The sequence below is a fragment of the Panthera pardus genome, unplaced genomic scaffold (assembly GCF_024362965.1).
Source record: "Panthera pardus isolate Hobbes unplaced genomic scaffold, ASM2436296v1 HiC_scaffold_15, whole genome shotgun sequence".
Classification (NCBI taxonomy): domain Eukaryota; kingdom Metazoa; phylum Chordata; class Mammalia; order Carnivora; family Felidae; genus Panthera; species Panthera pardus.
Window position 1 is genome coordinate 23,787,866 of NW_026526710.1, and position 121,896 is coordinate 23,909,761.

General features: G+C 49.2%; 7 protein-coding genes, 1 long non-coding RNA gene and 1 pseudogene across 16 annotated transcripts in view; 6 read left to right on the forward strand and 3 right to left on the reverse strand.

Moving 5' to 3' along the window:
- Positions 1-16,869, forward strand: part of UBE2L3 (ubiquitin conjugating enzyme E2 L3) — a 55,372-nt gene extending 38,503 nt beyond the window's left edge. For both annotated transcript variants that reach the window (XM_019437429.2, XM_053902328.1), the window contains 2 exons: positions 8,432-8,618; positions 15,381-16,869. In XM_019437429.2, the coding sequence (XP_019292974.1) occupies positions 8,432-8,618; positions 15,381-15,535 (342 nt within the window). In that variant the 3' untranslated portion in view covers positions 15,536-16,869. The remainder of the gene's footprint in view (positions 1-8,431; positions 8,619-15,380) is intronic.
- A 4,243-nt stretch (positions 16,870-21,112) lies between these two features.
- On the reverse strand, positions 21,113-22,976 carry YDJC (YdjC chitooligosaccharide deacetylase homolog). Its single transcript, XM_019437443.2, is given in 6 exon segments — positions 21,113-21,787; positions 21,992-22,086; positions 22,088-22,170; positions 22,263-22,362; positions 22,564-22,723; positions 22,813-22,976. Coding segments are annotated over 6 exon segments (957 nt in total). The 3' UTR covers positions 21,113-21,432.
- A 115-nt stretch (positions 22,977-23,091) lies between these two features.
- CCDC116 (coiled-coil domain containing 116) lies at positions 23,092-29,701 on the forward strand. Of its 2 annotated transcripts, none has more exons than XM_019437439.2 (5): positions 23,092-23,186; positions 25,357-25,493; positions 26,325-26,882; positions 26,993-27,604; positions 28,740-29,701. In XM_019437439.2, the coding sequence occupies exons 2-5, from the start codon at positions 25,422-25,424 to the stop codon at positions 29,511-29,513; spliced, it is 2,016 nt and encodes a 671-aa protein (XP_019292984.1). In that variant the 5' UTR covers positions 23,092-23,186; positions 25,357-25,421; the 3' UTR covers positions 29,514-29,701. The 2 variants fall into 2 exon arrangements, with proteins under 2 accessions (XP_019292984.1, XP_019292985.1); XM_019437440.2 differs by lacking the exon at positions 23,092-23,186 and adding an exon at positions 24,988-25,020.
- Positions 29,702-34,248: 4,547 nt separating this feature from the next.
- Positions 34,249-36,297, forward strand: SDF2L1 (stromal cell derived factor 2 like 1). The gene is made up of 3 exons (XM_019437445.2): positions 34,249-34,508; positions 34,907-35,103; positions 35,894-36,297. Exons 1-3 carry the CDS (start codon positions 34,289-34,291, stop codon positions 36,173-36,175), a joined length of 699 nt encoding a protein of 232 aa, XP_019292990.1. The 5' UTR covers positions 34,249-34,288; the 3' UTR covers positions 36,176-36,297.
- A 2,399-nt stretch (positions 36,298-38,696) lies between these two features.
- LOC109259723 (uncharacterized) lies at positions 38,697-40,544 on the forward strand. Its single transcript, XR_008422077.1, has 2 exons — positions 38,697-38,821; positions 40,392-40,544. It is a non-coding gene; the product is annotated as an uncharacterized LOC109259723 (long non-coding RNA).
- A 1,702-nt stretch (positions 40,545-42,246) lies between these two features.
- Positions 42,247-52,057, forward strand: LOC109259722 (uncharacterized). The gene is made up of 7 exons (XM_019437446.2): positions 42,247-42,340; positions 42,482-42,734; positions 42,939-43,062; positions 45,335-45,549; positions 46,195-46,265; positions 46,513-46,617; positions 51,825-52,057. Exons 2-7 carry the CDS (start codon positions 42,513-42,515, stop codon positions 51,997-51,999), a joined length of 912 nt encoding a protein of 303 aa, XP_019292991.2. The 5' UTR covers positions 42,247-42,340; positions 42,482-42,512; the 3' UTR covers positions 52,000-52,057.
- Positions 52,058-53,636: 1,579 nt separating this feature from the next.
- Positions 53,637-84,818, forward strand: PPIL2 (peptidylprolyl isomerase like 2). Of its 3 annotated transcripts, none has more exons than XM_019437397.2 (21): positions 53,637-53,795; positions 56,762-56,811; positions 57,599-57,644; positions 59,789-59,851; positions 61,433-61,484; positions 65,448-65,499; positions 69,655-69,746; positions 70,609-70,698; positions 71,556-71,631; positions 72,376-72,536; positions 73,367-73,442; positions 74,013-74,119; positions 74,571-74,660; positions 75,010-75,043; positions 75,594-75,711; positions 80,754-80,810; positions 81,404-81,476; positions 81,591-81,653; positions 81,748-81,887; positions 82,139-82,241; positions 83,343-84,818. In XM_019437397.2, exons 1-20 carry the CDS (start codon positions 53,764-53,766, stop codon positions 82,233-82,235), a joined length of 1,569 nt encoding a protein of 522 aa, XP_019292942.1. In that variant the 5' UTR covers positions 53,637-53,763; the 3' UTR covers positions 82,236-82,241; positions 83,343-84,818. The 3 variants fall into 3 exon arrangements, with proteins under 3 accessions (XP_019292942.1, XP_053758305.1, XP_053758304.1); XM_053902330.1 differs by having other exon boundaries at positions 83,688-84,818; XM_053902329.1 differs by lacking the exon at positions 83,343-84,818 and adding an exon at positions 83,048-83,305.
- YPEL1 (yippee like 1) lies at positions 84,465-109,030 on the reverse strand. 5 transcript variants are annotated; one of them, XM_019437401.2, is made up of 6 exons: positions 108,816-109,030; positions 104,983-105,050; positions 92,793-93,075; positions 89,967-90,010; positions 88,946-89,054; positions 84,465-84,689 (listed from the first exon to the last, which is right to left on the reverse strand). In XM_019437401.2, exons 3-6 carry the CDS (start codon positions 92,907-92,909, stop codon positions 84,492-84,494), a joined length of 468 nt encoding a protein of 155 aa, XP_019292946.1. In that variant the 5' UTR covers positions 92,910-93,075; positions 104,983-105,050; positions 108,816-109,030; the 3' UTR covers positions 84,465-84,491. The 5 variants fall into 5 exon arrangements, with proteins under 5 accessions (XP_019292946.1, XP_019292945.1, XP_053758307.1 ...); XM_019437400.2 differs by lacking the exon at positions 104,983-105,050; XM_053902332.1 differs by lacking the exon at positions 104,983-105,050 and having other exon boundaries at positions 84,465-87,635; positions 108,816-109,025.
- A 9,581-nt stretch (positions 109,031-118,611) lies between these two features.
- On the reverse strand, positions 118,612-118,724 carry LOC128777190 (U6 spliceosomal RNA; annotated as a pseudogene).
- Between the last annotated feature and the right edge of the window lie 3,172 nt (positions 118,725-121,896).

A 121,896-nucleotide genomic window follows, 5' to 3' on the forward strand; every position in this document is an offset into this window, starting at 1 on the left:
TAATCTCTCACCTTCCTTTCTGGATCCTTATTCACTTTATAGCCCACTTCACCGGAAATCCTCACCCTCCAGATACCTTCCTTTTTTCTACATTGCCCTTCGGGACTGAGGAGGAGCCAAGTCCTGCCTGTCTCAGGGCCCAGCCTTGGTTTGTGTTTTCTGCTCTTCTCCGCTTTCCTGTTGATTGTCCTGGAGCTTCTTCCTTCTGCTTTTCTGTAGCTGTAATGGTTGAAACCAAATGAGGGGAGCCCTGGTTTCTGACCCAGAGCCATACATAAAAAATAATTTTGCCACCAACCTCAGATTGCACTGGGGATATTCTTAGGGAGAAGAGCATCCTTCCATGTTGGTGGGAACTGTTGAGCTCTTGTCCAAACCAGGCACAGGCTTTGTGGACAGAAGCCACCTGGGGCACTGCCCTCCACGGTCTCTGTAACATTGAGTGTGGCTCCACCTGCAAGGTGTTCTGGCGTGACAGAAATGGGAAACATCTGGATTGCAGAGTGGAAGACAATGTATAGATAGCAACATGAACAGAAGTTATGAAAGATTATATAGACAGTATGACTCCAGTTTTATAACTACTTATAAGAAATATGTATAGATGGGATGCCTGGGTGGCACAGTCAGTTAAGTGTCTGGCTCTTGCTTTCAGCCCAGGTCATGATGTCACGGTTTGTGAGATCAATCCCCACATCGGGCTCCATGCTGACAATGCAGAGCCTGCTTGGGAATCTTTCTCTCCCTCCGTCTCTGCCCCTCCCCTGCTCGCTAGCCCTCTCTCTCAAAAATAAACATTAAAAAAATTAAAAAATATATACGTATAGATGTCCAGAATAAAATGTCTTTGTTTATGCTACATATGCATAGAGAACATAGCAGGGCCATGCAGCAGCGACTAACAGCTATTACCTGGGGGATGGAATGTTTAATACTTTGTTGTTGTTGTTGCTTTTGTTATATTTCTATGAAGAATAACAATAAGGCTACTTCATTCCTGGGGGTAGTGGATTGTGTTGTGAGAAGTACATACGAGTTCAGAGGAGAGAATATTCCTTATTGAATTCAGTTCATGGATATTGTGATTTTTAAAACATTAAAAAAATTAAAAAAAATTTTTTTTTAACTTTTATTTATTTTTGAGACAGAGAGAGAGACAGAGCATGAACGGGGGAGGAGCAGAGAGAGAGGGAGACACAGAATCGGAAGCAGGCTCCAGGCTCTGGGCCATCAGCCCAGAGCCCAACGTGGGGCCCAAACCCATGGACCGTGAGATTGTGACCCGAGCTGAAGTCGGATGCTCAACCGACTGAGCCACCCAGGCGCCCCCCAAAAATTTTTTTTTTAATGTTTATTTATTTTTGAGAGAGGGAGAGAGACAGAGTGAGAGTTGGGGGGGGGGGGCAGAGAGAGAAGGAGACACAGAATCTGAAGCAGGCTCCAGGCTCCGAGCTGTCAGCACAGAGCCCGACGCAGGGCTCGAACTCACAGACGGCGATACCATGACCTGAGCCAAAGTTGGATGCTTAACTGACTGAGCCACCCAGGTGCCCCACTGAGCATGATTTTTAAATTTAGATATAATTCATAGGGTAGTTTGGTCATGAGAGATTGGAAAACCAGTTCTAAGATTACTTCCACTAATACTTTCAGTATGATGGAATTCTGTAGTGTGGGGTCTTCATTGACAACTATAGTGTGAAAAACCCTGTGAACCAAATTGTTGGAAATGGTACAAATAACTCATTCAGAAAGCAACGTTAGTGCAAAATCAGCCTACTAATTGAGCAGATTTTGTGATTCAGGCAATCAGGAAGCTTATTTTCAGAATAGCTACAAAAGAATAAATACTTGACAGTTTACAAAGGGTAAAAAGACATTGTCTGTGTTCAGAAGACCCATGAGCTTATCTCAGCTTTTGAGAAGACTCTAAAAAATTTTTTTAATGATTATTTATTCTTGAGAGAGAGAAAGAGAGAGGATGAGCAGGGGAGGGACAGAGATTGTGGGTGGGTTGGGGGACACACAGAATCCGAACCAAGCTCCAGGCTCTGAGCTGTCAGCATAGAGCCCAATGCAGGGCTCCAACCCATGAACCATGAGATCATGACTTGAGCCAAAGATGGACGCTTAACTGAGCCACCCAGGAGCCCCAATTGACAAGATTCTAGAGTAGACCCTGAAGACATGAGAGCATAGAAAGCTCCCCTTCAACAGCACGGCTCAACTCTGGGGGGCGGGTAGCCAGCAGGTCAGGTGTGGGCTTGGCATCATTGTGAATTTCAGGCTTTGTTAACTTGCTGGGTGAGGCATGGGGAAAGGATGGGATGCGACTGAGGGGTCGTCACCAAAATGGACAGAAGTGGATGCGATACACAGAGCCTTTAGTTCATCCTGGAGTGAAGAAGGGACAGCATGTTCGTTAGCTCTAAACCAGGATCCACCTGTTCGCATCCAGTCAGCCATGAGTCCTGCATGTGGTGTCAGACAGCTAGCTGTGTACATGCTGTGGGGACACACCATGTGGCAGCAGTCCACATACGTCAGGGAGCGGGAGGATTGGACTGACTTCCTCTGTGGCTGCCAGAGAGCTGTGTGGTGTCCTTACTGCATCACAGAGAACGCAGTCACAGCAGTGACATAAACTGTGACTTCTGTGGGGAAACTGAAGGAATCAGGGTCAACATTCAAGAAAGGGAAGACGTGCAATGGGGTCTTGAGATTCTTGAAGGGTTGCCCTGGAAAGGAAAGATTAGGTTTGGCCACAGGGTTAGGAGTAGGACACATGGGTAAACAGCCCCAGATGGTCTGATGCCATGTGTGGAGGAGCTTCCTCTTGGTCTTAGTTGCCACAGAATGACTTTGTGCCTTGCAAAGTTAGTGTCGAGAACTGTGAAGGATCTGAAGTTTTTGCCCTACTTGCAAGCTAACAAGGTAGCCTGCCACGGCTTATTGGACGCTGGCAGGAGACAAAAGACTTCTTGTACAGGGACAGAGAACAATTCGTGACTCATGATACAGCAAGCCACATGAGCATCAGCACATTCTCATCAGTGCCTCTTGCCCGCAGGCCCCACAGAGGTGACGAGGATGGGGTATGCCATCACATGAGGTATGCCTGCACATGCAGCAAGTTGTGTTACAGGAGAGGAAGGGTGAGTTTAGGGTCTTAGGCTGATTACTCAACTTCCACCTCACTTGTTAAGTTTCCAGATGTGGGTGATGACAGCATCTGCCTGAGGGTGCTGTTGGGGGAAGTGAATTGGAGATAAGACAGAAAAACAGCTAGCATGTAGTAAGTCTTTGGTAAAGAGTGGTCAAATCTTATTTACATGCATGTGTGTAATGACTAGAAGCAAATGCAGAAAAGGGGATTTTTTTTTTTAAAGTTTGTTTATTTCGAGACAGAGAGGGAGCATGAGTGGGGGAGGGGCAGAGAAGAGAGAGAGAGAGAGAGAAAATGAATGAATGAATGAATTCCTAAGCAGGCTCCGCACTGTCAGCGCAGAGCCCCCAAGATCATGACCTCAGCTAAAGTTGAACGCTCAACTGACTGAGCCATCCAGATGACCCAGAAAAGGGGATTCTTAGCATGAAAGCGATACCAAAGTTATTTTTCTTTTTCCTTTTTTCTCAACCATACTGTTGATAAAATATACTTATGTAAAGGGAGAGTGGATACATGTTTGGCTTGTCACTTATAGCGTCTTCAGGAGAGAGAGTAAAATTTAAAATCTGTGCAGTAATTTATGACATGTTAAAATTATCAGAAGAAAAAAATTATCAGAAGAAATTAATTTTACATCTAAAAACTTTCCTTGGGGCGCCTGGGTGGCTGAGTCGGTTAAGTGTCCGACTTCGGCTCAGGTCATGATCTCACGGTTCGTGAGTTCGAGCCCCGCGTCGGGCTCTGTGCTGACAGCTCAGAGCCTGGAGCCTGCTTCACATTCTGTGTCTCCCTCTCTCTCTCTGCCCCTTCCTTGCTCATGCTGTGTCTCTCTCTGTCTCAAAAATAAATAAACATTAAAAACAAAAAACAAAACAAAACAAAAAAAACACTTTCCTTGACACAGCAATGTGAGCTGAAGGGAATGCAAGGCATACATAAAGGTGGGAATGACAGAAAAACATTGGTCAGGGTCACGCATAATAAGTTTAGGTCTGAAATGTCAAAAGTTGTGGGGCTTTAGGCCTTTATCCGGAAGGTATATGCTTCTTCTGTGTTTTAATTTTTGCACACCTTCAGCAAAAGTCCCTGGGACCGGTGGACAGTCTGTGTGTCAGCACACATTCGAGCCACTCCTTTGGTCCTCCGCAGAGCTCCAGACAAGGACAGAGTCTCAGAGAAGTTAAGGTGAGCTTAGCCACACTCCCTGGATTGTGGTGAGAGGCTCAGCCTGTCCTGCTTCTGGTAGCAAGAGAGCTGCTTTTCTTGAGCTTTTTGCCAGGTGCCAGGCTCATTGGACTGTATGTGCTCATACTTCATCATCAGTGCAGGCTGCTGTTATACTCCCATTTTACAGATGTTCAAGAATGTCCCAGGCTTATCCAGCAAGGAGGAGGTAGAACCGAGGTTAATACTGCTAACTGGGACCAGCTATCTCTTGCCTCTCAGCTCCCAGCACAAGGCAAGGCACAAGGCTGGTGACTAGTCTGGGGCAGTGAATGAATAAATCTGGCAGAAATCACAAGCCAAACAAAAGTTATAAAGGAAAGCTCTTTTCACTTTGCTCAAGCAGTATAAGCGAACATGATTTTTACTTAGAAAATTTAAATCTCTCCTAAAAAACAAAAGCAGTATTCTCTGAGTTCCTTCCATTTGTAATTTGTACAAATTTGTATATTTGTAACAGTGAGTTGAGCTGTCTGTCCTAGGTAGTGAGTCGGGGTGGGCAGACAGGGCAAGGTCTGGGAGGGGTCTGCTACCACTTTAACTTCTGGACAGTGTTCTATAAAAATCTGTGTTCATGAAGAAGGGATTAGGGAAGGATTTGTTGGGATAAAAATGATTTCCCAATCGTGTCTTCTCCTAACATCCTTTCCCAGGTGTGTGCAGGTCAGTCTCCTCACACAGGCATACGACCCAGACTGTTAGTTAGCATCTCCACTCCTGACCCTGAGTCTCCAACTTCCTTACAAGCTTCCCCACAGGTTAATCTGAGAGTATATCCCGCTGTTCAGGGGGAGTTCGGAGCCCTAAACGTGGCCCCAGGCTTTCCTTAGGAAGACCCTGTGTAACCCCTCGGCCACACTGTCTGCTCCCAGCCTCTTGTCTTCCCCAGACTGCCCCTTCCAGACCCCACCATCATAGTCTTTAGTCCTATCTGTCGGGAAGTCTTCTCTCACCCCTCAGCCTTCCCCAACTTTACCTGTCCTCCAAAGCCCCTGCCCCATGCCTCCCTTCCTTGGGCAGGATTAGAACACAGGGCAGTGTAGAGACCTGGTGCAAGCCAGCCTTGCTTCCCAACAGAGGAGCCATGTTTTGCTGGAGGATGCCCAGATGGTTTGGGGCTTGAAGAGGAAGGGCGGGGGGGGGCTGCCAATAGCATTCCTGGGCGCTCTGTGAAGCTTAGCTTTCTTTGGGTTGGGTGTGACATGGCACACCTGGATGGCACACAGGAGAGCCAGAGTATTGGGGAAAGGCAGTAGATGAAGGGTTTGCTCAACCCTGGAGGTAGAGGGAGGGTGGGAAGAATCTGGGGCTCTTTTTCTTGGGGCATCTCTCAGAGGCTCCTGGGCCCATCAGGGCATCCAGGCCCTGAAGTCTAGATCTTTGAGCTGTCCTAGGGACAAGGATGTGGGGCATGGTTCTGGCCATGTGTGGATAGCAACTAGGGGCAAGCTCTGTTCCCCAGAGTTCAGCTGGAGTTCCGCCACCTCTTTGAACCGTTAGCACTCAGTGTGGTCTTGGTTGGGTTGTTATATGTTCATATTGTGTGTGACTGTTCATATTTTCAAAAAATATATTTGCAAAAGACATATCTGATAAAGTGCTGTATCCGAAAATATACAAAAAATTGTTAAAACTCTATAATAAGAGTCTGATTTTCAAATGGGCAAAAAATCTGAATAGATACCTCACCAAAGAAGATATATAGATGACAATCAGCATATGAAAAGATAGTCAACATCATATATTGTCATTAGGGAATTGCAAACTAAAGTAACATGATACCATACACACCTATTAGAATGGCAAAAGTCTAAAACACTAACACTAACAAATGCTGGGGAGGATGTCTTGGTGAGGAACTTTCATTTGTTGCTGGTGGGAATATAAAATAGTGCAGCCGCTTTGGAAGACAGTTGGTGATTGTTTTTTTAATGTTTATTTATTTATTTATTTATTTTGAAAAAGAAAGTGTGAGTAGGAGAGAGGCTGAGAGAGAGGGAGACACAGAATCTGAAGCAGGCTCCAGGCTCTGAGCTATCAGCACAGAGCCTGATACGTGGCTCAAACCCACAAACCTCAGGATCATGACCTAAGCCAAAGTTGGATGCTTAACCGACTGAGCCACTCAGGCAACCCAGTTGGTGATTTTTTTTAAATGTTTAGTTTGGAGGCACCTGGGTGGTTAAGTCAGTTAAGTGTCCAACTTTGGTTCAGGTCATGATCTCACTCAAGGTTCGTGGGTTCAAGCCCGGTGTCAGGCTCTGTGCAGAAAGCTCAGAGCCTGGAACCTGCTTCAGATTCTGTGTCTCCCTCTCTCTCTGCCCCTCCCCCACTCATGCTTTGTCTCTCTCTCTCTCTCTCTCTCAAAAGTAAATAACCATTAAAAAAATGTAAATGTTTAGTTTGTGAGAGACAGAGAATGAGAGCACAAGTGGGCAGAGGGGGAGGGAGGGAGGGAGGGAGGGAGGGAGGGAGGGAGGGAGGGAGAGAGAATGAGAGAATGAGAATATATCTCAAGCAGGCTCCATGCCCAGCACGGAGCCTGCTGGAAGACTCCATCCCATGACCTGAGCCAAAATCAAGAGTTGGTTGCTGAACCTACTGAGCCACCCAGGCACCCTGACAGTTGGTGCTTTTTAACAAAACTAAAAATAGTCTTAACCTACAATCTAGGAATCATGCTGCTCAGTGTTTACCCAAAGGAGTTAGGAATGCATATCCACACAAAAACTGACACACAGGTGTGTATAGCACCTTTATTCATAATTGCTAAACTTGGAAGCAACCAAGATGTCCCTCAGTGGATGAATGGAATAAGTGGTGATAAATCCAGAAAACAAAATATTTAGTGCTAAGAAGAATGAGCTATCATGCCATGAAAAAACATGGCAAAACCTTAAATGAATATAACTAAATGAAATATGCTAATCTGAATGATTCCACCTATAATGTATGATACCATACCAAACCAACAAAATGCATACCAAGAATGAACCTTAGTATAACTGGACTATGGGTAACAATTAACTGTCAGTGTAGGTTCATCGATTGTAACCACTCTATGGGGGATGTTGATAGTGGAGGAGGGGACATATAGGAATTTGGTACAGCTTTCCCCTGCTATCAGGGGAGCATTCTGGGGCACCCAGCTGGCTCATTTGGTGGAGCATGCAACCCTTGACCTCAAGGTTGTGAGTTCAAGCCCCATGTTGGGTGTAGAGATTACTTAAAAATAAGTCTTAAAACACACACACTCACAAACACACACAACTGGAGCATTCCTAGGAAACCTTTTATAAGCCAAAATGGTGTAAAGCAAAGAAGCATTTAGTTACTATTAATTTATATGGAAAAAATTGTTAGTGTTTCCAGACCCCAAAATTAACCTCTCAGGCTTGTCTGATACCTTAGGGACACGTCTTGCTAACAGATAGACAAAAGTCAAGGTAAAGCACAGATGTTTATTACAGATACAGTTCAAAGCTCTGACAGCTTGCCTCAGATGCTGAGTGCAGTTCCTGAAGAAGGCACTTGTCGGCGCCACCACTCTGGCTGTTCCAGGTGCAGTGCTGTCTCTATAAATGATTGCTGCAAAACAGATGCTGAATGCTATTTTCATTTTTTGCCTTTTTTGGTAAAAGTGAAAATCCTCTTCAGATTTCTGTCTTTTGGCTAGCAAAACAGGTACTAACATAGGTCTTTCAAGAAAGCAAAGTGGCGTCACTCAAACTTCTGGAAAGTGGGGGATACCTGTACTTCCCTCTCAGTTTTGCTGTAAACCTAAACCTACTCAAACAAACAAAGTCTATGAAGGATACAAAGAGAAAGAGACCACACGGCCAGTTGCAGACCTTTATGCAGCTTTGCGGACATCCTGCTCCGGAAACACCAATTGATGGTTGCCCTGAAGGTGACAAGGCTTCAATTGGCATACTATTTGAAATAAGTTAATTTTTCAAGTAAACAGGACAGTCCTGTCTCAGCTACAGGTGTTTGAACTGTAGCGTGTTCATTTTGATCTTTTCTCATTCCCTGCAGGACAACCCTCCATATGATAAGGGGGCCTTCAGAATCGAAATCAACTTTCCAGCAGAGTACCCATTCAAACCACCGAAGATCACATTTAAAACAAAGATCTATCACCCGAACATCGATGAAAAGGGGCAGGTCTGTCTGCCGGTAATTAGTGCTGAAAACTGGAAGCCAGCAACCAAAACCGACCAAGGTAAGGCATGCTTCTTGTGTCTTTCTCAGGTGGTGCTCTTCTGGGGATGCTGTTGTGGGGCAGGGGCCCCTCAGTCCTTTCTAATGCCATGTTTCACAGATTCCAGAGAAATCTTACCTGACCCAACTCCAGTGCATGCACAAGTGCTGCTGAGGTTCCCGTCATTCCTCATGGGCAGGGCACATCTCAGTCAAACCATTGACCTGCACAGGTATTTGAGGAGGCCCTCCTGTGCTCGCAGACCAGTGGGGACACATGTAAATAGACCAGCCCAGCATTTGCTGCCTGTGCAGTTAGGGGGTGTAGGTACTGTCCCTGGAAGTTTTCATGAAGGATTGTGGGGCTGCTTTGAGTGGGAAAGGGCAAATGGTGTTTAAGGTGACCTCGTATAGCAGTTAGCACATGAACTCAGACTTGAAGGAGGGAGGGAGGTTGGAGAGGCCCTGCCAGGCTAAAAGAAGGGTGCAAATCAAAGCTACCTGGCAGGCAGCACAATGCCAGTGGCTCAGAGTGGGTGGTGCTGGGGGGAAGGGGCATGGTCAAGGGCTGTGTGTCCAGATAAAAGCACAAAGTTGGTTTTAGTGGGCCTGAAATTCCTTGCAATTGAATGTGGCCATGTGTCCAGGTACTTCTGTATGAACATACATGTGCTAATTTTTCTGGGAAAGGTACTTGATTCATTATTATGGTTGGCCTTCCTCTTGTCCCTTGGAAGTATCTAGATTTTGTTATGGACTGTGTCTAGTTTTTATTTCTTAACTTCAGAACTTTCTTTTGAACTTTTAATCTCATATTGTTGGTGCGTAGCCACCTGAACCACTATACGGTCTTTTCAGATTAAAGGGAGTGGATGAGGGTGGAAGGCCTCAGATGGTTTTTCAGACTGATATAGTAATTTTTCATTGGAACCCCTGGAAGATGGAGTTGAAATCCTTTTGCATGGGAAGTTGAGCCTCTCTTGTTTGAAATAATCATCATGAAAGGTGTCCATCAGGCTTTCACAGCTCAGTAGTAGAAAGGAATGGGTCTAAATGTTGAGTCTGGGTAGAGAGATCTCCAGTGGACGTGACTTTCGATCATGGACAACGTGATGTTTATAAAAGCTGATGAAGTTCTTAAGTGCACATACTTGGTTTTTGTTTTTGTTTTTCTATACAAATTCCTAGCTCTGTGTTGGAAGGCTGTAGCTGCATTTGTTCCGGAATGCCTTGTCAGCCTCTCACACAACTTCAGGAGCCCTTGCCAAGTTGTGTGTATCTAACACCATGCCCTGGGAGGGGAAGCCCTTCCAGGCCTGGCTGCACCACAGCTCAGACTGCCAGGCCTCAAAGTTATAAGATCTTCTCCCTTACCTGAGAAATGGAGTGGGACCAGGGGCATTGAGGCTTGTAGGAGATACAGACACAAGTAAAAGTGCTCCACACCTCTTCAGAGACTAGCTGCTCAGGATGGGCAGATGTAGGCGCATAGCCAAAATGCTGAGCTCCCCTCCACCCCTAAATTAGATACCTGTCAGATACCTGAGATAGGCTTTTCGTTCTTTTGGTACTTGCCGGTGGGCTTTTTTTTTAATTTTTTTTTTTTTTAACATTTATTTATTTTAGAGAGACACAGCATGAGTGGGGGAGGGGCAGAGAGAGAGAGAGAAGGAGACACAGAATCTGAAGCAGGCTGCAGGCTCTGAGCAGGCTGTCAGCACAGAGCCTGATGCGGGGCTCGAACCCACAAACTGTGAGATCACGACCTGAGCCGAAGTCGGATGCTCAGCTGACTGAGCCACCCAGGCGCCCTTGCCGGCAGGCTTTTTAAGATAAAAATTTTGGTACAGGGTACTGTTGTGTGTGAAGTGGTGGGCAGACTTGCTATTTTGTTATTTGGGACAGTTAGGGTTTCTTTCTGGAAAATCGTTCTGTAGCTTGTCCTCACATACAATCAGGCATGTTGTCCCTGGCACTTGCTGATATGCTTCCATGTTTATGCTATTATTATGTTACAAACCACCTTAAAACTTCATGACTTAAAATAACAGCAATTTGGTATTTCTCATTCTGTAGATTGGCTGGGTTCAGCTGGATGGTTCTGTAGCTGGTCATCCCTGGGGTCACTCATGGCTGAGTATCTCTGTAATTCAGCATTCACAGCAACTTTACAGTACATAACTGCTGCAAAAAAAAAAAAAAAAAAAAAAAAAACCAAAAAAAAAACCCCAAAAAAACACAAAAACCCCAAAACACCCAAGAAAACAAAAAAACTAGAATCAGCTGTACCTGGAATGTCCAGAATAGGCAAATCTAGAGATAGAACATAGATTAGTGTTTGTCAGGGGTGGGATGAGGGGATTAGGAAGTGACTCTTTATAAGAGTGGGTGTTTTTGGAATGATGAATATGTTCTGGAATGAAATAGTAGTGGTATTACACAGTTTTGTGTTATCTGCTGAAAACAACTTAATTTGTATACTTTTAAGATTTTTTTTTAATGTTTGTATATTTTTGAGAGAGAGAGCATGAGCAGGGGAGGGGCAGAGAGAGAGAGAGGGAGAGAGAATCGTGGGCCTTGAACTCACGAACCTTGAGATCATAACCTGAGCCGAAATTGGATGCTCAAACAGCTGAGCCACCCAGGTGCCCCTTGATTTTTAATTAGAAAGTAGAGAAGCATTAAAAATTGAGCAAAAGTATGGGGTGCCTGAGTGGTTCAGTTGGTTAAGTGTCTGACTTCAGCTCAGGTCATGAACTCGCAGTTTCATGAGTTCCAGCTCCGTGTCGGGCTCTGTGCTGACAGCTCGGAGCCTGGAGCCTGCTTTGGATTGTGTTTCTCTCTCTCTGCCCCTTCCCCACTTCCACCCTGTCTCTTCTAAAAATAAATAAACATTTTAAAAAATTGAGCAAAAGTAGCAGGAGAAAAGTCAAGAAACAAAGCAAAACTGTATCAAACAGAGAGGTAGTAGAACTTGACAATAATAATACCAGAAAAAAGGAATGTGAAAACAAAGTTTTGCATAGCAGTGTATCTGGTTCTAGTAGATATCTTAGCAGTAGAGCAAGGGCTTAATGTGGTAGTTGAATAAGATTTGCCATATAAATTGGAGTCTGTAACAAAGCCAGCATAATATGGATTCTGTGTGTACCAAACAATAGTGACAGAAATATATAAAGAGAAAAATAATTCCTTAATTGAATGTTTCAGTTCCCCCTCCATTATTATCTTAAATCAAGTGGATAAAATTTAGAAAGAGGACTCCATAAATATAATAAACAGTGTAAGATTAGATTTTGTAGTACTTTTAAATTTTTTTTTTTCAATGTTTATTTATTTTTGGGACAGAGAGAGACAGAGCATGAACGGGGGAGGGACAGAGAGAGAGGGAGACACAGAATCGGAAACAGGCTCCAGGCTCTGAGCCATCAGCCCAGAGCCTGACACGGGGCTCGAACTCACGGACCGTGAGATCGTGACCTGGCTGAAGTCGGACGCTTAACCGACTGCGCCACCCAGGCGCCCCTTGTAGTACATTTTGTGGAAGGCTACTGCATCAGACAGCCTTTAGGGATGGGGGAATGTACCATTCACATTTTACTCTGAGAATGGAGCCCCCGGATCTCCATGAAAAGGCGGGGGGGGGGGGGGGATGTCATGGATATTGTTTACATTCCCCATTACAAAGAAACTAAGAACAAAAACAAGGAAATTTTATAGCCTTTATTCTCTGACTGTATACATTGAGAGTGGGAGGTAAAATTTGATTTTGTTCTTTAGCCCCTACATTTTGGAGGAGAAAAATATACTCCTGAGGAGCATTTGGGTCAAGGAAGAGATTTAAAAAAAAAAAAAATAGGGCTAGACCACTTGTAAAATACAATGAATGCGCTGTTTTATGTATGAAAAATGCTGGGATGGGGCCACAGTTGTAGTTTGAAAATCTGTTGTAGCTGTCAGTTTCCTTACTATCAAAGCAAGCTAAGCTCAGCTAGACTTTATTACAGTTTAGCCAAGGAGCCAGAAATGCACCCAAAGGAACAGAGAAAGAATGAAATACTCATCAGAACAAGTAAAAAAATTGGAAAATATTTTGACTTGATCAAATAAGCAAAAGCAAGTTCCCAGACAAGAATTAAATAGATACAGAAATCTTACAAATTAGTCATCTTTTGAAAAAACAGTCTTGGGGTGCCTGGGTGGCACAGTTGGTTAAGCATCCGACTCTTGATCTTGGCTTAGGTTATGATCCCACAGACTGTGGGTTTAAGCCCTGCATCAAGTCCTGCGCTGATGGTGTGGAGTCTGCTTGGGATTCTGCCCCTCCCCTGCTTCTGCTCGCTTGCTCTCTCAAAATAAATAAATAAACTTAAAAAAGAAAAAGAAAAACTAGTCTTAATAGTTAACAAAATGGTTTTTATACCAATAGATTAGGTATTAAGATGGGCTAGTTGGGGTGCCTGGGTGGCTCAGTCAGTTAAGCATCCGACTTCGGCTCAGGTCATGATCTCACAATTCGTGAGTTCAAGCCCTGCATCGGGCTCTGTGCTGACAGCTCAGAGCCTGGAGCCTGCTTCACATTCTGTGTCTCCCTTTCTCTCTGCCCCTTCCCTGCTCATGCTGTGTCTCTCTCTGTCTCAAAAATAAACATACATTAAAAAAAAAAAAAGATGAGCTAGTGAACAGCAGAGAGCCTGAGTATCCGTCACAGAGGGTGAACAGGAAAACTTGAAAACTCATCAGTACCTCCCACAAAGTACTTATCCAGGCAAGAACCCTCTGAGGTTCCTGAAATGCTAATGAAGCATCAGTTCTGCTACAGAACTGTTTCTGATCATGGAAGAAGACGGGAAGCCACCTGTTTACACAGTGAGTCAGATGTGGTTCAAGTTTCTAGCCTGAAGTCAAGAGCAGGAAAAGAGTATGGGGAAGTCTATGGAGCAGTCTCGCAGCTGAGCATGGGGGTGGAGAAATCTGGGAGCTTGCTAAATTAGGGCCTGGCCTGCAAGCTGGGGTAGCATCTGGGAGAAGCTGTGAAAGATGTCCTCAGGAAGAGGGTTTGTCCGTGTGCTTGCTTCCCCTGGCTGGACAGGAGGGAGCCTTAGGTACTTATTTTAATGTTTGTTGATGCATGCCTTCTGTTTATGGTGAGTGAAAGTGGTTTTCCATTGGAGGTACTAACATTTACTTTTCCTTTATAAAATATAAATATTTTTATTTTTTAAAGTGATTTAGAGAAATATATTAGATAAGTAGTCACTTAGGTTATATGTGGAAACACAGCAAATAGTGGAGTACCAATGGTTGAAGTTGGGGAAATAGGGACAAAATACCTTTATCATTGTTTCTGCTGTTACACAAGAATAAAATATAGAAAGGGTAAATCTTAAATACACAGATAGAAATGTACTTCCAGGGCCTGCTTTCTCTTAAGAGATATTTACAGGTGGGAGGTGATAATGCCTGCCCCTGAGGGTGGTGTGGAGATAGGGAGAAACTGCCCTAACCTACAGAGCTGTTTCCAGGCCTTTCATTCCTGCTGGCTCTCCCCAGTCCACCCTTTCTGCCCACCTCCTCCATACTCAGCCTGGACCCTATTGGCCTCGCCTGTGCCCACCATGGTCACAGGAACCCTCAATTGCCCTGTCTCACTTGGTAACACTAATAGACAGAGGTGAGGGCAGGTGGTATTTGGGTGCCTGACCAGGAGTACTTTGTGCTGTTCCCCCCACTCAGAGTGGACCTATTGGCTGGTTATGTCTTTGTACCTGACCCAGCCAGTGGTAGCAGGTAATTCATAACTTGTAATGCTAGGGTGAAGAACATGGCTCCCAGGAAAGGAATACATGGCTTCGGTAATCCAGAGAAGAGATGCCTTTTTTGCTAGGAACATGACAGTGGGAAGAAACATGGAACTCTGGGGGTGCCAGTCCTAATCAGGGCGAGGTGAGGGGAAGCATGTGGGAGAAGGCAAAGTGGCTGCATGCACCCCACTTCTGAGGTGAGGAGGCTTGGGGTTCCTGAGCCTTCCGTGCTTCCCCCTTGATCTCTCTTTCCCATCTTCTGTTCCCTGGTGGCCCTTCCATCCCAGGGCTAGCCTTCCAGTACATCTAGGATTTACTGTACTTTGGGAAAGCATTGTGGAACCCACCCTGAGCTGTGTGATTTCTGCCTGTGGGATTGAGAGCATAACAGTGCTGAAGGTTGCCTGCCTTCCAGCAGTTCGGGTGTCAAGTGAACCTTTCTCAGCTGCTTCAGAAGCTCCTAGTGGTCTTCCAGGGTGGGCTCATTATGTATTTACACTGTGCAGACCTGTCATGCACCCTTCATTGTCATGCTTTCTCAGTACACTTTTATGGAAACTCCCCTGAACTGATTGTAGTGAGGGACACGTCACCCAATCCCTACCCTGGAGAAGCTCCACTCGTGCGTGCGAGTATGTGTATGTGCATGTGAGGAGGTGTCCTTGCTAGGCCTGAGAGCTCCGCAGTTTGGGAGAAGCAGGGAGAGAGTGACTGGCTCCTCAGGGTGTCAGTTCAGGAAGGTTCCTGGAGAGGTGGAGGTGTCATCTGACCAGTTAACTGCTGATGTATTAGCTGCTTGTGGCTCAGCACCTTCTCCCAGCTACAGAGAAAAGATGGGTTGCGCCCTGGTGGTTAGAATTTTGGATAAACGGGAGGCTGCTTTCTCATAAAAGCACATCGATGTAAATCAGTGTTGCAGTCAAAGTTTTGCCCTTTCTGAGACTGTTCTAACCAGCGGTGCCTGGTCCTTTTCTTGGCAGTAATCCAGTCCCTCATAGCACTGGTGAACGACCCCCAGCCCGAGCACCCACTTCGGGCTGACCTAGCTGAAGAATACTCTAAGGACCGTAAAAAATTCTGTAAGAACGCTGAAGAGTTTACAAAGAAATACGGGGAGAAGCGACCTGTGGACTAAACTCTGCCGCGACTGATTCCAGCGAGTGTGAGCGGAGATCCCGAGCAGCGCATTCAGACACCCGGCAAAGCAGGACTCTGTGGAAAATTGACACGTTCCGCCGCCTGGCGTTTGCTTGTGGCAGTTACTAACTTTCTACAGTTTTCTTAATCAAAAGTGGTCTAGGTAACCTGTAAAGAAAGGATTAAAAATTTAAGATGTTCTAGTTCTGCTTTCTTTGTTTTAAAAATCACTGCTTCAATCTACTTTAAAAGAATGGTATTTCTTTTCTTGTCCAAATTGATCCAAAATTTTCAATTTACATTTAGCCCTTAAGGTTAAGAAAAAAAAAAGGAAAAAAGAAAAAAAGGTTGCAGTTCCCTTTCTTCCCCTGCCCGTGCAACTCCCACCTTCTTGCATTCGGTCTATTTTTCACTCATTCATTTCCCCAGACCCAGGCCCGTCTCCTCCGCAAAGAGAAGAGACCACTCCTGGTGATTCTGGTGGCTTCTCTACTCCCACGTTGCACTGCCCTGTGTGGGAGTTGGTTCAAATTCTCCTGGCTCCAATTTATAACATCCTTTAAAAAAAATTTAAAAACAAGCAAACGACCAGTCACCACCCCACCACCTCCCCCTCATCACCCCCCAAAAAAAATTCCGTGAAAAGGGAGGCCCAGTTCTTATGTAAAAATCCAGCTGGTGTTACCACAATAACGTTGATTAAATGGGCAAACCCTGATGTCTGTGTGCGTGATTGAACTTTGGCCTGGCCTGATTGGGGTAACCCATGTCTGTGGTGACCCCAGGGGAGGGCCCACCCACCAGAAGATGCTGGCACTTGTGTGAGCTGGCACTTGTGTGAGGAATTTCTCGCCAGAGAGGCTCCTGAAGCCAAAGGTTGACACTCCTCCCTGCAACCATTGTAGAAGATGTGTCAGTGCAGGCAACAACGCCAAAGCCAGAATGTCCATGTGAAATTCCACGCTCACCTGTCACCGAGCTCCATCTGAATGTGCCATGGAGCTCCCTCTCCCAGCTCCTCAGTGCAGCGCAGCCCCACTGCGACCCTCCCTTGGCAGTTTGACCCTTTGCGGGGTTGGAATTGGCTGGAGTTGGCAGGACTCGGCTGTAGCCAGCACCAGTCTGGGGTTGCTGGCGCCCTGCTGGCCCCTTTCTTCGGAGCAGCCGGCCAGCCCAGGAACAAGACGGCCTTCCCCCTCCCTCTGGACTCACAGCCTTTGCAGAGTCAAGCTCCACTTGAAGCTCACTCAATAATATCCTTTACATGTGTTTTATATTGTTTTGACTGCCTTTTTTTGTAGAAATAAAAATTGACCTTAGAATTTATCATCAGATGAACTTGTAAGGATTTGAATGTTAATGTCTTTTCAAAGCAAGTGGGACTGCCCCTGAAATAGAGAATACGTGTCACTGACACCCAGAGGAAGCCGATGGTCCAAACACCGTGTGTCACCAACTCCTCTTTTGCCACTGGCGGCTGCCCTTCTTGGCTCTTGGGTGGAGGTGGCGGGGGGGGGGGGGGGGGGGGCGACTAGATCCTGTGGGGAAGATAAAGAAACCTGGCTTTCTGTTTTTAGCTCTCTTACTTGAGATCTTTCTGGGCCTTACAGACCTGTAAGATGGTTTTACCTGTGCAGAGGTGGGTGTGATGGGTAGGTTAGGCAGCAGAACGTTGTTTAGTTGTCCAGGTGCGTGGCCCCTGCAGTGTGGCAATGAACTTGGCTTCTTCAGTCCTAGGTGCGCCAGGGCAGGTTCTGGAGACTCCCGTGGGCCCAGGAAGGCAGGAGCACCGGGCCAGTGTTTCCACATCTGTCTCTTCATTAGCAGAAAGGTGATAATGGACTTCATTTCACTCACACACAGATTTGTTAATAAAATGCCAAATTCTGTCAGAAGCTATCCAAATAAGCCACCATTTGTTCTCATTGCTTCTCTGAATCCAGAAATATTGCCATTCTTGGAAACTGTCCCATTGTTTCATATCTCTACCAGCGTAGCTTTGCCTGCCTGTTGCCCTCTCACTTCTGTGCTCAGGAGGATACCTTTGCTAAAGCTAGCAGCCCCTCAGGGACTCTCAGCCCTGGCATGGCACCCCATGGTTTGCCCCGTCAGAGGCCTGGCCTTCGGAGAGCAAGGCAGGGGATGGTCCCTCCTTCAGGCCTGGGCAGCTTGCCCCCCTCCAGACTGGCAGTCCCCAGGGCAGGCTTTGAGCATGCTGGCGGACAGCCCTGGCTGCTCCACAACCGAACAGCTGGGTCCTCTGGAGAAGGGGAGAGCTGTCGAGCAGCCACCACTGACCTGAGCCTACTCAGGAATTCACAAGCACTGGGTTCCTCGAAGTGCGCCGGGTTCCCTCCCACTCCCTGCCAACGGCAGAGAATAGGCTTTCTAAGATGCTGCGATCCCGTTCTGCTGCCCTTAATAAAAATGCTCTCCGACACTGGTTTGGTTTTGTGGGTTTCTTCCTTACTGGGGGTGGGCAGAGCCAGGGGCCTATGTTCTTGGAGATGGGGAAGGGGTGGCCAGGGCCTAGGCTCTTCTGCCTGCTCCTCTCTCCCCATGCCCAGCTTTTCCAGAAGAGGCACTCACAGGTGTGTCTTTCCACGAGGGAAGCAGAAAAAGCTGAAATCCAGGCCATTGGGGCCTGTGGAAGGACCCATTGGGTGTCAGGGGAAGGGACAGTGGCCTCTGTATATGCATCACTTCAGTTCATCTGTCAGTCCCGAGAGAGTGGTATTATGTACATTTAGCAGAGGAGCAGACTGAGGCCCCTAGAGAGTGGCTGTCTTGTTCAACCTCACTGAACTAAATGAGGGTGCACCTGAGGGTGAGGCTAGGCCATTTCCTTGAACCATCCCAGCCAGAAACCTGCCTCCAAGGCCTCCTAAGTCCCCTTGGGAATTTGACACAAGCTGATACCAGACCTGCCCTGTCAGCTACATCTGCAGGTGTCCAGGAGGAACCTTCCTGGAGTGTCATTTTACCTGCAAGCAAGGAGCTAGTCCTTTCCCTTGATCATCAACAGGGTGATCAACTCTGCTGCCTCTTAAGACTTTATCCTTTGTGACTCTTAAGACAACCCCATGGACACCATTATCCCTATTTTTACAGAGGAAGAAACCAAAGTTCAGTGACAGGCAAGGACATGTGGCCTGTGTTTTTACAGTCTGGCTCCAGAGCCTGTTACATTCCATCACTCAGGTTCTTGGACCCCAGACACAGCCACAGTCCCCACCCCTTTCCCAAAACCAGAGTGCTACAGGACCTTCGCTCAACTTCCTCAACTCTGGAGCCACCATTTTCTTGCCTTCCTCACTCTTGTATTAATTGTTCAGCTCAAAATATGCATCTACTTCATCACTCCTGTGCCCACTGCAGCCTGGCTTCTGTCAGCCCCTGGCCAGCCTCCTGAGGCTTCCCTGGCAAGGGCCCCAGGACTTCCTCATCGCACAATCCACAGGCTGTCAGCCTCTCAGCCTACTCTCTTCATTTGGTAGCACCTCTGTGCCCCACTCTGCAGGGCAGCCACCTGACCCCATCAAAGGCAAAGCCAGACTGGTCTTAGTTCTTCCTGCCCCATTTGCACTGGCTCTTCCTCTTCTCCCTGCCTCCCTCACGCAGTGTGGGGCAGTGGCACCAACCGGAGGAGCAGAGCTGAAGGTGGCCTGGCTCAGGTGGTACTTGCTAAATGGCTGTTTCCTGGGTGATTGGGACATGTTTTTGCAGGAGGGCTCCTGGGGACACCATACACGCCTCAGAGGATCAGAGTGGAAAGGACTGCCCAATGGTGGATGGAGGCCCATAACCAAGGCCCAAAGAAGGAAGTCACTTCCTCCAGAGAGCGTTTTCTGAGCAGGCCTGGCTGGGTTAGGAGCCCCACTTTGGCCCCACACTCTACTTTGTGTTCCTCCCCCCTCTCTCCCACCGCAGTCCAGCCAGCTAAGCCCATGTATGTGCCAGACTGTGAGCTCCACACAGGCTAGGCAATCTGAGCACCCAGTCCTGCCTGGCCCAGAGCAGACCTTCCATACATGACTGATGGGTAGAGAACAGTAAACCCCTTGTCCAAGCCACCCAGTGCACAGCAGGTTTGACATAAGGAATACCCCATCTCCCCAGTGGGGTGCTAGTGACCAGCCCCACAGTGGGCCTGGTCTGCCTGCAGCCTTCTGCCTTATCACTTTCCCACCCCTTCTGAAGTAGACCTCTGTCTCCTGGCCACAGCCTCTCTCCTCTCCACTGTTAAACCCTCATGGTCCCTAGGGCTGATCTGGGCCCTCATCTCTGATCACCCCTCTCTCCCTCTCTGGGTGACTCCACAGCTTTAGCTGTGCAGATCCCAAATCTCTCTCCTGTCCACCCATACCTCTGTCCTCAGCCTCAGAGCCACACAGCCAACTGCCTCCTCTTCTCAAAATAGCAGAACCTCCCTCAAGGGAGCTTCTGTGCCAATAGGTTGCCTTCAGGCCACCCCTACCAGCTCTGGCCAGCAGCCTGCAGGAATGTGGCCAGACCCCAGTACACTGAGGCAAGGCAATTGGAGGGGCTAAGGGATTCCACTTCACAGCTATGGAGGAAAGGGCCTGTTGCTGGAAGAATCATGGTCAAGGGAAGTTTAGAGTAGAAGATGAAGCCAGGAAAGAAAAGCGTGAAGCCACAGTCAAGGGTTAGAGATGTAGGATCCGGACAGCAGAAAGGAGGAGCAAGATCCCACCCTCACCTCTCAAAGAAAGCTGTACATCCCTCAAGGCAGCCCAGGCCAAGAGAGAGCTCTTTAGGCACCTGATTGCTTGCCTGACACTGCATGGTGAAAAAACGTACAGGCAGCTTCAAAGTCCTGCCACTCCTAGGTCTGTAAAACGAGGACGTTGTTCCTTGCACATAGGCACTATTACCTGAGATTAAATGAAACAGGATCATCGTTCCATCTGCCTTTCAACACTCTAGAGCCGGGCAGGACTGTGCTCCCAAGAACTCCCTACCACCTTCCCCATCTGCTCCCTGCATCTCCTTGATCCGAGACACATGAACCCCAGTGACAGGGCATGCACACATCACCAGGCAGTGAAGAGTCCAGGATCCCATTTCCATAGACGGTTCCTCTTGGAGAATATTAAACAGGCTTGCAGGACCTCCTTTTATTTGCCCCTAGGATGGCAAAGGACTGCTTGTTTAGAACAAGTGACTTTTTAAGAGAGAGCACGCGTGCACACACTTGAGAGCAGGAGAGGGGCAGAGAGAAAGAGAATCTTAAGCAGGCTCCCACGCTAGGTGTTAACTTGGGGCTCAATCTTACAACCCTGAGATCATGACCTGAGCTGAAATGAAGAGTCAGATGCTTAACTGAGCCATCCAGGTGCCTGGAACAGGTGACTTTTTAAATAAAATTTGAGATTATAGTATCTCCCCAAAAGTAGGCAAGAAGTGAGACATTCTTCTCCCAAACCCCTTCCTCCCAAATGTGGAGTATGTTTTGCATATCTACTCTGGAATAATGACCTGGTTTGGGCCCTGAGTTGCTTTTGCCTTAAGTGTCTGCAAACGTTTTATGGGCACAGTTTATAAACCATCCAAGTTTACAAGACAGATATTTTATTAATACAGTGATCTCTACTACATCTGGACAAGGAAGATGCTAACTTACATGACAACTTGAAGGGCACCAAATGCTTGGCAGGCCCCAGGCCCAGATGTCATCTGTAGCCAAGATGGGTTGCCAAAGCTCTGGCCACCATTCTGAGCCATGAGGACCTGGACACAGATGTGACAGGGTCCTGCCCAGGGAAGTATGTTACTGGACCCTGGCTCTCAGCCTGGTTCTAGGATGTCCCAGGGCTTGACACTGGTCCCCTTTTTGTGTACTAACGGGTGTTTATGTTTGGCTGGCTATCAGGGTCATGGCAGGGAGCGCTCCAGGAAGGTTTTCAGAGTGGCTTCCCCAGGCCTCTTGGAATCTAGGTCGTGGAGAGCGCAGAGCTGTACTCCGTCCTGTGCAAGCTGGGCCCGCAGTGTGGGTGCGGTGAGGACACGCAGCTCATGCAGCCGCTCCCATGAGCAGGAAAAGGCATCGGGACCCTTACCACAGCCGCCGGCAGGAGGCACACTGGGGTAGCCAGGGTGTGCCATCAGCTCAGCTGTCAGGGTATGGCCCGTGGGTATGCCTTCCAGGGCCCGTGCTAGTGCTCCTGATACACGATGAACAGACATGTGCCGGCCGCAGGTGCTCAGGCCCACGAAGGCATCCGTCCACCTGTGGATGTCGGGGCATCAGGGGCATGCAGGGTGCAGCAGGACTATGTGATGGGCAGGGCTAGGCCTGTGACTGGACAGATCTGGGACGGGGGCAACCTAAGTCGACGCCTGACCGCCTTCAACGATGAGGAACGGACACAGCTGTCAGGTGAACTGCCGGCCGGGCTCACTAGGATACGGGATAGGGGGCGGGGGGCCTTACCGTAGGCCGTAGCGGGAGAAGGGGGCCACGGCGGCCAGGGCGTCGCGCTCCACCGAGCAGGCGAAGGCACGCGCGGGGGCCTCGAGCCACGCGCGGATCGCCCACCCCACGTTCCACCGGCAGCCTTGTGAAGCGCACCCCATTGGCATGCAGCACCTCTGCGAACACCTGGCACACGCCTGCGGGCGGGATGGAGTCAGGAAGTAGCACCTCCTACTACCTGGGACCACCTCTCACCCGCAGCCCCCTTCCAGGGAACAATGCCCTCCACCTGGGAGCACGTGCACGTGCTGGTGCCCGTCCACGTGAGTGGGGTCCCCGCCCAGTAATTCTCGGAAGCGTATCAGCTGGGCCTCCAGCTCTTCCCGCACCTGGAGAGAGAGGATGACAGGCACCTTGAACGTCCCGGAGCAGCTACCAAGGAGGGTTCCCTCCAGGTGCCTCCGTGTGATTGCTCGTTTGAACTAGGGAAACATCCATCGCCAGCTCCTGCCACTAAAGGCTTCACGGTACCCTCAGGGCGGAGCCTTGGGGATCCTTTCGAGCATCTTCCTGCAGCCGCACCTCCGCACCTGGGGCAAAGCTACGCCTCCGGTCGTCACCGCCTCCCGGAATCCCATCTTGCCGAGGAAGAAGCCTTCGGGGCTGAGCAGCGACGAGTCGCCTAGGCGGGCCGGGCCCACGGGGCGGCCCTCGGACAGGTTGGCGTGAAGGCCCGTGGGGATTTTGTGCCTGCAGGCGGAGCGCGAGCGGGAGAACTGGCTGCCGCGGGGCGGCGGCTCCCGAAGCCAGCCCCGACCCTGGAGGGGTCCGCCACTCACCTGCGGGCCAGATCCGCTGCGCTCTCCGCAGCTGCGCCGTTGACCAGCAGGGACACGCTGGTCACAGCTCCTGCCAGGAAGGCCTCTACGATGCCCTCATCGCGCCGCGGGCAGTAACCAAAGTCATCTGCGGTGACCACGAGGCGCACGCGCGGTCCAGCCATAGACACTTCCGCGGACTGCCCCGGACCCTAGAGGACTGGACCCAGGCCCCACCCCTAGACGCAGTCGGAGGCTCCGCCCTGAAGCGCAAGCCCTCACGCAGCTGCACTTCGCCTTTGTTCTCGCCACCTACCGGTCTCAATGTGGCCCTGCAACGATCCTCTGGACCACACAGCGCGCTCCGCCGGATTTATTGCAACGCCGAACTTTCGGTAACTGCAAAAATTATATTTAATATGAAAAATACAGAAAAAAAACCCTATTAAAAAAAAAAAACCTCTTACTCTTCCCTAAAGTCGCTACTGTTAACTTTCTAGATAGTGTCTCTCCAGCATTTTTCTAAGCAAATAAACAAACCCAATTCCTTTTCTCCCCCACCCTAAAGTTTTTGTTTGTTTTGAGAAGATAATGATCACATCAGTGTTATCCCATTCTTGTAGTGTTTCATTTTTTTGATAGTGACTATGAACTTTTTCAACTGCCTATTTGTCTTTGGTGATTTTTTTTTCTAAGAGGAGGTTTAAAAAAAAACATTCTAGAAAGAACGTTCTAAGTAAGAAAATGAAACAAAACGTGTATAACAATGGCTTCATTTGAGGAAGCATTAGTCCTTGATTGCCCCAATTGAGCTCTGTGCCAGGATACAACTTTTACATTCATAATCTCATTTTTTTCCTTGGTGGTGCAGAAAAGCTTTCTTTACTGATGACTATATAGTCACCATGGTTGACAGTGAGAGTTTTCATTGTGATGTGGCTGTGTTTCTTTTCCCAATGGAAAGTGCAGCATTTGTCTCCAGCCCATGAGATTGGTAATGTTATTCCTGTTTTGCCGATGAGGAAGCTGAGGCTCAGAGGGGAAAAGTGGCTTGCCCAAAGTGACCCTGCCAGTAGTGGAGCTGCGACTTGACCTCCAAAGCTCTGGGTCTACCCTGGTCCTCTAGACCCTAGCAGCCCCCTGGGTCAGGGGCAGAGAAGGCAGAGCTGAATTTGAGATAACAAATAATATGTTCCTTGTGGGACATTGTATGGATCAGAGGCCTCATAGAGCCCTTATCAACCTCTTGGCATAAGGGTTATTGTGTTGAGTTGTGATTATTGAATTGTTGGACTTAAACTATCTTTCTCCACTGGGAAGCTGATCCTGAAAAGACCACAGCCCTTGAGGGTAAGCAGATTGGAAAGAGGAAACTGACATTTATTGAGCACTTACTGGTATTAGAAATATTAGAGATTAGGGGTGTGTGCCTCTGTTCCTACCCCCAAGGAGCACCATATGGTAAATGAGTAACAATACCTTGTAGCAGAGCCTAGAATGGGTTTTTTTGGTAATTCTGTTGAGGGTGGCAGGCCTTCTTGGAAGGTGACACCTGGGGGGGACATTAGGAGGAGTTTACTGGGCAGAGGGGGAAAGGAGGTAAAGATACACAGGGCTCTTATTGGGGTGTCAGGTGTGTTGTATGCAGAGTTGATTTAATCTCTATATTCTCATATGGAAGAACATTCAACTGTTTACAGAGGAGGAGCAGATGACAAGAGGTTGAGTCACACTGGGAGGAAACAGTAGAGCTAGGAATTGAAGCTAGGTCTGTGACTTAGAGCCGGGACTCTTACCATTGTGCTCAGGGACACTGCAGAGGGAGAGGGCTGAAGACTCTCCTGGGTTCCCCCACACTGGGCAAGGAGAGGACCCTAGAAAGGATCAGGAGGCCCAGGAGGAAAGTGCTTGTGTCACCAGAGGAGACTGTGGCTTTGACCCTTAGGGCTTCCCTCAGGTGCCCAGTCTCCTACGTGGAACAGTCGGAAGCAACCCCTGAATCTCCCACAGTGAATATGGGCAAGGCAAATTCAGAGGAAGTGGGGGAGGGGCCAGCCTGGGTCCCGCCCTCAACCATTGTGGCGGAATTAGACAGCATTGCGAACCAATCAGGACGTAGCATGTAAATGAGCAAGCCCTGCTGACATGGGCCAACTCCAGAGCTCTGTGTCGCCTCCCTGGAGTGGGCCCAGGCTATATTGACTGGCACTGAGCGAGGCACGGACTCTGGTGAGCGGGTCAGCTCTGAACCAGGGGCAGACAACAGGGCTTCCGGGGTCTAGGAGGAGGGAGGGTCGGAAACATCCAGGCCCAGAGATGGTCAGAGACAGTATGCGGACATCCTTGGGGACCTCAGCCCCGACGACTCTGGACACGGACGGACCGTGCGCAGACACCCAGGGAATTCCGAGCAGAGGAAGGGCCCGACATGTGAAGGACGTGGGGTAAGGGGAGCGAGGAACCTGCGGATCCGGGGATTGCTGACACAGTGGCTGACAGACGAAGGGAGAGTCGGACTCACTGAGGCCTAGGGAGACCCTCACACCATCTCCCCGCCAGGCGCAGAGAGGAATCCGTGGCTGTGCTTCGGAACCAGAGAGAGAGGAGGCAGACAGCAATTCACCCTCACCATGACCAGTTGCCGCCATCACTCAGGATACTTGGCAGACGATGAGGCCGGCCACACCACTTACGTGGCCCGGGTAAGTGTGTCTGGCAGGACCCTGACTTTAAGACCCCCAAAATGTTCCCCGCCAGCTCCAGCACCCCAGACCACAGCCCCCCTTTCTCAGTGCCTGTTGACCTCCTCTCTGGGCCTGGTAGTGACATCCTTATCACCTTGACCACTCCTCTCACCCCCTGCTGGGCCCTAGTCACCCTCAAACTTCATTCACTGTGTCCCCTGACCTCCAGCAGCTGGGGAGGAGCTTGGTAGACTGGTACTCCAGAGTGGAAGCATGGAGTCTACTCAGGGCCCAAGGCTCAAAGTTTCAGAAACAGCCATGGGGAGCCGAGGGTTCAGGACTACAGGTGGTCTGTGCAGTGGAGACAGGACTGGTCTGCTCTAAGGACAGGTGAGGAACCCAAGTAGGGCTCAAAGGGGTTTGTGATTGCCCATTTCTGTCCTGCCCTGTGTGAGGGCAGAAGTGGGCTTTCTGACTCTCTAGCCACATGTTATATATGTGAAATGTATGTGTCAGGGAAGCGTTAGGATGACCTGAAATCAAGCCTCACTTTGCAGAAGAGGAAATTGGACCTCAAGAGGGGCCATCGTGCCTATGGTGTCACAACCTGCAGTGGCAGAGCCAGGGTCCAGACCTAGAAACTTCCTGACTCTAAAACATAGTTCCTGACAATAAATTTTATAAAAAACAAAACACACACACACACACACACACACACACACACACAGTGCCTTCCACTGCCCACTCCCACCCAGCTCCTGGTGCCCTAGGAGGACCTCCAGGAAACCCCCTACTCCTTGTGGAGCATCCATGCCCTATATGACATGATGCCTGTCTGCTCTGGTGCAGCTGCCTAAGAAGCCACTGTTCCTGGAAATGGGACAAGTCTCCAAGCTGGGCCACATGCCACACCCACCATCGAGGTACACTCTCACAGACAGTTCAGGGATCCGTGGCCACCAACAAAACCCAAGGGACCCTCGGCCCTTCGGTAACTTCCTGGATTTCCTTGTCAAAGGCCAGGTGCTGGACAGCCTACAGACGGTGGTGGAGGAGGCCACTGAGCGCATGACCACCATGAAGACAGAGGCTGGGGTGCCACTGGTGGAGGTGCAGGACCCAATAGAGATACCAAGGGGTAGGCGGCGGGTACGTGCCCAGCCTAGCCTCAGTACCATGCACCGGCACCGTGTCCGGCCCAGCCTCTGCACTGGATGTCCCAACAACTACCCATCCTGCTCTAGCTCCATGTCTGACTCCCATAACAGCCTCACAGCTGGCTGGCTGGGATCCCACAGCCAGGACAGTGACATGGGCACCCATGGCATGGGCTCACTGCCACCCATGAGGGACAAACTTTTGCTGGAGAAGAACCTCAAACGGCTGCTGAAGCTGGAGAACAGAGGGGTGAGATCCAGGGCCATGGCACAGGGTAGGCGGGATGGACCCCAGTCCAGAACCCAGGGCTAGGGTTAGGCCTGGCTTGGCTGCCCCTGAAAGTCCCCCTCTCTCTGCAGAAAGGCCTGGATCAGTCCTGCTTCCAGAGGGATTCCCTGCTGTGGGATTCACTGGACAGCCATGCCAGCAGCCAGTGGACCCAGGAGCCGCCTCTGTCCTGGTTCTCAGGCCAGCTGGGCTCAAGCTCAGGCACACCTCAAACATCAGAGCTGGGCCCTGGAGAACAGGAACTGATCTGCCTCAAGCAAGAGTTTAATAAGGAGATCAAGTCATTGTTGAGCCAGCCAGCATCCTTTGACCTGCCTGGCTACTGTTCATTCCGTGAGCCCCATCGGACTCTGGACTTTCTGGCTGAGCACCAGCTCTTCCCTGCCCTGCAGAGTGTGGTCAGCCAGGCTGTGGACAAGCTCCGTGGTGCCCGCCGCCATGATGGCTGCCCTCTCTTCCCATCAGAATGGGAGCCCGCAACAGAGCCCAACTCTGACTCCATGCCAGGCTCCAAGCTAGCCACACCCACTGATGAGGAGGAGCCCTATGATATGCTACCCACCAGAACCCCCAGCCCCAAGATGGCTCGCAGAAAGAGCACCAAGAGCAGAGGACAGGCCAAGCCCAAGGAAGGTGGTTCCCCCATGTCCAGTGCCCAAGTGGCCACCAGACTCAGGCTCAAGGTAACACCCACAGAAGAACCCAAGGTCCCCTCACCCCACCGCAGACAGGAGGTGCCTGGCCAGGACCCTGAAATACAGACACCATCCATACCTACTTCAGGGTCCCTGAGCTTCAGCCAGAAGGCCCAGCCCTGGTGGAGCCTGCACCTCACCCTGCCTGCCCCTGGGATCGTGGTTGAAGGGCCCTCCAGCCAGACCCAGCCCACCACCCAGGGCACAGTTCCTCTCATCTCCCTCTCCCCTCACGTCTCCCACCACCTCCCCGTGTTCTCACCACTTGCCTCCTCAGTAAGAAGCTTCTCCCCATCTGCTTCACTGTATCCAGAGGTGACCTCAAGGGTGGGACAAGGGGGTTTAGGGAAGGGTTCCTTCAGCAACCACCCTTAGCCACCATCACAGGTATCTTGCCCTGCACTGTGGAAACCACCTGAGCCGGGGACGAACTGATTGGGAGCAGAAATCCTGGCCTGGTTACTGTCAGGTGTTGTTGAAGATGAATAAAGCCAAGATTTTATTCTGGGTCTTTTTGTAATGTTTGCCTGTGAATCTGAGGGGCCCTTCTATGTGGGGAGGGTCCTGTCCCTTGTAGACAGCAGCTTAAGCCCAGAGTGGGGCCCCACATCCTAGGCCCAGCTACCTGTGCTCCCACTAACCTAGGATCCTCCAGTGTGTTTGCTGAGAGGGAGTTGCTCAGAAAGAGTACAGAGAAGACATAGGTGGCTTCACCCTGGTAGACCCCCAGCACAGCCCCTGACCTTCATCTCACCCATCAAGGCCGAGGCAGGCTTCCTTCCTCTGAACCTTGGTCTGGGGGACAATCTACCAGAGCCCAGGTTATCCACGCTCCAGTTTGGGTGGCACTGTGACTGACATCACCAGCCTGGCCCCAGGCCTGACCGGTTTGGTCAAGTGTGGGAACAGTGTGTTAAGTGTGAGGGTGTGGCCCACATGCAGGACCAGGGCTCAGCTGCTGATTGAGACAGGATAGCAGATGTGGCAAGGCCATAACACTAGTGCAACAAGCGTGGCATCTGTGTGGGTGATGTGGATGGAGGGTGCTCGGGTGTGAGGGGCATCCTGAGGCATCAGGAATGGCATGACGTGTCTCCTTTTCCCTCCCCGGCTATTGCACTAGAGCCCCAGTTACAAGTTCATGAAGAAGAAGCCACTGCCCTCCATCTCATCCAAGTCCACCATATCCCACCTCTCCAACCCCTTGTACCAGGAGCTCATCAACTACTTGGTGGAGCAGGTCGTGTCCTTGCTCATCTGCAAGTACAAATTCGAGAAGAACCTTTCCAAGCAGCTAGGCTTCATCTCCTTCCCTGTCACCGAGACGCTCGTGGACCTCCTCCTGGGCTTCAAGAAAGTGAAGGGCTCCCAAATCTGCCTGTCCTCAAAGATCAACTGGAACTGCCTGTTGCGCAAGCTGGAGGAGGCAGAGTGGGCCCGACAGCTGTCTAGACAAGCGTCCCAGCACGACTCCCACCGCGGCACCGCCCACCGCAGCACTGCCCACCAGGGGGCGCCCCGGAGCAACACGGAGTCCCCCTCCACGCTGCCTGAGCTGTCCACCCAAAAGAATCAGGAGGACACAGAGCCCACTCTCCACAGTGAGTTGCTGGACCCTCAGCTCCTCCCAACTCAGGAGGATACTACACTCAAGGAGAAGGAGCCCAAGAGCCAGGAGGAGCCCAGGCCCTTCATGTTCACTGGCACAGACAGGGGCTCCGATCTGTGTCAGGAAGTTGTAGACATGGACAGTCAAGGTGATGAGGAGGAAGAGGATGAGGACAAGAATAATGACTTCTTTGGGGACAAGGGCAAACCCCAGAGCTCTCCCGAGTCTCAAGTGGAGCCCGATGTCAGCAGTGACTCCAGAGATGTGGGCCACAGTCATGCTCCGTGAGGCCTATGAGTTGCACCCAGTGCTTGATTCCCTGCTCATCCTCTTGCTCCAATGGAGTGCTGCACCCCCCCCCCCCCGTCCCTTGCCCTGAGCAGAGGTCAGGGTGGTCTGAATGCCCACGAGGAGCTCTGCTGGCTTATCAGGAAAGCCAGAGGGAGAAATAAAGTCTGTGTTGATGGAGCACAGTTTTGTTGTCTGGAGATTTCAGCCCCACTTCCGTATGACTGAGCACCTGCGCCTGAAGTAACACCTCCCGCAGGCCTGGCCACAGCCAGCCTTCATGACAGCTGGCCATACCCTGACCCCCCGCCCCCCTCACCTCACATGCATGCTTGAACACAAGTGTCTGCTTATGGTTCTTCTCTGCCCCAGTGTGCACCTTCCTGACTCTTCAAGCCTCTTAGGATTCATGGTGCATTTTCCTAATGGCTCCTGAGCATTGTGGTTCCTGCTTCCAGAGAGCTCCTCCTCTGCCAGGGCAGCAACCTGCTACCTTTGCTGTGCCACACCCTCATGTTCCTATTGGGGAACCATGCATCCTCCCTTTCCTGATATTCCCATGCCTACCTGTCTTCCTAATTTGTATTTCCCAGCTCCCAGCTCCTGAATCTGGAGGATCCAAACTATGGATCGATCACATGGGGGCTCATGGGGGCTCACGGTCTGTCACATGGGGTCACATGGGGGCTCACGGTCTGTCAAGCTGTGGATTGGCTGCTCCAGGCTGGCCATGTGACTACCCTTTCAGTAGTGCCCCTGGCCAGACAGCTTTCTCTGGAAGGGTCTGTGGGCATGGCTGGTGCTGTGATTGGCAGGTCTCATCTCCAAGGTTCTTCTGGGGCTTCTGGCCATCCTGTGCTACCAGCTCAGAACCTGCCTTCTCTCTGCCTTCCCAGGGCAGCCATTTTGTTCCGCTGTTCAGGCATCTTCACCTAGGGAACCGCTCAACCTCTTTCCCCTCCACCCTGTCAAAAGAACATGTGAAGATGCTCCACTCTGACTCGCTGTGTGGGCTGCTGTTTCAGGGATATGGGGGAGGTGTGAGCCACCTGCTCACACAGATCACACAGGTCCCACCTGGGCGTATAGAGCCCAAGTCTGCTCAACCAAGCCTGACCACGCTCAGCACTCCATGTGTGAAGACACAGCCACTGCAGAGCTTCTCTGGAGCCAGTCAGGGAGGAGCTTCCATACCACACCCATGCCCTGTGGTTCAAGGAGAAAGACCTGCTCTGCTGCCAGTCAGAGCAACCGGGGTCCTAAGTTGGTGGATCAGGGACCCATTTTTCCAGAGATCTCTTGTGGCAAGGATCTTTTAGGGCATATGCTCAACTCATAAGGCCCATTCCCTGAGGCCACCACAGTGTCAGGCCACAACATTTTTGTACCTTTTTGCCATATCACTTGGCCACAGTTGACTAGCCCTCTTGACACATCCCTATTCTAAGCTAGGCCAGTCAGGTGTTTGCCCTAGGAGCTTGCAATTGGGGTGGACTGAGAGATTTTTATTTTTTAAGTTTATTTATTTTTAGTAATCTCTACACCTAACCTGGGGCTCGAACTCACAACCCCGAGATCAAGAGTCACATGCTCTTCCAATTGAGCCAGCCAGGCATGCTGGCATAGACTGGGAAATTCTGGTGCAGTTTGCACTGAGTGCTAAAAACAAGGGTGGACAGTGTGGAGCATCTCCCCCCGACCCACCCCCCTCTGGAGAGGCAAGAAATCCTGTCTGTAGGACAGAACCGGGAGGGGAGCCCTAGGGCTCTCAGAGATAGCAGCTGGCATGAAACCTGCCAGCTTTCCAGGTCTCTCTGCCAAGTCCTCAAGGGAAAAAGAACATACACCCACCCTGGCCTCAGAGGCACATGTCTAGGGAATGTCCCTGGAGTGGGAGCAGCCCCTTTGGGAACCACTGGTACACTGTGCTAAAGACATCTGACTTTAGCTCCTGTATCTGTATCAGGTATCTGTTGCTATGTAACCACTCCAAGGCTTAAGTGGCTTCAAACAAAGTCATCATTTTTCCTGATGCTGGTGGTTGGCAGGCTCAGCTGGCAGTGGTGGAGATAGTTTCTTGTGTGGCTGCTTTTAGCTGGGGACATGGCTGAGACCAGAACATCCCACATGGCCTCTCCCCCTCTAGGATCTCCCCAAGGCCCCTAACCATTCATTCAGTCCTCTGGCCTGCACTTCCTTACAGCACGGTGCAGCAGCTGGCTTCCTAGAGAGACAAATCGAGAACCACTGGTCCTCTTGCAGCTTTGCTCAGAAGCCCCAAAACAGCATTTCTGTGCCATTCTCTTGGTCAAAGCGAATGGCAATGCCTGCCCAGATTCAAGGGGAGGGAAAATGGAGTCCATGTGTTAATGAGAGAAGCAGCTTACGCTTACAGGGATGGAAGGAACTGTTAGTAGCCATATTTGGAGACCAGCTACTACCCCTCCTCCCCATCCATAGCTGATTTCACCTTGAGCAGTCCCTGGAACCAAGTGGAGCAGATCAGATTTTTTTCTGAACCTGAAGACAAACTGTGGCTGGAAAGCAGAAGTCTGTGGAGACACCATAGTCAGCCCTGAGCATCTGCCAGCTGCGGAAGGCGGTATGCAGTGGGGAGCAGGGAAAGAGAACAGCTCCAGCCATGAAGCTCTGAGAAAGTTGATGGAGAGCCATGTTGGTTTCTCCTATTCCAGTTCTTGGGTCTCTGCTGTACTTGGAATTCTGTCTTTGCCTGTCGGGGAGATTGCTTGCTGTGTCCTAACCACCCTCTGGTCTTACCTGCAGTGGGAAGCTGTTGGCAGCTTTCAGCAGGTGCCTGGCATGATCTGATATATGCTTTTTTTTTTTTTTTTTTTCCAGATTTTATTTTTAAGTAATCTCTACACCCAACCTGGGGCTCAAACTCACAACCCTGAGATCAAGTGTCACACACTCCACCTACTGAGCCAGCCAGGCGCCCCTGATTTTTTATTTTTATTATTTTTAAGTAGGCTCCATGTCCAACTGGGGCTTGAACTCATGACCCTGAGATCAAGAGTCACATGCTCTACTGCTGAGCCAGCCAGGTGCCCTCTGATATATGCTTTTTAAGGTATAAAAAGGTATATATTCTCCCTGTTGGAGAATGACTTGGAGGGGCTGGAGCGATGGAAAGACAGAAATCTGTTAAGAGGCAGTGGTCAATATCTGGAGGGGGGATGGGGTGGCTTGGATTAGGGTGGTGATAAGGAATGCAGGAGAGATGCTTCACAATCTGTTTTAGAGTTAGAGCCACCAATATGTGTTGGATGAGATGCTAGGTATGCGGTAAAGAGAGCAACTGAAGATAAGTCCCAAACGGTGGTGGGGGGGGGGGGGGGGTGGTGGCGGGAGGGGATGGAGGTACCATTACTGAGACTCCCTCTAGGGAGAGGGAGCAGTTTGAGAGAAGAGACCAAGAATTCTGCTTTAGAGATAATAAGTCTGAGATGCTTGTTGGTATCCAAGAGGATATTTTCATTGCTTCCCAGATTACACTCTAGCCCCTCCACCCTGGAGTGGAGGCCCCTCAAGGGCAGGGTCTGCCAATGCCAGGGCATACCTTTAGCAACTTAGACACCCTAAACCCTGAAAGAATCAAGTGTCTTATACCATATGTAATTCAAAATAGAAACAATATTAAACATGAAAACCCCCAAATAACATGTTTCTATAATTAAAATGGCTCTATTCTGGACTTTCTGAACGCAAAATTCTGAATGATTTAATTAAATATAAACTTTTATCCCTGCTTTGTTGCACCCCAAGTGCATGGGTAGTCAGCCCATTGAGCAATGCAGCCCAGAGCCAGTTCCCCAGTGGCCCCTAGCTCAGGGAGTTAAGTCAAGATAAGAATGTTCCACAAATGAATAAATAGTCATATAAGTTTTCCCCCTTGAAGACAGCTGACAGCCCTCTGAGAAGGCAGTGAGACTGGGACCCACTCGTGTCAGAAACCTGGGACACATGGTTACCTACACTTATTTCCCAAAGTCACTTGGTTGGCCAGGGCTCTTATTTCCTAAGAAACCTTGGGGTCTCCTGGTGAGAGAACCTATCATCTTCAATACCACAGATCTCTGCTGCCCTCTGCTGCCCGATAGTCGAATGACCATGTGATTCTGCCCTGGAAAAAGTGAGTGGTCAGAGGAATTAAAAACACACAAAGTCCAGAGACTGAGGTGACCCATTGTCAGGAAGGCAATGACCGAGTAACTGGGGGATTAACTAATCCCGGGTTCCAGGGAATGAAGAGCCAAGTGATCCAATATCTGAGATACATCGACCTTGTAACCACAAAATCTAGTGGTCCGGCAACCTCAAGACCCTGAAGCTGAGGACAAAGAGTCCGAGAGGAAAGATCGTGATTGAAGCCCGAAGATCCAAGATCAAAGGGCTTTGTGAACACGTACCCGCAGGGTCTTGGATTCCCAGCCTGGTGTCCAGGGTCTCAGCGGCCGCTGGGGGGGGGGGGGGGGGCGCCCTCACCTACAGCACGACTCCCCAGCTTCTCTCCTACCACTTGGCGCCGCACCAGCCTTCCCTAGGCATCATTCATTGGTGGGTCCTCGGAAGCGTGGACCAATCAAAACCCTCCTCGTGTCTCCAGCCCCCTCCCCAGTTGCCTCTCTGGAAAGCTAGGGGCGAGTCCCTTCCATGCCGACCCAATGGCAGTGCAGGCGGAGAGCCGTGCTGGCTGGCGATTGGCTGCCTCCAGTGCCTCTGTCATTGGCCGATGGCGGAGACGGAAGCGTCCCATGGGCCCGAGCTGCCGGAGCTCGGCCGGGGCGATGTGGAGCGCGGGCCGCGGCCGAGCTGCCGGACCGGCGCTTGTAGGGCTGCTGCTGACTCTCTTGGTGCCAGGCAGCGGTGCCGCCAAGACCGGCGCGGGGCTCGTGACCTGCGGGTCGGTGCTGAAGCTGTTCAACACGCAGCACAGGGTGCGGCTGCACTCGCACGATATCAAATACGGATCCGGTGCGCAGAGGCCCGTGAATGGGGCATCGTCAGGGGGTGGAGCCCGGGGCTGGGAGTCTGAAGGCTGGGTGGTCGTGGGGAGTCTGCAGAGCCATTGGTCTGGGTGTCACCAGGGAGCCTCACTGGCCGCCTGAAGTTGCTGGGGGGCCCAGGGGGACAAGGACCGGCGGTTTTAAGGGGGTCGTTGGGATATTGGGAGCGAGGAGGGTCGTCCAGGAGCTGCAGGCTAAGGGACTTGAGAGTTCAGCCAGAGACCAAGGGCCAGGGGTTGGGGCTGGGAGTGAGCCCTTGGGGTCCCAGGGTTGAGGTTGTTGGGAAAGTTTATGGTGTCCGAGTCAAGTATAGGGAGTTCAGAGGTTGACCGCAACCTCGCGGTGGGGTGGGGTGTCGCCCCACAGGCAGCGGCCAACAGTCGGTGACTGGCGTGGAGGCGTCTGACGACGCCAATAGCTACTGGCGGATCCGTGGCGGCTCGGAGGGCGGGTGCCCGCGTGGGTCCCCGGTGCGCTGCGGGCAGGCGGTTCGGCTCACGCACGTGCTCACCGGTAAGAACCTACACACGCACCACTTTCCGTCGCCGCTGTCCAATAACCAGGTGAGTGGCCGGCCGGGAGAGGTTACTTGTGTTGCGGGGGGAGGGTGGGGTGCAGGGACAGAATCTAGACTCCTCTCAGTGACTCTGAGCCTGAGCACTACCTCTGCCGGCGACTGACAGGAAGAGAGATCAGGCTGGATAACTTATTCTCCTGGGGGTGAGTTGGACCCAGGAAGAGGATCCATAAGGTCTTTGGGGTGGGGAACATGAAAGCCAGCAGGGGATGAGGAACTCAGGCTGGGTCAGGAAGGATGAGTAGGAGTCCTCTAGGCCACAGAGGAGAGACTAGCGGCTTTGCAGGCCTGGGGAAGAGCTTGTGCTCCAATGGAGTTCACTGGAACTTGGGAAGGGAGAGGTAGAGGGGTGGAGTTGGGGTGGGAGGGGTTTGTGGGGTTAGGGACTGAGTGCTTAGGGGACTTGTCAGAAGAAAAAGTATGAAATTGAGTGAGGGGTTGTTGGACATCATGTTGAGTGAGTCTCAGAGAGGTTAGGAAGGGGAACATGGAGAGAGGAGGAGGCTTTAGCTATGCGGGGGCCTGTGATCACTGCGCAGACAGATGGGGTAGGGTGGACGTGTATTTGAAAAGCCCTTGCTGGGGAGAGCCTACTGGGTGCTGGGAGTGGCGGTTGTAGTGTCCCATTTTGCAGCTATGGAAGCTAAGCTCAGAAAGGTACAGGGAAGGACCCAAGGCCCAGTGTTCTGGGTGTGAGGTTGTTGCCAGACAAGTGACCACAGGGGACTCTGTGCCTTCTGTGGTGAACACTGTCCATCTGCCCCCTGCACCCATAGGAGGTGAGCGCCTTTGGGGAAGACGGTGAGGGTGACGACCTGGACCTGTGGACGGTGCGCTGCTCAGGGCAGCACTGGGAGCGAGAGGCTGCCGTGCGCTTCCAGCACGTGGGCACCTCCGTGTTCCTGTCGGTTACCGGGGAGCAGTACGGGAGCCCCATCCGTGGGCAGCACGAAGTGCATGGTATGTCCAGTGCCAATACACACAATACGTGGAAGGCCATGGAAGGCATCTTCATCAAACCCAGTGTGGATTCCTCTGCAGGTCACGATGAACTCTGAGTGCCATGGATGGGTGGATGGAGGGCAGAAGGGTGGGACATCTACAGGACCACTCTTGGTGGAGACTTTGGGTTTGTAGGGGTTTTCAAGTGCCTTTGTGATTAAAGAATGTTAGTCTGTGATTGTGTTTTGCTGTGAGCCTTGGGGTGGCCAGGAGGTACCCAGCTTCCCTGACTGGTTCACTATCTCTTCCTTAGTGCAAAACCCCTTGTCTCCAGCACGGAATGACAGCTAAACCTGTCCAAACCTTGATGCTCTTTCATGTACTCCAGCACTGCCCTGGGCCATCACAACACCCTTCTCTATCCTTAGATGCTCTAATAGCAAGTGACCCCAGTTTCCTAGCCCCTGAGCTTCATCAATCTTCTGTTAAGGGCTATGACCAGGGCCAGGGCCTCAGCAGGATGAACAGTAGGCCCACTGCCTGCCAGCTAGAATGAAGCACAAGTTCTCCAGCGCCCTCATCCCTTGAGGTGGGTCCCTGTTCTCCTGGCACGTCTCCTCTAGCATTTGTGGCAGTCTTGACATTTGTCTTCGATTCAGCACCAAGCCAAGACTGCCCATCTGTTGGAAATTAACATCACAAGTTCCCTCACTCTTGGTGCAAATGGCACCCCTCACACCCTAGCCTGCCTGGGTATGTGGGCATCTCTAGCCCCCATTACAACCTTCCAGGGTCCCAAGGAGATTACAGAACTTCAAAAGATATTGCAAGGGAAAGTAACCACAAAGAACTGCTACCTGCAGATATCTGAGAAGGCTTCCTGGAAGGACAGTCACAATTTGGGCAAGCAAAACATTGCAACTTAAAGGCAGGAACAATAAATAGGAGGGCCCTAATGAAGGGAACAGTTAGTTTTGCTGGTGTGTAGGTGACCTCTAGAGGTTATGGTGGAGACTACAGGCTTCCTGGATTTGCTAAACTTGGCCCAGGTGTGGCTGTTTATATAGGAGGGGAGGGGTTTAAGGGAGCTGCTGGGGGTAGAGAGTGACACTTTTCCTGAATGAGAATACAAGAGCCCAAGGAGATGCTGGGAGTGGCAACTGGTTGGAAGAGGCTTGGAGGAATGTGGGCAGAGCACACTGCAGGTGAGAAATCTGTTGGCGTTATGGGGGTGGGAGAATAGCTCTAGCCAATTGTGAGACTTGAGGGGAGGTGGGTCACATGTAGGTGCTGAACCATTACTTCTCCACCCTCCCAACCCATGAGCTCCTGCTCTGGTCAAACACAGAGCTCCTGACCCCTCCACTGCCAAACCTCTCAAACACTGTCTACAAGTTTAACCTCCTCTCCCATCACCCACCTGACCTGTGACAGGATTGGAGTACAACTAGATTAATAGCAGAATCAAACAGTGCACAGCACATAGGAATCCTTGGGGAACCAAGGCTGAAGCTGTGGGAGCATATAAGATAGCTTCAGACAGAATGCTGGACAAGACCAAAAATTAAATTGCGGTAGCAGTAGAGCACTCATTTATTGAACACTGTCAGGTGCTGGGCCAAGGATTTACACAGCATCTCATTTGCTCCTGGCAACAACCCTGAAGCAGGCTCAATTATCATCTTAATTTTGCAGAGGAGGCAGCAAGTTGGTAAAGATTCAAACCCAGCTCTGCCTGCCTCAAAAACATTTACTCTCAGCCATTGGACTGAGAATAAAATGGGGGGCGGGGGCGGTATGGGAAGGGACAGAAGCAATGTAGCCTAAGCATCGCCCCGCCTACACACACACGCGCGCGCGCGCACACACACACACACACACACACACACACACACACTGCAGCTGTGTGAGGGCCAATGTATATCCTTTTGGGTCATCAGCCTCGGTTAGGCACTTAATGAATGCTTATCTACAAAATGTACCCAGGTCGACACCCACTTCCCCATACCTCCCACAGATCCACAAGGCTCCCTGGGCTCCAGGACCGGATCTCTGAAGCTCAGACCTAACCGGCTTGCTTCAGGCAAACCCCGTTCTGGTCAAGCAGGACGATTAGGTGGGGTTTGGTGGGGAGGGGAGCTACCCAGCCGGGAAACCCAATGCAGCTGAATATCAAATCCGGGAGACACAGGGAGGGATGTGAGCACGCAAAACGAAGCAGCTCGGCTCCACAGCAGGCTAGACACAGGTTTCAGGGTTTCAGGATTCTTAGGATCGCAGCCCTCTTCCCAGCGAGCTCAGCTGCGCGGACGCCCCCCCCGCCCCAGACTTCCAAGAGCTCTCGCGGGCGCTGCTCCTAAACTCGCGGAGACTGGAGCCGAGAAAAGGCGGGTAAAATTCCTTTTGATAAGTTATGAATGAGGAGAAAGTGTTTGTAGTACTCATTGTTAAAACCACCGAGCCTGGGACTTGGCCTGCGCCCGGCCAATGCAGGCCCGGAGGCTATTTTGAAATCGCTCCGGTTTTAGCCAATAGGCGTGCGGGAAGAGAAGCCCCGCGTTGGCTCCGGCCAATGAGCGCGGCGTTATGCTAAGAAGCCGGGGGCCGGGCCCCGCCGACTGTCAGCGGGTTAAAGATGGAGCCGGTGAGCAAGAGGGCGCCACGAGGTGCGGGGTCGCCCTGATGGGTACGAGGGGAGCGAACAACCGCTAAGACCTTTCTCCTGCTAACCTTCCGCGTCCTGTCCTGGCCTGGTTCGAAAGGTGTGTCCCGCCGCGTGAGTAGCAGGGTCCGAGGTGGAGAGCACAGGCAGGGCGGCCCTACCCGGTGGGACTGTGCGGAGGGGCGCAGCCCGGATCCCTGGCGCCTTCTCCGCAGGGGACTCCAGCAGGGCGGGAAGCCCCCCCTCGTTCTTTTGCTTCGCTCTGGGCCTCCAGGCAGATAATCTTTAGGACTGAACACGGAGCGGAGTTGGGGACTAGGGGCCAGGGAAGGGGGCGTAAGCCGACAGGGGCGCGTGGATCGGAATGGGGCCACCCTCCTTCTCTTGCAGCCCTGGGTCGAGTGAGGGAGTAGGGTCGTCGGGGTGTACCCACCCTCGCTCCGTGCACGAGTGGGCTTCGGACTGCGGTGGAGCGCGGGCCCCTCTCCTTTGTGTGTTTACCCCCTCTCCCGTCCTCTCCCGCTCCTGGGTTGGAGCTACCCCTCAGTCTGGGGTTTCTCCCGCACCGCAGTGTGGAGAGTGCCTGGGGAAAGTCCCAGACCTTCTGACTATCTCCAGGACAGCAGCCCTGTTGAAATCCTCTTCCCCTCCCTGTGGTCTTGAACAGGGATTCTAGCCCCACCCACCCACGGTTGAGCTTCCCGCTCTGCACTTACTGGGGACCATGCGGGTCTCCCCTGCTGGCCCCAGCTGCTCTGACGAGGTTGCACTACTGTGCTCTGAGAAGCAGTGCAATGATATTGTCAAAGCATCTGGGACCAGCCTTGGGGACCCCCCCCTTCCCCACACCACAACCCTCCTCAGGCCGGGCCCCTTGGGCCTGCAGGCCCTCCCCTCCCCCCACCTCCCTCCCCAGCTCACTCCCTTCTCCATGGAAACTTGAGATCCTGGCCAGCCCGGGCCTCTAGGGTCAGAGGGCACCCTTCCCCCAGGCCTCGGGGCCCCACCCCAGTGGGCCTGCATTCCAGATCTCAGATCCTCACCGACCACCACCAGGAGAGGCGCTGGCAGGCCTGCCTGACACTCTTTCCCTGTTGCACTACTGTGGGCTACTGGGAAGCAGTGCAATGATGAAAGGGCATCGGTCAGGCCCAACCCACCACCCACAGTGTCTGAGGGGAGGGAGTTTTGCTGCCTCGCTCCACTTCCTAGCAGGAGCAGGTGTGGAACTGGGCTGGACCCTCCATCAGAGGATTAGGTGAGTGCAGAACTGGGGGATCATCCCACAAATTCTCCTTCTGGGATATTGCTGGACAGGAGCAGGGGCAGAGGCCCTGGGATCAGAAAAACTCTGGTTTGAAGAGGATCTTTCCACACCAACTCCCTGGGTAAGACTGGGGACTCCAGGTTTGGTCAGGGCTTTGTGGAGAAATGAAGATTCACTGTATTGCATGAAGGGTATGCCAGGGTCTGGCTCAGACCCAGCTCAACCTTGACCATGTGCAGATGAACTGCACCCAGGCCTCCCTGAGGGCTTGGGGAGGGTCAGGCTCTGGAGAGAACATTGTCCTGGGATCTTAGGAGCAGCACTATCTGGGCTGGGTGGGTGGACTTGGGATATGCAGACCACAGGTGATGCCCATCAACCATGTCAGCTTGTTTTCTTACAGGGAGGTGTGCTGCCCTGAGACTGCAGAGGGGACCAAGAGATGCCTGGCATGCCCATCCTAACAGCTACAATTAAAGGGACTGTCAAAGAGCCAGGCCCCAGGCATCCTTGTAGGGCCGGCTCCACCATCAGGACCTAACACAATGCAAAAGGCTTTTCTGTGCCCAGTGACAGTTATTCAAGCCTGTCTCCTTTAAGAGGAGGACCAGGTTTCCAGATGGGCCTTTGGGAATACCCCTCACTCCTGGCTGAGCACATCAAGATGCCAGCTTCACCCCACCCTGAGGGTAGAAGCCCGGGCATGCATGCTTGGAGGTGGCCATCCTTCTGTGTAGATTCTGTGCCCACTGCCTGGAGACTCTCATACATCTGTCTCTCGCCCTTGCTGGGGGATGTTTGTGAACTCAGGGTTCTGCTCAAATGTTCCGTCCTAGGGGAAGCCTTTCCTGGGCTCCACAACATCCAATATTCCTCCAGCAGAGCATGTTAGATTGAAATTTCTCCTTGTGGCTGAAGTCCTCATTAGACCCTGAGGGCAGGGACAATATCCCTTTTTATATCTCTCTTGGCAGTGCCTGGCACAGAGGAGGGGACTGATACAACTTAAAAAAATACAAATAAGTACATAAAGTGTAAAGTATTATTAGCAGAACATGGGGGAAGATTAATTAGGGGTCTACTCTACCCCTCAGAGGATGCTTCTGCTGTTTATAAAAAGGCACATACTACATATTTCAAAGTAAAGTCTCATTTTAAGTTACACAGGGTCAGGAAGCAGGATGAAGATTTGAACCCAGGTGTATCTAAGTCTATTTGTCCTCCTAGGCTAGAACATTTTTCCTCCTTGGTTGTTTTTCCATCTTGCTCTCTGACCTCAAAGCAGGAGGAAGTGAGGGCCCGATGTTGGGGACAGCAGAGCCTAGAGGGTTGGTGGCTTGGTGGTGGGAGGTGAAAATTGTCTAGACTTATCAGGTACACTCCATGGATTGTTGGGGGTGAAGGGCGGTGGAGGTAATAGGAAGGAAGCAATCCAGGGTGCACCCCCCTGTTAGTGGTTGGGGTGGATGGTGGTGTCATCGCTGACCGAGTAGGAGAGGAGAAAAGAAGCAGGTTTGGGGTTGGGAGAGAAGAACCTATATGCCAATCTTATGTGTGCATCATGAGATGCCCCCAAAACTTCCCCATCGGACACTTGGATGTGGTTCTAGAACTCAAGGAAGGTCTGAGCCTGAGATATAAGTTAGGGTGAGTTAAGTCAGCCCTGAGTTGGAACCTCAGAGTGAGCTAAATTGTCCAAGATGGTACCATGAAGATAGGACCTTCTTAAAGCCATAAGGAGCAGCTAGATGCTGAAGAGGCAACATAAAGTATTGAGCAAAGTAACACAAAGTATTGAGTTATACAGGGGAAGAGAGAAGATAGAAGCTGGGGAGGGTGGGTGGATTTGATACTGGAGAGCAGGGAGCTCCAGTGGCGCAATCGGTTAGCGCGCGGTACTTATACGACAGTGCGAGCGGAGTGATACTGGAGAGTAAATCAGGTGTGGAAGAGTGAAGTCTGGGGCAGATGAGTCAGGGGCTGAGTGAAGTCCTTGGGGTGTTGTCTACAGACCGCAAGGAGAGATGGTGAGCTGCCGGAACAAGGAGGAGTGAGGGCCTAAAAAAGAGTTTGGGTGCGGACCATGTTCTCTGCGTGCCATGGCCCGCTCCCTCATCAAGTCTTGCGGGACCCCATCAGGGCCAGTGTTCCGCCGCGCGCGCGTGAGTGTTCGCCCCGTCGAAGGCGCCAGAGCGCATGCCCAGAGCAGCGGGCATTGTCACGTGCGTCCCCCTCGCGCGGATTGGCCCCCTGCTAGAGAGCTCCAGGGGGATTGGCTAGAACGGTCGGGGCGGTGGCTGCGGCTCGCGGAGAGAGGCTGCGTTGGCTCGGCGGCTGTGGGAAAGAGAGCAGGTGGGTCCCGGCGGCCCCCGCCCCTACTGGCCCCGGCCCGCCCTCGGCGACCGATCCCGGGCCCTCGGGAGCTGCCCCTCTCTCCTGGCCCGAGGCGGGTGGGAGTCGGCGCGCCTGGAGCCTCGGTGGCCCCGCCCCCAGGCCACCCGAGCCAGCCCGCAGCCCCTCTCGGATGGAGGTCCTTGACGAGTTCGACAGCGAGTTCTCCCAGAGCGTGACCTTCTGCCAGCTCATCTCCGAGGAGGACTTCGAGAGGCAGGCGGCCACCTACACGGAGCGCGCGCTGCGCCGCCTCTTTCGCAGCATCGACCGCAACCCCGCGCTGGCCGAGAGGGTGGTGCGCAAGGGCAAGCTGGCCGAGTACGAGGGGCGCGGGCTCCTCTCCTTCCTCTGGGTGCGAGTCCGCCGGCGGGGCTTCGGGGGATGGGGCGGAGCTCTGAGGACTGGAGGTTTGGAGCGGGTGTGGGGAGGGCCGTCGGGCGTAGGTGAAGCTGCAGGGTAGGGTCTTCCAGGAGGCCCAGGAGGCCCAGCGTGGGGAGTGCTGTAGGCAGCTGTGTCACCTCTCCCGCTTCTTACTGCCCTGCCTCTCCCCTTGTAGGCGAAGTTTTTCTGTGCAGTCCAGGGGGAGCTGAATTGTTGCAACAGCATGGGTGCCCTGGAAATGCACCAGCGCCTGGAACAGCTGAAGAGGAGCATCCACCGCGTGCACCTCTACTCCCAGGGTGAGGGTCAATCTCTGCCAGCACACCTGACTTAGGATCCCTGATCCCTGATCCTGTGCTTGGTACGTTTTCGATTGTTTGGTGTTTATTTTTTGAGTCTTTATTATGCAAACGAACATAAACAAAACTGGAGACTGCAGTGAACACTCAGATACTGGTCTCCCTTCAGCTTCTGCAATTATCCCCATATTGCCATGCTTGCTTCATCCCCCCTTTTCTTTTTCTGGAGCATTTTAGGGGAAATCTCAGACATCATTGTATTCTTCAATACTTTAGAATGCTTTTTTAGATATTAAAAAAAGACATTTTGTGGGGCGCCTGGGTGGCTCAGTTGAGTGTGTCTTCGGCCCAGGTCATGATGTCATAGCTCGTGGGATTGAGCCCCAAGTCAGGGTCTGTGCTGACAGCTCAGAGCCTGGAGCCTGCTCTGGATTGTGTGTCTCCCTCTCTCTCTGCCCCTCCCCTGCTCATGCTCTGTCTCTCAAAAATGAGTAAACATTTAAAAAATTTTTTAAAAAGATATTTTGTAATCACAGTGTTACCCCGGACATAATTGACAACAGTTCCATAATATTAGCTGATACTTAGTTTGGTGTTCAGCCTCTGACTTTCCATTACTAGGATGGCTATATACTTTGTGTCCACATTAGGACATTTGTGAGAGTGAAATGGAAGGGGCCACTTTAATGACCACACAGGGATGGCAAATGAGTATAGTGGCCACATCTGTTGAAACCTCTTGAGATGGGATGCCCTCACTTTTGTCCCCCCTGCCATCAACTTGAAGAACTGTGTTGTCCTTTGGGGTAATCCACTTAATGGGTTTATATCTGTTGTTATGGCTCATTGGTGTTGTTTGTTTTATTCCCCTCTGCCTCTGTGTGTGTGTGTGTGTGTGTGTGTGTGTGTGTCTGTGTGTCTGTGTGTGTCTGTGTGTCTGTGTGTTTAAGTTTATTTATTTTGAGACAGAAACAGTGCACACAAGCAGGGAAGGGGCAGAGAGAAGGAGAGACAGACTCCTAAGCGGGCTCCCTGCTGTCAGCACAGAGCCCAATGCGGGGCTTGAACTCACAAACTGTGAGATATGACCTGAGCTGAGATCAAGAGTCCGACTCTTAACCGACTGTGCCACCCAGGCAGCCCATTCTGCCTGTATGTCTTGGACAGTCGTTCTAAAGCCTTGATTAGATTTGGGTTCAGTTCTTTCAGTGCATTTGTCTTCAGTGATAGACTACCTAGCGGTGGAGCTGCTTGCTTCATTATGTTAGGAAGCCTGGCTCACCTGGGGGTCCTACTTTCCATGATGGTAAGTGTGAGTGCTCCACGTCACCATTTCATCCCAACCCATGGCATATGTAGCTCCTACCATAGTCTCCCAAGGTAGTGTTGATCCTATTTATTCTCATTTTATGAAAGAGAACATAGAAGGCCAGGGAGGGTAGCCAACTATGTGACAACAATGTCACATAGTAAGTAGTAGAATCTGGAATTGAACTCAGGCTTGGGTTGCTCTGAGGCTCAGGCTCTTAGCTCTGGGTCAGTGCTCTTTGGTGGTGGTGATCATCATTCTAGATGAGCCGTTCTAATGGGTTGTATGAGGCACTTGTTCACATCCACTTTGCTGGTTTCCTATAACTCTGAACAGTAGAAATAGCCAGACTTGTTGAATATAGGAGGAAAACCTAATACAGAAAGAGGAGAGGGGGTAGGCCTGAGGGCCCTGCTTCTCAAAGATTCCCTCCCTGAGCCCACCTCTGTAAGACCTTGTACATATGGGTTTCCTTACAGAAAAAGGAGCCTTTGCACACCATTAGGATGGCCCTGGGGCTGGGTGTAGTTGGTGAGCTTACTGTCCAGAGCCTGGATACCCCATGAAGGTGCTGGCAGACTCAGGAGCTTTCCACAGTGTTTGGGCATAGGTGGCAGACTGACTTGCCTAGGGCAAGCCAAGCCCTCGTTGGTGGAGATACTCTGTCACTTCCCCTGAAATTCTGGCCTTGGAGTCAGACAGTTGGGGTATGGATCCTGCCTGTGCCTTGTACACTTGGAGCTTACAGTTGTACCTGTAGAGAGACAAAAATACCTTTTCCCCATGGGATAGTTATGGACTGATGAGATGGTACATGTTGGTGCCTGTCAACAGTGGCTCTAGGCATTATCATGTGGTCCCTTTTGGGGGAGGAACCTTGTGAAGACCCTATACTACTGTTGGGCTCCCACTCTATCCTGTTCTGGCCGTGGGGTAGGCACTCACTGGTCCCTTTTGTCACAGATGCCAAGAAGAAGAGAAGAAAGCCAAAACTGAAGAAACCAGAACCCATCCTTTTGCAAGACCGGTCCACCTCCCCATGCCTGCTACCAACCGTGCTGCCACCTCCACCACTTCCATCCACTGCTACTACCGTGGCCTCCATGGTGGCCTCATCACCCCCTGTCTACACTATGCCTAGGGTCTTTGGCCCCTTCCCTCCTCTGCCCAGCAAGTCGGTCAGTGAGCACATCCCCCACTCATGTGGTCCCAGGAAGGGCAGCCTCTGCCCCTCGCTCAGAACCACCCCAGTGGTTCTCCTGGCCCACAGCAGTGGCTCTCAGCACTTTGTTTTTAAGTGGCAGAACTCTATCTGCAGGCACTATCTTGGGTGGAACGGATAAAGCAGATGAAAAGGGGTCTGCTCTTGTTGAAGGGTTGGAGGCACAGAGTTTTACCTGCTGTGCTTCAGCTGAGTGAGGCAGTCCCCAAAACACTGGGCAGAATTCTGGGGTGCCCAAAGGACAGGTGGAGAACCATGGCTGCCCCCCAATGTCTCCAGCCCCACACCTGCCTCGCCTCATGGGTGGTGTTCTTGCCAGTCTCTAGGTGCCTCTGCAGTGTGCCTTCCTATCTGCCTGTCCCTGCTAATCTCCGCGTATCCTGCACTCTCACTCCAGGCAGACCCCCATCCTCTGTCAGTTCCCAGCCCCCATCACATTCTCTGTTACCCTAACACCAAGCTCGAGGTGGGCACTGAGGATGACCCTGACGTATTTGTCAAATGAAGGACAGTCACGTACTTCCCCTAGTTCCTGTATAAGGTGTTTTTTTTCTCAGCGAGGCCCCCAAACTTGTCCTAAGATTTCGTTTCTATACCGCAGATGGAGAAGTTGGAAGTTACAAGGTCCGAAGTGAAATTAAACTGGGCTGGCCTGTCATCGAACCCAAAGAGGTAGAATTTAAACTTGGGGCAAATGAAAAAGGAGTGTTTTGGGTAGCTTGTGTGCCAACACTCGGTTGCCATTTCTTCCCTACCTTGTTAATCCTCACAATAATCCTGAGGGGTTGTTATTCCCATTTAATAGGGAAGGAATCGAGGCTCGGGTCTGCTCTGTGTATAGACATGTGCAATGAGGCTGGGAAGGGCCTGCCTGGGAGGAGCCCAGAGCTGATGTTACCCTCTCTGCTCTGTCTTGCAGCCACATGGTTGATCTGACCCCCTTGGTCCTCAACCCCGGAGGCTTCCATTTCTCGTACTTGGCTGGAAACAGTGCACATCAGCTTCATTGCCCTGGCTACCCCTGGTAAGCATGCCTCTGACACCATCCTGGCTTGCCTGGCTTGATGGCATCATGGCAGTGTGCATGAGGGCCAGAAAAACGTTCTGTATGATAGTCCTTTGCATTTCATGAAAAGACCCTAATGTAATAGGGTGCTGGAAAAGTCACTCCCCCTTCCTAGTGTTTGTAATGGCAAGAATCAGAAACAAGCAGCTCAGAGACCCACTAGAAACAATTCTGTCAACTGTGGCCAGCCCTAAGGTTTATAGACATGTGTCTTGCAAAGCAGGGATTTACTGAATATGGTTGTTGGTTTGTTTTTTAGTCACCTGTTTTTTCCACTTAGGGTGTTGTTAAGTATTTCCCATGTCATTCCATGGAGTGTTAATTCAAAGTATATATTTAAACTGACCGCTTCATTGCTTCAGATGACATAAAAAAAAAAAAAAATACTGTTTTTTAGAGGAGTTTTAGATTCACAGCAAACTGACAAAGTACTGAGAGTTCCCCTCTACCCCCTGTCCCTACACAGGCACCCCCACTATCAACATTCCCCACCTTAAATTGATGAACCTACCTTGCCACATCATTATTACCCAGAAGTCATATGTTTGGGCTCACTCTTGGTGGTGTACATTCTGTGGGTTTGGACGAATGTATAATGACATGTGTCCACCATTATAGTATCATGCAGAGTAGTTTCATTGTCCTCAAAATCCTCTGTGCCCCAGCTATTCATCCCTCCCTCTCCCGTAACCCCTGACAACCACTGATCTTTTTATTGTCTCCACAGTTTTGCCTTTTCCGGAATGTCATATACTTGGAATCCTACAGTATGTGGCCTTTCCAGATTGGCTTCTTTCACTTAGTAATACTCACTTTTAAATTTCCTCCATGTCTTTTCATGGCTTGATAGCTCCTTTCTTTTTAGCACTGAATAACATTCTATTGTCTGGATGTACTGTGGTTTATTTATCCATTCATCTACCGAAAGACTGATTCCAAATTCTGGTAATTATGAGTAAAGCTGCTATACACATAGATGTGCAGGTTTTTTACAGACATAAGTTTTCAACTCTTTCACCAAGGAGTATGATTGCTGATCACATGGTGATAATATGTTCAGTTTTGAAGAAACTACCAGTGTAGCTATAGCATTGTGTATTCCCACTAGCAATGAGTGAGAATTCAGATGGCTTCTTTTGTAAGAAACCTACACAGTTCTATAAAGCTGATTCTAAATTTAGTTGATGGAAAGTTTATCCAAGATGACACCCAAAGAGTAAGCAAACCTTTAAAAATATTTTTGGCATACTTAGTAATGAAAGATGTACACATTAAGGTTGCTAGCATGTATGTTATATACCTGTCAAAAAGCCCAAAGTAGAGAATCCTGTGCTATTGAGGCTGTAGGCAGAGACTCATTTTTGCTGTGAAAATAATATAAAATGGCTTTATTCTTTTTTTTTTTTTTTTTGATTTTTTAAAATCTTTATTTATTTTTGAGAGAGAGACAGAGCAAGAGCAGGGGAGGGGCAGAGAGAGAGGGAGACACCGAACCCGAAGCAGGCTCCAGGCTCCGAGCTGTCGGCACGGAGCCCGACGCGGCGCTCGAACTCACGGACCATGAGATCATGACCTGAGATGAAGTCGGACGTTTAACCGACTCAGCCACCCAGGCGCCCCTATTCTTTTTTTTTTTTTTTTTAAAGATTTTATTTTTAAATAATCTCTACACCCAATGTGGGGCTTGAGCTCACAACCCGGAGATCAAGAGTTGCATTCTCCACCAACAGAGCCAGCCAGGCACCCCTGTTTTAATTCTTTTAAAAATTCTTTTTTTTGGGGGGGGCGGGGTTCCTGGGTGGCTCGGTTGAGCATCCGACTCTGGCTCAGGTCATGACCTCATGGTTCATGGACTCAAGCACCACATTGGGCTCTCCACTGTCAACATGGAGCCCGCTTTGGATCCTCTGACCCCCTCTCTGCCTCCCTTGCTTACGTTCTCTCTCACAAATAAATACTTAAATAAATTAAAAAAAAATTTTTTTAAGTTTTTTTATTTTGAGGGAGAGAGTGTGGATGAGGGGCAGAGAGAGAGAGAGAGAGGGAGTGAGAAAGAGAATCCCAAGCAGGTTCCGCACTATCAACCTAGAGCCCAATGTGGGGCTTGAACCCACAAACTCTGAGATCACGACCTTAGCCTAAATCAACGTTCGGATGCTTAACTGACAACCACCCAGGTGCTCCTAAAAATTCTTTTATTGAGATAATTTACATAGCATCATATAAATTCACCCAGTTACAGTGTCAACTTAAGTGGCTTTTTGTATGTTCACATTTGTGAAACCATCACCATAATCCAATTTTAGAACATTTCCATCATGCCAAATAGGAGAGAGTGAAAAAACAACCCATAGGAGAAAATATTTGTAAATCATCAAAATCCCATTCTAAAAATTGGGCAGAGGACTTGAATAGACATTTCTTCTAAGAAGACCTACAACATGGCCAATAAACACAGGAAAAGATGCTCCACATCATTAGACATCAGGGAAATGCAAGTGAAAACCACAGTGAACTACTACTTCTCACCTACTTCCATCAAAAAGACAGACAAAAGGGGCACCTGGATGACTCAGTTGGTTAAGCTTCCAACTCTGGATTTCGGCTCAGGTCATGATCTCACGGTTCTTGGGTTTGAACCCTGAGCTGGGCTCCGTGCTGACAGTGTGGAGCCTGCTTGCGATTCATCCTCTCTCTCACCCTCTCTCTCTCTCTCTCTCTGCCCCTCCACCCCCTCAAAATAAATAAATAAATAAACTTTAAAAAATAAAATAAATTCAAAAAGACAATGACAAGTGTTGATGAGAATGTGGAGAGATTGGAATCTCTAGTGTGTGGCTGGTGGGAATGTAAAAGGGTGTAGCCACCATGGAAAAAGGGTATGGTGGTTCTTCAAAACGCTAAACAGAATTACCATATGACCCAGTAATTCCACTTGTAGGTATATGCCTGAAAGAATTGCAGTGGAGACTCAAACAGATACTTGTATATGAGTGTTCATAGCTCCAGTATTGACAGTGGCTAAAAGGAGAAAATAAGCCAGGTGTACCCAAGATGAACAAAATGTGGTCTATCCATATAATAGAATGTTGAAATAAGTGAGATAAGCCAGAACAAAAGGACAGGTTATTGTCTGGTTCCCATTACATGAAGTATCTAGAGTAGGCAGAATTCTAAAGACAAAGTAGGTGAGAAGTTACCAGGGCCTGGGAGAAGGAGATGAGTTGTTGCTTAATTAGTACAGTTTCTGTTTGGGATGATGAAAAAGTCCTGGAGATAGATAATGGTGATGGTCACCACAGCACTGTCAATGTGTATAATGCCACTGAATGGTACACATAGAAATGGTTAAAATGGTAAATTTTGTGCATATTTTACTACAATAAAAAAAAAAAGAAAAACTCTAGCACCACTAAGCTGTCACCCCCAGTTCTTCTCTCCCCCAGCCCGAGGCAACCACTAACATTTCTGTGTGGATTTGCCTATTCTGGACATTTCATATAAATGAAACCATACAATAACATGGTCTCTGGTGACTGGCTGCTTTCACTTAGCATAATGTTTACAAGGTTCATCCATGTTCTAGCATGTGTCAGTTCTGAATTTCCTGCTTTTTAAATTTCTTTTTTAAGACTTAATTTTTTTAGAGCAGTTTTAGGTTTACAACAAAATTGAGAGGAAGGTACAGAAGTTTCCTCCATGTCCCCTGCCCCCACACATGACTACCCTCCCTTATTGTCAATATCCCCCACCAGAGTGGTGCATTTATTAACAACTGATGAACCTATATTGACACTTCAGCGTCACCCCAAAGTCCATTGTTTATACTGGGGTTCCTTTTTGGTGGTGTACATTCTATGGGTTGACTTTTTTTTATGGTTGAACAATATTATTCCACTGTGTAGATATGCCACATTTTATCTGTCAGTTCATCAGTTGATGGGCATTTGGGTGGTTTCCATTTTTGGCTCTTATGAATAATACTGTTATGAACATTTCTGTGCAAGTTTCTGTGAGGACATAGTTTTCAGTTTTCTTGGGCACACTCTTTATAAATATTTTTTTTATTTTTGAGAAAGATAAGAGTGTGAGCAGTGGAGGCACAGAGAGAGAGGGAGAGTCTCACGCAGGCTCCGTGTAGAGTCCAAAGTGGGGCTTGAACTCACAAAACTGTGAGGTCATGACCTGAGCCGAAATCAAGAGTTAGACGTTTAACTGGCTGAGCCACCCAGGCACCCCTTCTTTGGTATAGTCTTAAAAGTGGAATTGCTGGATCATATGGTAAATATATTTTGAGGGACTGCCAAAGACACAAGTCTGTTATCAGACGTAGGATCTGCAAAATATTTCCTCATATTATGTGGGTTATCTTCTCTCTTTCTCTGGTCTTTTTGGATCACCAAAGTTTAAGGTTAGTCTGAGAGGCAGTTTATCAAAACATCAGGAGCCATAGACGTTCTCATATTCTTTGCTCTGGTATTTTCAATTCTGGGAGAGTTTCAATTCAAGGAGATGATTAAGGGAAAGAAAAAAGCGACTGGGTACAAAAGTGTTTATGGCAGTGTAAAAGGAGAAAAAATGGAAACAGCTTAAATGTGCATTCACAGAATTATGGAATATTATGCAGACATAAAATTATGGACATGGTTAAACCTGATTATGTAGATTCATGAATTATGTGTAAGTGGAAACAATAAGCTATCCAATCAGATCGTCCTACCTCCTGGTAGGATGGAAGAGTAGGAAGGTGACTGACTGCCGAGTGATGGAGAAGGGGTTGCCGGCAATCACTTGTGCAGTGTTGTTATGATGCAAAATGTAGAATCAAGGCATTGTTGGCATCATCAGATCCTCACAGAATTGTGGGGCCATGCACCAGGGCTGGGCCATCATCAGAACTTAAACAGCTGCAGAATGGTCTGCTGCATGGTGTCCATGGTTCCTTTAGCCATTCTTTGATGGATGTTTGATTGTTTCCAGGGTTTCATAATCACCAACATTGCTGTGATGAACAGCCTGGAACAAAACATCCATGGGAGAGCATTCTGGAAGTAGAAATGTATTGAAGGCCATCCCACAGCCTTAAGTTTTGTCATGCGTACTTCTGATGGCTCTGTGTGCCGGTATCCCACCTCATGGACATGTGTTGGCTATCTCCTGCACAGGACCTTGGCCTGTAGTGGCTCCCCCAACACCAAGGAGACACCATCCCCTCCTGTGAAGACGTCCATCTTCACCCCGCCTGTCTTGCTCAAGTTCCAGCCTGTGCCAAGACCCAAAGATGACTCTGAGAATGACCCTAACAGCATGGAGTCTGTGCCCCACAAGAGGGATCTGTAACCTCTTTCCTACAGACCATGGCTAGATCAATGAATAAAGTTCCCATGGAGGTGCCTTACTTGTGCTGGGCTCCCTAAAGGCTGTGCAATCCCTTGGGCTTCGTCCTGCTGGAAGAGTTTGTCAGAGTAGTGCAAGCCAGAGGCCCTTTAGTCTGAGCCTGCATACAGTAATTGTTCAGGTCAGTGCTACTGTGAAGTCCCCTTGCTTGTTCTTTAACTTGGGAATTCAGCCATGGCACTTTGAAAGAGAAATGAGTGAGGAGACAGCACTGCCCTTCTCTACAGTGACTCTGCGGCCCCTTTGAGCTTCACTTGACCTCAATGAATTGCAGTTCCATCATTTTTTCCTACACCTGGGCTCTAAACTCAAGCCTTATCTGGGTGCAGGTTTAGAAACAGTGATCTATTCCCTCCCTGGAGGAAAATAAGCTGGCATGTTAGTTTCCAACTTGGCACCTCCCTAAGGAATTTCAGAGACGTGACTCTTGTTGTTGCTTTGCACACCAGCCTTAGAGTCAAACCTGCATGTGAGACATGAGCCCTCACAAAATGCTTAATGACTGCTGGACATTAGCAGATACTTGTTGAACCCTTGTGTATGCTCCACACCTTGCTTGGGACTGGAGATAATAAACCAAGCAGTTGGTGTCCCTGCTCTTAAGGAGCTTACATCCTATCCTCCTCTGTGTGTGTGTGTGTGTGTGTGTGTGTGTGTGACTGTATGTGTAACCAGTGCATCCAATTAATAACAGGGTTATAAATTGTGATAAGCCCTAAGGAAGCTGAGTTGGACACGTATGCAGTGGGTGGTCAGGGAAGATCTCTCTGAGGAGGTGACATTTATGTTGAAACTTAGAAAAACATAAGGAGGCAGCCATGAGATGAGAAAGGGCAAGGACCACTGGCTCTGGGTGACTAGATAGCGGTACAGTTGTGGCAAGGGGAGCCTATGCGGAGGGGGAGGGGGAGGGGGGTGGGGGGGGTGGAGAATTCTGTTTTGACCACACGTTAAATTTGAGATCAATGGTACCTAAAATAGACGTCAGGAATCTGGAGTGCTGGCCATTTAATGATGTGAGTCAAGAGATATGAGTGGTATTTAAAGCCACAAGCCTGGGAAAGATCACCAGGTGCTTGGGTGTAGACGGAGGCCCGGGGCTTAGTCTGGGGCACACAAACAGTGATCTGGCCGCGGGAAGGGTCCGTAAGAGAGATGAGTGAGGGCTTTGGACTCTCGGGCTTAATGGCTACTTGTCCCTAAGCCTCCCAGGAGTGGGCTGGAGGTGGTGGGGACTGAATGGGAGAACGGGTAGACAGCGAATGTGGACGTAGGTTTGGAGACGTCTGCCGTGGAAGGAAGCAGAGATGAGACAGAGGCTGGTGAGACTTAAGGTGGACTTTTTAAAAAATCTGAGAAACCAGGTCAAACCAGGGCAGGCTTGAGCGGGGGTATGGAGAGGAGAAAAGGTCTAGAGAGAGTCTTCTTCGTTCGCCCGAGGAAGTGGGGCTTCGAGGCCCCTCGGCCCCCAGCAGGAGGCAAACCCTACCACAAACTGCCCAGGTGTCCAAGGACTGGGCTGCACCGACTGGGCATGCGCACTTGGCACCAGGCTCCACTGTTCACTCACGCCCTGCGCCCACTTCCGGGGCGGGTCTGCGGGACCCGGAAGTCGTTAGGGAGCTCGGCCGAGAAGTCGGCTTCTAAATCGTTTGCTGTCGTTTTTCCTCACTCGCTGGTCCTGGCACTGCCACCGCTCCCGCCGCCATGGGGAAACGGCAGCATCAGAAGGACAAGATGTAAGTTGAACCGCAGCCGGAAGCGCGGCCCCGCTCGGCCTCAGTGCCCACCTGTCCCGCAGTCCGCGCCGCCCCTCTTCCCTCTCTCAGAGCTGGTTCCCAGAGCCACTCTTAAATGCCGTTTCGTCTCGGAAGCCTTTGTCTCCTCCAAGGCAGGGGAATTACCCCGACCGCCGAGGTCTCCCGGGTTTCTTGGTACTAACACTGTCAGTGCTTCTGAGCGCGGCCTTCCTATCGCGTCGGCGCCGTGCAAGCCCCGGCCCCCCCCCGCCCCCCCGCCCCCCCGCCCCTCCGCCCCTCCGCTCCTCCGCTCCTCCGCTTCTCCGCTTTTGCCCTGGAACGCCCCATCTCCACTCTCGAATTCTGCCCCTAATCAGCCCCTCTTTCTCCTGCACCTCCGGTCTTCCTGTGTGCCGTTCATTGGCTTACACACATCCGGAATCTTCCATTTTAAAACAAACCAGCCTTGCCCCGTGCTCCTGTCCTGCCACCGTGGTTGTTTTTTTGTTTGTTTTCTTCCGAACAAGGCGTCAAAGACCTGTGTCTACTTGCTGTTTTCTGCTGTTTCTTGAAACCGCTCCAGTCAGGCTTTTCTCCCCAGCACTATTCCTGTCAGGATCCTAGTAACTTCTCTGTTGCTAAATCTAGTGGTCAATTCCCAGTTCTCGTTTTGTTGGGCTTGTCAATAGCGTGTGACACGGTTGACCACCTTGCTCCCTCTGAGGCCCTTCTTTGATATCTGAGACCCCATATGCCCTTTTCCATTTGTTTTCCATCTGTCTCAATAGCCTCTCTCAGTCTCCTTTGCTGGGTCTTTCTCCCACTCTCTCAGATTTCAAACGTCCATGTCCCCCACGTTTCTTCTCCCTTTACATTCTCCCTCTCTCATCTTGCAGTAGTCAACTGCTTACTTGACATCTCCAGTTGGAGGTTTGATAGACATCTCACATTTACTTACAAAAAATTTTTTTAGGGGCGCCTGGGTGGCTCAGTCGGTTAGGCGGCCGACTTCGGCTCAGGTCATGATCTCACGGTCCGTGAGTTTGAGCCCCGCGTCAGGCTCTGTGCTGACAGCTCAGAGCCTGGAGCCTGTTTCGGAGTCTGTGTCTCCCTCTCTCTGACCCTCCCCCGTTCATGCTCTGTCTCTCTCTGTCTCAAAAATAAACATTTAAAAAAAGAATTTAAAAAAAAATTTTTTTTAATGTTTTTATTTATTTTTAAGACAGTGAGAGAGAGAGAGAGAGAGACAGAGCACCAGTGGGAGAGGGGCAGAGAGAGAGGGAGTCACAGACTCTGAAGCAGGCTCCAGGCTCAGAGCTATCAGCACAGAGCCCGATGTGGGGCTCCAACTCACAAACCGGGAGAGATCGTGACCTGAGCTGAAGTCAGAGACTCAAACGACTGAGCCACCTAGGTGTCCCGACATCTCACATTTAATATGTTGCCCCCTCATTTTCCCTATCTCAGTGGTCATACTGCTACTTAGTTAACACAGGTCAGAAGTCTGGGAGTTAGCCTTGGTGCCTCTTTCCTGAGGCTCTCTCCTCCCCCTGTTCATCAGTAAATCCTGTGGCTCATCCAGGAAGTAAATGTGGGATAGGAGGGCACTCACTAATCCACCAAACCCCTCAGTAGGTGGAGTGTATTTCATCTCCTTTGACATTTTTATTTTTTTATTTATTTTTTATTAAAAAAAAATTTTTTTTTAATGTTTATTTATTTTTGAGACAGAGCATGAACGGGGGAGGAGCAGAGAGTGAGGGAGACACAGAATCGGAAGCAAACTCCAGGCTCTGAGCCATCAGCCCAGAGCCCGATGTGGGGCTCCAACTCACGGGCTGCGAGATTGTGACCTGAGCTGAAGTCAGACGCTTAACCGACTGAGCCACCCAGGCGCCCCTATTTTTTTATTTTTTATTTAAAAAAAAAAAATTTTTTTTAACGTTTATTTATTTTTGAGACAGAGAGAGACAGAGCATGAACGTGGGGGGGTGGTCAGAGAGAGGGAGACAGACAATCTGAAACAGGCTTCAGGCTCTGAGCAGTCAGCACAGAGCCCGACGCGGGGCTCAAACTCACGGACAGTGAGATCGTGACCTGAGCCGAAGTCGGACGCTTAACCGACTGAGCCACCCAGGCGCCCCTCCTTTGACATTTTTAGATGCCTCCTGATTGGTTTTCTATTGCCTCTCTTGCTTGTCCCTCTATTCACAGCTGCCGGAGTGATGCTTTGAGGACTTATGTTAGAGCATGTCAGGGCCCTACTCAGAACCCTCCAGCCGCTTTCCATACCGCTTAAAGTAGATCCACAGCCATCACACAGCTTGTGGGGCCCCTTGTGATCCAACTGCTAGCCTTCTTCACCTGCTGCCACATGCCCCCGTGCACACTCTTCTTAAATGACTTCACCCTTTTCTGAAGACACACCAGCTTTTCCTGTGTCAGGACGTTTATATTGGATAAGCTTGCTTGGTCCCTCTGCCTAGAAAGCTCTTCCCGCACATCTTCACATGGCTTGCTCTTTGCATCATCAAGCCTTCTGTTAAATTCTGTTCATTTCCTTCAGAGCAGAGCAGGACTGTTTGTATTTGCTTACTAGTTTGTGTATGTCTGTGTTGCATCTCACACATTGTAGGTGTTTAATAATCATTTGCTGGGGCGCCTGCAAGGCTCAGTCAGTTAAGCGTCCGACTTCAGCTCAGGTCACGATCTCACGGTCCGTGAGTTCGAGCCCCGCGTCAGGCTCTGTGCTGACAGCTCAGAGCCTGGAGCCTGCTTCAGATCCTGTGTCTCCCTCTCTCTCTGCCCCTCCCCCATTCATGCTCTGTCTCTCTCTGTCTCAAAAATTAAAAAAAAAAAAAAAAAGCATTTGCTGAATGAGTGAAATGATTTAATCATCAGTTACTTCTAGAGACTGTCCTCTTTATAAAGGGGGGTGGTAATAAGATTCTCTGTCTCTTCTTTAGGTACATTACCTGTGCTGAATACACTCACTTCTATGGTGGCAAGAAACCAGGTAAGGCATGAAATCTTTCTGTTTTCCTTGATGTGGATGTGTGTGTGTGTGTGTGTGTGTGTGTGTGTGTGTGTGTGTAGCGGGGCGGGGGGTGGGTGTTGTAATTAAGGGCTGATGTTTTTACTACACAATGAGACTATAAAAATTAACAATGAACAAGAACACAAAGTGTAGCAGACAAATGGGTTGAGAACACAGATGATTCACAAAAGAGGATGAAATAAAAAGAGCATAGTCTCATAATTGCTGACCGGGGTAAAACCAGCACAGGATTCTTGGAAAGCAAAGCCAGGCCCCACAGCAAGGGTATTAGGATTATGGGAGAAACCCAACCCCAGCGGCTTAAGCAAGTATGTCCTTTTTTCTCTAAGTTCTTTCTTGATGTATTCCATGTGTCCTACCTATTGAAAGGTTTTTAATCCACAGCAGTTTTTGCACTAGGTAATTCACATGAACTTTTTCTTATTTATTTATTTAATTTATTTTTTAAATATTTGTTTATTTTTGAGAAAGAGCACTAGCGGGGGAGGGGCAGAGAGAGAGGGAGACACAGAATTCGAAGCAGGTTCCAGGCTCCCAAGCTGTCAGCACAGAGCCCAATGTGGGGCTCAAACCCATGAACTTCGAGATCATGACCTGAGCTGAAGTCAGATGCTTAACTGACTGAGTCACCCAGGTGCCCCCACATGAACTTTTTCTTAACATGGAATTGAATTGTTGGTAGGAACACATACATGGAAGTGTTTTACAGAATAAACTTTCCATCTTTTATTTTCATCTTAAACAGATATCCCACAAGCAAATTTTCGTCGCTTACCTTTTGATCACTGCAGGTAAGAGTTTTGAGTGTTTATCTTTCCTTCCTAGTTGTTTTCTGTTACTTAATGACATATTTTGACAGTGAATATGATTTTTGGGGATGCAGATGTGGGTTCTGTCTGTGTTCTCCTGTCTAGATCTTCCTTGAACTGAGAGAAGATGACCTAACAATGATAAGAACTAATATTTCTGCTCATTCGGTGTCTATGTATTTGCATTTTTTTTTTCCAGCCTCTTTCTTGCCTTCCAAGGTAGGTAGACTCTGTTGTTAAGCCTACTTTACAGTTGAGAGGATTAATGTTTAGAAGTGGGAAGTCCCTCACCCATGTGTCACATCCAGGAAGTGATGCCATTGAGGCTTGGACCTGGTGGTCTGACTCCGGGCCCATGTCTTTCATGCTTTACTTTTGGTCCATAGTCTAAGCAGTAACAGCAGCAGCAACAGTCATGGTACTGTGAACCCCTTCCCCCTTCCCTGTGAGCACAGGTTATTGATGAGGATGAGGAGGGACCCAGCTGCAGAGCCACTCAGATGCTTCTTCCCACTGTGGTTGGTATGTGTATGAACAGGTGTGTCTGCTGGAGAAGTGGGGCTAAGATTAATGAACCCCAAGACATTGGGGCTTTGGGGATTGGGCAGGTCCGATGGTCCATTTGGGCCTGAGTTTCTCCAAGCTCAAGCTGTGATCATCCTTGCCCTGGACACATGCTGTGTGTGTGTGTGTGTGTGTGTGTGTGTGTGTGTCCCATTGGGCATGATGAGCTTAAGAACTGACAAAGCTCTACTAGTGATCCCAGCACCCTGATTGGGGCAGGTCAGCCAGACACCATAGGGCGAGAAGGGTGCAGGGAAGGCCAGGGATGCAGCCACTGGGTCGGCCCCGAGAGGCTCCCATGTAGCGCTGAGTGAGGGGTTTTCCCTTCTCATAGCACTTGCTCAGGGAGGGTCAGCAAGTGAGACCCAGGCTTCATTGGTTGGATTTCTCCCCACGCCCACCAAGTTTTGTCATCAGCTTCATGGGAATGTGGTATCCTTCAGAGTGGGTATGAATGGATTTTATGGAAATATTTTGGTCCTTGGTTTCCACTTCCTCCAAGAGATCTCTCTAAGCTGTGTTTCATCTACTTTTTAACTACCTTGGGTTCTGGGTAAAAATGTGCTTTGAGAATATGCCCTTCAAGGCCCGTTTGGGAGAAGATGAATGTGCAGTGTCTTGCCGTTTGGAGCTTGCTTTGGTGCTGGGTCGTGTTCTCATCAGTCCCCTGCAGCACCAGGATCACCACTGGGTTAGAGCAGTAGGTTGGGCCAGAGGGGGGAGGTGGTGAGGTTGCCCCATGGGAGCTTTCTGGGGCAGCATCTGGGGAGGTGATGCCATTGCCACCAGGCGGTCCAGGTCCAGAGGACTGGCCTGTGCCATCTGGACTTTAAGGTGACTGAGGTGCAAACAAGCCAGGTCAACCAGGGCTCTTGATGGCTAGTGATGGAAACCTCATGCAAGAAAAAAGGGTATTGATATAAAGAAGCTCACCAGGTACTGTCTCCCCTCATCTGTGGGCTCTCCTTTTCCAAAGCCAACCCTCCTGAGGTGGCAAATGGCTTGTGGCAGTCTGGATCTCTGCACACCCCTCTACCCCCATATCCATGTATTAGAACTTACCCAGGGCTCCTAGGGCATCGGCTGTTGCCTGAGTCACGTGCCTGTCCCTTGGAAATGTTGGGCAACTGTGTGCACACTCTGGTCAGGAGCAGACAGGGCACCGCCAGACCACAATAGCTCCACAGAGTCTCTTGGGATGCGAGAGGTTAGTTTTCAGTAGAAAAGTATGGCCTGCCTGCTATGTGAGGTTTTGGGGAGTCCCAAACCCAAACCCCCAGCCTCTTTGGGGCTTGAATGTGATCACGTGTGTGTTATATGACACAGTAGAGAGTGTGGGGAGAACCAGGCTTTTGTCATCCCAGGGACCCTTGCCTTGTATTTATTGGTTTGTGTGGGGAGCTTCTGAGGGTCAGGGCTGTAGGGTCACCTCTGTACTGGCACCCAGCCCCGGCTGGCAGAGGAGCACTGGTATTGTTGCAGGAATGAGGGAAGGAGGGAGGAGCAAAGGGAGAAGTCACGGGAATCACTGTATGACTTGGAGTGACTCTGTCCTTTCTTAGTCTCTCTCTGCAGCCCTTCGTCTACCCAGTCTGCACCCCCGAAGGAGTCGTCTTTGACTTGCTGTGAGTTTGCCCTCGACTTTTGAGCTAACAAAAGGGGTGAGGTTGTTGACACCCACTCAGCAAGGGGGTATGGGACCAGCTGGAGGGTTTGTGGCTTCAGGCCATGCTACGCCAGGCCATACTGAAGTCTTGGCAACCTCGGGACCTGAGTGGGCCTCTTGGGGACCCAGGAGGGACTTCCAGGGCCTTAGGGATGAGACAGCAGTGCTGCTGTGACCCCTGGGCAGGCAACCTTGCTGGCAGATGCTGCTGTCCCTGCCTGGGGTGGCATTGACCTCTCTACACACATTGTGGTGGGGGGTGGGGGGGGCGCTAGTGTTCTAATTGGCCTACCTATCCTGTTTTGGAATGTTAACAAACTGAGTACTTTCCACTTTATGAAAGTAGAGCCATAATTTAGGTACATACTTTCCCAGTGCTGTATTTTGAAGCATGTTGCTTAGTCTTTTTTTTTTTTTTAATGTTTATTTATTTTTTGAGAGAGAGAGAGACAGAGATTGAAAGCGCGCCAGCAGGGGAGGGGCAGAGAGAGAGGGACACTCAGAATCTGAAGCAGGCTCCAGGCTCTGAGCTTTCGGCACAGAGCCTGATGTGGGGCTCGAACCCACCAACCCTGAGATCATGACCTGAGCCAAAGTTGGATGTTTAGCTGACTGAGCCACTCAGGCACCCCAATGTTTAATTTTTGAGAGACAGAGACAGAGACAGAGACAGACAGAGTGCGAGCAGGGGAGGGGCAGAGAGAGAGGGAGACATAGAATCTGAAACAGGCTCCAGGCTCTGAGCTGTCAGCAGAGACCCAGATGCGGGGCTCAAACTCATGAACCATGAGAACATGATGCTTAAGGTCTTATGTTCCAACATAAACCAGCTTCTAAAACTTTCCTGTGTTTTAGTCTTTTAGAAAATGTGGAAAATACTTGACGGTAAAAGGAAAAACTTACCGTAATCACACTGTCAAGGATAACCATTGTCGGTACTTATATTCCTCTTTTTCTGTGAGGTTATTTATGGCAACATGGTTGAGGTAATACTGCAAGGATCGTTCTGAATCCATTTTTCACTCAGTTGTGTCATTCAGAGTTCTCTGGAAGTACACTTTTGTGTTGTTATTTTTATTTTTAAGAAAGAGACAGAGGACAAGCGGGGGAGGGGCAGAGAGTGAGGGAGACACAGAATTGAAGCAGGCTCGAACTCACGAGCTGTGATATCATGACCTGAGCCCAAGTCAGAAGCTTAACCGACTGAGCCACCCAGGTGCCCCTGGAAGTATAATTTTTGATGCTGGCTCAGCACCTCATTGCACAGACGTATCAGCATTTATATATGTCTTTTTTTTGCTTGTTTATGTTGTTTGTATGTAACCACAATAAAAACCCTAGACATGTGTTGAAACCAGAAACACTCCCTTGCTTCCTTGGTCAAGGCTGGATGCTCCTCTTCTTGGCTTCTGCTAGCAGAAGTGAAGTAGAGCAAAGCCTGTTCATAGCCCTCACCTGGACGCAGCCCTCCTAAGCTGTGACCTCCTCACCAGCCTGCACCTGACTGCCTTACTGACACTGTGTCTTCTCTTCCCTTCAGTAACATCGTCCCTTGGCTTAAGAAGTATGGGACCAACCCCAGCAATGGAGAGGTAGGTGGCCGGGCAGGAGTTTAAGTGATGCCAGTGAATGCTATCCTCTTGTCTGACCTTTTGTTCTGTGGCTTTCATGTACATGCAAGCGCAGTAGAGGACTGTTCACGAGGCATGGTGAGCAGGACTGTCCTCCTCCCCCTTCCCCACATTGTTCCTTTCCAGAAATGTTCCCGACGTGCACACGCATATGCATAAATGTACATCTTCTTTCCTTGGGCCATGGTTGTAATCACAGGCGCGAACTCCTCTGTACTTGCTCTCCCCCTTCCCCCACCCCTGCAGTGTGTTGAAGACCTGAACATGGGTGCATAGAGCCCTGCTGCGTTCTGTGGTGGCTGCATGCGTCCTCCTGTAGGGAGGACATGTGCTGCTGAAGCACATCTGAAGTCCCCTGCTGTTACTAACAGCAGATAGGGACTACCCTTGTGCATGTTTCTTTGGGCACATGTGGGAGTGTCCTTCCAGGACGGCTGGGTCACAGGGTGGGAGTATTTTCAGTTTGGGTAGCCACTGGCAAATTGTCCTCCAGAGAAGTTGCAAACGCCTGTTTCTTCATACCCTCAACAACCATGGATATCATCAATTTTTTAAAAAATTTTTGTTGCCTCGGGGTGAAAACACTTTTTAACTTTTTTTTTTTCTTAAGATTTTATTTTTATGTAATCTCTACACCCAGCATGGGCTTCGAACCCACAACCCTAAGATCACGGGTTTCAGACTCTACTGACGGAGCCAGCCAGGTGCCCCTTAATTTGTATTTTTATCATGAGTTAGGTTAAGCAGGTATTTATATGTCGTGTATATAGGTCCAATGACACGAATTCTGTGTCGCTCAGGAAGAGGTTCCCAGAGCCAAGTTCCAGCTTATTCTCCTCTTTTGCCCCCCCACTGCACACCTCCATCACAAACCTGTGGTGTTCCTATATTTTACACATTCTGTTGGTCCCTTTTCTTCTGAGAGGTCTCTCTCTTTCCCTCACACTGCAGCCCAGGCCCATTTCTTCATTTCTTCAGTTGCATCCATTTATTCAGCGTGGTGGTAGCCTGTGCTGTGTGCAGGGCCAGTGAGCCGTGAGCTGTGGAGGCAGAGGTATTCACCGACAGGCAGGCTGGGGGTGGGGGGCTTGGGGAACGTCTGGAGCAGCGCAGCGCCATTGAAGCTGAGACCTAGAGACGGAGGGGGATGGGGAAATGGTGGCAGATAGAGGCACATGGGCGGTGGGGGGAGGCTTGGAGGCCGTGGGAGGAGCGTGAGTTTGTTCTGGGGGGTGGTGCTGGAAGCTGGGCAGGGTTTCAAGCCCAAGCGTGTTGTGATCCTGCCTGTGTTCTAAAGGCTCACTTTGGCTGCCCTGTGGGAAACAGGACTATGTGTAGTCAAGGGTGGAAGGTGGGAAAGCAGCCAGGGAGGGGGCTGTGCACTTGTGTCTGTGTAAGAGGTGGTGTGTGAGTTTGGACCAGGGTAAGGCGGGGGAGGTGGCACAAAGAGGCTGGACCCAAGATGGCTGTGAAGGGTGGGCCTGTGGGACTTGCTGGGCCATCACATCAGGGTCTGTGTGTCCCCAGGGCAGGGGGAGAGCTCAGTAGAAATCTTCAAGTGCAGCCACGTTTTGAGAGGACTGGGTCAGTTAGCACATTCTGTGCCATGGACAACAGGTGGAACCGGGTGATCCAGCCTGTGCTTGGCACTCCGGGCCAGTGCAGCTTTGGCAGGAAGGTGGATCCCTCAGAAGCAGAGCCATGGGCAGGGCAGCAGGAGGGAGCTGGGAGCATGGAGTGAGGGTGGGCAGTTGGAGTGGAGGGGGGAATGAGGGGGGCCAGCAGGGAGGGTGGGGACTTCTGTGGGACTTTAGAGGACAAGTCAACTCCAGGGTGTCCAAGGGAGGTGTTTGAGGCTAAGAGGTCAACCTGATGAAATATGGACTGTTCAAGAAGGAGGAGTGTGAGGACGAGGTGGGCAGGGTGGGTTCTGGCACGGTGGAGTGGAGAGCTGGCCCAGGGGGCTGGGGTTGGAACCCTGTCTGCTGGGATGAGGTCTTGACCTGACTGAGAAGATAGTAAGCTGGGTGTGGCCCAACTAGTTCTGTGACAGAGACCCTTGAGAACATGGAGAGTGGAGGCCATCGTCAGGGAGGCCCAGGAGGACCTGGCTGCTGTGAGGCTTGAGGGCGAGGTAGTGAGAGGGTGAGCGATGTGAACAGTGTCCTGGTTGGCAGCCTGGGACAAGTGAAATGTCACTGGTTCTTTACTTAGCCGAGGTCTTATTACCTGTTTTCTGGAGGCCCTTCTGTGCTATCTGGGCTCCTCTGGCACTTGTGACAGGGTGTAGGGTGCTTTAGGCCCCTTGGATCAGGTGAGTGGCTCCCCTGCCCTTGGATGAGACAGGGCTAGACCAGTGGTGCATGTTCTGGGCCCGGCCGCCCAGAGCCTGTGGACTTTTCTCTCAGGTGGTTGAGGTGCTGCTGGTGGTCTGGCCTCCCTAAGGAGAGTGCTCTCTTTCAGGTGTCTGCTGTGTCCTTCCTCATTTGTTGTCATTTGAAAGTGTGACTGGCAGTGTTTTTCTGTGAGGCTGTCTGCTGGGAGCCACTGTGGGCTTCCAGGGGCTTCCTATGGGGTCTGTGCTGCCTGCCTGTGCCCCGTGCGATTGGCTTGTGTTTGGGGTACATTGCCTTCCCTGACATGAAGGTCACTTCTGCCTCAGTGGAGCATCTGATGTTGGGGCTCCTCTGCTGCTGAGGGTCTGTGCTTTGTGGTGTCAATGGTGTCTTTTAGGCCCCACTCTGCCCCTGACCCCTCTCATGTTTTCTTGTCCATATGTCCTCTGTCTCCTTCCCAGTGGATATGGTTACTGTGGACATTTTGCTTCTCAGGTGCTTGTCAGGACCCCCAAAACATGTAGATGTCCTGGGCTTGGCCTCCCGCCAGGAGTTGTATATGGGGTCTCTCTGGGTTGGGTCATGTGCCTGGGCCTGAAGGAGGAGGGCTTTCTGATGGGAGCAACCTCAGAGCAGGGACCCTGTTGTCTGTCGTAGAGTCTAATGCTCACCTGCACTGGTGAGAAGGGCCATTGAGTGGCAAAGGAAGGAATGAAACCAGCCGTGGAGGAACAAGGGTGGGCTGGCCAGCAGGCAGTGGCCTCACAAGGCTTTGCATGTGGCCTGGCCACTCAGGAGGGTGAGGACATGGGGGCCTGGCCCAGGGATGCCCACCCAGCGTTTTCTCTGTGTGTTAGGTAGTCAGGGTTGGGCCCGCACCAGAGTGGTCAGAGGCTGCCAGGTTGTGGGCCCTCAGGTGCTCCTAGGTGCACAGCCTTGCCTCCCCTTCTGGGGTCTCCACAGCCCCCTTCACTGCCTCCAACCCAGCCCTCCCACACTGGGGCAGCATTTTTCCTCTGGCTGCCTGGACTTTGTTTTATTGTAAAGTTTCCCACAGAAGAGATAAACTGCAGACAGTGCAGGAACTTTGGAAAATAGAGGATCCATCACAATCACTCAGCATTTGGGTATATTGATTCCTTTCCCCCCACTTTTTAATATTCTGTTTTAAATAGTCATACAGCAGAATTGTAGATGCCCATCTATGTATCCACCACCCAGAAGAAGAAATACACACATTTTTTAGCTTCAGAAGTAATCAGTGCTCACAATAAAAATGTCTGAACATTTGAGAAGTATAAAACAAACCTCCACACTCAGCCTCCACCTGTAGCTGGGGGTCCGCCCCTGTGAGCAGTTCAGTTTGCCCACTTAGAGCCTGGGTTGTACAGCCCATCTTGTCCAGGTTACTTCTGTGTCCTGGGGGCCTTGGATCAGCACCTGTGTGGCTTTTCCTCTTGCCTGTAGCTGTAAAGGCTTGCTTGGTCAGAGACCTCCAGTCTCTGCTTCACCTAGCCTCATAGCCTCAGCATTTCTTCACATCAGCCACTTATTCATTATTACTAATTATTAATTATTTTCCTTCCAGAAGCTGGATGGGAGGTCCCTGATCAAGCTGAACTTTGCAAAGAACAACGAAGGTGAGTGATCCCTTTGACACCCAATTCAAAAATTGGCCCACAGACCCCATAGCCCCTGTCTCTCACCAAGATCTCTGCAGAATCCATCATTCCTTTCTGATCAAGCCAGACATGGTTTTTTTTCTTTTTTATGTTTATTTATTTTTGAGAGAGAGACAGAGCATGTGCGAGTGAGGGAGAGGCAGAGAGAGGGAGAGAGGGAGAGAAATCCTAAGCAGACCCCATCATATTGGCACAGAGCCCGACCCGAGGCTCAGTCTCCTGAATCATGAGATCATGACTTGAGCTGAAATCAAGAGTCAGGTGCTTAACTGACTGAGCCACCCAGGCACCCCATCCCAGGCACTTAATTTTTCAAAGATGTAGGGGCATCTGGCTGGCTCAGTCAATGGACAACATGACTCTTGAGTTTAAGCCCCATGTTGGCAGTAGAGGTTACTTAAAATTATAAAATGATTAAAGTAGCAAAGGTTTATATGTACTTTACCCCAATTGAAAAAAAAAAGATGTATAATTTTTCCTTAAAGTTCCAAGTTGTTTAAAGCTGGGGGTGGGTGGGATATTTCTTCCCGCAAGGGCAGCGGGGCTGTGAGGGTTGTTGGTGGCCTTTGTGTGTATAGTTGGGTCCTGTGGGCATGGACCCTGTCTGGATGAGGCGCTGGTCTGCTCATCACTGGGACCAGAAGCTGCTCAGACTGAGGCCCAGGGCAGTAGGTATGGGCAGTGTGATGGATTCGCCAGGCAGCTCTTAGTCTGGGCTTCTCCTCACCACTGGTTGTAAAGCCCACCCCAGCCCTGGGGTCCTCCTGCTTTATATCTCTCTGCACCCTCAGCCATTCTTTTTTTTTGTTTTGTTTTTTTTTTAATGTTTGTTTATTTTTGAGAGAAAGTGCAAGTGGAGGAAGGGCAGAAAGAGAGGGACAGAGGATCTGAAGCAGGCTCTGTGCTGACAGCAGTGAGCCCGATGCCGGGCTTGAACTTATGAACCGCGAGATCGTGACCTGAGCCAAGTTACTCAACGACTGATCCACCCAGGTGCCCCTCCCTCCACCATTCTTATTCATCAGATACCAGAGTTGAGGTGACCCCCACAGGCACCAACCTTGCTCTTGGTTCTTTATGGGCCTGGCACAGTTCTCTTGGCCCATATAGATGCCATGGTGGGGGTTGTCTCTGCTAACCAGGAACGTACATTTTGGGGAGATGCTGAAACACGTGAAGCTGGGACCGGGCAGTCCTATCTCACCCCAGAGCCCGGCTCACAATAGGTGCTAGTTCGCTGTAAATGAGTGAGTGTGCACAGTGCTTTGTGGACAGTCCCTGGAGGTCAGGGACCGGTAGCCAAGTGGTGTAGATCTTCCTCTCTGAGATCAGCGGAGTCAGAGAGGCCCACAGTGTGTCTCTCATTCAGCAAATATTTACTGAGCACCTACCACATGCAGAAAGCAGAATAGGCTACATCCCTTCTGGAATAAAAGCTTCTGGAATGGCAAGGGAGGAAACTGGAAAACAGATCACCTTAGTGTGTCAGATGCTGCTTCTACCACCAACCAAAGTTAAAGATGAGGGAAGAGACTCCTAGGAAAACACACTGATAGAATTTGAGTGGGAATCTGATGAGAGAGGAGGCCTGTGGAGATGTGGGGGAAAGCATTCCAGGCAGGGGGCACAGCCAGTGCAAAGGCCCTGAGCAGTCCATTATTGCTGGAATAGTACAAGGGGTGGAAGCAGGGGCTTCGGTCAGAGGGGTCAGGGTTGGGGACAGTGCCGGGCAGCCATGCAGGGTCCAGGCAGCCACAGGACTCTCAGATACCAGCCAGAGAGGAAAAGACAAGTTTGACCTTTCACCTGTTTGGTTTTTTTAAACAGTTTTGACCAGTAAGCACCTTTCTTTGCTTTCTTTCTTTATGTTTATTTATTTTGAGAGAGAGAACCAGAGTGTGGGCGAGCGAGCGAGGGAAGGACAGAGAGAAATTGAGAGAGAATCCCAAGTGGGCTCCACGCTGACACAGGGCTCAAACCCATGAACTGATATCATGACCCAAGCTGAAATCAAGAGTTGGATGTTCAAATGACTGAGTGCCCTTTTTGCTTTGTTTTTAATTGAAAATTTCAGACACATTAAAGTAGAATTAGTATGGTGATCCCCTGCCCCACATCCATCACCCAGCTTCAGTCCCATCCACTCAGGGCTGTCTGATTTTATCTGTGCTGCCATGTGCATAGGTGATTTTGAAGCAAATATCAGGTACTGTATCATTTCATGCTTAAGTACGTTAATGTGTATCTCTAAAAGATAAGGACTCCAAAACTAGTCATACTACCATCATCCCACCTAAAAAATTAACAGGAATTCCTTAGTATTGTCAAATATCCAGCCAGTGGTCAAATTTCTGGAATGCATTCCTTTTTTTTTTTTTTTTTTTTAAGTTTTCAAATCAAGATTTTTTTTTTAAGTCCACACAAATCCGTGTCTTTGATATCTAAGTCTCTTAGTCTGCAAATATTCTCCTGCCCTTTTTTCTCAGTTTATTTGTTGAGACTTACTTGAACAGGCTTCCTGGCTGCCTGGTGCCGAGTTGGCAGGGCAGGGCCAGGGAGGGCAATGGGAGTTTGTTGCAGTAACATAGGTGACGGAATGTGGCAAAGTCTGAGATGGAGGATGGGGCCAGGGTGGTGATAGTTAGCAGTGGGTTGGGGGCTGATGGAGCAGACTCTTCCAAGGAAGGCCAAGTAGGGGTTGGGTTTTGCAGAATGACTAGGAGTTTCCCAGTGGAGTGGGAGGAGGGGGCTTGAGTATCTGTCCCTCTGGGTCTCCACTCTGGGCATGCTGACACAGAGTTCTGCCTCCTCCTTTTCTCTGACCTTGGGCCTTTCTCTGGTCTCTGCGTGTCCTCCCTCCCTCCTTCCTGTCTTTCCTTCTATCCGTCCGTCCTTCCTCCCTCCCTTCCTCCTTCTTTCCCTTTCCTTCCTTCCTTCCTTCCTTCCTTCCTTCCTTCCTTCCTTCCTTCCTTCCTTCCTCTTTCTTTCCCCCGTTTATTAATTCATTCATTTATTATTTATTTATGTATTTATAATTTACATCCAAGTTAGTTAGCATATAGTGCAATAATGATTTCAGGGAGTAGAGTCCAGTGACTCATCCCCTACATATAACAACCAGTGCTCATCCCAACAAGTGTTCTCCTTAATGCCCCTTGCCCATTTAGCACATGCCTCCATCCACAAGCCCTCCAGCAACCCTCAGTTTGTTTTCTATATTTAAGAGTATCTTATGTTAGGGGCACCTGGGTGGCTCAGTTGGTTGAGCATCTGACTTCAGCTCAGGTCATAATCTCGTGGTTTGTGAGTTCGAGCCCCGCGTCAGGCTCTGTGCTGACAGCTCAGAGCCTGGAGCCTGCTTTGGATTCTGTGTCTCCCTCTCTTTCTGTCCCTCCCCTGCTCATGCTCTATCTTTTTCACTCTCTCAAAAATAAGTAAACATTAAAAAACAAAAACAAAATAAGAGTCTCTTATGTTTTGTTCCCTTTCCCTGTTTTTATATTATTTTTGCTTCCCTTATGTTCATCTGTTTTGTATCTTAAATTCCACATATGAGTGAAGTCATATGATATTTGTCTTTCTCTAATTTCATTTAGCATAATACCCTCTAGTTCCACCCATGTAGTTGCAAATGGCAAGATTTCATTCTTTTTGATTGCCGAGTAATACTCCATTGTGTGTGTGTGTGTGTGTGTGTGTGTGTGTGTGTGTGTGTGTGTGTGTATACACCACATTTTCTTTATCCATTCATCCATCGATGGACATGTGGGCTCTTTCCATACTTTGGCCATTGTCAGCAGCACTATATAAACATGGGGGTGCATGTGTCCCCTCGAAACAGCATACCTGTATCCCTTGGATAAATACCTAGTAGTGCAATTGCTGGGTCGTAGGGTAGTTCTATTAATTTTTTGAGGAACCTCCACGCTGTTTTCCAGAGTGGCTGCACCGGTTTGCATTCTCACCAGCAATTCAAAAGGGTTCTTCTTTCTCCACATCCTCGCCAATATCTGTTGTTGCCTGAGTTGTTAATGTGAGCCATTCTGACAGGTGTGAGGTGTATCTCATTGTGGTTTTGATTTGTATTTCCCTGATGATGAGCCTTCTTTCTAGGAAAGTACCACTGCCCAGTGCTATTCACCGTGTTCACCAACAATACCCACATCGTAGCTGTCAAGACCACAGGCAATGTCTATACCTATGAGGTGGGTTCTTGGGAACTGTATCCCATGCAGGCTCTTTGGGTGTATGTTCCAGGGAAACCCTGGGCTGGCGTTAAGGTTGCACTGGGTGCAGTGGGCACAGCCTGTCCCCGTGGAGCCTACATTCTGAGAGCCGTCAGCACAGACAGGAAGAGGTGTGCCCTTCCTGCAGCCTCCAGACCTGAAACCTGGCCAGTTCTTTTGTACCCCAGGGGTCCTTCCCACCATCTTCATCTTCACTGACTGGGCCCTGGAAGGGAACCTGTGCTCTTGAGGGCAGGCCTGGGGCTGAGGGGAGCATGGAGCCCCCCTCCACCGCGTCCTGGTGGAGTCCCCAGGAGGAGCAGATGCAGGCTGGTGGGCAAGTGTGAGGGTGAGGAGGCCCTGATTTCCATACCTGTCCTCCTGCTCTGGGTATGCCAGCACAGGGTACAGAGCAGGGTGTGGGCCCCATGTTGCAGGGAAACCCTCCCTGAGATGTTATCAGACCTGTCACCAGCTGTTGGCAGGGTCCTGGTGGCCAGTGCCACCCTAGGGGCTCCAGGGGTCACTTTTGCCCAAAGAGTGCACAGATTTGGTGGAAGGGCTTTGATAGAGATGCATGGCTGGCCTTGTTGAGCCTGCTTATTGACATAAGATGTGTATCATGAGAGTGTCCTTTGGTGAGCTTTGCTCAAATGGCTGAATTTGAATCTTTCAGGCTCATCAAGCTCCGCCCTCAGTGGTGGGGCCACTGCTGTGAGCCCTTGGTGGGTCCCGTCTTTTTCCTCACCTCTGAGATGGCGCTGTCATCTGGGTGGGCTCCAGACTCCTGGTGCCAGCATTGGGGCCAGCACTGTAACAGTGGGCTCTCTCTTGGCTGTAGGCAGTGGAGCAACTAAATATCAAGGCCAAGAACTTCCGAGACCTGCTGACAGATGAGCCCTTCTCTCGGCAGGACATCATCACCCTCCAGGTGGGTGTCCCCTTCCCACTGCTGTTCCCAGGAGGGACCGTGGCACTCCTCTGCCAACTCCACCTCTCCACCCAGGCTCTGTGACCTGCCTGCTGTTTCCCAGCTGCCCTCAGCTCCTGGCAGCGCCCCTGCTCTCTGTCAGCCTGGGCCTTCACGAGGCTGCTTCACATCTCTTCTTCCAGTGCCTGCCCTTGCTACGTCAAGGCCGCTCCTCTCTGCCCCAGAGCCATCTCCGTATCCAAGTGGGAGAGGATGGGCTGGCGTGTGCTCTACCCCAGTGGTGAGCGTAGGGCTAGGGCGTGCCTCTGAGTGTCAGAGAGTGGGTTCCTGAAAGACCTGGACTTAGAAACCAGGGGTGGCCTTTGTGGACCCCTCCCGTCCAGGGCTTATCCTGTCCTCATCGGAGGTCCGTGCACATTCCCTCCCACAGTGTGGGCTTGCTGTCACCAGGACCTGAGGCACCACGGGGTCTGTGGCAGCCGGCTGAAGGGAGCATGGGGTGTGGCATGTGGGAGGCTAAGATGGGTGCCCCATTCTGCCTGCATCCCCTCCACGAAACTCCATCCGTCCCATGGCTGCCTGATGTGAGACATGCTCATCTTCCGTGTGCTAGGGAGAAGGGGACACAGTTTGGAGAGCAGCTAGCCATTTGTATCACTATCCCCACCCCACCCCTGCTCCTGGCCGTGCTCAGGCAGAGCCCTCCCCTGACCCCTGACGCCCACCCTCCATTCCCTGCTCGACACCCCAGATCTCTGTGCTGCCACTGGCCTCTCCTTCCCAACCCCAGCACTCAGGCCACCTGCCCATCCCTTGCTGCCTGGCTCACTGTGCTGTGTGTGTTCTTTTTGCTGCAGGACCCCACCAATTTGGACAAATTCAATGTCTCCAACTTCTTTCATGTGAAGAATAACATAAAAATAACAGATCCTGGTAGGTGCAATGGCAGCTGGTCTGCGTGCCAGGGGTTTGGGTGCCAGTGCTTTCTGGGTAATTTACCTCGCCTTCCTGAGGGCTGGAGCATCCAGGAGTCTTGCTCAAGCCTAGACTGGCTACTCTTAGCTTCTGTGCTGAAGTTGGCAGGACCTTGTTGGCCCATGCCTGCCCACAGGGGGCCTGTTGTGGGCGTCCCAGCTGGGGCCAGTATCCTTGGTGCCCACCGCCTCATGCCATGGAGGCCTGGCTGCCGCCTCTTCCCCACTCAATACCCAGCTCCAAGGCCCTTCTAGGCCGCTTCCTCTCCCAGGTCCTCCACTCGCTTCTTAGAAACTGGCTCTGTTCTCATTGTGGGAATAGGTAGTCAGTGAGGGGTGGTGACTGTGGCCTCTGTTCAGCTAGTTGGTTGCTGCCCCCAGTGTCATTTGGTGCAGGGCTGTGTATGAGCCACTGGGGCCAGGTCACGGCTGGGGACAGACCAGAGCCGACTGTGGAGAACACTGTGGGCGGGTTGACTTGTACCCTTGTGAGCCGTTTCCTCGCTCTCTCTCCCTCTGCACACCCTTTTCTTCATCATAGCTACCAGGAAAGCATCACTGTGATGGAGGTTCAGGTTACCCAGCCTAAGTCCTAGCCTGGGCTTCCACTATTACAGCGGGCTCTGGCCTCCTGTCCCTGTCGTGCACATCTGGGGACATTGCTGGGGGCTTGGCTGATCAGGGCCACTGTGCTGTTTTATAGATGAAGAAAAGGCCAAACAGGACCCATCTTATTATTTGAAAAATACAAACGCCGAGACCCGAGAGACGCTGCAGGAGCTCTACAAAGAGTTCAAAGGGGACGAGGTTCTGGCTGCCACCATGAAAGTCCCAGAGAAGAAGAAAGTGGACAAGCTGAATGCTGTGAGTAGGCAGAGGGCCACACAGCTGCCAGCTCAGCCAGCCTGCCCAGCTCAGCCCCTCAGAGGTCTTGGTGAAGGGACTCATGGAGGCCCTGGGATACACTTGGAGGGGGGTGGCCAGGACCCCTCAGAGCCCACGTGCCCCTTGGAGGCCCATAGGTGGGCTGCATTGAAAATGGGCCTCAGGAGGCTGGGGATAGCAGGTGGGGTGCTGGAGGCCACACATGGCCTGTTCGGGCAGGGCTATGGGGGATGAGGAGGATAGAGGGGGCTCTGAGGCTACATCCTTAAAGAATTATCCAGAAAAATTTGCAAAAGTAAGAAAAGAAAGGTTGTGGTTAATAATCCCATTCCTCTAAAACAGCAGCACTTAGTATTTTGATTTATTTTCTTCTAATGGGGAGAAATCTTTTTTTTCCCCACTGTCTTAGATAAAAATAAAACCTATTGGGGTTTATTTTTTCCTGATTAAAAAGGCAGTGTGTTTACTGTGAAAAGTGGAAACGTTTGCAAAAGAACTAGAGTCCCTGGTACTGTGAATACCAGAGGTGACCAGTTTCTACTTACTTCCAGGGTTTCAGTTTACACGAGAGCCTTGGCCAGCTCAGCCTCAGCCTCCTGCACAGGCGGGGCCCTGTGTTGCGGGCACACTGGCTTGGTCCCCTCAGTCCGTGAGCTCTTAGAGGGCCCGGCCCCCAGGAGGTCCCTGCTGGGCTCTGTGGGTGGCGGCCGTGGACAGTTTCTTGGAGGAAGGGCACCAAGCAGGGCCTGAGCAGTGGGGCCCCGGCCTCTCAGGGCACCACTAATGCACCCATGTGGTTTCCTCTCCAGGCGCACTATTCCACCGGCAAGGTCAGCGCCTCCTTCACCTCCACTGCCATGGTTCCAGAGACTACGCATGAAGCAGGTAGCTGCCTTTGCACCTTCATCTCCAGCAGTGCTGCTTAACAGCGTCCAAGGGCAGGGCGCCCCCTTGAGCATCACTCTATCGTGCCTGGCCTTCATGGGTGCTTAGGCAACTCAGGCATGGTCAGGCAGCCATGGGCCCTTTTGGAAAGTATGTTTGTCTGGGATGGCAGAGGCTGCAGGGGGGGCCAGGCCGGGAGTAGAAGGTCCTCCCTCCACCTGCCGGGGCTGCCCTGCCTTGGGCTCCAGCCCACGTCCCACCTTGGCACTGTCCCCACGCCCCTTCCTCTTGTGTTCTCAGCCTGCCAAGTCCCCACCATCGCCTTTGCCCCTCCTAGCCTGCTGTGTCCAGGCTTTTCTAGGTACCTCCTTAACCTTGGAGCCCTTCCTCATCCCTCTACCTGTATACTCACCCTGTCCTGCCACTGTGGCCCCTGTGAGCCTATGCTCAGCCCAGGAAGACCCTTGGGCTCTCCCCAAAGCTGGGGCTGCGTCCCCGGCCCTAGAGTCTGGTGTGGGGTGGGCTTGCCCGAGATGGAGGGCAGCACAGAGCTCTGGCCTCGGTTTGCAGCTGCCATCGATGAGGATGTGCTGCGCTACCAGTTTGTGAAGAAGAAGGGCTATGTGCGGCTGCACACCAACAAGGGCGACCTCAATCTGGAGCTGCACTGCGACATGGTAGGTGGCCGCCATCCCCTCCACCTAACTCCAGGCCCTTGCCAGGGTCTTAAATACATAGCTGCACTTGGCACATGCTTGTGGTACAAAATTCCACTTGGTCTCCAGAAAGTATGGCCCCCACCTCCCTTTCTGTTAGGGACCCTGTTAGCGGTGCACTGCATTTCCTTGGTCCGTGCTCTGAGCAGTTGCGTGCACAACCTTCACACGAAAGGGGTCAGGCTCCACACACACACCCCTGCCCCCGACTTGTTCAAGTGTCTCTCCACGGCCCTGGCTTAGGGTCACAGCAGATACAAGTGTCTTGTCATTTAGCTTCACGGGTCCTTCTTTACCATGTCTGGGCTGGGCAGCAGACCATTGCCCCTGCACGGTAAGGGCCCTGGGTGGCAGTTGTGATCTTTGCATCAGTTGCTCCTTGCCTCACAGAAGTATCTGGGCTATTTTGTAGACACCAAAAACCTGTGAAAACTTCATCAAACTCTGCAAGAAGCAGTATTACAACGGCACCATCTTCCACAGATCCATCAGGAACTTTGTGGTGAGTGACAAGAGTCAGCACTGGCCAAAGACTTGCTCCACTGTAGGGGCCCTGTGACTCCTGGCCAGCGTGAGTCCTGCAGGTGACTCCTGGGAGTCATTCCTATGAGCCCCTTTTTTTCAGGGCAGGGAGCCTGCAGGCTGACCCCTAAGAGTCCCCAGCCTGGCCACACTAGGCTTGTGCAGAGAAGTGGCCTGGGAGGGACTTGTCCTCACCCAGAACTCCCTTGAGCCCCCCTGGCAGGTGGGGAGTTCATTCAGCCAGTGGTGGTGGGCGGTGGCAGGAGGGCCAGGCAGGGCCTCGGGCTCAAGGAGTACAGCTTGCTGACTGGCTTCTTGTCTTCTCACAGATCCAGGGGGGAGACCCCACTGGCACAGGCACAGGTAGGTACTAGTATGGGGGCTACCCTGGCAGCTTTGGCTGCTTCATAGGCCGCGAGGGGGTAGGTGGGTGCAGGCTGTGCTGAGAGCTCCAGATGTGGAATCTGACAGACCAGCCACCAACCTGCTGTGTGACCTCAGGCACATCCCTCAGTTTTCTCATTTTGAGATGGTTGTAAGGCCTGGTTAGAGGATGAAAAGCAACATGTTGCCTTCTTGCTGCCTCTTGAACCCTTCAGCCTGTTGGCTCCTTGGGCCCAGGCCACTCCCTCACCCCACGTGGTGTGAGCAGTAATAACCTGTGGTTTTCACCTTCTACTCCTTGTACCAGGGGCCTGGCCCCATGTAGGGGCTCTGAAGGACCTGGGGGCTGGGAGGACTCCATGGGGAGATAGTGATGAGGGTCCCTCGGGGCCAGGGCTGCCCTCTGAGGTACTTGGCAGTGCCCCTTGGGACTCAACACACATTTCCAGAGCTGGGCTTCGTCCTTTGGGCTGCACTTGGCCTGGGACCCAGTCGTTCTTACTGCCAGTCATGCTGCTTTCTCTTCCAGGTGGGGAGTCGTACTGGGGAAAGCCCTTCAAAGATGAATTCCGGCCCAACCTCTCGCACACGGGCCGGGGTATCCTCAGCATGGCCAACTCGGGGCCCAACACCAACAAGTCTCAATTGTGAGTCAGCCGGCAGCTGTGGGTGGGTCCTCCCTCTCAGCTTTGCCCTAGAGAGCATACACTACCTGAATCCCACCCAGAAAGTGGGCAGCACTCCAGGGGGAGACTCACCACTCCCCCACCCCCCAGGTGTGTGTGCTTTGTATGTGCCCATGAAAGAATAGACATGGGTGGTTACACAGAGACCCAGAGCGGCTGTAGGAGGCAGATGCGGGTGTGGGTGTGGCTGGCCCGGGCTGTGGGGAGAGGGCATGGTGGGGGGCGGGGGCGGCTAGAACTTGTAATGCGTTTCTAGAAATGGGGAGACCCAGTGAGGGTGTGAGAATTCTGCTTGCAGCATTGAGGTGCGAGATGCTTGGGACACTCAGCCTGGTCCTAGTGGGTCAGCCAAGGGGGTGAGAATGAGCTGGAAGTAAAGACCTGGCCGCCCTGGTCTAGATGAAAAGGCGAGGGGTGAGGGCCCACCGGAAGTGAGTGTGGGAAGGGGAACAGCTAGACTCAACCTGGGAGGGACAGGGGTGGGGGATGTCTGTGGGGCAGCGGCAAGACAGTTTTCCGGAGGAGCCTTGCACAATGGGGCTGGCAGGGCAGGGGAGATCGGTCTGTGTAATGTGGGGGCTGATGATGGTGGCATCGAGCGGGGCAGGAGTGGTGGCTTTCCTGGACGTTTGATGGGATTCCCCCGCAGAGCCGTGCAGCTGGGTAGAATGGGGGTGCCCAGCCAGGCAGGGTTTCGCTTGGCCTCAATCATTCCCTCTCTTGGGAGCTGGAGGAGTTCACTGAGTTTCATTATTTCTGATTTTTAAAAGTCTTTAGTCTCTGCTTGTTCTTTGTCAACTCTTTCCTCTTTGCTCACTTTTTATGAGGAAGTTTGTGTGTGCATATGTATATATAATCTGGAATTAGGCCCTGATTTTCACAAGGATGTAACACATGCCTGGGAGGGGGTGGGGAAAGGAGCCGGGCCTCTCCCAGAACCCCTGCTGGAGGAGCGCCTTCTCTGTAGGAAGCACTCAGCAGGAGGGCCCTGGCTTAGGATGTAAAGGATTTATGGAAAATCACCTGGAACGAGTCACCTAAGCTAGGGGACCATCAGGATACAAAAGGGGCCTCCCTTGAGAGAGGACACCCTGGGGCCCAGGCAGTCCCAGCACCCCCCTTCTCCACTGTGCCCATGGTGTCTGGGGCCAACCAGGCACACTTGACAGGGGCTCTGATGGGCACCCTCATATTAGAGGTGAGTCAATGGCAGTCAACTGGGTGGCTCAGTCCATTGAGTGTCCCAACTTCGGCTCAGGTCATGATCTCGAACTTACAGTTCGAGCCCGGCCTCAGGTTCTCTGCTCTCAGAACAGAGCCTGCTTCAGATCCTCTGCCCCACTTTCTCTCTGCCCCGCTTTCTCTCTGCCCCTCCCCTGTTCTCTCTCTCAAAAAGTAACATTAAAACAAAATATTATCTGGGATCTTGTCAAATGGAAAATACCTGGGAAAAACATCTGGAATATCAATGACTAAAAAGCTCTTAAAAATACAGGGGCACGTGGGTGGCTCAGTCAGTCGAGCATCTGACTCTTGATTTCTGTTCAGGTCTTGATCCTCAGGGTCATGGGACCAAGAGCCCCGAGTTGGGCTCTGTACTGACAGTGTGGACCCTGCTTGGGATTCTGTCTCCCTCTCTCTGCCTCTCCCCGACTTGTGTGCGTGTGCATGCGCGTGATCTTTTTCGCAAAAATAATCATTAAAAAAAAAAGACTTTTTGAGAGAGAGCATGCATAAGCAGGGGAGGGGCAGAGAGGGAGAGAGACAGAGTATCCAAAGTGGGCTCTGTGCTGACAGCAGACAGCCCAATGTGGGGCTCGAACTCACAAACCACGAGATCATGACCGGAGCCAAAGTTGGACGCTTAACCAATGGAGCCACCCAGGTGCCCTGATTTTATTTTTTTCTCAAGCTGTACACCCAGTGTGGGGCTTGAACTTAAAACCCCAAAATCAAGAGTGCATGCTTCACCGATTGAGCCTGCCACACACCCCAGATTTTAAGATCATTTTATCTACAGCAGACTATGGGGGTTCTAATTGGAGTGATGTGATGTTGATAGTTTGGAAGGATAGATGTATGACCTCTTCCATTTATGAATGTGTCTTGACATTCCGTGAGGCTGTATTTTATATCTTTTAATGTGGCTTTATAGTTTTCTTCACCTGGGCTCCCTGCCTTCCTGGATAAGCCTGTTCATTAAGGATTTTATGACTTGTGATATTTTTGTAATGAGAATTCTTTTCCAATTCTGTTGCGCATGTGGAGAAAGCCTATTTTATTTATTTATTTATTTATTTACATTTATTTATTTATTTTTGAGAGAGAGAGACAGAGCACAAGCAGGGGATGGGCAGAGAGAGAAGGAGACACAGAATCCGAAGCAGGCTCCAGGCTCCGAGCTGTCAGCATAGAGCCCGACACGGGGCTCGAACTCACAAACCATGAGATCATGACCTGAGCTGAAGTCGGATGCTCAACTGACTGAGCCACCCAGGCGCCCCGAGAAAGTCTATTTTATATCTAGCTACTTTATCAAATTCTCTTATAACTCAGATAGTTTTTGTTAAGAGTGTCTTGGGTTTTCTAGATACTCACGTTTATCAGCACAAGGTGGTGTTCTGTCTTCTCTTCTAGTGTGAACACCAGTCACTTCATAGGCCTGTAAGGAGAGGAGTGGGCGTAACATGCTGTTTTGCCATCTGATCAAATTTGTTTTGGGGCCTACTTTTTTGGAGAGACTGTGGCATTTCCAGATGTTTTTCTCTTAGCATCTGTTACTATGGTCCTATGGTTTTCCTTTCCTCCTGGAATTTGTGGATGTAGCCTCTGGGCTGACCAGCCTTGCTGTCTGTCAATCCTTTGTTCTGGAGTAAACTCGGTCTGGTCCTTGCTGTGCAATGATGGTCCGACGACCACTGTTTTAGACCATGTGCCACTATCTTCTGGAGCCAGGTGTGGCTTGTCAGAACTGGTTTGGTGGGACCAGAGTCTGAGAGGGTGCAGCCTGCACAGTGAGCCTGCCCTCACTTTATAGCCTGGGGTGGTTAAACTTAGATTGGAGTCAGCTGCTTGTTCAGTTAGCTTGTCAAGGACAGCTTTTGCAGATCATTCACTCTAATTCCTTAGATTCCACTCCGTGGGCCAACTGACCCACGTTTCTGTTTTGCCAGAATGTAACTGGTCCATGTCTAGATTTCCAAACTTGCTTCCATGGCATCTCTTTTCCTGTTGCTCACCGTATCTCCTTTCCCACTCTCCTTAATGGCTCACGAAAGGCTTCTCTGTTTTTACTTCATGTAAGTTCCCTCAGTTTCCATCTTTAATGGCTTCTTCCTGTTTCTCTTCTCTTTCTCTCCTTTCTTAGTCTCGCGTCTTACTCTCCATCCTGAAGACATTTGAGTCTGTATATGTTGACGGCACTTTCTTCTTAGGTCAAAGAACTAATTTGAGACTTTACTTCCTTTCTATTATATCTTTGCCTTTTCATTGTTTTTCTGTTTCCTTTTTTTTCTTTGGGACTATTTCATTCCCTTTTAAGGTTCCCCATGTGTGTTAGAAATGAGTGGTAGCGAGTGACCCACTTGGTGGCCAGAGTTAAGGTCTGCACAGTTGTGGGTTTTGACGTCTGTGGACACCTGCCCGCTGGCCTTGTCATCGGGTCAGACAAGGGGCCCTCGGGGTGGGCCCCGAGGGAGTGCTGTCCCTGGAGGAATGTGCTTCAGCCTTCCGTCCCTGCCAGCTGTGTGTGCGTGTGTGCGTGTGTGCATCCTGTGGGTTGTCGGGGATGTGGGTGGCATCGCACCGTGTCCCAGCAGGCTACCCGGCCTGCACCGCTTCGAGGGGTGTGGCCTCATGCCCTTGTGCACCAGGATCCGCCCCAGAATGCTTTTGCCTCCATCTCTTGTTAAACATCTCCTTCCATCCTTTAACTTGGAGCTTTCCAGATCCTTGAAGTCTTGGGGCTGTCTTTCTAACAGCACATGCTAGAGTGGGGACTATTTTACCTCAGCCTGACAGTCATAAGTGCATACCTAACTTTCCAGACGGTGTCTGGATTGCTTTCTGTTACCTTCATTTGTGCTTTCTAGTCACCCTTTTAAAAAATATTTTTCGGAGCACCTGGGTGGCGGCTAGTCGGTTAAACGGCCGACTTTAGCTCAGGTCATGATTTCGTGGTCCGTGAGTTCGAGCCCCGCGTCGGGCTCTGTGCTGACAGCTCAGAGCCTGGAACCTGTTTCAGATTCTGTGTCTCCCTCTCTCTGACCCTCGCCCGTTCATGCTCTCTCTCTGTCTCAAAAATAAATGTTAAAAAAAATAAATAAAAAATATTTTTCATTTCTTTTCTCTTTCTCCTGATTTGGAAGTTAGATGTGTCACTTAAGTAGATTTATTTAAAGTCTGTAGTTACTAGTTAGTTATCTCTGTCTCCCTCCCAGACAGATCCTTCCAGTCCTGGCCCCCCAGCTCTACCATCTCACATTAGTATATTTAGGCATTTAAATTTCACTCATTTTTATACCAAACTAGATGTAAAAATTTACTTGGTCAGTGTTTATGGGTATTTACCCATGTTCCTCAGTGTCTTTGCTCCCTTTCCTGCTCATGTCCTTTCTTCCAGTTCAGAGTCCCTGCTCCTTGAGCTGCTGTCACACTGGTGTGGGCTCTGGTGTCCAGTTTCCCCAGCCACTCACTCCCCCAGCAGCCTCTCCCTGCAGGCTTTGGGTGTCTGCCCGACAGGAGGTGGCAGTAGCTGGGTCTGGAGGCACAGCCCTCCTGCTCTTTCCCAGGCAGCTGTGCCCTGGGCCTCTTCCTGGGGAGCCAGGGGTCCTGGTCCCCTGGACGGGCAGGGCATGAAGGCCACACACGTGAGTGAGCTCCAGCTTCCCAGAATAGCTCTTGAGGGACAAGGACGCCTGGTTTGTGCCCAGAAGCCATGACCCAAGTCAGGCTGGGTGGGGGAGCGTGCACGCTCGTCCTGATGCCCTCTCTTCCTTGCCCAGCTTTATCACCTTCCGCTCCTGCGCATACCTTGACAAGAAGCACACTATCTTCGGGCGGTAAGAGAAGCTGCTGCTGAGGTCTGGGGTGCGGGTGGGCTTCTTCCCCAGTGGGACCCTCTCACTGCCTTTCCCCCTCGCCTGGCTCCATGCTCATTTGCCCTCATCACCATCACTGCCACAGTCATGGCCATGCAGACCTGCTGGCTGAGAGGAGAGGAGCTCTTGCCCCCTTTGGCCGGCTGCCCTCCCTGAACTCACCCCCCTCAGGCTCTCCTCTGGATGGTTCCAGGTCTCAAGTCTGGTCCATGTTTGTTCTCTGTCCTCTTGTCTTGTGAAGGCCCAGATGGTATTTCCAGTTTCCTGGCTTCATGGTCTGTCACAATCCTCAGCTCAGCTGTCTGTAGCGCCAAAGGCACTAGCATAAAAGCAATGGGTGTGGCTACGTCCCAATAAAACTTTGAACAAGCCAGGTGGCCCACTGGCCCTGCTCTTACCTCTCCCCTCGGCCCCTCCTCCCCGGGCCATGGCCCTCACCCCTATGGGACCTTCTCAGGCCCATCCTCTGCCCTTCTTCCTGGCATGCCACAGGGACTTGGCTTTTGGGGGTTCACTGCCTGCAGCACAGAGGTACCCCTGTCCCCCTGCCGCAGGGTTGTTGGGGGCTTTGACACACTGACAGCCATGGAGAATGTGGAGAGTGACCCCAAAACTGACCGCCCTAAGGTATGTACTCAGGGAGAGTAGAGGGACCGCTGCTCAGGCCTGGCATCAGGCAGGTGGCTTAGGAGGGGCCTGCTGCCTTCTGCCGGCCCCTCATTTGCCTCCCTCTGCTGCTAGGAAGAGATCCGCGTTGACTCCACCACGGTGTTTGTGGACCCCTACGAGGAGGCCGACGCTCAGGTGAGGGGGCCTCAGCCACCAGGTGGGCAGGGCTTCTGGGGAACTTGCCCAGCCTGAGGAGCTCCGGGCCAGCTGTTGTCCTGTTCCCTCACAGATTGCTGAGGAGCGGAAGAAGACGCAGCTCGAGGAGGTGGCCCCAGAAAGCACAGTGAAAACAAGCCAGCCCAAGCCGGGGAGCCAGGGCCCCCAGACGTACCGCCAGGGGGTGGGCAAGTACATCAATCCAGCAGCCACGTGAGTGGAGCGAGGGCTGTTGTCCTGTTTTGCATGGTGCTCTCCAAGCTTACCAGTGCCCATGGGTCAGAACCCACCAGTGGTGAGGACGAGCAGGGGCCATGGGGGCCACTGCGCAGGCTGGGGATTGAGGACTTGGGGCTGGGGGTACATGGCTGTGTGACATCACGCTGAGGGGAGCTGTGGGAGGGTGTGGGCCCCCAGCTCCAGGAATTGGTACACAGCAGCTAGAGTGGTTCTTCTCTTTCTAGGAAACGTGTATCAGAGGAAGAGCCGTCAACCAGTGCAGCTGTCCCTGTAGCCAAGAAAAAACCCAGCCGAGGTTTTGGGGACTTCAGCTCATGGTAGCAGCAGGTCTGTCACTCTGGATCCCCTTAGGGACTCAGGGCTGGGGACCTGTATCCACACCACAGAGTTTTCTGTCCTCCTGACTACAGCTCACTAGAGCTCTTGCTTGTTCCCCTTTCCTGGCCCCTGGGCCTTCCCAACCTTCACTTGGTACAGTGGCCTGGCCCTGTTTCCAGGCCTGAGCCTACCTAGAACCCTCGACCTGGACCACCAGGCGTGGGCTGTGGCCCTTAGACCAGCCTGCAGCACGGGTCTGGGACAGGGAGGAACGCTGTGTCCTGACTCTGGCCTTCCTCCCTTCCCCACCCCACTTCAGTCATTTTGTCTGAGACTGTTTACTCAGTGTTATCACCTGGGACCTGGTTAGAAACAGAGTCTCAGACTTCGGATCTTCTGACCGGGAGACTCTGGGGGCAGGGTTCAGATCCAAACCTTGGGGGGGCTCCTGCTGCCGGTGGCTTGATGATGCTAGACAGAGCCTTGACATCAGTTTCTTTTTCTTTTTTTTTTTTAACGTTTATTTATTTTTGAGACAGAGACAGAGCATGAACAGGGGAGGGGCAGAGAGAGAGGGAGACACAGAATCTGAAATGGGCACCAGGCTCTGAGCTGTAGGCACAGAGCCCGACACGGGGCTCGAACTCGCAGACCGTGAGATCATGACCTGAGCCGAAGTCGGGCGCTTAACCGACTGAGCCACCCAGGTGCCCTGTTGACATCAGTTTCTAAAACCTCTTCTGCTGCCTTATACCTGGGCTTACTGAGGCCCACCCAACAAGGACCATGGGTGGTTACAGCTATGTTCCCCCGAGGGCCACACCCAGGACTGCCCACCTCTCCAGCTCAGGACAGGACCAGGACCACACATGGGAGAAGCCAGCCAGCTCCTGCTGTTACCAATGGATGTGCCAAAGGCCTCAGAGAGCTGGTGTGCCCCCTGGCCCCCTGCCTCCCCACATGCTCACTTGACCCCCAGCCCTAGCACCAGAGCTTCTAGGCCAGCCTCACCAGCGTTTCCAGACTTAAAAATCCCTTAACTCTATTTTTCTATAAATGTCTTTTAAAAAACATACTTGCTTGCCTGCCCACCCTTTTTTCATTCCGTAGCCTGTGCCAGCCTGGTTTCCATGCTCCTGACCTTGACACGGCTACCTCGGCCTTCCCAAAGTGCCTCTGCAGAAGGGTGGGGACAGCTGCCGCCTCCCACTGTCTGTCTCCTTTGGCCCCAAGGCTGTCCACTCCTCACACCCACTCCTAAGGCCTATGGTCTAAAGGTCAGCACAGGCCACCACTCTCTCCAGCTTGTCCTTGGTTCTTCCCCTCACCCAAACTTCAAATTCCAGAACATGCTGGGGGGCTCTTCTTTTTCCATCTCTGATGCTGAACCCCAGGTCTAAGCCCCTTATCTCTCACCTGCGTCTGTTCAAGCCCCTTGTGCATATCCACACAGAGGTCATATCTGTGTCACCTGCCTAAAGCTCATCAGCCTGTGGTCATCCTGCTTCAGGCCTGCCACCAGCTTTCCTCTGTGCTGAGAACAAGGCTGAGCCCCACAGGCACCCTGTGCCTCTGCAATCCCTTGCCTGTGACCATAGCTGGAACCAGGGACCTGGGCTCTAGGGAGTGACCTCTCAGCCTCTGCCTTTGGCCCTCATCCCTCTTCATGACCTCCTCACCACTACCCTCCCAATTAGTGAAGGGCTTACACTCCAGTGTTTGTGCCTGAAATGTATCCCAAGAGTCTGGTTCACCCAGGAGGAGAGGGCTGGATGCAGTGACAGCCATGTAAACGCACTTGCAGGCCACTGACTAGTCGCTCGTGGACTCCAGGTATGTGGGGGTGAAGAGGGAGTCCCAGAGGGCTCCTAACCCCTCAGCGTTCAGGAGGGGTGAGCTCAGGTTAGGCGTTCTTGGGCTACGTGCACAAGCCCAACTGGTGGGAGCCCGGTGACACAGAGCTCTAGGAGACAGTGGGCCGCATGGCCCCACATGGGACCGGAGCCGCAGCAGGGAAAGCTCTGTTGCCTTATGCGTGGACTCACTGAGGCCCGCCCAGCAAGGACCATGGGTAGTCACAGCCACATTCCCCTGTGGCCCACACCCAGGACTACCTGCCTCTCCACCTCAAGGAACAGGACCCCACATGGGAGAAGCCATGGACAATGAGAACTGTGGGAATCCAGGGCCCCCAGTGCCCACAACAGGAGGTGCTACTGGGAAGGACACATCTGACATTGGAAGCTTTATTTTTGAACCTCACACGGACACAGAGGACAGAGGGCTGGACGCAGAGGCTGAAGGAGGCTTGTGTACGTGAGCTTGGCAGTCCTGCTCCAAGGGGCAAACCTTCAGGCTGTTGTCCATCGGTCCGTCCCTCCAGCTGCACCCAGTGACCACATGCACCTGGCCCAAGGCATGGCCAGGCCACTCTGGGCTGCAGATCCACCCAAGAGCCTTTGACAAATGAGGGTTTACATTTCTGTAGGTCATTTTGGAACTTAGTTTTCTAGGTATTAAAACCACTTGGATTTTGTAAGTACCTGGTGAAGTCATCAGGTAAATTAAAGGACTTTTGAAAAAAGATTCCCATTTCTGATTTCGCGTAATATCTGACAGATGCCATCAAGAATAAGCGTTAAGGTATAAAAATACTATATATATGTATATATAAAACAGCAACAAAACTAAACCACACTTTTAGAGTAGATGTGCTGTGCCAGAGAACACCACATAGTTTAAATGCATTTATGATCCTGGCATCACCTCCCAAACTTCAAGGAAAAAAATATTTTAAATAATTTAAATAAAAGTCACAGGATGATATTTACTGTTTAGGAATTTAAAAGGGTGGAACATTCCAACACTTTACCAGCACATCTGGTTGTGGTCTCGTGTGTGAATGTCCTTCCCTGAAGCCAGCTCACGGTCTGTTCTTTTGGTTTCAAGAGGAGCTTGGGTTTTTCAGAAGACCAACAAAAAAAGTGGTAAGGGTTTTTGTTGGTATCAATTACCAACAAAACAAAACAAAACAAGGCCTCCTAAGACCACTAGTAAAAATGTTTCAATGCCATCACAAAAGACAATACAAAAACCAAAGTGCTCAAATCGAAGGAGCAGTAAACTTGCCCAGAACATATAAAAGCTTTAAATAGAAGTTTAGTATATACAAAATTCGGTCAGAAGAATTTGAGAAGATTCTTCAGTTTACGTGAAGCTCTTACGGAGAAGTGCTCGGGAGCCCTGCCCTCACCCCCAGGACCCCCATTTCCCTCATCCTCTTGGAGCCTCAGACACAGCACTGAGGCTCATGGAGGCACCAAGGCAAGAAGGGAGGTGTCAGTTTAGGTGAAGTTTTCAAAGAGGAGTACTCCTCAATGAAGGCGTCTTTCTGTCCTTTCAAAGTTGCCACTAAGGACCGAAGCTGCAGGTGACCATGCTTCACGTGCCAGCTCAAGTGCGGCGTCTTCAGGTTTCTGACCGTGGCAATGAGTGTGCCATGCGTGCAGGACTGTGCCCTGGGAGCCTGAAGGCTGTATAGCTGCACATGAACTCAAACACGGGGCTGCTCTGGGACAACCTACATCTGGGGGGGGGAGGGGGCGGGGGGGGGGGCACGCCAGCTCAGGAAGCAGCAGCCTGCTGGAGCACCTGTACACGCAGAGGCCTACACGGCTGTACAGAGATCTGCCTCCGATACTTGGAGACATGCGTATACACTAGCTTGCACTCCCGTGCCCTCACCCACAGCAAGGCAGCGCCATTTCCCCACGTTCCAAGGCTTAACCCGAGAGACGGTGCCAAAAGGGAAACTAGGTGAGCAGCTGTGCCAAAACCACCCAGGGGGGCCATGGGCTCTGGGGCTCAGGAGGGCTGGAAGGAGGAAAGGGACCTCCCACCGGACTAGAAGCCGTTCTCAGCCTTCCCAGCCAGCTCACATTTGCCACGGGGCTGACCTTGTCTTTCAGACATTGGCCCGGCAGAGAAACCTCTGGGCACGCTGCCCTTCTCTCTCCCTGCCTCCCTGGGCCCTCTCTTCCTGCCCCCACCCCCAGCAATGGGGGCTCAGGGGTCTCCAGCTACACTGGAGGCCCCACCAGACCCCTGGAGCTGCTGGCCAGGCCTAGCAGCTGGAGTCAGGCTCAAACACTGAAAAACAGAACTTATTTGGGAATGATTTTTGACCTCCATGCTCTGAACATTGGCCAAAATTCTGCACAGTGCCCTCTCCCTGCAGAGGCACAGGTGGATGGTTGAGACACAGGACTTAGAAGACCACCCAGATCCCTTCTGTATCAGTTCAAGGGACAGAACTAGTGGGGCACAAGAGACCCATATTCATTTACAAAGTTTAAATAGGTCTTAGAACTTTAACCTTTCCTGAAAAAAATGTTAAAACAATCTCCCAAATCTCAAGTTTGGAAGTTTATCCTGCTCATTCTGGCCTCTTTCATATGCAAAAGTAATTCTTTTTCTTCAAGTACATCAGAATAGAAAAGGAAATCCGATTTTACTCGGTCCAGTGCGTTAAACTCTAACTCTGTGGACCACCCACCCTCAGCAACTGATGCAGAAGCCCCACCGCCAGGGCCCTGCCGGACTGCAGCCTAAATAGCGTGCCCCTGCAGACCCCTTTGCTAATGCTTGCTTTCTAGATAGGGAAGCTGTTGGCTTAAATAAACAAGATGTTCCATTAGGCATATTTCTCTATTTATGGCTTATCTAAAATGTAATCAGTGGTGTCTTCTGTTTTTGAGCAAGGCTTAAAAAAAAAAAAAAGGTCCCTTGGCATATAGATTCATTGGCTGCTTCTGGAAGATTCTTAAATGAGCACTATGCCTTAACAGTTCATCTGCAAGAGGAACAGTCCATTTGTAGTTTCACGAATTAGGGGAAAAAAGTGGGCTATAGTACCCTCATTCCAAAAGAGAGGAATGAACTTGCTCTCTAAAAAGACCCTAACCCTGTAGTCCGCAGAAATTCAGTTTGGTTTTCTATCAAATGTGAAAGAGCACAACCAAACTCTATCGTAAAGGCATAGGTTAAAAGAAGGTATTAACTAGACGGATAAGTCATCAGTTGGTTAATTCTTTCTCTGGAACTTGAGAAGAAAAGGTCATTGAAACATTTCGGAAACAGCCATGTACATGAACAGGACAGAGGCTGAGGGGACACCTTACCACCAGAACAGCTGGGAGAGGCCAGCCTACAAGGTTCAAAGTTCAAGAAATACTGTCATCCAGGATGCTCCTAGGTTTCCGTTACATTTACAGTTTCACAAAATAGGATTCAGAAGAGAACAAAGTTTTCACTTTACTCCCAACCATTGTCTTTGATCATGTGGGCAAGCTCAATAATAAATTTTCCTTCCTTATATTTCTGACTGCTCTCAAAGGCATGTTCCTTGAAAAAAAAAAAAGTAGAAAGAAGGTGTCAGGACAGAATCGATTTCACTTTGGCTTCACTGCATGCTTGGTAAAGAAAATAAGTGGATGGTATTAAATCTCCCCAGGTGATCTGTGTGCAGTACTGACCAGGGCCGGGGCGGGGGGGGGGGGGGGGGGGGGGGGGGGGGGCGGCGGGGGGCAGGGTCTGTCTCGGTGACAAGCACACCTAGGACAGGACAGGCCACTCCTACTCGTTGTGAAGTTGCTGATAAACTCACAGGGAAAGGCTAATTCAAATTTGCTACCGAGCCTCTACCACGTGCGAGGCAGTCTGGGACAGGACAGGCCACTCCTACTCGTTGTGAAGTTGCTGATAAACTCACAGGGAAAGGCTAATTCAAATTTGCTACCGAGCCTCTACCACGTGCGAGGCAGTCTGGGAGGCTGAGGAGCCAGAGCCTCCTTGCAGGGACTGCGGATAAGTGGCAAGCGAAGGCAACTATGCCAAGTGCCCTGGAGGTCATTCAAGACGTTGGAAGAAGAGAAGGCCCTTGGGTGGGCAGTGAGGGTGGAGCGGAACGGGCTGGGGGTGTGTGCAGGCCTCACCAAGCCCATCTCCATGTGTGATGGGGAATGCAGAGAATAGGAACAATCAGGAATTACAGAAAGAGGGAGAGCAGCTGGCCCTGACCAAGATGACCAGAATCGCTGCAGAAGAGCACGTCATGAAGGCAGGTGCCAGCCACACCCAGACACGCCTCTCAGATGCCAGAGCCCAGGGTGGACGTGCACTCAATGGCCAGGGGGCACCAGGTGTGCAGGCCAGAGGGACAAATCTGGGAGTTGACAGGAGGGGTGGGGAAAACGGGAGCAGGGAGTGTGGGGGAGCAGAAGCTGCCCACAGGCCAAACCTCTGATGGGCAGGGGGAGGCCAGGCCTCAGTGGGCGCGGCGGAAACTTCTGAGCACCACAGACGGTTCTGCTTGCCATCGCTACTGCTAAGTAATGTCAGCAGCCACCACAGGCCTGGCCAGTCGGCGAGCGTCCCCCAGACAGGTGGGACCCTCCCCTCATTCCAGGGGCCCCTCAGGGGCCTAGGTCTGCAGGGTGGGACTGTGAGGCATGGCTGTCACCCCTGCCCTGGGAGCGCAGGTGTGCCTATGTGATTACATCTATCTTTAGTTGGCTCAGAATTTCTATCTTAAAACATGGATTGACACTTCCAGGGGGAGGGCTTACTCCTTCGCGAATTTTGTGTCTGTTAGTAATGTGTTTTATCTGGTAATCTGTGCAGTGTCCAAGAGGTTGGAATAGACAGTTACTTACATATTTCCATCCAAGCGTGGTTTTGCAGTTTTCACAGTAGATGTCTGCGACCGCGTGCAGGCCAGTAAGAAGGACCCTCTCCTCAGCGGGGCCACAGCCCACGTTCACCCTACAGGGGAGGAGGCAGGAAATCGCTGGAGACCAGAGCATTTCCCCTGGCTCCCGCCTTAGGTGGTTATTTCTCCAGCTAGCTGGTTACCAAAGGCACCAGTGTTTCTTCTTAATGCCCCACCTTCCCGCCCCCTGCCCACCACCACCTTGTATGAGAAGGAACAACTGTTCATTTCCCCAGGAGAATTCCAAGATGGGCCAGGTTCCTAGGGAGGTGACAGTTCTGTGGTGCATAGCGCAGTAAAATTCAAACCCACCACAAATGGGGCACAGACCACACCGCATGTGGGAGCTAGTTCCTCAGGTAAGAGCACACTCTTCCCTGAAACTCTGACTGGAGGGTACAATTCTTTAAGATCACTTAAAAACACTTGACCTGGGGTGCTTGAGTGGCTCAGTTGGTTAAGCGTCCAACTTTCGGTTTTGGCTCAGGTCATGATCCCAAGGTTGTGGGATCGAGCCCCATGACAGGCTCCATGCTGAGTGTAGGGCCTGCTTAAGATTCTCTCTTCTCTCCCTCTCCCTGGCTCGTACGCACCCTCTTGCTCTCAAAATAAAAAAAATAAAAAGGGGAGCCTGGGTGGCTCAGTTGGTTAAGCATCCGACTTCGGCTCAGGTCATGATCTCCCAGTTTGTGAGTTCAAGCCCTTGCATTAGGCTCTGTGCTGACAGCTCAGAGCCTGGAGCCTGCCTCAGATTCTGTGTTTCCCTCTCTTTCCACCCCTCCCTCACTTGCACTCTCTTTCAAAATTAACATTAAAAAAATTTTTTTAAATGAAAATAAAAATTTTTCAAAAACCCTCTGGTCATTCTAGCCTTTGAGTAATTGTTTGCACGGATGTACAGAAGCAATAAATGTAATGTGACCATGAACACAGCAGGTCCACAGGCCAACGGCAGTGGTACTCACACAGAATTGAAGAGGTAGGCTCGTCCCTGACTTCCCTGAAAAGACTGCAAAGAAGAAAAAGCTGTCACATGTCTGTTGTGGTAAGATGAAAAGGGATGGTGAGTTTTGCATTTTGGAATAAAGGTGGAGACACTTTTTCAGGTCATGGCCTCAACGTGAGTAGAGGGCCAAGCTGAGGAACGGCTACCACAGGCCTCCGGGGCTCTGGACCCCACACAGGACCCAGGAGTCACAGTGCTCCCAGACCCTGGACAGACATTTCACTGGAGCAAGACCTTTGTGGTAAGCCACTGTGACTTGGGGGCTTTTTGTTACTGTGGTATAACCTAGCTTGAGGCTACCAGTGTTTTGACTGAGTTATATAGCTTTTAGGGGCGCCTGGGTGGCTGAGTCCGTTGGGCAACTGACTCTTGGTTTTGACACAGGTCATGATCTCACAGTTTGTGAGTTTGAGCCCTGCATGGGGGACGGGGAGAGGGGGTGGTGCTGTGCGTTGATAGCACGAAGCCTATTTGGGATTCTCTCTCCCCCTTTCTCTGTCCCTCCCCTACTCGCTCACATGTGTGCTCTCTCTCCCAAAATAAATAAACTTAAAAAAAAAAAAAAGAAATATACAGCTTTCAGATTAAGAAGAGTTTTCAAGTGGTTTTCTAGAATAAGGAATATTACATCATGGCCAATTTAACAAATAATCATCTCATAGGTTTTCCTGCACATCCTTATCAGCCTTCAATTCGGTAGACCAATTTTCCTAATTCTCTCACCTACTCTGCAAATCCTTACTTGTTTAAACAGGGTTTGGATCAGTGATATGGTCAGATCTGAGGTTCGGGTTTAGATAGAAGTCAGACTAGAGTGCGGGCCTACAAACTTCCGTAAACGAGGCCAGCTGATAAATATTTTAGGCTTTGGGGGCCACGCGGCCTCTGTTGCAACTACTCTGGCGTGATACATAAATAGACGAATGTGGCTGTGATCCAATAATACTTCACAGAAAACAGGTGGTGTGCCAGATGTGGGCCACAGATAAAATCAGAGCCTTCTAACAACTAGACCTGCCTGTACCAGGAATAGTTCCCCTGGACCAAGGCATTGCTTACTAGTGACAAAGATGGCCCCAGAGGCTCGTGAACACCTGTCAAGACAATACCTCTGTCCTCATATGAACTGGATTCTGCTCTACATGGTAACTTACGGACTAACAATGTATGGAAGGAAAAGCAGCAGTTTCCTGTATCACCAGCTGAAATGCAAGGTCTGATGCCTCTTGGCAGACCGTGTGCTTGGTGCATTTAGGTTCTCAGCATGACTTTCATCCTGAGATACTCAGTTAAGGTCACGGCTGTTTCCACCTAGCAGGTCTCTACTTTCAATGTAATTAAAAAAACAGTCTTTCGGGCTCGTTGAAAGAAGCATCCCAAATTCCTTTTGGCCCACCCCATGATGGGGCCTCCAGCATGCTTCAGAACCAACACCATGATGATGCCAACAAACACCTATGCCCTCTGAGATGGCATGGCTCAGGGAGGTCACCAAGCCACACAGCCCCATCTGGCGGTCACAGAGTGGCTCTGCCTTCCACAAACTCAGACACTGTGACACACACGGAGCCTGCCTTGGAAGGCACCCAAGAAACCAGGAACCGAGGCCCTCGCATTTCTGACTTGAATCTTCTGAATGGACAAAGGAGCCACAGCAGCGAGAGCACAGGAACTCTCTGCCTCGTTTCACGGTGTTTATTTTAGATGATAAACAGAAATGAGACAACCGTTCATTATCACCTAGCTAAAACACAAGTAGGCAAGCAATCTTCCTACTGACTAAAGTGCGAAGCTTAAGCAGGGATTCCTGAAAGGCCCAACTTCCTGACTTTGTTTTTGAAGGAGCATGAGGTTCACGTAGCCCAAGAAGGCAAACCTGTGAGGATGGGGGGAGGTGGTGGTGACCTGCAAGGATGGGCAGGAGAGAACGGTCACAACTTCCCACCTACTACATTTGAATCGTTTTTACGTGTTCACAAGTGGTTGAGTATAGACCTCAAACGCTGCTAAAAAAGGGTCCAACTTAATAATAAGGAATTGGGCTGTTCTTTTCTCATCTACTAGGCTGCTCCTGGTCCTACACAGAGTGCCCAGGGCAGCTGCCATGGCCCTGTTCAGAGTGTCCATCCTGACGATTTTTCTAAAAGATCCTCTCTTCAGGGTGCCCGGGTGGCTCAGTTGGTTAAACGTGCAACTCTTGATTTCGGCTTAGGTCATGATCTCACAGTTTTGCGTAATCTGTGCTTATAGCACGATAGCACTTACAGCATGATCTGCACTTACATCACAGAACCTGCTTGGCATTCTCGCTCTCAAAATAAATAAAACATAAAAAAAAAAAAAAAAGATCCTCTTTCCCCCATTCCTCTATGATAGGCTAGTTTTCTCCTTAAGCATTCTGAGTTTTTAAAATTTCTTAATTCCCTTATTATTAAACTCTTCCCACAGATTTGCTAGACTTCCTTTGTTCCTTTGATGTGTTTTGGTTTTACATTAACTTTACTGCTCTGACAAACTAACCTACTCCTCTTGCTTTTTGTGATTTTCTATCCCTCCAAAACCCACCCACTGCACAAACACCACGACCAACACACTAAGCACACCAACTTCACAGTGCAGTCACACTCCACCATGCACGAAACTTTCATCAATGCTGCCCAGGAGTCTCTACACTTCCCGGACACAACAGACCCTCAAAGTCACACAATGGTTAAATGTTTGTCTACGAATTAGGTCTGATCATCCTCAGGGGGATCTCATCATTTTCTGGGCACAAACCACTTGCCTTAGAGATCAGCTCATCATGATTGGCCAGGTGGGCTCTGCAGTGGACACAGCTGTACGTTCGGTGACAGTTTGGCAGATAAGCTTGGAAAGTTTTGGATTTTGTCATCTTCACCATCTCGGCAGGGCACTCCTCGCTCAGCTCAGGGCTGGCACCGGAAGAACCGCGGCTCTGCTGGGCTCTCTGACAAAAGAGACACTGAAATATGCATGCAAGAGCCGTTGTTGTTCGGAGGGCGTGTGGCACTGTCCACACAGCTGGGACGAGAGAAAAATGTCACAACCTGTCAATGAATCAAGACAAAGTAGTGGGTTATGGAGGGAACAAAATACGTCAAGGAGGCATGTTCAGGAGGTATGTGTTTTGAGGAATAGGGTGGGGGGGGCCAGAACTGGAAGATCTAATTCTTTAATATTATACCTAAAGAATACTAATACCTCGGGGCACCTAGGTGGCTCGGTCAGTTAAGCTTCTGACTTCAGCTTAGGTCATGATCTCATGGTTTGTGGGTTCAAGTCCCATGTCAGGCTCTATGCTAACAGCTCAGAGCCTGGAGTCTGCTTTAGATTCTATATCTCCCTCTCTCTGCCCCTCCTCTGCTCATGCTCTGTCTCAAAATGAATAAAAATTAAAAAAAAAAATTACATGAGTCCAGAAATAAACCCTTGTGTAGGGTCAAATGATTTTAAACAAGGGTGCTATGATTCATTAGGGCAGTTTTTTCAACAAGTGGTTCTGGGAAAACTAGATACTCACATGCAAAAGAATGAAGTTAGACCCTTATTTAACACCGCATACAAAAACTGACTCAAAAAATAGATGCCTGGGTGGCATAGTCGGTTAAGTGTCTTTGGCTTGGGTCATGATCTTATGGTTCTCGAGTTTAAGCCCTGCATTGGGCTCCCCGCTGTCAGCATGGGGCCCACGTCAAATCTTCTGTCACCACCCCCCCACACACACCGCCCCTACTTGCTGCCTCTCAAAACAACAGTGAAAAAAATTAACTCAGGATGGATCAAAGACCTAAATGTATGAATGGAAACTATAAAACTCCTAGAAGAAAATATAGGGGAAAACGCTTACAATATTGATGTGGCTTGATTTCTTGAAAAGGACAGTAAAAGCTCAGAAAAATATTTAGATTTATAGAAGGTAAAGTGGGAGAAAAATGGGGCAGAGCACCTGCAGAACACCAAAGAAAAGGAAATAAAGGTCTTAGAAGTATCCAGAAGGAGAGGGAAAACTACCTTTCAACAGAACAACTTCCCAAGTAAAATAACAGAATCCAGAGGGTAGTCAGGAAAGGTAACTTTAAGGTCCTGAAAGATAATATCTGGCTATTCCAGAGTTCTATATCCGGTGAAAATATCTTTCAAGAATTCCGGAATGACATTATCAGAAAACTATAAAGGTTGACTTCAGCAAAATACCACTAAAGGAAGTACAAGGATGTGTGTGCTTCAGACAGAAGAAAAACAATACTACCTAAACGTCAGAGTCTAAAAAAAGGAATGGTGAATAAAGAAGATGGTAAATAGGTGAGTAAAAGAACAGCAGTGTCGTTTTGTACAGCTTTAAAAAGATAGGACAGTAGGTGCACCTGGGTGGCTCAGTCGGCTGAGCATCTGACTCTTGATTTCAGCTTAAGTCATAATCTCAGTTGTAGGATCAAGCCCCACATCAAGCTAAATGGTAGTTTAAGGTGTCAGACTGGATAGAAGACAAAATTCATCTAAGATGCAATTTACAAGAGACATATATATTTTTTTAAGTTATTTATTTATTTTGAAAGAGAGTGCAAGTGGGGGAGGGGCAGAGAAAGAGAGAGACACAGAGAGACTCAGAATCCGAGGCAGGCTCCAGGCTCAGAGCTGTCAGCACAGAGCCTGACGTGGGGCTCGAACTCACAAACTGTGAGATCATGACCCGAGCTGAAGTCAGACGCTTAACTGACCGAGCCACCCAGGCGCCCCTACAAGAGACATATCTTAAACATAAGGACACAGAATGGTTGAAAGATGAAGCTAGAACCTGGGTGATAGCAACACAGACATACAGTTTATAATTATTTGCTAACAATATATTTGTTTTATGTATTAAAAAAAATTTTTTTTAATGTTTAGAGAGAGACAGAGAGAGAGGGAGACAGAGAGACAGAGCATGAGTGGGTGAGGGGCAGAGAAAGGAAGACACAGAATCCAAAGCAGGCTCAAGGCTCCGAACTGCCAGCACAAAGCCTGACACGGGGCTCGAACCCATGAACTGTGAGATAATGACCTGAGCGAAGTCAGGTGCTTAAGCCACCCATGTGCCCCTGTTTTGTGTATTTATTATATGCATGTGATTCACAATAAAGTAGCTAAAACAGCAAAAGGACAGGGCACCTGGCTGACTCAGTCTGTAGAGCATGCAACTCTTGATCTTAGGGTTGTGGGATCCAGCCCTGTGTTGGGTGTAGAGATTACTTAAAAAAAAAATAAAGCAGTAAAACCTGAAATCATTGTTGCACTATATGCCAACTAACTTGGATGTAAATTAAAAAAATAAAAATTAAAAAAAAGTGTAAATCTGACTACTTAATAACATAGCCTCAAAATATATAAATCAAACATTGATAGAACCGTAAGGAGAAACAGATAAATCTTTAATCACAGTAGGATTACTGATTATTATATAAAGCATAAACATGGTATACTTATTACATATGTATAGTATACTTAATATACAGCATATATAGTATAAATATACTCCTATTTTATTCTTTTCAGTGACTGGCAGAGCAGACAAACACAAATGAATAGACACAGAAGATGTGCATGATGTGATGGACCAACTAGACATAAAAGACAGGGAGAAAACTGTATCTAAGAACTTCAGAATCCACATTCATTTAAAGCACACAAACATTCAGAAAAGCCAAACACACAAGTCTCAACCAACTTCCAAGGATTGAAAACACAATATATTCTCTGACCACAAAACACTAAATTTAGATATCAATAAGAAAATACCACAAGAGAAAATTTTCATACGCTTAGAAATTCAGAAATGTACTACTTTCTACACAAATAAATGGAAAGATATTCTGTGCTCATGGACTGGAAGAATATTGTTAAAATGCTCATACTACCCAAAGCAATCCATAGATTCAATGCAATCCCAAACAAAATACCAACGGCATTTTTCAGAGAACTAGAACAAAGAATCCTAAAATTTGTATAAAACCACAAAAGATCCCGAACAGCCAAAGCAATCTTGAAAAAGAAGAACAAAGTTGGAGGTATCATAGTCCTTAATTTCAAACTATACTACAAATGAACAGTAATCAAAACAGTATGGTACTGGCACAAAAACAGACACACAGGGGTGCCTGGGTGGCTCAGTCGGTTCAGCTTCCAACTTCAGTTCAGGTGTGATATCGCAGTTCATGAGTTCAAGCCCCACGCTGGGCTCTGTGCTGACAGCTCAGAGCCTGGAGCCTGCTTCAGATTCTGTATCTCCCTCTCTCCCTGACCCTCCCCTGCTCACATTCTCTCTCTCAAATATGAACATTAAAAAGATTAAATTAAAAAATATAGATTAAAAAATACAAAAAATAAATAAATAAAAACAGACACACACACATCAATGGAATGAATCAAGAGCCCAGAAAAAAACCTCACACACACAGTCAATTAATTTATGACAAGGGAGGCAAGAATATACAATAAATGGTCTTTGGGAAAACTGCAGGCAGCTACATGCAAAAAAATGAAACTGGATCACTGTCTTACATCATACACAAAAATAAATTCAAAATGGATTAAAGACTTGAATGTAAGACCAGAAAACAACAAACTCCTCGAAGAAACCAGGGGCAGTAAGCTTTTTAACATCATTCTTAGCAAAATGTATTTTGGACCAGTCTCCTTAGGCAAGGGCAATAAAAGCTAAAATAAACAAATAGGATTACATCAAACTGGAAAGCTTTTCCACAGCAAAGGAAACCATCAACAAAAGGCCACCCAGGCAATGGGAGAAGATATCTACAAATCATACATCTGATAAAGGGTTAATAACCAAAATATATAAAGGACTTACACAACTTAAAAATAAACAACCTGATTAAAAATGGGCAGGAGAGGGGGGCGCCTTGGTGGCTCAGTCAGTTAAACATCCGACTTCAGCTCAGGTCATCTCATTGTAAGTTTGAGCCCTGCATCAGGCTCTGTGCTGACAGCTCAGAGCCTGGCCTGCTTCAGGTTCTGTACCTCTCTCTCTCTGTCCCTCCCCTACTCATGCTCTGTCACTCTGTCTCTCTCTCAAAAAAGAAATAAACATATAAAAAATTTTTTAAAAAATGGGCAAAGAGGGCACTTGGCTGGCTCAGTCGGTGGAGCATGCAACTCTTCATCTCAGGGTCATGAGTTTGAGTCCCATGCTGACTATGAAGCCTACTTAAAAAAATGGGCAGAGGACGTTAATAGACATTCTTCAACAGAAGACATACAAATGGCCACCAGACACGTGAAAAGCTACTCAACATCACTCACTCATCATCAGGGAAATACAAATCAAAACTGTAAGGAGCTATCACCTCACACCTGTCAGACTGGCTATTATCAACAAGACAAAAAATTAACAAGTGTTGGTGAGGATGTGGAGAAAAGGGAAGCAATGGAAGCAGCCCAAGTGTCCATCGATAGATGAATGGATAAAGAAGAAACGGAATACTACACAGCCATAAAAAGAATGAAATCTTACCATCTCACCATGAAATCTTACATGGATCAACATCAACAGTACTATACTAGGTGAAATAAGTCGGACAGAGAAAGACCAATACCATACAATCTCACTTATATCTAAAGAAAAAACAAAAACAGACTCACAGATCCAGAAAACAAATGGTTGGTTACCAGAGGGGGCAGGCATTGGGGGAATGGGCAAAACAGGTCAAGGGGATTAAGAGGTAGGAACTTCCATTTAGAAAATAAAGATGTCATGGGGATGTAATGTACAGATAGAGAATATAGTCAGTAATTCTGTAATAACTTTGTATGGGGACAGAGGATAGCTAGATTTATGGTGGGGATCATTTCATAATATATAAAATTATCCAGTCCATATGATTTACACTTGAAGCCACTAAGATATTTATTGTATGTCAATTATACTGATTTTTTTAAAAGTATAATCCAAAGAGAAAAAAAGGAACATATTTCTTTACACCCATGGGTCTAAGGACAATGAAAATTAGAAGATATTTTGAATTAAACAGTAAGTACTTCCTAGTATTTACAAGGAAACATAAAATCTTCTAGAAGGTAGATTAGAAAATAAGACAGGTGGAATTAATGAACTAAACACCCATCTTTCAGATGTTAGAAAACTGACAGAGAAACCTAAAGAAAATATATAGAAATAGTAAAAAATTCAATGCAACAGACAAGAAAAACATGGATATACAAGGTTCAATGAAGCCAAAAGTTTGTTCTCAGAAAGACTAATAAAACTGATAAAGCTTTGTTCCAATGATTGGAGGGAAGGTGGGGAGTGGGGGAGAGATCAGATCAAAGCAATAACCTGGCAGAAATAGAAATGGAATATCACTTTCTTTGAGTGAGATTTACGGATGTTGTGATCAATTTAATATATTTGAAAATGCAGGGGCGCCTGGGTGGCGCAGTCGGTTAAGCGTCCGACTTCAGCCAGGTCACGATCTCGCGATCCGTGAGTTCGAGCCCCGCGTCAGGCTCTGGGCTGATGGCTCGGAGCCTGGAGCCTGTTTCCGATTCTGTGTCTCCCTCTCTCTCTGACCCTCCCCCGTTCGTGCTCTGTCTCTCTCTGTCCCAAAAATAAAATAAAAAACGTTGAAAAAAAAAAAAATTAAAAAAAAAAAAAAAAAAAGAAAATGCAAACCACACACATAAATTCCTGGAAGAAATACAACTGAAAAATAGGACTCAGGAAGAAAAGAGCAAACCTGAATTCAGATCTGATTAACATTAGTGAAATCAAAGTGAACACAGCTAGCTTAACTTGATACTAAACCTTGACCAGGGCAGTGAAAGAATAAAATTCACTATAATTTTCTTCTCATAAGCCAAAATGCAAACATCCTAAATCATACTACCAAACAGAATCAAATACTATTTTAAAAGGATAATAAAATACAATTAGGTTGACTTTATCACAAGAATACAAAATCATTTAACGTTAGAAAATTTAGTTAATAAAATGTACTGCCTATGGTTCCCTCAATCTGTTTATCTCAATAGATGCAGAGAAAGCATTTGACAAAATTTAACATCCATTCGCAATTTTAACATTCCATGAAGACTAAGGGACATCAGGGAACTTCCTTATCTGTTAATTTTATAGGTACCTGTTATAGATAGATTTTATAGATATCTGTTAAGATACCTATAAAGATGAAAAAACCCACAGTGAACATCATGTTCAATGGTCAGACTTAGAAAACATTCTTTTTGAGATCAGGAATGAACCTCCATATCACCACTTTCATTCAGCACTTCCAGAAATCCCAGCCAGCTGGGGAAGGCAAGGCAAGAAGGCATAAAGATTAGAATGGAAAATATACACTTCTACAACAGTGTAACAACACAAAGTAAGAATAAATTCAAAGATCTGAAACACCTTTACAAGAATAGTATACAACTTTGAGGGACAATAAGGAATACCTTAATAAATGGAGAGATACACCAAGATCAGGACTGGAAGATATTATAAACATATGAATTCTCCTCAAAGTAATTTTTATTATTTTCAAAGTTGTATTTATTTTGAGAGTGCACACACACATGCAAGCGGGGAAGGGGCAGAAGGAGGGGTGGAGAGAATCCCAAGCAGGCTCAGTGCTGTCAGCGCAGAGCCCAAAGTGGGGCTTGATCCCACGAACCAGGAGATCATGACCTGGGCCAAAGCCAAGAGTTGGATGCTCAACCTACTAAGCCACCCAGGCCATAGGCACCCCTTTTTTTTTTTTTTTTTTAATTAAGCAGGCTTCACACCCAGCACAGAGCCCAGTGTGGGGCTTAAACTCACGACCCTGAGATCAAGACCTGAGTGAAGATCAAGAGTCAGATGCCTAACCGACTGAGCTATCCAGATGCCCCAAAGTAATTTTTAAATTAAATCCAATTCAAATAAAAATCGAGGAAGATGTGTTGAGGTGTGTGTGTGTGTGTGTGCACCCATATGCAAGCCAGGGAGCCAGCAAGAGAGATGTAATTTTAAAACTTCTCCTAGAAGTGTCTGTAGGGGAGGGAAAAGTTTTCTCAACACTCTTGGGGTCCCTGGCTGGGTCTAAAAATTAAACTGGCAAAAACAGATTAGCAGGAGAAAAGCACACAAATTTTATTGAATGCTTACATGTACCTGGGAGCCTTCACAGAAGAATGAAGACCCAAAGAAGCAGCGGAGCAGGGAGCTTTTCTACGTTTTAGACAAAGAAACCATTTATTTGTGAAGAACTGACAAGGCAGAGGGGTTCGGGCTAGGGGCAGACCATGGTGAAGAAATAATTAGGAAGGTGGGGTAGGTTTAACAAGGTTTGTTTACACAGAATTCTTTGCCCCAAATTCCTGGTCTCTGGTGGTAAGAATTTCCATTCTCCTGGTACAGAAGGGCACCTTTCACATGGGAGTTTAATGACCTGTTTCAGGGAATAAAGGCAAAGGGGGAGGTCAGAGTGACCTTCCTCCTTCTGCCATTTTCTCAAATTCCTCCAGCTTAAGATATTTAATATGGTGACATATTTTAGGGTAGTACACCCTGAGCCCCATCATGTCAAAGGTCAAATAGTGAAGACAAGGAGTTCCTGGGTGGCTCAGTAGGTTGAGGGTCTGACTTCAGCTCAGGTCATGATCTTTCAGTTCATGAGTTTGAGCCCCGTGTTGAGCTCTGTGCTGACAGCCCACTTCAGATCCTCTGTCCCCCTTTCTCTCTGCCTCTCCCCTGCTCGTGCTCTTGCTGCTCTCTCTCAAAAATAAATATTAAAAAAAAAAAAAAAGCTTAAAAACTAGTGAGGACACTTGGACCCTCTTAAAGAGCATAAAGGAAGCATGTACTCTACCGGAGTCTGCCAGAGAGCAAGTCCTGCCATTTTCTTCCTTCCTTTCTTCTTTTTATAATGTTTATTTTTGAGTGCGAGACACAGAGTGTGAGTGGGAGAGGGGCAGAGAGAGAGACACACACACAGTCTGAAGTAGGCTCCAGGCTCTGAGCCACCCAGTTGCCCCAAGTCCTGCCATTTTCCATGGTCATCAAGGCACGGGCACAGGACAGGAAAACAGGTCAATGTGACCCGAAAGAGAGCCCAGAAACAGACCTATTCATAGATGAACACCAGATATAGCAAAGTGGTATTACACTTCACTGAGAAAGAGAGGTTTCCAAAAATGGTGCTGGACATTACAGATACCCATCTACAGGAAAAGAAAAAGCTGGATCCTACTTCATACCATAAACAAAAATTAATGGTTCATCCCATTTCCCAACAGAGAAACTCAACTACAAGAATATTGTGGGGGCACCTGGGTGCTCAGTTGGTTAAGCGTCTGACTCTTGATTTAGGCTCAGGTCATGATCTCACAGTTTGTGAGATTGAGCCCCTTGTCTGGTTCTGTACTGACAGCGTGGAGCCTGCTTGTGATTCTCTTTCTCCCTGTCTGCCCCTCCCCTGCTTGCACCCGCCCGCACTCGCTCGCTCTTGCTCTCAAAATAAATAAAAAGTAAACATTAAATAAAAAAGAATATTGTGGAGGAAATTTCCACACAAGAGACACACATCCACACCTACACATCTATCCTCCAAAATGAAGCTCCATTTCTTTCTCCAAAATATGGTCTTCTCAACCAAGTGTTAAGGTAGTTCTGAAGAAGTCTGATTATATGAGATATTCCAGATCAGTGATTCCTCAAACTTTCACTTTTTCATGATATCACATTAGTCCCAATACATTTTATCAGGTTTTTTCGGTTGCCCCAAACTACTGGACACTCTATGAATTTGAACCCTGGCATCCCTCCCATCTTTGAGGGAGGTCACAGAGGCAGGTCACAGAGGTGAGTGTCAATTCAGATACCACCTGCACCGGCCCATCTCCATCTCCTGTGTCCCCACCCAATGTCCCACACTGGCCACGTAGACGAAGTCGATCCACACACACACACATGCCCCACCCATCAGTAATGACCAATAAGGAAGGAATGAACCTGTTCTGACTTATTTTTTTTAAGTAGGCTCCACACCTGAACTCACAACCCTGAGATCAAGAGTCGCATGCTCTACCAACTAAGCCAGCCAGGTGCTTCCTGACTTTATTTCTTACCGAACTCATGTTGAGTCTGTTTTAATATCTTCACCTGAGTTTTCTCTTTTTATTGAAAGGAGGCTTAAGTTTTGTCCCTTCTTTCCTTTCTTCAGACTCCCTCTGATTCTAAAAGATTCCAAAAGCACACAGTGAAGGGGCCGACAAACAGGAATCTCAGATTATTCACAAGCTAGCTGGTCAGGTATTTGGAGTCTTGTCCCTTTAGTGGCCGAAACACTGTTCCCCATGACTGGAGAACTACAGAAACTGCCCTCCAGCCTTGAAACAAGTGATTTCAGGGCGCCTGGCTGGCTCAGTGGGCAGAGCATGTGACTCTTTGATCTCGGGGTCATGAGTTTGAGCCCCACGTCAGGGGGTAGAGTTTACTTGAAAACAAAAACACTTTTTTGTTTCACTTTTATTCATAAGAACGGAGAAAACCTCTCACTTTTAGCTCGCGTGCAATTCCCTCTGTATGGGACAACACCTTTCAAAGTGGCAAATTGCCAAGGGTTTTCTGTTTATTTTCTGCTCGATGGCATGGATGTGTGCCATTCCACTGTGAGCCTCCACTGGACGGCCCCCGCCCCAGGTGTCCTCTACCTGAGGAGCTGCCAGCGTCCAGTAGGTCTGCCTCTGTGGAACGGCCCTGTCACCTTTACTGAGCCTTGTCCATGCTCAGCACTCATGGCCAACCTTTGAAAGGCAGGAGTGTGGGGGTGCCTGGGTGGTTCAGTTGGTTGAGTGTCTGACTTCGGCTCAGGTCATGGTCTCACAGTTCGTGGGTTCGAGCCCCACATCAGGCTCTGTGCTGACAGCTTGGAGCCTGGAGCCTGCTTCAGATTCTGTCTCCCTCTCTCTCTGCCCCTCCCCCACTCATGCTCTGTCTCAAAAATAAATAAAACACTTTTAAAAATTTATTAAAAAAAAAAAAAAAAGCAGGAGTGTGTCTCATGCACACACATTTTACCATTTTGTCCTGACCTCCACCCCTGTCACCATCCCTCAAAGGGTGTCCTGGCAGAGAAACAGCCAGGCCTGGATTCATGGTCACTGAGGGGTGTGTCACACTGTGTTTTCAGTTGGCTTTTAAACTGGATATCCAGGGGTGCCTGGGTGGCTCAGTTGGTTAAGCATCCAACTTAGGCTCAGGTCATGATCTCATGGTTTTATGAGTTTGAGACCTGCATTGGGCTCTCGGCTCTCAGCACAGAGCCCACTTCAGATCTTCTGTACCCACCCTCCTTTCCCCTTGTGTGTTCACTCTCTCTCAAAAATTAAGTAAATAAGCTTAAGTAAATAAGCTGGATATCCACTGTGGCACTGGGGAAATCATGGGCAAGTTTTCAGGCAACCAGTGTACAAATGGGCTTGTACAACCAGATCTACTGGCAAGTTAAGAACCACCGTGAAGTAACTAAAAGGCAAATGCATTCAGTGAATCACGTTTACTACAGGACATTGTGTTTCTCTTGGGTTTGGAGGGCAGCAACCATCCCCCCAAAAGGTATTTGTGCAGGGTAATTTCTTAGAGCAAAAACAATATTCTGGATTTCAGAAATTTCTCTCCTAAAATAAACATGTATAATTATTTTAAGAGAATGTGAATCAGGCCCATGTCCATATGGTGCCATTATCACACTTCTAAAGACAAAAACACTGAGAAATAAAGCCCCAACCAAGCAGCTCTGACATTTACAGGATGGACTGGAGGCTGCCCGAGGGCCGCAGGCTCCCTTCCCCACACCTGGGGATACCCATCCTCTCTACTATCCGTGCCACCATGTTACCTCCCAGTATTACCGCTCCTGGCACATAAGCTCCAGTCCCAACCCACCACTTCCCCTGTGAGGAGGAAGGGAGGCACCAGGCAGAGAAAGCATTCAGCTAGAGTTCATGGTGGAAGTGGAACCCCAGGTGGGTGGCAGGGACATTAACATCCATCACAGAAAAGGAAACACAGGGGCTCTGAAGAGACTCCCAGCCCAAACCAGCACTATTTTAAGCTGTTGATTTCATGAGAATCAAAGAACTGGCAGCAACCCTAAAAGATGGGGGGGTTGTTCTTATTAGTCCCACTGAGCAGATATGGAAACTGAGGCCCAGAGAGGTTAACCAATCTGCCAAGGTTACACAGCTAGTAAGCTGTGGATTCCAAGCCATAGTCCAAGCCCTGGACCTCTGTGCCTGAAGACACATGAACAGGTGTGAACTTCACTCATCACTGCAAATTAAAGGCAGTCTGGTATGTCTTACAACCCAGCAGGTGGGCAAAAATTTTTTAAAAAGATACCACCAGGGCACCTGGCTGGCTCAGACAGAAGAGCATGCGACTCGATCTCAGGGTCGTGAGTTCAAGCCCCATGTGGGATGTTGAGATTACTTAAATAAATAAAACTTAAAAAGTTGATACCACCACTGCTGAGGGCTTGTTGTAGCCACCTGGTAACACCTATCAGCACTCCTGGGCACACACCCCTAGACCTCAGGCCCATCTGGGGCATTTTACCTAAGAACTGACATGCACATGTGCAAATAACTGGATAAAGGTTGTTACAATATTTTCAACAATAACAAAACATTAGAAACCATCTCAAGTCTAGCCAAAGGAGAAGGGTAAATGCGCTGATAAACATTTCCAAGGCTGGACCTCACCTGGGAGTAGGAAGGATGGGGGAAGGCAACTTCCCTTACACTGTATGCTTTTTGGTAACTTTTGATTTTTGACACCAAATGTATGTACTCACTGTTCAAACACACACACACAGCACGTGCATGGAAAGGCCTGGAAGGATTCACATCAATGGGCAATAGCATGAGTCTAGTTTGCCTTTGGCAGAACCAGCTTCCCTTCATACAGTCTTCCTTCTTACTTGAATTACAGGATGAAATGCTTTCCTCCACATTTCAGGAACTGCAGGCCTGGTGATCAGTGGACCCACTGGGAGAGATGAGAAGACTCCTTCAGCCCTACCGCCTATCTGGCTGCCCCCAAATAAAGCCCCCTTGGCTCTCTGGCCTCCCCCAGGCTCTGCGTCTCTGGGGGATCTGGGAAGGGGTGTCTGGGCTCTTTCAACACCCAGTGGCTAGGCGCCTCTGCTCTCCAAGCTCCAGTCCTCACTTCTCCTCCCTCCTGCCTCAAGTCCTGCCTCCACCATCTGTCTCCCACCAGACTACTGATTAATGTGCTCGCACTGAGCCCTTCTTTTGCAACAACTTGGAATACCTTCTTTTTTATTTCACCCACTGGTAACAAAGTTCCCCAGAGCCAGGGCGTTGGGACACATCCTAGCAGGGGCTACTGGCTTCCTTGGTATCAACAAGGGGGAAAGGCCAAGGCACTATCCACACACCACTGCCCTTCTCACTTGAAAGGGTGGGCTCTAGACCCAAATGCCAACGGAAGTGGGAGGACAGAGAGTATGAATCTTAACCTGTAATTATTTAATTGCATACTAAAACGAACATAATGGGGGGTGGGGTGCCTGAGTGGCTCAGTCAGTTACGCGCTTGACTTCGGCTCAGGTCATGATCTCGCAGTTCGTGAGTTCGAGCCCCAGCATGGGACTCTGCGCTACCAGCACAGAGCCTGCTTGGATCCTCTGTCTCCCTCTCTCTCTCTCCCCCAAATAAATAAACTTTAAAAAAAGTTAAAAAGAACATAATCGAACATTTGATGCCCTGTGTTGGGGCAAGAGACAGAAAAACTAGAGATGCAAAGAGCAATTAGAAGTGGGCCAGTGCTCAGGGGTGAGAGTGTGGCACCATGAGGGAGCCAGCAGGTGGGGTCTGGAAAGAAACAGGCTGCCGGGCGGTGGTATGGGGCAGGGGGGAACCAAAGGTACAAGAGGGCTCAATTCAGACCACGCCACATATTTGGTGGCCGTGGAACCTCAAGCCAAGCTGTTACCTTATCTGTGGGTAAACTGCGATTCACAAGGAGGTCCAGAGAATTACACAAGATGTCATGTCATTGCTACAGTATGACAGAGGGTTGGCAAGGGTGTCTCCACACCTCATAAGCCCCAAGGGAATCTGGTCCTGATTGTGAGGCTCTGCAGGTGCCAGATTAAGGGGCCCTTTCTTGGGTGTGGACGACAGTGGGCTGGCTCCAGGATTTCCATTTTACTATCACCAGCAGGCAGCCTTCCCAGGTGCCCCAGGGTGTCTATCACAGGAGGAATGGTGACTGCTTTTATGAATCCAACTGGCATTGTCGTCCCCAGAACCCTCAGCCCTTGGGTCTTGGCTGTTCAGAACTTTCTCCAACCTCCCCTGAGATCCTCCTGACAAAATTTCCACCCCCTAAAGGTTTTGCTGATTAGCAGATCTAACAAACATACAACCAAATGAATCTCAAATGAAGAGCATCAGAGGATGGTTTGAAAGCACTTCTATTGCTGTTTTTTTTTTTTTTTTTTTCAGTGTTCATATTTTCTACAACTGTAGGTAAGTTGTTAGTGAAGTTATTTCCGGTATCTTAGATCTAACAGAACATGTGGAAAAGGCAAAATCAAAGACCCAGCAGGTAGAGAACAGATGTCATTACACAGTCAGACAAGCCCTTACAAATTGAAAGGGATAGCAATAAATAGCCACAATGGGCTTAGTTAACAATAGGGGTTTCCTTGCTTATCTGTGTTTTAATCAGGGCTCCAAGGGTAACAGAATTTGTGTTATTAAAGTTTAGCATAGTAGCTTCTTGAAATGCCAATTTTATATCTTCCTGGCATTAAATCCACCCAGGCAGAGTCTATTGGCAATCTGACCTTGGCATTTAAAGCATTTCCAGCAGCTGAGTATTGGTTTTGCCAGCTTTGCGCATTGGAACAGCTCTGAAGTGGTTATAGGGCCACTTCATATAGGGCTGACGTGGTTATACATGCTACCGAATAACTAAGAATACTGCTTCTTCATATTCTAGTTTTCATTTATCAGTCCCCGAGGGTTTGGAAAAATGCAGTAAAACTCTATTGGCAGTCCCATTCCCTCTCCCAGCTCATCCCTGCCCCTCAGCATAGCAGTCCTTGTGAAACTGAGAGACAGGACAACGGGCAGGAATCAAAGAATAGGCATTACAGGAACACTGCCCCCAATATAAAGGGCTTTACACATTTCAGTGCTTCAAAACCGGAAAGATCTAATGTCTGGACTTCAGTTACAAGGGTGTATCCATGTCAGTTGTTCATTTTGGCAAATGCACCACAGCACTGTAGGATAGTAACAATGGGGAACACTGGGTGTGGGGCATATTGGGACTGTCTGTACTATCTTTGCAACTTTTATGGAAATCTAAAGTTATTCCATAACAAAAAGTTTGTTTAAAAAGCAAAGGTTATTGGGGCACCTGGCTGGCTCAGTCAGTGGAGCATGCAACTCTTGATCTTGGGATTGTGAGTTTGAGCCCCATGTTGGGTACAGAGATTCCTTAAAGATGAAATCTTTGAGGCCACTATTCAGATTGGTAATGAAGATCAGTTTGTTTGGTTTTTTTTTACGTGCCCAATACAGGCCAGACCCTGTGCTGTAGGTCCATGGTAGGATATGATTTTGCCCCCGTCCTACCGTGGAGAGGTTCCTACGAGAAGGAAACACTCTAACCATGGGAGGTGTAAGGGTCTAGGAGAGCCCTCAGTATTAGCATTCCTCAATTATGCCACTACTGCCACCCAAGAGCCCAGGGCCAGAAGTAGGGGAGAACAAGTGCAGGATTACTAAACTCAAAACCAGCATCAAACACAGCTCCTGGCATGGAGCAGGGACTCAGCAAACCTTTGTCACACCTACTAGATGGGAGCAGAGGTTGGAGGGTGCATGGGTGTGGGAGAGGGGCAGCTGGCTCAGATGAAACACCTGAAAGTGTTCCCTAGAGGAGGTAAGCCTCCTCTTGAGGCTTGGGTAGGAGTTTAGGAGTGAGGTGGGTGGAAAGAAGAATATTCTTGGCAAAAGAAACAACAGGTTAAAGTGTGTACGTTCTGACTACAAAGAAGAAAAAATGCAAGTGAACAGAAAAAGCTTGGGGGTGGGAAAACTGGGGTCTTCCAAAGTCATTATCTACCCAAAATGAAATTACAGCTCCCCCACCCCCACCCCTCCATCCTGGAACACAGCGCATTATCTGGACATCAAAGATGTCAGAGGCAGGCCTGGGGGAGGGGGACCCTACTTAGCAGGTTTCCCAAGCTAAGGCTTTTGCAAGCTCTGCTTTAGTAAAATCCGAGTGCCACAAGCGGGGAACTGATACGGAGGACGATTCATTTTAGTCACGATCTTTATGTGGGCAACTTGAAAACACCCCCTCCCCTTTAATAAACATTCCTAGGAGACCTCTTTTGTCCTCATTTCCCTCACCGGTCACAACATTTTTTTTTTTTTAAAGAGGGACAAGCCTATTACACACCAGGCATCTAATTCATTCTGTTAATTTTTTCGTGGCCGAAGTGGGAAGGAGACGGGGGGGGGGGGGGGGGGAGACAGGGGGACAAAATCAAAGATTAGGCTTTGTGGTCTGTTCCAACACGGAGCCAAATAGCAAATTAAAACATCAAATCAGAACAAAAACATCCACAGGTGCAGCCCGCTCGCGCCCCGCCCGCCAGCCCGGACGCCCAACAGGTGCCTCCGGGCCCCGCCCGCAGCCGCAGGAGCCTCGGGTCGCCACAAAGTAGCCGCCCGCTCAACAGCGTCCAGGCCCGCCCGTACTCACGGCCGCTCGGCGGTCCGCGCCCCGGCCCGCAGCGCCCATCCGGCCCGGGCCCCGGTCAGCGCGGGCTCGGCTCTCAGGCGGCCCCGGCGCGGCCCCGGACGCGCTGCGGCCGTTGGCGCCTCGGCAGGGCGCGAGGCATCCTCCCGCCGCCGCCCCGCGGGCCGCCTGCCCTTTGTTTTGGAGCCGCGGCCCGGCCGCGCCGCCGTTAACGGCCTCGGAACGCGGCGCCGGCCAATCAGCGCGCTGCAGCGCCCGCGCCCCGCCCCGCGCCGCGCGTTCCCGCCCCGCGCGCTCGGCGCCCGGGAGCTCGATCAGCTCGCGCCCGGCCGGGCAGGACGGGGGCGCACGTGCCGCGGGGCGCGACGCACTCCCATTGGTCGGCCAACCGAGAGCGGCCTCGGAGCCAGCCTATGAGGATTGCAAAGCTTAGGGGCGGGGCCGCGCCGGGCGAGGCGAGGCGGGGCGCGGGGCAGACTCAAAGAAGATCTCAGCGCGCAAGCGCGGGCTGGTCTGGACCCGGGCGCTCGGGAACCTGCGGGTCACTCGGTCTCCCCGCTCGCCTGGAACGGCCGAGGGGACGCTGGGCTTCCAGGACCGAAGCAGGGCGCACGGGTTGGTCACGAGCGGGACCCGGGCTTCCCTGGCTGGACCACTCAGAGACTCGGTCCCCAGAATATGGGGTCCTCCACTCCGACCACCCGCCCTGAACTCTCCAAGCCACTCTACTTGAGAACCTCTAACTGTATCTCGCTCTCTTCTGCTCCAGAACCCCCAAATCGGACCCGACAGGAAGCCCCATCCTCCAGGAAGCCGTCCTGGCCCCCCAGGCTGCCCGTCCCATCTCGACGTCCACACTCCGTCCCCCAACGACTCTCATGTCATTATTTTGTTGGTCCCACAGCCTTCCTCTATAAATTGTTTTTTGAATAACATAATTTAAAAAAAAAAGTGCTGAGGTAACAATGTATATAACATTTTTATACATGTTAGCGTTAGATCTTGTTTCTTTTTTTGCAATGCAGTATATCTTTTAAAGATCTCTCTAGGTCTTTGGGTGTGCATCTGATTACTGTACTTAGAATGTCTCTGTTTATCGTCCATTTGTCAGAACTTAGCCATTCTCCAAATCCCCTCCTTTTACAAATGTGGCTGTAAAGTCGGAACTCATGATCATTTTTAAGATGCGTTTGTCACATGTGTGTTGGCATCTCTTCATTAACTGTTAAGCCTTTCAGATCTTTAATTTCCAACTGGGGGTGGGGATGGGGATGTTCCTTTTTCTTGTGAATTTTCAAGATTCCTTAGACTGTCTTTAAAAACTTATTTTTTTGCCACTGCAAATATCTGTCCTCAGTCCTTTGTTGGAAAAAAAAAATCCTGATTTTTATGTGAGCCAAGGTTTAAAGTTTATATAATTTTGCATCCTACTTTGGGAAGGGGCATTTTTCTATTGCGATTTTTAATGAGTAATTTTAGTGGCTGCAGAATGTTAAACTTAACATATCTAAGTAACTATGTGGTAGTTCGGGCACATCAATGACTTATGCTCTGTTTCTTCAGAATCCTTCAGTCTTTGAAAAATTTTGCACCACATTTTCTATTGTTTTTTCCATTATGGTTCCTAACTTAATTCTTAGAGATTACATCTTTCCCTTAAGGTCTAAGTGACTGAAGTATGTATGTGAATCATGGAGGATTCTTTCAGTGCCCTTGGCCTGTGAACTCATTGTCACCTCTCCTGTAAGGATCTTTCCCTGTGCAGGACACCAGCCATGGACCACCTTCCTGCCCACTGTCCAGTGCCTTTCAAATGTTTTAAACTATGACCACAGTAAAGAATTATAGGGAATGCTTGGGTGGCTCTGTTGGTTAAGCATCCAACTTCTGTTTAGGTCCTAATCTCAAGGTTCGTGAGTTCAAACCCAATTCCAGACGACTGCTTCAGATCCTCTATCTCCCTCTTTGCCTCTTCCCAGCTCACACTCTCGCATGTGCAGTCTCTCTCTCAAAAATGGGTAAACATTAAAAAAATAAATTTTATGGGTATAAAATTTGTGGGATAATGAGAAATTTGGGGGATAGTAGGGATGCTTGCCCAACAATGTAAGTGTACTTAATGCCACTGGATTATACACTTAAGAACAGTTAAAATGGCAAAGTTTATGCTTTATGTATATTACATTATGATCCAATACACACATGAAAAAAATTTCATGATTTAATATATACTCTTTTCTTGTGCAATGCACTAACATTGTTTAATCCTTTTCTGTTTTATTTTTATTGATGAGATCCTGCACATGACTGTATGTGATTTCATGAGGTGTTGTCTATCAACCATGACCTGCAGTCTGCCACCCACGGCCTAGTCCTTGTTGTCAACCCCCCGCCCCCCACCCATAAGCTCAATTTCAGACAGCCATGGGGCTCTGTGGCTCTCTCCTGTTAACATCTGGACCACAGCTGCCTCCATCTGTGCTAGGAGCCACAACTCACTGTCCTCACTATTTACCTACTTGGTGGCTGTCCTCCTTCATGTGTTCACCTCCCTTTAGCACCTTCTTCACACCACGTACTTGTCCGGTGAACCCCAGTCCTAGGTAATGTGACTCTGCATGGCTGCAGAAATGTTTTCCCTTGGAGAGACCAGTTTTTAGGGCAGAGCAGTCCTCCTGGCCAACCTACACCTGCTCCACCTGTTGTGGCCATTCGGATTCTCAGCTTCCTGAAAGGTGATCCTGTGCCTCCCTCTGCCTGGACTATCTCTGTGTCCTACTTTACTGAAGGTGTGAATGTCAGCAGGAGAGCCTTCCTCGACGCTCCCACACTAAACCTTTCTGCTGGCCCATGCCCACCACCATGCATACATTGCTCTGTTCTCTAAGACCCGGGTGTCACTGTGCATGCAGCCCACCCCCTGGCATGCATATCTGCTTCAGTCACAGTGCCCTCTTTAACCTGCCTCCTCAATCCCCGCTTTACTGGGCTGTCCCATCAGGATAGGAGACACAATGTCATCTCCATCTTTCGCCATCACCATGCTTCTCTTCAATTCTTCAGAGCAAGATTGCTCAGGAATAGCTGAGCCAGGCTCCTCCCACTCCTGGGCTCCCTCCACAATCACTGCACCTGTTTACTGCCAAAGCTCACATCTGGGCTCAACCACGTCTCGCTGGTGGTCAAGCAGCACTTTACACAGCCTGATGCCTCCCAGCCTGTGCCTCATCACAGACCCACAACCCCCAAATCTTAGGCATACAAGGCCATCTGCGTACTCTAAAGCACCCTCAGAGCTCTAGGGGACACCTCAAAGCCAGTGTGCCCTAAGTTAAGCCACAGCCTGGGGTGCCTGGGTGGCTGTCAGTTGGGCATCTGACTCATGGCTTCGGCTCAGGTCATGATCTTGTGGTTCATGGGATCGAGCTCTGTGTTGGGCTCTGTACTGACAGCACAGAGTCTGCTTGGGATTCTTGCTCTCCCTCTATCTCTGCCCCTCTCCCACTTGTGTGCTCTCTCACTCCCCAAATAAATATATTTTTCTAAATAAGTTAAGCCACAGCCCTCACCACCTCAGTAAAAGGCATAGCCAAACTTCCAGCCCAGCCAAAACCTCAGAGCCCCCTCACCTTGGCTCTCCCCATCATGCCCGACAGTGGCTTCTCGACAGGTCCCTCTCCTGCCACCAGTGCCTAGCACCCAGGCCCCTCTCATCTCTTGTCTTGAGAATTGCTATAGGTGAGTAGCAAGCTTTGCCTCCTTTACTCTTCATACATTGATTGAGAACAAGAGCCAGATCTGTCACTCCTCAAAAGCCTCCAGGAGATTTCCGCTGCACTAAAAGCCAGAGTCCTTCCAATGCCCCCCTGGGACCTGGCGCATCCCTATTCCTCCTGATTTCCTACTTCTGTGCCTGCATTTGACCAACTATGCCGTTTGGAGGGACCAGTCTGCATAGGACCATCCCCACTTCCGACACCCAGCTGTAGGTTTGGTTGGGAGTCCCCTAGATGAACCTGAGTTAAGGCTGACTGGAGGGATTCACAGCAAGCTGTTATACTCACGGTTACAGTTTATAGCAGAGAAGGGATGCAGATTAAAACCAAGAGCAGGAAAGCACCCAGGGACAAATCTAGGAAAGTGCCAAACTTGAGCTGCCGGCTGTCCTGTCCACGGAGCCACACACAGCCCCCTCTCCGACAGTCATGTATGACGGCACACGCACCTTGCTGCCAATAGAGAAGTTCATCAGAGCCAGGTGCTCAGAGCTTTTAATGGGGCTCCATTGCACAGGTGTAATTGATCGAGTGCCCTCCTAGCAATCTCAGTCTACAGCACCGTCCCCTGCCCCCCTCCCCAATCACAATTTTGTTTTTTCTTGTGTGGTCAGTTCCACCTGAATATTATCTGGTGTGATGTCCCTACTTTAAATCACATTGTTAGGCTATCCAAAGGCCCCCCAGGCAAACATTAGAGCTTAGTAATTCCCTCCCCAAAGCAGAAGGCAAAGGACAGGCTCTTTGGGGGTGAGGTTAAATTCTTTCCTACCACCTCCTTTGCTTAATCGTCTTCAGGACATCTTTGCTGCCCCTTCTAGGGGACTCTGTGCTTGTTGTCCTCTCCCTCGAAGGCCCCTATTTCTTTAGGATTCTGCTTGAATGTGTCCTCACCAGAGAAGCTGTCTCCTCCAGGGTCTGGGGACCAGGGGCTCTTGACCACCACTCCCTCTACCCTGCCACCGAGCTTTGATTTTCCTCCTTAACACCCCACCACCACCACAGTTTTCTTCTGTGTTTGGTTTATTGTCCATCTCCCCCCACCAGGATGTGAGCCACCTGAGGGCAAGGACATGGTTTGTTCTCAGTTGTATCTGCAGGGCTTGGAACATTTGCTAAAGGAGCCACTCCTGCAGGATGATTGAGGAGTAAATGAGCTCTAAGACGTCCAGCTCTTTCCTCCGGGTTGTTCAGTGCACTGGAAACAGCACCAAGGAGAAGGGATGGCAGAATTCATGAGAACCTTGTGCACATAGCATGGTGCTTGGTGTTTAACGTGTTGTACAACAGCTGCCAGCAAGCCTGCCTGGTGATTATGGACTCCAGCCCAACATAGGTGAATGGATCAGGCTACACACATCAAACGTGGTTTGGAATATGGAATCCATGACATTGCAGTTGTGTCAATGCCCGTGGGAGTCTCTCCAGAACTGTGTGTGAACAAAGTGTGGCATGTTAGCTGTCATGTGCTGGAGCGGGACCTGCACGGCTCTCACACACAGAGATGGCTGAGGATTAGGGCATGGCCAGCCTCCCTGGAGGATCTAGTGTGGCCAGTTATTACATGTTAAATTGTGTCCCTCCAAATGTGACTGTATTTGGAGATAGTCTTTTTTTTTTTTTTTAATGTTTATTGATTTTTTTTGAGAGAGAGAGACAGTGTGAGCTGGGGCGAGAATCAGAGAGAGAAGGAGACACAGAATTAGAAGCAAGCTCCAGGCTCTGAGCTGTCAGCACAGAGCCTGACATGGGACTTGAACTCTTGAACCAGGAGACCATGACCTGAGCTGAAGTCAGACTCCCAACCGACTGAGCCGCCCAGGTGCCCCTGGAGATATTCTTCAATAGGTGATTAAGTCAAGATGAGGTTGTTAGGGAGTGCCTGGGTGGCTCAGTAGGTTAAGCATCCAACTCTTGATTTTGGCTCAGGTCATGATCTCATGGCCAGTTGTGATATCAAGCCCTGTGTCAGGCTCCATACTGAGTATGGAACCTGCTTAAGATTCTCTCTCTCCCTTTCCCTCCCCACCAAAAGAAACAAAATGAGGTTGTTAGGAGGGGCCCTAATCCAGTCTGACTGGTGTCCTTATAAGAGATTATTTCAGCTGAGGTCATGATCTCATGGTTTGCGGGATCGAGCCCCATGTTGGGCTCTGCACTGATAGAAAATGACTAGGACACGGACACACACAGGGAGAAAGTGACAGTTCATCTACACATCCAGGAGAGAGGCCTCAGGAGAATCCAAACCTGCTGACACGGACTTCCCAGCCTCCAGAACTCTGAGACAATAATCTCTGTTGTTTAAGCCACCCAGGCTGTGGTACTTTGTTATGACATCCCTAAGTGAGTGAATTTACTGTGTTTGGGGGGCTAGAAAGACACCTAAAGCAATTCTCCTGAAGGGTCTTTCAGCCTGCCTTTGGTCCCCAAATCCTGCCTAAAACCCTGGGTTGACCAGATGGAGAAGCTCACTTAGGTGTGAGTTCAAAGCAGGGTGGCAGGTTGCCATGCAGCAGGCAGGGAGCCTCACTCACCTCCCAACCCCAAGGCCCTCCTCGGCCAGGTGAGGGGATGCAGTCTCTCTGTAACCCCTTGGGGTCTAAAATTCTTTGACTTTCTGTTATCTTTCCTTTATGAGATTCAAGCCCATTAGGAAGTGTGCATTTGCTGTTGGCATAGCAACCACAAGCCATCTTAGGTTCGTTCCAAATTAAAAAATTCCCAGCTTCAAGACTGAGGAGAGAAAGATGTAAAAGCAGAGATGAAATTAAGTTACTGATGGAAGACGTTGCCATGGCATCATGCTGTCCTTGGAGTCTGCCACCTGCCACTGCAATTTCTTCATTCTTCGTGCAAATTAAGGAGTCCAAGAGAAGATAAAAAGCAGCCTCCCACGTAAGGGAGAAAAATAAAGTATATGCTTTGATTAGAAGTAGTAACTAATGATGGGAATTTATATTTTAAGAGTAACTATACATCCAACATACAGGGTTTTTCAAAATGTAAACACATCACCTGGGAATTTGTTAAAATGTGTTGGCTGAAATGCAGTATGTCTGAGGTGGGTCCTGAGATTCTGCATTCTAATTTTTTAAAAGTTTATTTATTTTGAGAGAGAGAGAGAGAGAAAGAGAGAGGGAGGTAGAGCATGAGTGGGGAAGGACGGAGAGAGAGATTCCCAAGCAGGCTCTGCACCCACAGTGTGAGCCTGACATAGGGCTCAAACTCACAAACTGGGAGATCGTGACCTGCACTGAAATCAAGTCAGACACTTAAACACCCACCCAGGCACCCCTGCATTCTAATTTTTAATCTTGGTAATATATATTTTTTTTTTAATTTTTTTTTCAACGTTTTTTATTTATTTTTGGGACAGAGAGAGACAGAGCATGAACAGGGGAGGGGCAGAGAGAGAGGGAGACACAGAACTGGAAACAGGCTCCAGGCTCCAAGCCATCAGCCCAGAGCCTGACGCGGGGCTCGAACCCACGGACCGCGAGATCGTGACCTGGCCGAAGTCGGACGCTTAACCGACTGCGCCACCCAGGCGCCCCAATCCTGGTAATATATATTTAACATAAAGTTTACCCTCTTAAACCAGAGAGTGTGGGTTTTTAACAGGCTCCCAGTGATGGTGATGCAATGGGTCTGTGACCCACATTTTGCACAGCAGCCTTTTTAGAGCCTTTCTTTGTACCAGGTGTCCTGAAATCAGCAAGCCACACAGTGTGCTTTCCAGGAACTTCCTGGCAAGTGGACAAGAGAAGGAGCAATGTCATTTCAGAGGAGTGGACAGAAAACTGATTCACAAATGTGGCTGGGATTTGCATGTTGGAGGATCAAAGCATTGGGGTGAGGGGTGGTAACATGAAGACTCTAATTGCTGTATTGTCTTACAAGTTTGCCAGGACATTCCCTAAAGTCGGGTGTGGAGGCGATTCTTTTTGGTATTTCAGTTAGTGTTGGTACAAACACCTTTGTCCAGGTGGCTGCTCTCCCTCGGATTATTGTCTAGGGGGAAAAAAACCCCCAGTAATGGAATTACTGAGTCAAAACACATCTGATTGGCTCCAGTCACATTTACTAGATTCCATTGTATTTATTTCCAGCACTAATAGCAATGTCAAAGGGCACATTTCCTTACAACTTCACAACATTTGGCTTTTATAATTTTGCTTTCACTAAAAACAAATGAGCAGACAAACCAAAAAAAAAAAAAAATACACACACACAGAAGGTAGGGTATGCACAAAATGACACTTGATCTTTAATTTGGTAATTTCTATTTTCATTTTTTTTAAGTTTATTTATTTATTTTGAGAGTGAGAGAGAGAGTGAGCACAGGGGAAGGGCAGAGAGAGAGGGATAGAATCCCAAGCAGGCTCCATGCTGTCAGTGCCTAGCTGGATGTTGGGCTTGATCCCATGAACCATGAGATCATGACCTGAGCCAAAATCAAGAGGCAGACGCTTAACCAACTGAGCACTTAGGTGCCCCTAGTAATTTCTATTTTCTAATGGCACGGGATGCTTTTCTTCATATAAGTAGATAATATTCTTTGATTGACTATCAGTTGGGAATGAGGCAAGGTGTTTATACTTTTGTACTTTTATGCTTTTTTTTTATGTTTTGGAAAATAGATTTTATTATTGGTCACCCATGGCAGATGTGCCCCAGGCTCCTGTGGTTACCCTCTACTGTTGTCTACATTGGTCTGTGTTAAAATCAGATGCAGAGATCTTTCTTAACAGTTTTCTCCAACCACATTTGCTGAGTGTCTGCCCTTCCAGAAACACTTGCTAGAAAGGCATTGGGCAGCAAGCATAAAAATAAGAATGGCCTTCAAGTTTAGCTTCAACATGTAGAGAACTTGCAATCATCACTCCTGCCCTCAAAACAAGAAAAAAGCTGAAAGAACTGAAAAAAAATATATATATATATATAATATATATAATATAAATAATATATTTATAATATATAATATAATATAATTATACATATAATTATATATATAAATATATTTATATTTTTATATAATTTATATATATATAAATATATAATATATATAAATATATATAATATATAATATAATATAATTATATATAATATATAAATAATATATAAATAATAAATATATATATAATAAAAATATATATATATATTTTGTTTGTTTGTTTGTTTTTGTTTTTGAAAGAGAGAGAGAACACGAGCCAGGGAGGAACAGGAAAAGGAAGACAGAGGATCTGAAGCAGGCTCTGAACTGACAACAGAGAACCTGATGGGGGGCTTGAACTCACAAACTGTGATATCATGACCTGAGCTGAAGTCAGATGCTTAACCGACTAAGCCACCCAAGTGCCCCTAAGGACTTTTCTTAGATCCATCAGTGAATTGAGGTCATGGGACAACACCCCATCCCAAAAACTGTAGAGACATTAAAGACAGAGTATCACAACTTATCAGTAGCAGAAGCCACTGGAACCAGGAACTGGTAGGAACACCTCCGTGACCCCTTAAATGGTAATATCAATGAAATGCTGGAGGCTGAGTGTGGGTGAGCTTGAGAATTAAAATCTCACCCTTAAGAGAACCATTCTAATGTGGGGGGGGGCATTTTTATGGATTTTACCTCCAAGGAGCCCCACCAGGTTCTCACAGTGAATGAAGATCAGAGCAAAATTCTTTTGTGTATCACACAAGGGGAAGGGGAAATATAACCATCTGAAATATGCCCAGATTGTTCATTGTCCATCAAAAAAAGTCCAGCCAGCAAGGAAAACAACTTCCTCAGAGCTTCATCCAACAGGGGGGAATGGATAAACCTAACCCCAGCCCCTTGTAGCCTTTGTCTTACCCTAACGGGGCAAAAATCCCAGAGAAGCAGCACTTGCAAGGATCATGGGCCAGGCCACAGGCCCACTAGGAGACAAACCTAATCATACGATCCTGGGACACTTCCCCTCCCTCCATGCCTTCCTGCACCATTAACAGGGCTCCTGCATACTAGAGGATTACAGCTGAAAAAGCTGCAAGGCTGATTCATCATGAATTGGTGTGTCATCCTTGTGCAGGGGCCATACTCATTTTCTCTGTATCATTCTAATTTCCATATATGTGTGGCCCAAATGAGCACCACTGCAAGGCTGGTTCTTTTTCTTTCCTTTTCCTTTTCCTTTTCCTTTTCTTTTCTTTTCTTTTCTTTTCTTTTCTTTTCTTTTCTTTTCTTTTTTCTTTTCTTTTTCCTTTCCTTTCCTTTCCTTTTTTTAAAGACTGGTTCTTTTGAAGAAGGAGTCTCTAGGGAAACCCAAGGACAACAGGGGAAACATAAACAAGTACAGGAGAGGAAATTTCAGCCTCTGAGCCTCACTCCAAGCCAGAAAAACATAAAAACCTCTCATTAAAATGTTGTCTATCTCAGTTCTATTACCCAATATATGCCTGACATTTAACAACAACAAAAAAATTGCATGCTAAAGGAAAGGCACCGTCTGAAGAGAAAAAGTAGGCATTAGAACCACGCTTGGCTACAGCAGAGATGTTGGCATTACTGGACAGGAAATTTAGAGATTTTATTTTTGGGGGCACCTGAGTGGAGTTGGTTGAGCATCTGACTTCAGCTCAGGTTGATCTTGTGGTTTACGGGTTCAAGCCCCACATTGGGCTTTGTGCTGACAGCGCGGAGCTGGCTTTGGAGTCTCTGTCTCCCTCTCTCTCTGCCCTCACCTGCTCTTGAGTGCTCTAAAAAATGAATAAACATTATGGGGCACCTGTGTGGCTCAGTCAGTTAGGCATCCAACTTTGGCTCAGGTCATGATCCTGTTCATGATCTGGTTCATGAGTTCGAGCCCCGTGTTGGGCTCTGTGCTGAGAGCTTTAAAAAAAAAATTTTTTTAAATGAGTAAACATTAAAAAAAAATTTAAAGATTTTATTTTTTAAATAATCTCTACACCAACATGGAGCTTGAACCCCAAGATTAAGAGTTGCATGCTCTTCCAACTGAGCCAGCCAGGCACCCCCCCCCCCCCCCCCCCCCCGCACCCTTGGACAGGGAATTTAAAACAACTCTGGTTAATATGCTAAGGGCTGTCATGGAAAAAGTGGGCCACATGTAAAATTAGATGGATAGTGTAAGCAGAGAGATGGAAACTCTAAGAAAACAACAAAAGGAAATGCTAGAAAAAAAAAATGAACAGAAATGGAGAATGGCTTTGGTGGGCACATAGGTGGAAAAAAAATCAGTGAGCTTGAAGATATGTCACTAGAAACTTTCCAAACTGAAATACAAAGAGAAAAAATGAAAATAAAAAAAGAAAAGTAACAGAATGTTCAAGAACCACAGGACAATTATAAAAGATGTCACATATACAAAATAGGAATTCCGGGAAGAAGACAGGAGCAGAAGATTATACTTAAAGGGTAATGGCTGGGACTCACTGCCTATGTCCTGTGAGGTCAGTGGTGGCAGACATGTGGCTCAGAGGCCCAGGCACCCACAGCAGCAGCTCTGGGCTGGGTGAGCACCCTGTCACTGTTGGGGATGGGCCCAGTATAGCCAGCAACCCTTCATAGGCACCAGCCTCGGAGTGCTGCATCAGTGAGTGCGTCCAGGCACCAGGCACTCTGGGCTTGGTGGCTGAACCACTGTAAACCCCAGATATGTTCCCAACTTCTGGTGGTATGGCCGGTGTGCTCACAACTCATGGACACCTGAGCAGCATCCACCATGGCTATCCAGGAATGGGTGGCTGAACAGAATTGGAGCATGTAACCCAAACCCAGTGGGCATTCTGGGCCCCTTCTCTGCACAAGCACACTATGGATGCATTACAGGAACGGGACACAGAAAGGGACAGATATAGCCACAGAAGCTACAGGTGGAAGCCTGAGTTCCCTTAGCCAGAGGTAAGCCTGGCCATCTAGCCAGGCATCACAGCCCCTAAGCAACAGTGAGCTTTTGTTCTCAGCACAGAAATGAGTTCTCCATAAGTGACATAAGTCATTTACAAAGTAGTATTTGTGGCAAACTCATTTTTGCAATAACATAAGTGCTGGGAGGGGCGCTGTCTGGCTCAGTCAGTGGAGCATGCAACCCCTGATCTCCAGGTTGTGAGTTCAAACATGTTGGGTGTAGAGATTACTTAAAAATAAAATCTTAAAAAAAAAAAAAGTGCTAAGAAAAACAGAGTGGGGCCCTGGCTTCCCAGAAAGCCATGTGGGTGCACTGGTGTGTCTCCATCATGGAAAAACACAAAAACAAAGAAACAAAAAAAACCCAAACAACAAACTGAGAATATTCCAAAAATTTTTTTTAATTTTTAAAAATATTTATTTATTTTTGAGACAGAGAGAGACACAGCATGAGCAGGGAAGGGGCAGAGAGAGAGGGAGACACAGAATGTGAAGCAGGCTCCAGGCTCTGAGCTGTCAGCACAGAGCCCGATGCAGGGCTCGAACTCACGAACCATGAGATCGTGACCTGAGCTGAAGTTGGACGCTTAACCAACTGAGCCACCCAGGCGCCCCGAGAATATTCCAAAATTAATGACAGAAACCAAATCACAAATTCAGGAATCTTAGACACCACCAATCAGGATAAATATAAAAAACACTCCACCTAGGCATATGATATTCAAACTGCAGAAAACCAAAGACAAAGAGACACTCTTGCAAGAAGCTAGAAGAAAAAAACAAAAACATAAAAGCAGCTCACCTATAGAGAAATAAGGATGGAAACCACTTCATATTTCTTGTCTGAAATCATGCAAGCAAGGAGGGAGTAGAATATTTTAAAAGGCTTATGTAGATCTGGGATTCTGACCTATACAGTTTTCCTTTTTTCTAAATATTTTTTTTCTTTGAATTTTTTTAAATGTTTATTTGAGAGAGAGAGAGAGAGACAGAGAGAGAGAGAGAGAGAGAGAGAACATGAGTATGCAAGTGGGGGAGGGGAAGAATGAGAGGGAGACACAGAATCCAAAGCAGGCTCCAGGCTCCCTCTCAGCACAGAGGCTGATGTGGGGTTCGAACTCATGAGCTGTGAGATCATGCTGTGAGATCATGCCCTGAGATGAAGTCGGATGTTAATCAACTGAGCCACCCAGGCGCCCCTGAAGAATTTCTTTTAACATTTCTTGCAAAGCAGGTCTCCTGGCAACAAATTCCTTCCATTTAAAAATTTTCATTTTTAAAAAATATTTTTAAAAATTTATTTGTTTTGAGAAAGAGAAAGAGAGATGGAGAGAACGATGTGGGGCTTTGAACTCATAAACTCTGAGATCATAACCTGAGCCAAAGTGGATGCTTA

Bases quoted from the DNA above. Each gene is read 5' to 3' on its own strand.
- SDF2L1 (XM_019437445.2), top strand. From the start codon at position 34,289: ATGGGCCCGAGCTGCCGGAGCTCGGCCGGGGCGATGTGGAGCGCGGGC. The intron at 34,509-34,906 runs GTGCGCAGAGGC...GTCGCCCCACAG, and splicing joins CGATATCAAATACGGATCCG to GCAGCGGCCAACAGTCGGTG. The intron at 35,104-35,893 runs GTGAGTGGCCGG...CTGCACCCATAG, and splicing joins CGCCGCTGTCCAATAACCAG to GAGGTGAGCGCCTTTGGGGA.
- CCDC116 (XM_019437439.2), top strand. From the start codon at position 25,422: ATGACCAGTTGCCGCCATCACTCAGGATACTTGGCAGACGATGAGGCC. The intron at 26,883-26,992 runs GTGAGATCCAGG...CTCTCTCTGCAG, and splicing joins TGAAGCTGGAGAACAGAGGG to AAAGGCCTGGATCAGTCCTG. The intron at 27,605-28,739 runs GTAACACCCACA...CTATTGCACTAG, and splicing joins CCACCAGACTCAGGCTCAAG to AGCCCCAGTTACAAGTTCAT.
- YPEL1 (XM_019437400.2), bottom strand. From the start codon at position 92,909: ATGGTGAAGATGACAAAATCCAAAACTTTCCAAGCTTATCTGCCAAAC. The intron at 90,011-92,792 runs GCAAGTGGTTTG...TCTTCTTTGCAG, and splicing joins ATGATGAGCTGATCTCTAAG to TCTTTTCAGGGAAGTCAGGG. The intron at 84,690-88,945 runs GTAAGTAACTGT...CATTTGTCAAAG, and splicing joins CCACGCTTGGATGGAAATAT to GCTCTTGGGTGGATCTGCAG.
- PPIL2 (XM_019437397.2), top strand. From the start codon at position 53,764: ATGGGGAAACGGCAGCATCAGAAGGACAAGAT. The intron at 53,796-56,761 runs GTAAGTTGAACC...TCTCTTCTTTAG, and splicing joins CAGCATCAGAAGGACAAGAT to GTACATTACCTGTGCTGAAT. The intron at 65,500-69,654 runs GTGAGTGATCCC...CCTTCTTTCTAG, and splicing joins CTTTGCAAAGAACAACGAAG to GAAAGTACCACTGCCCAGTG.
- LOC109259722 (XM_019437446.2), top strand. From the start codon at position 42,513: ATGGAGGTCCTTGACGAGTTCGACAGCGAGTTCTCCCAGAGCGTGACC. The intron at 43,063-45,334 runs GTGAGGGTCAAT...CTTTTGTCACAG, and splicing joins CGTGCACCTCTACTCCCAGG to ATGCCAAGAAGAAGAGAAGA. The intron at 46,618-51,824 runs GTAAGCATGCCT...TCTCCTGCACAG, and splicing joins CATTGCCCTGGCTACCCCTG to GACCTTGGCCTGTAGTGGCT.